The sequence below is a fragment of the Mustela erminea genome, chromosome 13 (genome assembly GCF_009829155.1).
Source record: "Mustela erminea isolate mMusErm1 chromosome 13, mMusErm1.Pri, whole genome shotgun sequence".
Classification (NCBI taxonomy): Eukaryota; Metazoa; Chordata; class Mammalia; order Carnivora; family Mustelidae; genus Mustela; species Mustela erminea.
Genome location: NC_045626.1, coordinates 492,313 through 629,226, shown reverse-complemented (window position 1 = coordinate 629,226; position 136,914 = coordinate 492,313). Strand labels below are relative to the sequence as shown.

The following is a 136,914-nucleotide window of genomic DNA, read 5'->3' as shown; positions in this document are numbered from 1 at the left end:
TGTGGAAGTGAGCCTGATTGTAGTCTCTTCCCCTCGGCCACTGTGCCTCCTGGTGCCCTGCGGTGTCTGGTAGCAGCCTTGACAGCTCTCCCCTCGCCTGCCTCGTGGCCCCCCTGCAGCCAGCAGCTGTTTCCGGGACCCCAAGGCCGTCTTGGAGGCAGGTGCCACGTTCAGCTCTCTGCCTCAGGTCCGTCCTGCGGAGGGGGTCCTGCCGTCCTGCAGAGCTGCCTGCGGCTGCCGGACACACCCTGTCAGCCCGTCCCCTCCAAGGTCATAGGGACAGCGCCTGGCTCCAGCAGGCGGAGGCCGGGTTCCGCAGGTCCCTCCTGGGCGCGCCTGTCCTCGTGCGGGGTCTCAGGAAGGCCCTGTGCTCATTGCAGGAGGGCAGGCAGGCCGCCCTGGCCGCGGACTTCTCCATCGCGCAGTTCAAGCACGTTGGCCGGCTGCTCATGGTGCACGGGCGCAGCAGCTACAAGCGTTCGGCCGCGCTCGGCCAGTTCGTCATGCACCGGGGCCTCATCATCTCCACGATGCAGGTGCGCAGGGCCCGGCGCCGGGGCGGGCGGGGCCGCCGGGAGGGCAAGTGTGGGCCTGACCGGGGCTCTTCTCTCCCAAAGGCCGTGTTCTCCTCTGTCTTCTACTTCGCGTCCGTGCCGCTGTACCAAGGATTCCTCATGGTGGGGTAAGTGGGGCGGCCTGCGCACACCTGCCCAGCTTCGGTCGGGGAGGACTTCCCGGCGCCGAACCACTGCTGGAGCGTGTCTGAGTCACCGCGCTTGGTCGGTGTTGAGAGTAAGAACCCGCATCGGGAGCTGGGCCTCTCGCCATCTGCTGCTGCTTGGTCTGGAGAACGTCGGTGTCCCTGGGGGACGCCCAGGCGCCGTGGCGGCTCCTTCGCAGGCTGGGATCCGGGGGGCTGGGGCTAGGGGGGGTGTGCCCGCGTCGTGACCAGTGACCACTCAGCAGCCGACGCGCAGGCACAGGGTGTTGGGACAGGACGCGACAGGCCGGAGCGCACACCGGCCGTCTCCCCGGTGGTAGCGAGCTCTCTCTTCAAGGTCCCCACTTGGCAGCCGGGGAGGGTAGGTCAGAGATTGCCCCATGCGTGCTGTTGTAGCCACCACTGTTCCGCTAACGGTGAACGAGTTTAGAGCTGCTCTTCCCCTCATCCCGTGGCTTCCGCCACGACGTAAAACCACTGTGGCAGTGAGGTACACGCGGTGCTTCCCGATGCCCCCGCACCAGCCCCACGGAACCCAACTCCCCCACGGCCCATGCATTCCCTATACGCGTTCGCACTCGGAAGGCAGCAGCAGGTCACCCCAGCACTCCCTGATGGTTCAGAGCGCTGACCCTCTCCGCATGGCATCGTGGGGAACGGACACCCCACACTGCATGTCACGGGCGAGGAAGGCATTGCCCAGGGAGCCTGGGAATGTGCTGGAGGCCACAGGGCTGCTGGGAGAACCTCCTGGGGCCAGCCTCAGACAGGCTGGCCTTCCCTCAGCATTTAGCCGCTTTCCAGGGCTGCGGAGAACAGGCACACAAGCTCTTCTGCCCCGAGGAGGTGTTCGAAGTACTCCACTTCCTGAACGCGTCTCATCGGGCCACTCCCCGAACCCCAAGGTCCCCAATAATTTGAAAGAGACTGGGCACAGTAGGCGGGGCCTGTCAGGCCAAACACGTTGGGGCTGCAAGTCACCAGCCTCGCAGGACAGAGCCGATGGCAGATGCTTCCTGCCACTCCTGAGGCTTCGTCCACCGGGGAGCCTGGGCTGCTCTCCCCACGCCAAGCCGGGCCAGCCCTGAGTGTACCACTTGCCCGGGCCAGCTTGCATGACGGCCTGCCCTTTCCCCGGGCACTGCGCCTTCTCACCGACTGTCTCCTTGGCCGGGGACTCTTCCCCTCACCTGGGTGGACCTCTCCCAGGGAGCCGGACCCACACCTTCCTGCAGGCCACAGCGCCAGCTCTGCGTTTCAGCCCGAGCTCCCGATGGACCAGGCCTGGGCGGGGCGGCTCCCATCATGGCTATTGCTCTGGCGTCCAGGGTGCCCGGCACTGTGCCGCACGGCCGCCAGCTCTCCAGCGGCTCCAGCACCGACCGAGGGGAGACTGTGAGGGCGCCAACAGCTCCAGCCACGCTTTGCCGTTCCCGTTGCCTTGGTCTTCACGGTGCCCCTCCCATGAAGGGCCTTCAGAGAGTGTGGGGTGACTCAGGACCTTGCCGCATCTGGAGTCTGCCTATGGACTTGAAACACTCAGAGGAAAATTTTGGGGACAGTGGTGACTCCTCCTTAGATGGCAGAGCCCGGGCCACTGAGGCTGTGGCCGTGGGCCCAACTGGATCCTTCCCTCGTCCGCAGGAGCCCCAAGTGCTTTCGAAGCGCCTGTCTGCATTGGCTTCATTTGGGGTTTTTCTGTGCGTCCGTCACCTGAGGTAGCCGTGATTTTCTTAAGCATTAATATGCAGAATTTGGTGGGAGTGGAGGAGAGAGGTTCTTACGCGAAACTTCTTTAACAGGAAACCGTAAATCAGTTTTGTCCTCACCTAGAGAACAGCCGTCAGATGTTCTGGGGAAGAAAGCGATGCTTTAACGGAAGACGAGATGGGAGCCCCGTGCTGAGACGGAACCTCTGGCCCTGGAGCCTGCAGGGTCGCAAACAGCCCCCCTCATGCGGCAGGTGTCCGCCCTGCTACATCACATCGGCTCAGAGGGGCCGCTGACGCGGGCGAGGCAGCGTGGGTGCTCCCGCCACAGTCCGGCCACACACTGTGGCCTCCCCTCCAGGAAGTACTCCTTGGCCGAGTCCTGGGGAACCCTGTGTGTCACAGCACCTCTGAAAGGCTCACTGCGCGGGTCAGCAAGTGGACGTCTCCACGAGACGCCGGGTCAAGAACCTGTCCCACCTTGTTGCACCAGCCCCTTCTTGGCCTGTCGTCTGCCAGCGCGGCACGTTCTCAGCATCGTCCTCGGGGACAGGCCGCCCTCAGCTGGCTGCGGGGCTCACTCGTGTGACGGCTGGCCACCGCTTGAGACTGGCTGCGTCCACAGGTGCTGGAGGGGGTCACCTGCCTTGTGCCCATCAGCCGGGCTCTGCCGGACTCCCCGGGGCTTTCAGCCTCCACATTCTAAGTGGGTGGGAGTTCTGAGAAGATTGACGAAGTTAAAAATTAGGAAGAAATGGGGCGCCTGGGTGACTCAGTGAAGTGTCTGCCTTCAGCTCAGGTCATGGTCCCGGGGTCCTGGGATCGAGCCCCACGTCAGGCCCCCTGTTCGGCGGATAGTCTGCTTCTCCCTCTGCTGCTGCTCCCCCTGCTTGTGCTCTCTCTCTTTCCCGGTCAAATAAATTTAAAAAACCTTAGAAAAAAACAAATATGGAGAAAGTTCTGGTCTTGAGCCTGTTTAACCTCATGCAGGACCGACCACTCTGAAGCACTTGGATTTCGGCCCCCGGTGGCCTCCATGGGCACGCAGCAATAGGAGGCAGGCCGAAATGCCCTCCCTGACACGGTGTGCCCTTCCGTGACCCACGGCCCTGGATGGGGCAGCGCCACCTGGACCAGTGACCGTAGAAGCCCGTTTGAGGACAGGGCTGCTCACACGCAGATCTCCCCACCTGGGTCTCCCCCTGGGTACCTTCCGGGCAGCAGAGCTTTGTCACAGGTGCACAAGTCATTTAGAAGAAATCCAGTCCTGCTTCAGGAAAGATGGTGTAGGTGCACTTCCTGAGCACAGCCAAGCGCCCGCGGGTGCCCAGGTGGAACACGCCTGTGCTCTGGTCCGCCCGACACACCGCGTTCAGACGGCAGCCACTCTGCTCCCGCCAGCCCCACAGAAACACCACCCCCCACCTCCCTGCAAAGTGCGGAGCCGAGACCCCACACATACCCAGCGTTAACAAGCAGCCTCGTCGGGTGTCACACACGGAGGAACCTAGACGTGTCCCCAACCTGGGGGAGGACAGCAGCGCCCCCTTCCCAGCAGAGCAGCGCCAGGAGACCCAGTGTTCTGCGTGGCACCCAGATGTCAAGTTTCAGTAGACAGTCACTTGCTCCGCCGAGAACCAGGAAGAGCTCCGAGTGAGTCAAGAAGCTAATAGGCGCTGGCCCTGAGATGCCAGAGGTGTTGGGGTTGTGTGACACGGGAGTCGAAGCCGCCATGAAGATGTACTTCAGTGAGAACCGAGGAGGATGAAGCATGCCCGCCTGGAGATGGGAAATAGCAGAGCCCGGTGGAAACTGACCGCCAAGCCCAGCACAGGCCACGGACCCGGCCCACAGCAGAGCGGAGGCCCGCCGAGGGCAGGACGCGGGACGGCGCCCCTGGGAGCACCCTGAGAGCCCAGAGACCCGCAGAGCCTCAGGGGCCGCAGCTTCGTGTCCCTGGGGCTCCGGAGGGAGGACGGGGGTGCTGGGCTGGAGGAGACAGAATGGCTGAAAACTTCCCAAAGGGGAGCGTGCGGAGACATGCACACCGAGACACGTCACACAGAGACTCGGGAAGACAGAGGACAAACCACCGAGACGGGGCGGGGTGGGGAGTGGCCCCAGGGCCCGCGGGGTCCTCACCAGGACCAGGCGGGAGGGAGCAGTGTGGACCCAGACGGCCGCCTGGGGCAAGCTCTTCCTTCAGGAACGACAGCACATGCTCGCACCACACATCTGGGCACTCCCGTTCCGGCACAAAGAGAGCCGCCCGGCTTGCAGCCGCCCGGAGCCTGTAGTTGGCCTGCGAGCGCCTGCACAGATGTTCCCGTCAGCAGCCATCAGGGAGACGGGTGGGACGTGCGGAGAAGCGGAGACCCCCCGTGCGCCCGGCCAGGCGGGGCGGCACAGCCCGTTTCTCCGCGATGAGACCCTTGGGCTGATGACCCCAGGGGCCCTCCGGTTGGAATGAATGGAAACTCACGAAAACACCGTGCGGGGAGCGTTCACAGCTGTGCTCCGTGAGAACCGAACACCGAGGATGATTCCGGTGCCCTGGAGTGAGTGAGCAGGGCGGGGGCGGGGGGGGCACGGCCCGACGGCGAGCGCTGGCCGGCGGCCCGCAGTGGGGAGCGGCTGCCACGGCGCCCGGAGCGGCGTCCTGGGAGCCGGGCTGGGTGGGAAGGCACGCGCCAGCCGCACCAGGGGACTTAGAGAGGCAGCAGGAGGGGGCGGGCGTCGTGGGTCCTGGATGTGGCGGCGGCGAGACTCGGCTGCAGGTGTGCGCGGGGTGAACGGGGGAAAGGCCCTGGGCTCTCTTCTTGCCTCACCTGCGGGTCCACAGTGACCTCAGCATAGAAAGTGTCTTTAAGAAAGTGGGTTCCTGTGAGCGCTTGTGGCTCCCAGATGGGGTTTGCACACCGCACGCTGAGCACTGGGATCGAATGTGAGTGTGCGACGGCGTGTCGGGCCCCGGCCTCTGAGGACAGGTGTGGGGCGAGGCGCGTGCCGCCCGCTGACCGCGCTGTCCGGTTGCAGGTACGCGACTCTCTACACCATGTTCCCGGTGTTCTCGCTGGTGCTGGACCAGGATGTGAAGCCGGAGACGGCCGTGCTGTACCCGGAGCTCTACAAGGACCTCACCAAGGTACAGGCTCAGGGCCAGGGGTCTGAAGTAACGTCTGTCCTTCGGACGGTTTTTACGCCCAGCTGGTTTTGCCTTGTTCCTTTTGAGTTCCACTTTAAAAAGGGAAAACAATTGTTTTCTCGAATGTTTGCAGTAAAGCTCTGATGTCATACCACACCTGAAATTTTAAAGGTGCTCAACCATGTTTGAACCCGTGGTGACTGGGCTCGCTCTGTGGCAGACGAGCGCCCGGTGAGGGACACTTGCTGACAGCGGCGTCCCCTGGGGCAGGACGGGCTTGTGTCCACCGTGGCAGCGTCCCAGCACTTTGAACTCAGAGTCGCCGGCTGGGAGTCCTGTGCCTGCCCAAGCCCTCCTCCACCATGCATTCAGAATCACGTCTGAGGAAAGATGGACAGTCTGTCACTGGGACCCAGGGCTGAGGTAACAGAGATGCTGCTGGGGAACCTGTGCTCCCTGAACCTGCCGAAGATCCCTTTCTCTGGCGCAGAGCTACGTCCAGATGCAGGCATTCCTGAAGGAAGCGTCAAGCTGGTCACACTTCTTCACGAAACCCTCTTTCTCACGTGTTAGACGAGCTCCACGGGACACCCCCAGTCCTCCAAGGACAAGCCGTGGTGCCTTTGGAGTTTTCCTGAAGCAGCACGGAGAACAAAATCCACTCACCCCCAGTCAAATCTGGGTTCATAAATGATAACCTGAAAGTACTGACTCGGATCTTTAAAACCCTAGCAGTGCGGAGGAAGAACCAGAACCGCCCACCACTCAGAACTGCGTCCTGTGCCTGCCCCAGCCATGTTGATCGCCAGGTTTCATGGTGTTACAAGAGCCGGATGGAATTGAGACTTAAAGGTTCTTGGAAAACATGGAGTGCTCACGTGGCTTTTCCAGTGAGGACAGAAATAAAGCTAGTTGAGCAGCTCAGTGTAGAATAAAATGTCAGCCCTTGTTCGATAACACCGTATTTGATTTCATAATGAAATGCATATATAAGACACGTTTCCAAATGTGTATATATTTAGCATTAGTGTCCTGAGGATAGTACTGTGAGTATTACAAGTAAAAGGAAAACCTTTTGGTTTAATATTCTAAAATGGTGAGACCATTATCATTCAGTAAAACAGAACAGGATCAAAGATCTAAAAACTATAGGAAGCTTTTATGAGGAATCATAATTTTAGTAGATTATGTGTTTCCTTATTTCCTTAACTCCAGAAATGTTCACTTAAATGCCGCCTCACGGACGTAAGGGGGACACCAGCTCCCACGTACAAACAGAACCAGATGAGTTCCCTGGAATCATAGGTGGCCAGTGTCTCCGCTGCTCACGGTCACTGCGGGTCAGCCCGGGCGCCATCACCAGACGGTCAACGTCGGAGCAGTCCTGTCAGCGGGATGTGGGGTGAACACCCACTGTCGGAGGCCTGACGGTCCCCGTCGGTCAGAAGTCCGGCCATCAGCACCTCCGTTGCTCTGGGAGCAAGAAGATCTCCGCAGGGTCCCAGGTAGCCATGAACCCGCAGACGTCCCCGTGAGGTGACACAGAAAGCACGAGTGTGTCAGGAAGGAGTGTTTAGTGCTGACTGAGCGGGAGAGCCCGTCTCTGTGGCGGCGACCAGTTGGGAGCATCTCGGCGCACTCCAGCCGGACGCCGCTCCTCCGTGACTGGGCCGGGAGTTCACTGCTCGGGATCTTCCTTGAAGAAAAGGCTCCTTTTCGTCACGATCCAACGTCCATCCCGCTTGTGTTTCTGGAGTAAACACTTCGTTCAAAATCTGATCCACTTGAAATCCTTCGAAAACAAAGTGGCGCTAAAGTACTTAACCACCGAACTCGATACAATTTAGTTATGTTTTCTTTTTCCTTTTTTTTTTTTAATTTTTGTTTTTTTATTTATTTGACAGACTGAGAGATCACAAGTAGCCAGAGAGAGAGAGAGAGGAGGAAGCAGGCTCCCCGCCGAGCAGAGAGCCTGATGCGGGGCTCGATCCCAGGACCCTGGGATCATGACCTGAGCCGAAGGCAGAGGCTTAACCCACTGAGCCACCCAGGCGCCCCACAATTTAGTTATGTTTTCTTGCTGAAGCGGAGATTTGGAAGCTTTCCGTTACTTGCGACACTTGGCGGTGCCGCAGGAGGCCCGTCCGCCTGGCCTGTCTGTGTAGCACGCACTGGGTCTGCGGCTGCCAGAGGTGCCAGTGAGACGCCACTCTGGCCCAGGAAGCCCACGCTCAGTCTGGAGAGAAAAAGTAAATTCGGGGCGAAGAACGTGACAGGCGCAGCACGGAACAGGCTGTAGGCAGGGCTGCGTCCAGCCTGTTCTGAGCAGAAGGCCAGTGTCGCAGCAAATTCCCAACATACCTGCAGAGGAATCGGGAAGCAGCGTACGTATGCCGAGCAGAACAGAGGGGAAAGTACCATGCTTTGAAAGAAAATACTGCTTTTCGTACTTATTTGATAGCCTGTCTTTTTTTTTCTGAGACATGAGTCAGAGCCCAGGCCTTACAGATCCTCTAACGGGCTCGGCCAATCTGGAGCACAGATGTTTGCTCCCAGCTCTCTCCGGAGCGCCTGAGCCCAGCCTGGAGTCCGCGCTCTGCTCAGTAGTGGCTCCGCGAGCCATCCGGAGCCGCCCGGCAAAGAAGCAGCGTTCCCCTCCCTCCCCTTCCTGAAGCCCTGTCGCTTCACCCTTGCAGAAAGGGACGTGTCTGTGACCCTTGCTGCTGTTCCTCTTTTAAAGGTCAGACTCTGCTTCGAATGCTCGCAGGTCACTCACGATGAGTAGCTCCTCGCAGTTTTCTGATGCTGCCAGTGAGACGGGGACCCAGTGTGCCTGCCCCCTCCCAACGGCACAGATGACTCAATTTATCCCAGTCTGTGGCCCCTCAAGAAAGGCCATGTGATCCTGAGATCCAGGGTCACCCACGCTCACCTGAGCCGGCCCACGTGGTCCTGATATCTCCGACTTAGAGCTGTGGCTCCACGAGCAGCACCTTGTTGTGTGCTCACGAGGGTAACCTCCTAACCGCGGAGGGCTTGGGTGGCAGCGGAGAGAGCTGTGAGGAGTCGAGTGGGTGGTGTCCTGCGGTCTGTCGTCAGAATCCTTGACGCCGTCCGACACGCTGTCAGGGTCACTTCGCTGTGTTTTTACTTCCCGTAAAACCATTTTTCAGACCTCAACGGTTCCCGTTACTTCCCGTTGAATATTCGCAAATGGTTTTAGCTTGGGAATGTATATTTGTATTCTTAATATAATTTTAGAAATAACAGTGATAAGGCATGAAAAAGAAGGGAAAGACAGAAATTAGGGGAGGACCTGTTTGCAGATGACATAGTCATCTCTGTGGAAAAGCCCCGAGGCTTCTGGACTCGTAAGTTTGGCGAGTCGGTAGGATTCAAGGAGAAAAACCTCTCTTCTCCTTTCTGGTTGTGTGTGCTGGCAGGGAGCCGTTGAGGTCTGAAAAATGGCTTTGAACAGCCTTGGCAATAGAGAAGCAAAGTCAGTTTGACGAACTGTGTGCCAGATGTGTGAGCCGTGCGACACCGTCGAGAGGGACTTTGAAAGGTGCAAAAGAATGTGACCAGAAAACTCCATGTGCCCAACAGCTGCCAGATTCCAAAATTGACATGGAAAGGCAGGGGAACTGGAATTACCAAGACCGTGTTTTAAAAAGAGGAACCAGTTGGGAAGACTCGCTCTACCCAAGACAAGGCATTCTCAGCGGAGGACAGACTCCTGGACCAGCGGGGTCGACAGAGAGCCCAGGGCAGGAGCCGCAGGTGTCACAGCAGATCTTTGACAAGCGCGAAGGGAAAGCAGACGCCGTCAGAGCCGCCCGCAGAAGGGAGCCTCCAGCCACCCTCACAGTTTTGGGGAGGCTCCCTCAGAATGAGTCCTAGACCCGACATAAAATGTATGGCTGTTCGCCTTGTGGAATAAAACGCAGAAGAACACGTGTGTGACCTTGGGGCAGGCCTGTTTAGATGTGGCTCGGACACATGATTCAGAAAGGGGAACGTTGCCAGGCTGGACTTTATCATAATCCAAGACGTTTGTTCTGTGGTGGCTCTGCTGAGCCAGTGAAGAGGCAAGACCCTCGTCGGACGTCCTGGCAGATCACAGTCCCGACAGAGGCCTTGTATCCAGAAAGTACAAAGAACCTCACAAGTCAGGAAGGACACGACCCCATGACTGAAACTGGAAAAGCCCTGAAGGGGCAGCACAGCGCGGGTCACGACGTGCACGTGGCCAGTGAGCGTCTGGAGACACTGTGCTCACCGCCGTGTCTCAGGCGGGGACGGCGGGTGGGAACCATGGGAAGGCAGGGTCCCACGCGTGGCAGCGCCACGTGCTCGCTCCCCACTGACGGGCACACGGTGTGGCATGGGCACCGTTCGGCAGTTCTGGTGAAGTTAAATGCACTGAGCACATGACGCAGCATTTACCCAAGAGAAGCGAAAAGTTGTGGCACACAGAATCCTGTAAGGAAATGGTGGCCGCTAGGCCAGGGTTGCCGGTCACCGCAGCCATACCGCCCAGTGTCCAGCCACACGGGGGAATCTTAAATGCATTTTGCTACCCGAAAGAAGCCCGACTCAGAAGCTCGTATGGTCCCGTTTGCCTGGCAGCCTGGGAAATGCGGAGCTTTGGGCCCAGATGACGGGTGGGCAGTGGCCTGGGGTCGGGGACGGAGGGGCCATGGGAGGTGGCCGTACCGACATGTGCGGCCGCTTGTGCCCCACGTGTCTCAGACCAAGGTAGATTAGTGAGTCGTTCACACGACCTGCGGAGGGATTAACCTTTCCCAAGATTTGCTTGATTTTACTTTTATAGTTTGGTTGGTACGTAATAGAAACATACTTCTGGATCTCTAAGATCTATCCCTAAAATGCTAAACATTCTCTAGGTTTCTGGATTTTTGCTTATTTCCTTTTATCCACACGAGTATGTGCTATTATCACTTCTGTTCACGGAGGACAAGACCACTCGCAGAGGCTGAGTGTGTGCCCTGGGGCGCCCCGAGGTGTCCCGAGCAGGACTCAGACCTGGGCCAGCCAGACCCTGAGCGGTGTCTGTGCAGTTTCCGGACAGAGCTCCTGCCAGGGGAGTTTCCGCAGCTGGAGACCGGCAGTTCTTCCTCCGCGAACACAGGAGGAGAGGCGTGTGGGCCCAGGAGAGCCCCTGCGCGCGGGGCTGAGTCCTGCCATCAGTGGCCAGTGTTGGTGCATATCTGTGCCACCAAGTACAGTGAGCCCCTCACTGCGTCTGTCCAAGCTGAGGTCTGGGGCCCCAAGAAGCTCCACATCCAGGAGCTCGTGGTCGATGCACAGTTCCCATCGTGTCTCAGTCATTTTATTGACAGCTTTTGTGCCCATTCTGTAGTGTTCTGCCTTATTGACCTGTGGTCTGCTTGCATACAGAGCTTTGACCTGCGTGCACAGGGGTGTGCTGACTTTCACAGGCCCCGTGGGGGAAGTTCGCAGCTCCTGATGCAGGAGAGCAACAGCCCCCTTCTGTACCTTCCACTGTGTAAACTGCTGGTTATATCACATAAAAGATGTCAGCAAGTCTAGCTACAGAGGAAACCTTTCATGTTTATATCAAAAAATTAAATTCTCTTTTAAAATATTCAAATACAAATAGCCACATACCTAATTGCATGAGTTTTATGAAAGACCAAACACCTGCTGGTATCCGGGCAGAGAAACGCGTCTGGCACATACGCACGGAGATGTGGACGGGCGGGCCCTGAACCTCCCGCCCCTTTGAAACCCAGCACCACTCTCAGGGACACCTGTTAGGTCTGAGCCGGTATTTCCCAGGAAGGTGGTGGAGTGGCCGCACCTGCCTTGTGGCCTGTGTCCCTTTTGAAAAGTCACTCAAGTCTAGGTGGGCGTGGCTCAGATCTCAGATGCTCTGCAGGTCACTGTGGCAGGCGCCCCGGGGCATCTGTTGCGTAACAGCTCATCCCTCCTCGGGGCCATTTGGGGCAGTGCTTTCTGACGTGCCTCTGAGGCCCCAGGTCACCGGCTGAGCTTCGGACTCTGGGCATTTACTGCTGACCCTTGAACACTGTGGGGTCAGGGGCACCCACCCCCTGCACAGACATCTGCATATCACTTTGACTCCCCCAACACCCAAGGGCTAGCGGCCTCTTGGTGACCGGAAACCTCACCCACCCCAGGAAACACGGACGGCGCTACCGTGTTCTGTGCCGTGTTCTTACCATAGAGCAGGCTGGAGGGAAAGAAGTTAAGAAAATTACAAGGAAAAACGAATACATTTACAGTACCGTATTTATTAAAATATAAAGTACTAGAATACCATATTTTTTAAAAATGCACATCAGCAGACCCGCACAGTTCAAACCCATGTCGCGGGTCACCTGTCCGCTACCCAGCACAGCTAACCCGCAGCGCGGACTCATGGGAAGCCTCGAACCGTTCGCACTTCGTCGTGTGTAATTGGCGACCGCGTCTGCCCTGTGTGACGGACACACTGCACTGCGCAAGAGGGTTGATGCCGGGGTGTGACCACACGGGTCCGGCGCCCATCATGCCCACGGCCCCACCTGACAAGCACTGCCGTGGACCAGCCCTGAGCACTAGCAGGCCAGTGTGGCTGGCGGACGGCGCGTCTCCCTCTTGGGTGCTGAGGGGACGCAGGCCGAGTTCTTCCATCACAGACACATCCCGCGCAGCCCCATCGTGGCTGTGAATGTGAAGGCTGTCGCCTGAAAGCCACGCTGTGTATCCCTCATGGACGGACCGACGTGGCGTCTTCTCCAGAAGGGATCTGCGGGCTGGCGAACCCCGGCCCCTTTCTCACCTGGAGAAGCTAAGGGGTAAACACAGGGGTGTTTGTTCCCAAGAAATAAGAACATGAAGGGAGCCATTCCCATGACAAAGTCTCTGCCCCTGGTGCTTCTAGCGTTTGCTGATGTGCATTGCGCGCCGGGGAGCCGGGGAGCTCGTGGCTGTGCCCTTAAGGTCAGCAGAGCGCGAGTGGGGGCCCCCGCTGCTCTGGGCCAGGCGCACACGGCGCACAGGCAGGAAGGCAAGTCTTGGGCCAGTTCGTGGGCTTGGGGCCTGGGGGTCTTCTAGAAGGTACTCGTAACCAGCCGTTTGGAAACCTGTGAGTCACGTGTGTTGTCCCACTCTGCTAACTAACCTACTCCACTGTTTACCCTAGGGAAGATCCTTGTCCTTCAAGACCTTCCTCGTCTGGGTGTTGGTCAGTGTTTACCAAGGTAAGACGGGCTGGAGGGAGGGCTGCTTGTGTCCTGCCAGCGGTGGCGTTTTCCCCGCTCGGCTGAAGTGCAGAGGCTTCGAGTTCTGTCGATGCTGAACACCGCACTGTTTGCCCCGGGAACCAGTACTTAGCAGCCCGCCGGCCGGGCCCTTCACAGTGCAGCGTACCAGGTGGTTGGTTACTGATGCACGTTTTTAAACGTTAATTAAACGTTAATCTGGAGACATTTTACCAACCATGTCCCACATCCTGTCCTACCAAGTGCTTGCTTTTCACGGAGTCATGTCCAGACCGTGAGAAACCTCACTTACGTAAACAGAAGTCAGTAGCCCTCTGGTGAGTGTTCCAGATAAACGAGAGGTCGCTGAAGGTGAATTAGCCGATTAGGCAGATCACAGCGAACACAGTTTCGCTGACTGAAGACGGCCTGGTCTTGCCCCCAAGTACTAAAACGTTCCTAAGCCTCTCCTTGGGGCCACGTCTTTTATTCATAGTCCAGAGTTTAACTAAATCGTTTGTCCACACGGAGTAGGGGGTTCGCGCGATCCTGTGCTTCCGAGTGTGATGCACATCGGCTCGCACGGCCGGCCCTGTCTGCGCAGCGGGCTGGCCCGGCGCCGGGTCCCCCCTGACGGCCGTGGGTCCCATGCTTGTGTGTTGCAGGCGGCATCCTCATGTACGGGGCTCTGCTCCTGTTCGAGTCAGAGTTTGTGCACGTGGTGGCCATCTCCTTCACGGCGCTCATCCTCACCGAGCTGCTCATGGTGGCCCTGACCGTCCGGACGTGGCACTGGCTGATGGTGGTGGCCGAGGTCCTCAGCCTGGGCTGCTACGTGGCCTCCCTTGCTTTCTTAAACGAGTATTTCGGTAAGTTGCCATGGGAATCCTTGTCTGTTACTCATTTTTATACATTTGTTTGTTGTTTTTTTTAAGATTTTATTTATTTATTTGACAGAGAGATCACGGTAGGTAGAGAGAGAGAGGAGGAAGCAGGCTCCCCGCTGAGCAGAGAGCTCGATGTGGGGCTCGATCCCAGGACCCTGAGACCATGACCTGAGCTGAAGGCAGAGGCTTAACTCACAAGCCACCCAGGCGCGCCTTTTTATTACTTCTTGATACACTGTCTTAAATTGCAAACCACAATAAAACCCACATCAGAAGGCTTCACTACACAAAAAGCTTATTTTTATGGAAAGATAGAACTTTTCTTTACAAAAAAAATTTTTTTGTAAAGTCTTTTTTACAAAAAAATTTTTACGAAATTCAGATTGTCACCCTCTTGGCTTTTCAAAAGTTTATACTGAAGACGGCCGCTGCCAAAAACTCCTTCCACAAGAGCTGCGCTATTTGTTCTTTTTGCTAATTGACAAGCTCCCCAGATGGAGTCGAGGCCCGCCTTTGGACACGGAGGCCACGGGACAGCACGCTGGTGGCCTCCGCCCCAGCACCTCTTCAGTGTGTGCGAAGCACCATGGGCACCGTGGCAGGGTCACTGTGCACATCCCAGCCCCACTGTCACCAGTCCGGTGACCTTGACAGAGTGGCTCACAGAACCTGTTCCAACACGTGACCGCTGGGCCGCTCTCCGACTGTGCTGTGGTGGCCACCAAGCTCGTCCCTGTCACCCTGTTGTACAGAGCAGAGGGAAAGTGGGCCAGACTCGCCCTTAGCCGCAAGCTCATGGGACCTACTCACGCTCCTTCCGCTAAAACCTGGGGCCCACGGGCCGCGGGAGGAGCTCGCTGTGCACAGAAGCCCCGCGCAGCCCGCTCTGGCCCAGCGTCCCTGCCGGCCCTGGTCTGCATTCCTCTCAGCCGGCTGCTCCCTGCCCCCTGCCCCAAGCCTTTCCAGCCAGAGTGCGTTCGTCACACCGTTCACTGTCCCAGCGTTGACCCATGTGGCCCACAGAGCACAGACGATCTTTTCAGGGTTTTTAGAATTAGGGCAGCGAGAAGAGAAGAAATATTGTCAGACGAGCCCGACGGCAACGTTCGTCCTACCGATCGTCACCGCCAGGTGCTCCAAGGCTCCCAGAGCTGGCCCAAGCCCCTGTAGGGCGGAAACGGTCACCATGTCCACGCCGCATGAAACAAACACGGCTTGGGGTGCTTTCCTGATCTGAGGTGAAATTTCCCAGAGGATTTTCAGAAAAGGGAAAACAGCACCGTGTCGCTGGTGGGCTTGTCAGTGACAGTAACAGCTAAAGTGCGCACTGTCGCTGGGTGAGGCTGCTTAGTCCTGGGCCTTTGTTACCCCTGTGGGGCCAGTGCCGAGGTCCCAACCTCCACGACTTGCTGGCGTTCGTGCCTCCCACGAGAGCAGGAGCCTGCCGCCCAGCGGCCAGGGAGCCCAGGTCCCCTCCACACAGTTGCTCGTCAGGCCACTGTCCGTGCAAACAAGCACTTCCTGTAAATTCACACTCTGAGTGTTAAGTTCCTGTCCCCTGCCCGGCCTGCTGTGCCGCGAGGCTCGTTGGTGGGCCTGACAGGCGTGTGCTCAGGCCGAGGCCGCTGAAGAAATGACACACCCCATAGAGGTTCTCGCCCAGCCTCGTGGCTCCTGGTGCGCGGAGAGCCGGCAGCTGGGAAGACAGCAACAGACCCGGGGAGGGGACATGAAACCCTCAGGTGAACGAGACAGAGGGAGTGCGTCCAGGGGCCCAGAGGGTGGGAGGAACCCTCAGGAAGAAGCATGCTAGCAAAGACATACGTAGCACGAGTCGAAAATTAAGCCAAGGGCCCTCCAAAGAGGCAAAGAGTCAGGTGGAGGGGTGAGAACCAGGGAGATTCCGGGTTCCTCCAGGAGGCCTGCCCTCTGGCCACCACGGGGTCCCAGAAAGAGAATGCACAGGAAAGATCTAGATCTGAAGTCTGCGTGTCTGCGGGGAAAAGCACCCGCTGGGGACAGTGACCAACTCACGCCAAGACCCAGCTTCATCAGAGGCTCCAGACGCCCTCAGCGGTGAAGACAAAATCCGGGGAGCTCCAGGGAGAAGCCAGTGGAGCGGCCTCGGTTGGGGGCTGGGCCTCAGGCACAGGAGTGTGCCTGGAGGAGGTGTCCTGGGGGCAGGGGGGAGGTACCCCAGTGCAGAGGGCAGTGTACTCGGCGGAGCAGGAGAGAGCCTCCAGCGGGCCCGCGGGGCCGCCAAGAGAGGATGTGGTGTGGACACGGACTGTGAACACCACTTGTGGAAGCATCCCCAAAGGAGGCTGAGCAGAAGGCGACTCTGCTGGCAGCGGTGCCTTCGGCCCTCTGGAGTGGGCTGTCCTACAGGGCACAGACGTCCTGGGTTCCTCTGCGGGGGCTGGGAGGCTTCCAGAAGTTCTCCACGTTCGGTGGCCGCTTCGGAGCCGGTCCCACCCTGGGCGAGGGTTCTGCTCTGACTTGCCCGCCTTCCAGTACCGGTGGCCCTCTCTGATCGGTGGCCTCATCAGAGCGTTGCTGCAGTAAGTGCGTCTGTGTCACCATTGGTTCGGGGCATGGGAAAATCCATCTGAAGGTCTGAAGGCCAAAGCATTAACCCTTAACAAATAGTCGAGGTGTATTTTCTGTCACCGAGTAGCATGCTCCGGCGGTCTCCAGGATGGTTCGTCTTCACCAGGAGGGAAAGAGAAGAGCCTCGCGCCTCTGCTACCCGTGGTCGCGGGTGCCGGGTGAACTCGTGCAGGCGAACACGGATGGTAACGCGCAGCAGCTGTACCAGGAAAGCGTCTCCACGGCAGAAGGGCAGGTCGCGAAATGCGTGTGTTGGGCGAGTTTCAACGGCAGGAACTGTGTATTTCCTCCGTTGTCCTAACTGGAACATTACACGTGGCCGACAAGTCAGCGCCGTCCCACCGCAGAAGCAAAGCTTTGTCCTTGGGTCTGCGCTGCCGCCTCTCTCAGGCAGGGGCGAAGCCGGACGGTGCTGGAGACTCGCCCCTGAAGGGAGCAGCTGCCTCTGTTCCTTACTGACTCTTCGTGGCCCAAGCGGGCGGCCCCGTGGGCTTTTACCCCCGGGCCTGGCGTGCCTGGTGAGGGCCGGGCCCGGGCCTCCGGGTGTCGCCAAGGGCGCCGTGCGCCCGCCCTGCCGCGGGTCTGCCTCGGTGTCAGTGGTCGAGCCCCCGAGACACACTGCGGGGAGTTTCCCGGGTGAAATCCAGACCCTGAGCCGCCGGCTGTGGGCAGGAGCGCCCTGGGCTCACCGCGTGCAACAGCCGTGACTCCCGCGAGGGGCCCAGGGGCAGCTGCCGCGGGAGAACCAGGTCCGGGTCGGCTCTTGCACGCGCGTCTCCCCGCGGAGCGCAGGCGGCCCCGCTTTGTTCCGTGAGCGTGAGACGCGCCCGCGTGCCGGGAGTGTCCGGCGGCGGCTTCCCCGGACGGCCGCTCCCGCCCACACAGCTGGCCCGCGGGTCCCACGGGTCGCCGGGGTGGCGTCGCCTCCCCGAGCCGGCGGCCGAGCCCTGCGTGCACGTGCGGCCGCCGCGGGCGCTCGGGGTCCCTGCGCGCGTCTGACCCTCGGGTCTCTGCTCCGTGGAGCGAAGCGCCGCGCGGGGCGGCGGGTGCGGGGCGGACCGCGGGAGGCCCCGCGTGGCCGGTGCCCGGGGCGCCCGGCGGGGCTGCGGGCGGCGGGGGCTGGAGGCCGCCTCTGACGCTCGCTCCTGTGTCTCCGCAGACGTCGCCTTCATCACCAGCGCGACCTTCGTGTGGAAGGTGTCGGCGGTCACCGCGGTCAGCTGTCTGCCGCTCTACGCGCTCAAGCACCTGAAGCGCAAGCTGGCCCCGCCCAGCTACTCCAAGCTCTCGTCCTAGGCGGCGCGGGCGCGGGCGCGGGTGCGGGGCGCGGGTGCGGGGCGCGGGCGGGGGCGCGCGGCGCGGGCGGGGGAGGCCGGGGCGGCCGTGCGGGGCGCGCAGCCGCGGTCTGTCCGTCTGTCTGTCTGCTTCTCACAATTGAACTTCGCTGTCGAACCGCCTGCGTGTCCGTGGAAGCGGCGCGGGTCCCCTCCCCGGGGCGCGCTCCTGAGCGCGGGCGCGGGGCTCCCCCACTCGCAGCCCGAGCGCCGCGCCGAGACCCCTGCTCCTGGGCAGCGGCCGCCGCGCGGGGAGCCCGGGGTCCGGGTCGCCGTCCGTGCAGGTGACTCGGGCCCGCGAGCTCGCGCGCCGCACGCCCTGCCTGGGCCCCGCGTCCCTGCCTCGGCCGCGAGCCCCGTGAGCCGGCTTGGCCGGGTCCCTGGTCGGACACGGCGCCGTGGCCCGCGTCAGCGCCCGCGCTTCCCCGGAGCGTGGGGCGACTTCCTCCCGGTCCGCTGAGGCGGGGGTCCCGGGCCTGTGCACCTGCCGCCCGCCAGGTGGCGCTGTGTCCACCCCGTCCCGAGTCCGCCGCCCGCCAGGTGGCGCTGTGTCCACCCCGTCCCGAGTCCGCCGCCCGCCAGGTGGCGCTGTGTACACCCCGTCCCGAGTCCGCCGCCCGCCAGGTGGCGCTGTGTCCACCCCGTCCCGAGTCCGCCGCCCGCCAGGTGGCGCTGTGTCCACCCCGTCCCGAGTCCGCCGCCCGCCAGGTGGCGCTGTGTCCACCCCTCCCCCCCCCCCGTCCCGAGGCCCCGCCCACCGCGCGGGGGTTGCGCGCGCAGCGGCAGGAGGGACGGCGGCACGCGGGGTCCGGTCACCGAGGCCCCGCGGGTGCGGCCCGGCCTGCGGGCGGCGTGTCCCGAGCGAAGGGCCGCTGGTTGTAAGACGCGCCGCGAGGCCCGCGGCAGCACGTGGTCGGCGACCCCGAGAGACGAGCCGGGAAGCGTCGGGAGGAGACGCGACCGGACTTGAGGACGGACTCGGCGGGGCCCGGCCAGCGGCCCTCGAGGCGACGGTCCCCGCGTCTGCCCCGCGGCCCGGCTCCCGAGCGCTGGGCGGCGGCCCCGGCGGGGTGGGGGCGGGGCCGGGGCCCGGCGGCGGGGCGGAGACCGGCGCGGGCAGCACGCGGCGCTCAGCCGTCGGGGGTGGGGTCGGTCCAGGCGCCCGGTGGCCGCGGCGCTCGGCTGGCGGTGCGCGGGCGACGGGCGGGAGGACGGACAGGTGCAGGCTGGACGCGGGGCGGGGGCGGGTACGAAGGTGGCACCGCAGAGGCGCGGGGGCCTCAGGCCGGGGACCCCGGCAGGACCGGACCCCCACCTGCAGGAGTGGCCGGAGGCCCTGCACTGTGAGCCCCGCTGGACGCCCTGTGGGCCCTTCTCTCCCCCCACCCTGTGAAGCCCGCGAAAGGTTCTGCCGTCCGGGGACACAGGTCAGGGGCTGCCACCCCGTCCTCTGGGCCCCCAGACCTGCAGTCCCGCCTGCCTCGCTCGCGGTCACATCTCCCCTGGACGCTGCGCACAGTCCAAGGGGCTGGACCCCATCAGGCGCCGCCCCTTCCCCTGACGTTCCTCCGGCTCAGAGCCTGGCAACCCACGGAAGGCCCACCTTGTTCTCCCGAGTTCGTGGCCGCCTGGCCCAGGGCCGGGGTCACCTCTCCCGACCCCAGCACATGCCCACCTGAGATGCACCCAAGCGGGGACCTGTGACCAGGTAGGTCACCCGCACAGCCCGGAGCTGACCAGGGCCCTTCTCCCTCCCAGACTCCCATCGGGACAGCCAGGGTCTGTGCTGGGATTTCTCCGTGGCAGTGGAGGAGAAGCAGGTCCGCCCGGCCCTCCTCTGGTCTTCGTGGGGAGGAGAGCCTGAGTCCAGGGCTGCTCGGGTCGGCAGACCACAGCTGTCGCATCCTGTCCCCATCCGGTTCTCTAAAGAGGCCCTCACGTCCTCGGAGGTGGTGGCCTTGTCCACCTCCCAAGACAGCAGTGGTCACCTGACGCCTCTGAAAACTGGACCGACCGCGTGGGTGGGTGGAGAAACAGGCATGCGGAGGTTTAAAGCCTCGGAGAGCAGGACGCTCCTTCTTGGAGTTAACTGGGAGCTGACGTGCACGAAACCCCTGCCTGCTACCCTCCTAGACTGTGGGTGAGGACCTGAGGGTCACCGTGTTGCCGCCCCCCACCCCGACCAGGGGAACAGTCAGGCTCTGTTCCTGCCAGTCCCAGCCCCTGTCCCAGCATGGAGACGCCTGAGCGGACAGAAGGCAGCGGGACAGGCCAGGAGCACCCTCCATCCCAGGACCGGGGCCTTCAATGGGAAAGGTCCCTGGTCACCCTCTGGCTGTGGTCACCTCCGGGCGGGTCCCCACGGGCTGGGGCTGTCCTGCAGCTTCTCTCCCTAAAGCTTTTGTCTTGGACTCACTCGTGGCTTTCAGAGAAGCTGCAGGACAGCGCAGCCCCCCTTTCCTCCCACACACCCCCTGGGCCGAGGGGCTCCGTCCTGTGGCCTCGCCCACAAGGGTGGCGGACGCCCCCATCTCCCAGTGATGTCTGCCCTGTCCCCGGTCCCAGAACCCAGGCATTTGGCCGTCAGGTCTCTGGGTTCCTCTGTCCCTGCCCCACCAAGCACCAGGCAGGGGTGTGGTATGGCCCATTGGGAAGGACACATGGCACGCGTTTGTGTCCTTAGGGAGCATCTGTGGCTGCTGCCAAGGTTCGTGACCATCTGGGAAGGGAGCCCTGTGCTCCCACGTGCTCTGGGCCAGCGCGTCGGATGTGGCTCTAACCACATGCCCCTGTCCGCAGACACAGGAAACGGTGCCTGGTGGTGCCGCTGGGTGTAATTTCAGAAGATTCCAGAAGGTGGTGCTGGAAGCTAAGAAATGCCTGCCCGCCGCTGGCGCCTGTGCTCGGTCTGGGCTGATTCTTGGTTTGGGGACAGCAGAGGACACAGCTCTTGGAACAGGGACCCAATCCCAGAACTGAAGAAGTCCTGCCACAGCCCATAGACATCTGTGTACATGTGGCGCCTGTTTGGCCTGAATGGGAAGCCATGGACCCCTCTTCGTAGGTGAGAGGCAGGCCGCCCCTGTCGGGCAGGGGTCCCTGGGTCCCCTGGAGGCCCCCGTGAGGGCTCACGCAGGCCCGCAGCCCCTCCCCACGGTCAGAACCTCCTGCAGGGCCCGGAAAGTTCTGGAGGCCCAGCTGCCCTCCAGGGTCTGCGGCCCTCAGATGTGACGGACCAGAAGGGGCCTGCATCCTTCCTTCTGAGTCCTGAAAACACTGAAGTAACTGCAGAATTTTCCAGGTTTCGTAACCAGCTGCTAGAGAGAACCCAGGAGTGCCAGAGCCATTGCGTCGCGCTCTCCGGGGTCCCTCGCGCCCGCAGCGGCGGCTCCCCACCCTGCATTGCAGGTCACCCGCAGTCCCAGCAGGCGCGCACCCACGGGCACCAGCTCTGCTAACGCTGAGCTGGGAACAGCAGCACAGAAATCCCCGCGGGCTCCGCGCTGGGAACCCAGTGATGCTGAGACCGGAACGCCTGGGGTGGCGGACGCGGACCAGGCAGGGCCAGGGGTTGCTGGTGAGAGCCGCGCTGTCCAACCCCAGCCCTGCGGCCTTCCCCTGCTCAGTCCTCCCCCTGCAGACCTGGCTGGGGCTCGGAGCCCACACCGACCCCCTGGAGGTGGGGAAGCGCCCGGCTCCAATGCTCTCAGGACGCTGCCATCACTGGCTGTCCTGGGGCACGCTGTCCACTCTGTCGAAAGCCAGCACCCCAGCCAGGAGGCCCATGCCCGTCTCTGGAGCTCCAGCATCCGTCGAAGCAGGCCAACGGCCCCTTGGGGCTGGAAGGGCGCCCAGGGCTCATGGTGGGTCCTGGGCCTTTAGAGCCGGCGGGCGGCACACGTGCTCCAAGCAAAGAGGACAGAAGGCCCAGACCCACTAGGGGTGCAGTCGTGGGCTCCAGCACCTGCAGATATGTGCCCCAGGCCCACTCGGGGACCAGAGTACTCGGGGCCCTGCCGGAGAAGATCCCGGCTCACTGGGTGCAGCAGACGGGTTCCCTCACCCCATCCACACACGGCTGAGCCATCAGCAGTGCTGAGCACCTGCCCTCAGCATAGCCCAGAGCCAGAACCCCCGGCTCCCAGTGTGCCCCCCCCCACCATCCTGCCAGGGCCACCAAAATGCCTAGGAAGCAGCAGACTCGTCCACTCAGTTCCGGGTCCCAGACATCTGAGGTCAGAGTGCCCAGGGCCATGCTCCCTCGGGAGGCCCAGGCCACACCTGTCCTGCAGCTTCAGGCTCTGGTGCTGGGGGCCTTTGTGGCCTTGTGACCTCGTGGCCTCGTGACTCTGTGATTCCACTCCATGCCTCTGTCCTCATGCGTGTGGTCTCCCGAGTATCTGCGTCCGGTCCTCCCACTAAATAGGGGCACCAGTCACTGGCAGGGGGGCCCAGGACTGACCCATTGTAGCAAATTCCATCTGCAAAGTTCCTCTTCCAACTGTCCCGAGGTTCTGGGAGACATGAATGTGTGGGGACACCCCATGGCCCCATACAGTGGGGTTAGGAGAAGGATCCCTTAACAGAACTGCTTAGATAACTGCTGTCAGCTGGGCGGCTCCTTCCCGCCTGTACCTGAAGGGACGGAGATGCCTCCAGCCCAGCCGGAGGATGGCCTCCGCGTCGCAACGGGACCTCGCTTACCGTGCTCCAGTTGTGTCCGTCCCCCTCCCTGGAGCTCAGCCGGGCCACCTGCCCCCAGGGTTCAGGCCTTTGAGGAAAGTAAAACGTTTACACGTTTACGTGGAGTCACAGATTCAAAGCGTTGGTGCTTGGACATCGTTGGTGTGGTTTGGGTGAACCCAGATCGCTGGGCAGCGCCTGCATACGCCATCCACACACACAGGATTTTTGTCATGTGGCGTCCACCTGGCTCTGGGACACCTGGACAGGGTCTCAGGCATCTTTCTGTCCTGCGTCGCACTTGTCTTGTCGCCGTGACTCGGTTTCTCCGCATGGCTCCCAAGGTGCGGGCAGGGTTCTCTTGAGTGTCTGAAGGCTGTTGTCATGCGAACAGTTTGGGGGCCTTGCCCAGAAGGGGACACTGTGATGATTACTGTTTTCCTTGAAGTAGAGCTGAAACTGGCCACGCCACAGAGCTCACCTTTCCTGGGTCCCCTGAGCAAAGCCCTGGGTTAGCCACCCCACCCCCCGCCTGGAGGGCCCTGCGCTGCCAAAGTCATGGGCGAGGCGCACCTGCTCCCGTCGGAGCACCCTGCATCTGGGGCAGGTTTGGTGGAGAAGGCCCACCTCGTGTCGCGAGACCCACACCATCACCTTCTGATGATGCGTCCAACTCCGACATCCCTCTGGTGTGCTTTTAATTGTTCTCTGTGTTTCTCTCAACGGTCCATTTGTCGTCCTCCAAGTTGGGAAGCTGACCTAACCCGCCCGTAGGTGCTGGCGGAGAGGCCGCCAGTTTCCCTGCTTGAGGTGGTCATTGATAAGTGCACAGTCGGCACCATCGCCGGCATGAGCTCCGCGGCCCTCCCCTTCCAGACCTGTCCGGCGCTCACGGCCGGGCCTGGGTCAGACCGCTTTCGCTTTCTCCCTGGGAGTCCCACACGCGGGCTCGGACGTGTAGGTGCCCTGGGCTCTGGAGGGCCGAGCACACCAGCTATAGAGCCCCCCCCCCCCCACCGAGACCTCTCCTGTCCCTCTGCCGACCTGTGTCCTCGGGCTGTGAGCCTTGGGCCAGCCTCGCAGGGGCCGGGTCCCCTCAGCCGGTGCCCACGAAACCTGGCAGGGAAGGGGGAGGGAGGCCCCAGGGTAGATGCAGGCCGGACCCACGGGAGAACAGAGGGGGTCGCCATCTCCCTCCCCACAGCCCCGTGGAGGTCGGAGGTGGACCTGGGCCTTCTAGCAACTGGGACAGGGCGACTGCAGAAAACACGTTTAACCGAGCTCCGGGGAGAAGCAGGGTCCTGATCTCCTGTCGGGTGGTTCTCAGTCTCCTGCAGCCCGAACAGAGTTACGGTCCATCCCAGAGGTCAGAGGTCCAAATGGGTTTCTCTGGGTGACCGTCCAGGAGCGGGGAGGTCAGGTTCCTTCCAGAACCTTCCGAGGAGAATCTGTCCCCACCCCCTCCATGTCCCCAGACCCCAGACACCCCCATCCTCCCCGTCAGCCCATGGCATCCTCCAGCCGCCTGCCTCCGTCCTCCAGTGCCCCACGCTGACCCCCGCCAGCCTCTGTCCCGGACCCTGGCGGCACGCTCCCAGCTCTGGGCCCGCCTCAGTCCTCCTGCCTGAAGACTCCAGGGTGAAGTCAGTTCCCGCCGTGGCTCCTGGGGCTTTGCTCCTCACACGTCCATGGACCATTGCCCAAGCGCCCTGCGTGTGCCAGTAAGGCCCCCCCGGGCATCGGGGTCCCACGGACTCCCAGCTGGGGTGTCTGCTTGGCCTCCCCCTTGGACAGCGCGTGGCATAAAGCCAGAGCCTGGCTGCTCCCCGCCAGCCCGCAGGAGCGCACGTCAGCAGGGGAGCTGCTGCTGCTGGGACTGGGGCCACTGCACATAAGAAGCTGCCCTTCCTTCCACGGAGCACCTTCCTACGGGACGGCAGTGCGTCCCGCCGGGGGGCTTCTGGGGACCCCCTCACAGGATGGCTCCCGGTTGGCCACCCAGCACCCCAGTGGTCTTGGAGTGGCAGCAAGACCAGCATGGGCTGCATGGCAGGGGTGTGGGCGCTGGGACAGAGCCCACGTGGGGACAAACGGGAGCCCCAGGAACACCCTGTCCAGGGACCTGCTGTCGCTGTGAAGAAACTCAGTCCAGGCGGCTGTCCTGCACTTGGTGCCTGCCAAGCTAGACCTGCAGACCAGCAGGGCGGGGGCAGGAGTCGGCCCTCCTTAGGCAGCCCCCACCCCAATTTGTGACAAAATGAGAAGGAACAAAAATAGCAGGAGAGGAGCAGGTGACGCGTGTCTGCTTCCCCACAAGCCAGGTCAGGTGTCGGGGTCAAGGCGCCCGGGGTGGGGGTGGGGGGACAGGTGGGAAGGTGCTGACGTGGCACCCAGGGCATGGGTGCGAGGCTGCGTGCAGGGAGACCCAAACACAGAAGTCCAGCCAAAGGGTAGGGGCCACAAGAGGCTAACAAGGACCAGGACCCATGGGAACCCCAGCGACCCCTCGGACCACTGGTATCCCGCCTGCAGGCACGTCCTCTGGAGGAGCTGAAAGCAGGGTCTCTGGGCTACCTGCACCCCCCGCTCTGCGCAGCCCACCATCCCTCCACGGACCAGCGTGGGAGCAGCCGGACGCATACTGGCTGCGGAATCCAGTTCAGCCTAAAACAGGAGGGCTCAGTGCTGTAAGAGTGCGGGGCTGGAGGACGTGCACACGAGGGTCGAGGGCCAAGAAGTGGAGAGCAGGGGCTGGGGGCGTTAGAGTTCGGGGGACAGTGTCAGTTCGCAGAGGGCAGGGCTTCTGTGCACCCTGCCCAGCAACACTGATGTATTCAGTGCCACGGAGCTGTACCCCCAAATGGTGAAGATGGTCAATTTTTTTTTAAAGATTTTATTTATTTGACAGACAGAGGTCACAAGCAGCAGAGAGGCCGGCAGAGAGAGAGAGGAGGAAGCAGGCTCCCTGCTGAGCAAAGAGCCCGATGCGGGGCTCGATCCCAGGACCCTGAGATCATGACCCGAGCTGAAGGCAGAGGTTTAACCCACTGAGCCACCCAGGTGTCCCAAAGATGGTCAATTTTTATGTGCATTTTGCCACCATTTTAGAAAACAGCCCCTGAAGGGCATGTGGTGGCCCGAGGCCCCGCAGGGTAGGGTCCCGTAGCTACCCCCGCCCAGAGCCCAGCCCCCCAGGGCTCGGAAAGGATCGCTTCTCCCTCCCGGGTGCTGCCCACCCACCACCGGTGGCTCCCTGGGTGCCCTCACGGCCAGGGGCCATGGCCACAGCCCCAGACTCGCCAGCGGCGGGTGTGCGATGGCTTCGGCGCTGGGGCACGTGCCCGGTGCCGCTTCCTGTGCCCGGGAGGACAGGCTGGTGCAGACCTGCTGTGGCCGGGCATCCCGGGCTCTCACGCAGCGTCTTGATGGGTTGTGCGTAGGTGAGTCAGATGCACATGTGTTAAGTTTCCCTTGAAATTCAGTCTGGTTTAAAAATTCATGGAAAAAGTGCCTGGCAAAGCCTGTTTAGAACTTTACTGAACCAAACCCACTTTGACAATAGTTTGGGGAGCGGCGTGAACCCAAGTGGAGGCTGGGAGGGTTCCACTTGGTTCCCAGGGGCGGGGATGGAGCCAGGGTGCTGGAGGGGCTCTCCCGCGGGGGCCGGGGTCCGCAGAGCCTCCCTCGGGAGGACGGCACCACACACAAAAGAAGTCGTTTACAGTCAAGAAAGGAAAGTAAGACCAGCTTCCCTGTCTCAGCTGCGGAGAAAAGTGACTCACCTCGGCTGCTGCTCCCTAAGCCGGCGGAGACAGCCAACTAATGTAAGGAAAATGTTACAATGTTGCCACTAGAAAACCCTGAATCCACAGGTGCAAGCCCCAGGTGCGGCCAGAAACCAAAGATGTTGTCTGTCTCCCACCCACCAGGTCCGCGGTGTGAGGGATTTGGAAGCCCACCGGAGCCTTTTCCCTGGACGTGGCCAGAAGTGCAAGGGCCCTGGGGCATGCAGAATAGAGAAGGCTGAGGCCCACGGAGCCCAACGCCTTCCCCCTGCTGCTCGCAGATGCCTCCAACATCCCGGAAATTCAGCCAAGCACAGGAGTGAGCCGCCTCTGGTTGCCGGCAGTCCCAGACTGGCTGGGAGAGAGAGGAGCTAGGGGACCACAGGGCATAGCGGGGCGGGCGCAGGGCAGGAGCCACATTTCCACGCAGGCACGGGAGCTCGGGCCATGTTTTACCAAACGGTACAGCCAGACCCACACAAGCCACGTGTCTGCTCTGCCCAAGAGAAGTCCCGGTGCCACGTGAGGCTCCTTGCTGAGTGGCTGTGTCAGACCCAGGTGGGGGCAGGGCCGCCTGGTGTCTACACCGTCTGCCTCCTGCCACTTTGGGGCACTGTGCATCCTTTGCCCGCCTCTGAAGCATGGCCCCCATCCCCAGGAACGGCCACAGTCACTTGCTGTGTCTTTCGCCGGTGGCTCTTCCACAGCCTGGGGCTCCAGCGGCCGTGACAGAAGCCCAAATCAGACCAGACGGAGCAAAAGGGAAGTTGTCTTTCCAACCCCGGGGACACACTTGAGAATAGGCTTTCAGGCCCCATTTAATCCGGATGCTCAAACGGCTCGAGTTCCCTTCTGGACTTGCTTTCTTCCACGTGGCCTTGGCTCACAGGCCCTTCCACAGGAGGTGACATGGAGCCACGGGCTCGCCCCCCCTCCAGGACATCTTTCCATCTATGCAGGAAACCTCTAGGGAATAGGAGGCGGGACCCCGTGACCCCACAGGGACTGTGGGCCAGGCCTCCAGGTCCCTGGGCAGAGGGCCGTGCTGGTGTGGTGCTGGCGGCGATGGCTGGCCTGACAATGAAGGTCATGGTGGAGGCAGAGGTGCATAGCTGGGGCGTCTGGGCAGGGCTGGGAAGGGCACAAGTGTCGAAGGGATGGGGTCAGCTCAGCAGGGCACGGGACGGCATCCTGAAGAAAATAAAAAGCACGTGCCATTTGTGCTGGTTCCCTGAGGACGTGATGACAGATCACCACGAACCAACATCACCAGTGATGTCCATCTGTCATGCTTCTAGAAGCCCTAGGGCATAGCCCATGCAGCTGCAGAGAGGACCCTCCCCCGACTCTTCATGGCCTGCAGGCCTACTTCGCACTCGTGGCCTCCAGGTCTGTCACCCCGGCCCCAGCTCCTTGTGTGGTCTCCCTCCGGGTCTCTTCTGTGACGAGCACCATGGTCACAGATCAGGGCCCCGAGCGCGCGCTCTTAACTAATCTCATCTGCAAAGACCCTGTTTCCAAACAAGGGACAGAGACCAGGGGTGGGACTCCAGTGCATCTTTTTGGACGACACAGTTCAACCTATGACCAACATGCGGAGGGACTTTCTCGGAGCTGAAGACCCTCCTGGCGGCTCCCAGGGGTGTGCGGCGGGGGCTGGGAGGGGCATCCAGGCTGTAGCCGAGAAGCTGCCAGGATGGGAGCCCAAGGACCTGCTCCTGGTGAAACTGAAGGACGTAGTTTAAAACAAAACAACCCTTTTAAGCTTCTAGGAGCCTTCCTAAGGGCAAACGGCAAATGAAACCGGCATTTCTATTCAAGAAAATCTACATGAACCCATCAGGAAAGGCCAGAGGCACTGGTATCAGAACCTAACCGGCTCCCCCAGCTCAGCGAGGAGACCCCTCCAGAGGCTGGGGCGCTGCAGGTGCCCTGGGCACCCCGCCCCTCCCAAGGGCTTTCCTCCCAGGAGGAGCCGGGCCTTGGGCTTCCCTGCGCTGGGCTCCAGGGGACAAGGCCAGAGGCCGGACGCTTGGGGAGGGGGCGGACCTCACCGAAGTCCTCCAGCCAGCCGCTAAACAAACAGGGAGCGATGCTGACAAGTCCCAGGCTGGGCGGGGCGGGCAGCGTCCAAAGTTGCTACAATGCGCCACCGGAACGCCCAGTTTCTCCGAGACAACTGTGAGGCATGCGAAGAAGCAGGAAAGCAGGACACACGCACCGGGGAAAGCAGAGCAGAGGAGCGGCCCGGGCGTCAGCGACGCTAGGCTTCACGCCCCCGGAAGTGCCCCCGCGAGTGTGTGCACAGAGCGGGACGAGAGCTGGACTCCGGGAGTGGAGGGACGCACGATGGGGACGTCACACGAACCGTGCTGTCAGGAACGGGCAGAAACTGGAAAAGAGCCAAAGGAAGATTCTGGAGCCAAGAAGCACCGTAGCGAGAGAAAGGGATTCACGAACGGGCAGAAGAAAGAGCGGGTTTACTTGGAGATCCGCCAAGATTACGGAGGCTGAGAACAGGGAGGAACACGGGGAGACCGAGGGGGCGGCCGCCGGCAGCGGGGCAGAGGCGACGAGCGCTCTGCCAGGCCTGGGGGCTGATGTCCCACGTTTGTTGACAACAGTGGGTACCCAAGACACCGGCTGGCTGATAAACACAGAGACCCACAAGCTTACATGTCATTGTACAAACGCTGAAAATCAGACACCGAGAAGATCTTAAAAAGTAGCAAGAGAAAAATGTGTCCCTTACAAGACCAACAGTGGCTTCTCGGCAGACGGCGCCGTGGGTGCGGCATTCAGGGTACTCGAAGGGAGCTCCTGCCAACCAAGAATGCTACAGTCAGCGAAACTGTCTTTCAGAAATGAAGGGAATGAAGACTTTCCCAGCTTAAAAACACAACAATACAGAATTTGCATTCGGCAGACACAAAAGGGAGGTCTTCAGGCTGGAAGCAGGTGCCCCCGGTGGAGACAAGGGTGCTTCTGTAAAGCGACAAGTGGGGACTGGATCTCCTTTCTTCTCTAACCTACTTAGAAAGCGGTTGTATACAACAGTGTGTCTGTAACAGAGCTCTGGGCCCAGAGTGGACAGGAGTGTGACATACATGTAACGTCTTTGCCAGTAATCACACTAGGCAGTGGGTGCAGCAAAGCCGAGTCCCGCTAAGGAAACGCGTGCAGGCGGGGAAGCGACACAGCGTGCTGTCAGGTCCCTGCCGGTCCCCCGGCGCTGCATGAACAATGGTGGCAGAGGGGCAGGGAACGCGGCCCAGGACTCAGGTCCGCGCCACCACGGGGGCTGAGCTGCTGGAAGCGTCAAGGTGATTGTGGTTAAAATGCTGGACCAGAAAAGAGTCACGGACTTTGGGGGGGGGGGTGGGGTTGCAGTTGCCTGCATCTGGGTCTGGATTTTGGCTCAGGTGGTGACCTCAGGGTCATGAGATCAAGCCAAGTCGGACTCTGTGCTCGGCGGGTGATCTGCTCGAGATTCTCTCTTAAATAATAAATTATTTATTATTATTATTTAATAATAAATCATCTCTCTCTCCTTCAGCCCCTCCCCCCTTGCTTGTGGGTGCTCTCTCTCTCAAATAACAAATAAATGAAACTTTAAAAAAAATAGTCACTTAGCATTTAAAAAGAGCAATAAAGGGGGAACAAAGAACAAAAAAGACATAAGCTGAAACCAAACAGTAAGACTGCAGACGTAAATCCAACTCTAGCAATAAGGACATCTAGCGTAGGTCGATCCCATGAGCCAGGCAGGGACTGTCAAATGGACAAAAGCAAGCAAATAAGCCCCGGCGAGCCAGCCCTAAGCAGGAGACAGGAGGTGCATTTCGGGTTCTAAGGCACAAAGGGACCGGCAGGGAGGAGACTGCGCCCAGCGAAGCGGCTGGACGGGGCCCGCCGAGGCTCATGCTGATGTCAGACAAAATGGATTTTAACACAAAGACGAAGGGGAACGTTCGATGATGATCAAAGGGCCAACCGGTCAGAGAGGGGCAGCAAGAGAGCTCGGCTACGTGCAACCAAGCTGAGGGAAAGAAGGGAGGAGCAGAGCGGCCTGCGCCGGGAGCCCGGGAGCCAAGAGCCCGGTTTGCACGCGGCTGTAGCAGACAGACCCCATGCAGCGAGGGGGCAGGAGACCCGACCCACCGCACAGGCCGGCAAGCCCCGAAGACATGAGCGCGCTGCACCAAGATAGCAGGATGCGCACGCTTTTCAAGGCCACGGAAGACACCTAAGGCCATCGCAGCCTGGGCCACGGCTCATGGTGGGGGGGCGGGGACAGGGCAGACATGGCAGGAGCGTTGCAGGAAGGTTCTGAATATTAGCTAAATACATGTGGAGAGAGAGGACTCCAGGTCCTTGGCGGTGGGCACCAGGAACAGAGACTGGTTTCTGTGAGGAGGTCCCTGCGTGGCAGCTCCAGGTGTGGACGGAGGCGGTCATCAGGTGCTACGCTGGGCAGTTTGGCTTTGACCCTGGTGCCCTGGGCAAGTGTCCAGGGAAGGGAAGTGGACCGGTTCATTGGTGATTGAGATTTCAGATCTGATGGCGGTGCCCAGACTGGGTGGGCAGGCTGAGTGTGGGCGGGAGACAAACAAGCAAAGGCCTCTGCCATGTCCCAGGGCAAGGGGGGATTACAGAGCTGCTTTGCAAGTCACAGCTGGTGTAGACTCCCAGAACCCGGAGTTCCTGGGTCTCTAAGAACACCCTACACCTGGAAGTCTGAATGTGCTGGCACAGGTGTCTAATCAAAGGGAACCCCTTCTCTCTCGACTGCAGTGACCCTGTGAGACTTAGCTGCATGGGGGTTTATAAAAATCTCAGTAGTGTACTTGAAAGTAAACAACCCTCCTTAGTTCTGACCTCTTAATAAGCCAATCTCCGCGCTGTCCACTCCCCGTGCACACTTCCCCGCATCTCTGATCAGCCTGGGGTGTCCTTCGTGCAGGTTAGACGGTGCTGTTGAGAAGAACCCACACCTGCCCACAGAGGGAGGCCAGAGGCTCCCTGTTCCTCGTCAGAAGACGTCCAGCCCCTGCTCCTTCCGAGGGCGCACCGGCAAGGACAGAGCGCTCATGCTTCACCGGGGATGTCGGAGGTGATATTCGGGGGCAAGAAGGCACTTGGTTGCCAGCTGCGCAACAGGAAGAGAGCGGGGAAGGGGGTGCTGGCTAGAAGACTGGCCCAGGAGCCTCTCTGCCTGGGGCAGCCTGTGCCCAATCTGCCCCAGATCCCAGAGGATGGATTCCCCTGGGGCCAGGTGGGCCCAGTGGCCCGCAGGTCTCCCAGGCTGCAGGCCGGCAGCTCCTGCAGGGCAGCTCCAGCAGGGCAGCTCCAGCAGGCCGAGCTCTCAGGGGTTCTCCTGACCCCCTCCGGGCCGCCGGCATCAGAGGCCCAGGTCTCCTTAGCCCCGATGCTTGAACACAGAACCCAAAGCATGGGGACCGCCCCGGGGCTCTAGAAAGTACTGAGCAGGGTGCACGATACTCCAGGGCGCCCCCAGAGAGGGGATCTGGCTTGCAAAGGGACTTCGAAAACGGTGAGCTTCTCTGGGTGTATTCGCCCCAATAATCCGCAGAAACAACAGTAACCTAAAAATAGTCTTGTTTTCTGTCCTAAGCTCCTTTTAACTTGTTAGTCATCACCAACCCTTAAAATAAAACCCGTGTAACGTCTCTCCTGGTAGCGCCTGTAAACACACCCCGAGGGGAGGCCGACGACCGAGAGGGGCCGCAGGGGCCGCGGCCGCGGGACGGAGGCCGGGGGGGCCCCCGCGGTGGCCGCAGGAGCCGCCCGAGGCGGACACGGGGGCGCGCTGGCCGCGGAGCCGCCGCTGCCTCCGGAACTCCCTGCGCCCTGGCGCGCCGCCACCGTGGTCCCGGCAACGGCATTAAACACGGGGAAACAGACGGGGATTCCGTCACCGGGCGGGGAAGAAGGAGGGCGCTGAGCGCGGACAGGAAAAGCGCTTTTCTGGACGGAGTGAAAATTACTTATTAAGGAGGGCGCGGGGGGAGGGGGGAAGAGACGAGGAAATGGAGGAGGAGGGGGAGGAAGGGGCGGGGTGCGAGGGGAGCAGGGGGGAGGCGGGGGGAGGGAGGAGCCGGCGGGCCAGGCGGGCTCCAGGTCCGAGCGGCGCGCGTGGCCGCGCGGGAGAGGCGCACCGGGGGGCACGGGGTCACTCGCCGCCGCGCCGCCCCGCCCCGCCCCGCCCCGCCCCGCCCCGGCTGCGGGGCCACCCGGACCCGCCGCGGCACCGGGTCTTTGCAAAGGGCGGGGCGGGGCGGGGCGAGGCGGCGGCCCTGGCGCCCCCTGGTGGCCCCCCCCCACAGACGCGCGCCCCTCCCCCTCCCAGCCGCAGCGTCTTCGCGGCGCCCCCCAGCCTCGGGCGTCCCGAAGGGGTCCGTCCCCCTCCAGCATCCTCGTGGGGCCCCCTGGTCTCAGCGCCCTCGTGGGGCTCCCTCCCGGGGTCTCCCAGGGCCGGGGCACCGCGTGGGAGAGCCGCAGGCGGGGTCACCCAGACGGTGCCCTCGCAGCCCCCAGACGCGCGCGAGCGCACGGCCCGCCCTCCACGCCGCCCGGCCGCACACGCGCGCGGGACGCGGGGTCTCGGCCCCGGGAAGCCCTACAGACGGCGCGGGCACCGTCCTCGTCCTGCTGTTCACGTGGCACCGACGAGCGGGCGAGACCCCGCGGGTGGGCCGACGTCGCACCGCCCCCCCCAGGTCCCCGGGGCGCGGAGGCATTTGGGGCACCCACTGGAGTCCCGCAGGCGTCCCGGGTCCCCGCGGCAGACACCGCCTCGCCTTTGGGGCTATTTGAAACTCCGTGAGGGTGTCGCGCGGCTCACGGGAGATTCCCCGGCCCCCGGCATCCCACCGCCCTAACGCCCCAGCCCCTCGCGTCCAAGGCCAACGCGAAAATTTGGTCCGGGTTTGGCAGCCGAGCCGCGCCGGGGAGAGGCAGGAGGTTTTGAGAAGAAAGTGTAAAGTGAACCGGCGGCGCTGGAGGCTTTCCCGAAACCAGCTCCCAGTCTCAGACCCCTCCCCCAGGGGCTAGAAACCCCAAAGTCGCGCCTTAAAGTGCCCCGGCCCTCCCCGACAGCCGGGCCGGCCCTGGGAGGCGGGGGCGCTGCGCCCGTGGTCTCCCCGACCTCCCCCCGCCGGCTCACGCAACAGGCAATCTGGGTCGCTCAGATATTTAGAGTAAAAAATGACAATAACTCCACGTCCCGGGACCGCCGTGCAATCTGTTAGTAATTTAGCGGGACGGGAATTTCCTTTCTCGGGCCTGCCAGTGGAAGCACTTTTCCAAATTTCCACAGCGGGGGAAGCCTGCGCTTTTACATAATGACTTCAGCATGCCGGGCGCTCTCGGCCGCCCTCCTCTCCCGCTCCCTCCGCCCCTCATTAAAGCAGAGTGGAACTCCCTGAGGACCCGGGCCGGACCCCGGCGTCAGGGACGGTTCCTTCTCCGGGTGCTCCCGGCTCGCACCCCGTGCGCCCCTGCCCTCGGCGTGCGCCCCCGCCGACCCCCGTGCGCCCCTGCCCTCCGCGTGCGCCCCCGGTATCCCCCGTGCTCCCCTGCAGTCTCTGGTGCGCCCCCGGCGGCCCCGTGCGCCCCTGCCCGCCCCCCGTGCGCCCCGCGGGCCGGGCGATCAGCGGCCCGGCGCGGGGAGGGCAGGAGCGCGGCCACTGGTCCTCGGGCCCTGCGCCGGCTCGGGCGGGGGCGTGATGTCACGGCAGGGAGGGGGCGCGGGAGCGGCCGGGCCGGCGGGGAGGCGGGGGAGGTGTTTTCCAGCTTTAAAAAGGCAGGAGGCAGAGCGCGGCCCTGCGTCAGAGCGGGAGTTGGAGGACTCCGAACTCGCCGGCACACTCACCGCGCGGGATCCGGCGGCCGGGCGCGGGCACCGGGGCGCGGGCGCACACCTCCGAGCCCCCGCCACCCCGCCACCCCGCCACCCAGCCCGGGTCCCAGGGCCGCAGCCGGGCCCGCCACGCGCGCACACGCCCCTCAATGACATCTCTCCGGGGCGGGCGGCGCTGAGCCGGGCCGGCGCGCGTCCGCGGGGAAAGAGCTCTGCCTTCCCGGGAGACCGGCGCGGCGGCGGCGCCGAGCGCCCGCTCCTCCCGCCCCCCTCTCGCCCTTCCTGCTCCTCCCGCCGCCGCCGCCGCCGCCGCGTGGATGCCAAGTACCAGTGTCCCAGTCCCTTCCAAGTTTCCACTCGGGCCTCCGGCTGCAGTCTGCGGGAGCGGAGAAACTTTGGGGCCCGCGCCGCCCTCCGGCGGCACCATGAAGTCGGCGGAGGAAGGTAAGCCGGCGCGGCCAAGCCCCGCCGCGGGCCCCCCGCGCCCCCAGCCTCGCGCCCGCCGCCCGCGCCCCGCGGGGTCCCGGCCCGGGCGGGGCGAGCAGGCGCGGCCGGGGTCCGCCGCCGGGAGGGGCGCGGGCGGCGGGCGCGCGGCGCAGACCGGGAAGCGGTGTCCCCCTGGTGTTTCCCCGGAGCAGCCCTGGCTTCGCGCGCGCCGTCTTGCCAATAGGTGTCTCCTCTCGCCCAGCGCTGAGCGCAGCCTCGCGGCGAGTCCGCGGCAGAAGCTCAGCCCGGCGCGGGCGGGCCGGGCCGGGTTCGGGCCCCCACGACCACAAGAAGCGCGTTGCGTGAAGTGAGGTTTCCCTAGGAACGCAGCCGCGCCCGTTGCTTCCCTAGGGGGCCAAGGCCACCCTGCGGCTTCGGGGACCAGCCGCAGGACGTGAGGCGGGGGTCCGCGCCCCTTCCGAGCACCGCTGGTGGCAGAGCCTCTCCCCTGCCCTGCGCTCGCAGGACTAAAGGGCACCCGATGTGCCGTCGGGACACCCGGACAGAGCCCCTCATTCAAGCCATTGCGCAGCCCACCCACGGGAGCTCTAACCGTGGGAAGTGGTTCTGGACGGTGCGAAAAGGGACCTCCGGGTTTATAGTCAGGGAGCTGCCTAAGCGCGCGTCCAGAAGCCACTGGGCGTGGGGGCCTCACCCGATGCCCCGGCGCAGAATGGAGATCCTCCTGGGTGATCTCCCGCAGGTGTCTGGAAAGGGCCTCCAGAAGGGCCCCGGGCATCCTGCTTAAGGATCAGGATAGCAAGGGCGTCCTGGAAACTGCAAGACACCTTTCCAAATGCCCCTTCAGTGCTGGAGCGTTTTACGCAGACGATGTTCAGAACGCGGCCAGCTTGCCCCGGTGTAGCGAGGACTGCGTGCAGACGGCAGAAGGGCTTCTGAGAAGCAGCGCCTTCAGGCACCAGCCAGAGGCCCCGACCCGGCCAGAAGCGCTCTCCTCCAGGAAGGTCCTGGTCTCCAACCAGGAGGCACCCTAGGTGGTGCCCTCGGTAAAAGAGATCAGTTATTTTCTGTACCCGTGAAGGAAGAGGTGTGTTCCTCACCATTTCATCCCGGGTTAGGAAATATTTAAATGTAAGCATCAGGTAATATTTATGAGACAAGCTCTTGCTATTAGAAAAATTTCTAACAAATGTGCTAAGGTTTTGGTCGTAACTTCTTGGACACCTTTTTCAAAGTCTGCCCGCATGTGTTTTTTTAAAAATGCAGGCCTTTCAGAGTTTCATTTTCTTGACCTGAGCCGTCCGTGGTCCATCCTGCAGCGCTCTTTTCTTTTCTTTTCTTTTTTCAACAAGAACCCCCGTCTGCGGGGTGCTGGCGATTCTTCCTGTTTCCTGCTTCAGAAAGTGCATTTGAAAAGGGCCTTTGGGGAGGTAGCACCCCAGGGTGGTGGGGCCTCTAAACTGGGTGATCGCAGGGGTGTTCTAGAAGAGCTATAGCATTAGGCAACCAGAAAGTGCGATGGAGTCCTTCCCGGACCCAGGCCGTGGGGATGAGAGGCGGGGGGCTCCAGCGGCTGCCGGAGGACATGAGGGGTCCTCGCCAGGAGGCCGGAGGGAAGCACCAGCGGCCCCCGTGAGGAGCAGCTCGATGCCCCAGCACTTCCCTCTGGTCTAATGAGCCTCTGGGCTGAACCTCTTTAAGCCCTGTTGTTTCTGAAGGCCCCGTGCCTGTTTTTCCGCGTGGAGAATGCAGGGAAACGCTGGTAGCCGCCTACCCACCCACCCCGAGGTTGCTCCACACAGAACGCCCCCGGGCTCTCCGGGGCAGAACAAAGCGGCTCTGTTCTCTCCACACTTCACTTCGCCGCCTAGTTTCCTAATCCAGATTAGGAGAGGCCCCGGCCCGGCCCGGCGCTCGGCTCCATCACACCCAGGGCTGGAGCTCGGTGCGCCGCGAGCACGCGCAGCCGGAGAGGACACGCCAAGCTAAACATTTCCATCGGGACAGGAGTGTCTGCTGAATTGGCAAATAGCTCCAAACCGTGTACCAGTTGAAAGGCACGGCGGGGCGGGCGGAAGGGGGGGCGGTGTTGCTGGTAAGAGGCGTTTAGAAAACCGGCCTGTGCATCTGGCTACTTTGGTTGGGGATCCGAAACTAGGTGGGGGGCCGCTCAGCCTTGGGCAGAGTGGGGCTGAGTCCCTGTCCCTGTGGCCAGGTGGGAACTGGGGGGACACCTGTGCGTGCGGAAGCGTGAACCCCCTTTCTCTCGAACCTGGAACGGAAAGCTGTCGTCCACGCTGATCGTAAGGGCGGTTGCTTCCACGGACATTCTCGGTGGGTGTTAGAAGGCAGCTTTGGGGAAAACAACTGGAAAGAGAAAATGAAATGTTGCTTCTCGACAGAAACAGACTCCATTTGCCCAAAGGTCAGCAGAAAAAGTGAACGAAAGCACAACAACCCTCCAACGTACATCTCAAAGTGAGGACTATTATTAGAAGCAAAATCAGGCCAAAGTGAACCATAGTTTATCACTGGAGAAAAGCAGCCATTGCAAAGGGTCACGGGAGAGAAGCATGAGGGGGGGCACGTGATTTGCAGGTTATTTGCTTCTGGAAAAAGGCCCCCCCAGAGGGCCCGCAGGGCAGAAAGGAGGGCGTGTTGGTTAGCAGCGGGGCCGCAGGGATGGACATCCGTGCCACCCAGCCTTTCCCCGACTTGATGTCCCTTCCACGGGTGATTCTCCGTCTCCTGTGAAGTTCCCCTGCTGTACCAGATGCTGGTTGCCCGTGGCACCAAGACACTGGGGACAGTCAGCACACACAGCTGGGAGAAGGCACATCAGGCAAGAACGGTGCCCACCCAGGCCTTCAGCTTGTGCCTGCTGCGGCCGGGCTGCTGGGACTGAGCCCTGGGTCTGGATCCCGGTGCTCAGCCTTGGAGAGTTCTGCAGTGGCTGGCGGACGGTAGTTTAAGGAGTCAGGGGACTTCAGCCACGGTGTTCCAAGGAGGCCTCTGGGCAGGTGGGCGTCTGCGTTGTGGGAAGGCCCAGAGCTCAAAGGGCTGCTGTGGGGCAGCCTGTGCGGCATCAGCAGAGCCCCCCCCACACCAAGGGGAGCATCTCCAGCCCCGAGGGGGAAACTCCCATCTCCTTGGCACTTTCAGGGCATAGGGTTAGCTGTGGGAGCCGGGAAGTGGTACTGGAGGAGGGGCTGCTCCTTCCAAGTGTCAGAGCAGCTTAGAGAGCAAGTCCGGCTGTCGGGGAAGGCGCACTGGCCCCTGGCGGGAGGTGCATGTTGTCGACTCCGGCCGCAACCAGGACGCCCTCCCCTCACTCCACGAGAGGCCTGGCCCGTCCCGAGTTTGCCTTCTCCTTGGGCGGCGGCGTCTCCGCACCGATTCGGTGGCTCGGGGCAGCCGGCCCTTTCTCTGGGACTCAGTCTTGATCGTGGCGCCACTTGGGGTGTGCGGGGCGCGGACCGGGGTCCCACCCGCGGGCTCTCGGCCCCGCTCCCGCCCCCCCCGCGCCGCGGCACACGTGGACCCCCGGGCGCGGGCGGGGGGCGGGGGACACGAGCGAGCCGCGTGCGCCCGGGCTGCCCCCAGAGTTTATTTAAAACTCGGAAGCCGGCGGCCGGCGAGCGGCTTGTTTATGTCAACCCGGAAACAGCGGGGGGGCGGGGGCGGGGGAGGGGCGCGGGCGGGGGCGGGGGAGGGGCGCGGGCGGGAGTCACGTTACCCGGGGACGCGGGGCCCGGCGCCCGGCGCAGCCGAGCCGGGAGCGGCGCGACCACAGGTGCCCCCGGCCAGGGCCGCGACCCAGGCGCCGACCCGGACTCCGACCCGGGTCCACGCAGACCCGGGGCCGGTCCCTGACTAGGCCAGGACCCCGGCCCCGAACCCCAGACCCCGACCTGACCGGGCGGAGACCTTGACCCCAGACCCTGGACCCCGAGCCCCTGCGCGGGCCCCAGCGTCGACCCCGCCGGTCCCAACATGACGGGGCTGGAGGAGGACCAGGAGTTCGACTTCGATTTCCTTTTCGAGTTTAACCAGAGCGACGAAGGTCCCGCCGCCGCCCCAGGTGGGTCCGCGCGGGCCGGGAAGGGCATGGGGCGCGGACAAGGGGCGCGGGGCCCTCCGGGTGCTGTGTTTGAGGACGCAGGGCCGGAGGTGTGTGCCCCGAGGGTGCAGGCCCCAGGGGGTGCAGGGTCCCCCAGGGTGGACTCCGGAGGTGCAGGGGTGGGGCGGGCAGGACCCTGGGGGTGGAGGATGGAGGGGGCGGGTGGCGCCAGGTGTGGAGGTGCAGGCTCCGGCCTGGGATGCAGGGGTGGGGGTGAGGGTCCGCATTGCAGGATCTGGGGTGCAGGGGCATGGGGGGGTCAGCGGTTGGTGTGCAGGGGCCTGAGGTACAGGGGTGCAGAGTTCTGAGGTGCAGGCCCCCTGGAGGCATGCAGGGGTCTGGGCCTGGGGGTACAGGAAAGAGACTGAAGTCAGGAGTGGCTGGCTTGGGGGGGTGCCCTGCCCCCAGGGCGCTGGAGAACTAAACGGGGTAGGGCATAGAAGGGAGTCGTGGGTGGGGGGAAAGGCCAGCGCGCAGGCGTGTTGCTCAGCAGCCCATAGTGCGGACTCCGGGCGCCAGAGAGGCCAGGCCCCCCGCCTGTGGGTCACGAGTGTGTGGGGTCTGTCCAGTGGTCCTGCTGGAGGGGTGTCTCCCCCAGGGTGCTGGTGTGCTGCTGACGCCACGGGACACAAATGTCCAAGGCCCTGGACTTGGACGCTGTCGAGGGACAGGTGGTGAGCAGCCACTGCCAGAGGGCAGGGGGCCATGGAGCCCCTCCAGACCTGTCCCTGAGCACCCTCCCACCCCTGGCCCCTCCCAGAAGCCGCAAGTGGAACCAGCCTTCAGGGGCTCAGAGCCTTTGTCTCTTTCATTTTCTTTTCTCTGCAGAAATAACGGTTTCAGTTAAACAAGTCAATGAAACCCGCGGCCTTTGGAGTGGGTGCTCTTGAATACGGTTATGAGCCACTGAGTAACCCCAGCCAGCTGGGGGTGGCCTCGGGTGCCTGCGAGGGTGGGTCCTGGTGGGGGCGCCCCTGGCGCCGGCCCCCCCGCCTCTCCTTTCTGTCCTGCCCCGTGGCGGGGAGGGTCAGATGATTGTAGAATGTTTTCCGTGTCGCTCACCACCCTTTTTTCAAACCTGTAACATCCGGTTCGTTTACAAAAAATAAAGGTTCCGACCAGGCAGAGGCTGCCCGGGCTTCGCTGTCCGTACCCCCACTTCAGCAGCTGTGGGTATCCAGGCCTTGGGGCGCGGCAGGAGCCCAGGCAGTTGTCTGGAACTGGTCGGGATGGAAGTAGAGAGACGGTCCTGGAGGCCTTCTCGCTGCCCTGCCTGGGTCCCCGCCCCCCGGTGCTGCTCCCCAGGAGCCGTCCAAAGCTCTTCCTCCCCTCCTCTTAGCCAGAAGCCGGTGTCTGTCGTGAGAGGGACAAGGTGAGGTGTGGGCCGTGCTTGGGACCTCCATAGGCTGTGACAACTGTCTGAACGGGTCTCCCTCTGCCATCCTGGACCCTGTGGCTTTTGGGGACCGTTCCCATGTCCTCAGGGTTGTTGCCGTGTGAGAAGGCTGCCTTGTACAGGGCACAGGCTCTCTATGGCTTCTGTGACTGGGGACTCCCAGAGCTGGGGAGGCCCCACGGCCTCCTTTTGCCTTCCAGAATGTCTGCTCTGAGCCAGTAACTGACGGTGAGCCGGTGACACTCTCAAGGCTGCTTTTAAGCATCTTGGCAAAATCGGTGCCTCAGCCCCAGGCTCCCCGGGGAGCACAGTCCAGTGAGCGCCTCCTGCAGGAAGTCCTCCAGGGTGTGGGCATCTGGGGCCTGGCATTCACCAGGCTGTGGGGAAGGGAGGGCTGCGGCAGCTTGGAGGCTGGGCAGAGGCCGCCAGGCAGAGAGAGAAAGGCCTCTTTCCCTTTGTCATGTGTTAGAACTTGCTAGAAAACATTCATTTTTTTAACATATCTTTGTGAGAGATATTTGTGTTTTCTTCCTTCATTTGAATAAGATTATTTTCTCAGAGCAGTTTTAGCTTCACAGCAGAATAGAGAGGAAGATAGAGCACTCCCCCCACCCCCTGCCCCGACATTTAACACCGCCCAGAGTGGGGCACCTGTGGACCTCCAGGGACACGTCGTTTTCACCCGCGGCCCATGGTGGACACTCGGGCTCACTGGGTGCTGCGCGTGCGTGCGGGCTTTCCCGAGTGCACGAGGTCACGCGTGCCCCGTAACTCTGCGGACGGCCCTGGAGACCGTCCGTGCTCGGCCCGCGCGGCCCCCCTTCCCCTCCAGCTCCCGGCCACCACGGGTCCCCACGGACTCCATGGCTCCGTCTTCCCCACAACGTCTTAGAGCTGGAGTCCTGGAGGACGTCGCCTCGTCAGACCGGTCCCTGCACTTAGGCTACGCGTGCAAGCTTTCGGTGGCTGGCACTCGTTTCTGCTCGGTGCCGAGCGACACCCCGTCGTCTGGGTGGAGCCCCGTGCGTGACCCCCGCCTTCCGAGGGACCTGTGGGGTGCTTCCGGGGTCTGGCAATTATTGTTAATTACCAGTTTTTGTTTGTTTTTTAATTATAATATTGTAATTAGTAAATATTACGTTAGTTATCCCACTGCTCTATTAAATTGTTACGTTACCTTCTCCAGCCCATAACGGAAGGTAGCAACGGCGTCCCCACATTTCTGGAATGAGCCTGAATAGAAGTAAGGGAACACGTGACTCGCACGGAGTCAGGCCATGAAGCAAGGTGGCAGCACGGCCTTACGGGTTCCAGCACGCACGGGGACAGGCACTCTGTCCAGGGCCATGGGCGTCTGTCACGTCCCAATGCCCCCGGGGAGGCGGTGGGGGGGCTCCTGTCACTCCCGCCAGCGTCACAGGGCCGTGTCGTTGCTGCTGCCTCAGAGCCGGGCAGGCGGGTAGTGGCCGCTGTCGTTGCTGCTGCCTCAGAGCAGAGCCGGGCAGGCGGGTAGTGGCCGCTCCCGGAGAGAAAGGAGAGTTTTCACAGCTCTCCCGCCCGCCCGAGCATTGTTTGCACTCCCAGGGCTGCCTCGTGTGCCCGAGGCCACCGGCCCAGCCCCCCACGGGCAGAAGGCGGGCTGGGCAGAGGGCGTCCCTCTCTGTGGGGGGGGGGGCTGGACGAGGAGGTCCGTCCCTTCGGTCTCAGGAAATAGCGCTCTTGGCTGTGCGCTGGGAGGCGGGTGTGGCCCTGCTTCCCACCCGGGCTCCCCTGGTCTAAGTTATTTTGGCCCCAGAGCTGCCGGCGCTGTCACCCTGGCAACTCGGGAGGAAGTCGGCCAGGCCTCTGGGCCCGAGCTGGAGCATTCCCCGGCGGCCGAGGAGGCAGGTCTGCAGCCGGGCACCGGGCGGACCCCTAAGCTCGTGCGGAAGGGGGATGTCCCTGGAGGGCCCCGTGTCCCTGAGTCCCTGCTCCGCAGCTTGTGGGCGACGGGAGGTCACCCGGGGTCTCCGGTGCTCCTAGGGTGCGGGCCCTGCGTCCACGCAGCGGTCTCGTGGGGCTCCCTCTGCTTGCGGGACGGCTGTCCACTCGAGTCCTGTGGGCCGCGCGGCCTTCACAGTTTCTTGCAGACGTCCCCTCCGCCCCACGGTTGTTTGTAGGACGTTTTCATTCTGTATCTTTAGCAAAGGAACATTGTAGCTGATAAAGGACTTGGATGTTTTTTAGTTTCTTAAAAGCAGGGAGTGAGAAGCTGGAGGCCCGAGTAGAAAGATCCGTGCAGGCGTCGTCAGGGCCCCCTGCGAGCCACAGGGTGCGGGGGGCACGGGGGGCGCGTCATCAGGGCCCCCCTGCCGGCCGCGAGGTGTGCGGGGCACGGGGGGGGGATGCTGCAGCACACCCCACGAGGCGTGGGCTGCAGGGGCACCGGGCTGGACGCAGGACCTGACAGAGGGCGAGGTGGGCTTGTTTCTGGAACACACAGGAGCATGTGCTGCTGGGATGAGCCGTTCTCCTGGCCCACATGCTCCTTCTCCTGGTGGGTTGGTGACACCCGTGGGTTCCTGCATGTCCCCCACGACCACCTGGGCCGCTGACCCGCGTCTCCCGGCTGTGGAGTGTGGACAGCGCCCAGAGGCAGGCGGTGGGCAGGAGTGGGTTTCGGTTTGGTGGCGTTTTGTTTCCACAGCCTAGCAGCTTCTCTGCCCGGCATTGTGTCCCGGGTTCGACCCCAGCAGATGCTGGGCCGGGGCGTCCTGGTCTGTGGGAGACGAGGGGAGCCTGGGCCACTGCGTCTGCCTGTCGCCCTGGGCCCGCAGGGGGCCGGTGTGGGCGCAGATGCTGTTGCCTTCGGTAGGAAGGACATGCGAAATGACAACATTGTCGGGTTCTGAAGTCAATCCTTTCTCACAGTGAGACCAAACCCTTCTGACAACCGGTGCACTGGCTGAGCAGTGGGCCAGCCCGAGTGTGGTACGCGTCCTCCGCCCACCGTGGTGTCCCTCCTCATGTCCCCAGAGAACCTTGCCCAGGGCTTTGCGGCTGCAGGGCGGACATGTGAGAACCAGGAGGCAGGTCTGTCTTCAGAGGGTGAGCCGCGCTTTCGTTCCCGGCTGGCGCTGTAAAGCCTCTGACCGGGCTCTCCGGGACGCTTGCTTGACCCGGGCTGGTTTCTCCCGCGCTCACCTGCGCAGTCATTTCACGGACGGTCCTTGGCCCAAGCCAGGTTCTGAACACGAGGCAGAAAGCGACCCTAATGGGAGCTTTAGTGGGTCTTGATGGGACCTGAATCAGCCTGAATATTGTGGGATTGTTAAGAAAGTTGCTGGAAATATCTTCATTGCCGGTAAATGTAGTCCTTTGAAGAGTGAAACAGTTGGGATTTGAGGAAAGCGGGCGGGAGAGGGGAGTGCGGGGCAGGCAGAGCCGCACCCAGGGCCCGGGGGGTGAGCTGGCACCTCCCCCGGCTTATGAGTTGGTTCTAGAAGAGGGACCTTTCTTACCCAGCAGCCCCCAACTCTCTGAGCATTCGTAATGAACCTCAGGCACTGAAGCCTTCCATTTTGTAATTTGTTTAATTAAGGAAAAGTCACGCTTTAGGTGACTCTCTTTTTTAAAATAAAAGATTTATGTTTTTTCTTTTCTCATTGACTAATGGTTACTGACAGACTGGGTTACCTGAAGGCCCTCTTAGGGTATTCTGGGAGTTGGGGGGGCCATTCCTGTGCTACAGCCCTTGTCTTCCGGACCCTAAGAGGAGACGGCTCACACACATGCCGGGCAGACCCACCTCACTCTGCTGTTTCTCCAGAACCCCAAGTCCCCCCGCCCCGCGCCCTGGGCGGTTCAAGCCTCGAGCTCCAGGCGTCCAGGAGCAGGGGCTGAGTCCGACAGGCTGGTGAGGAGGCCCCCAGACCTGCTCTGCTGATGGTAGATTTGTTTTTTAAATCTTGGGATCACCTTCCTGCCAACAAAGTTAGTGCACTCTCTTTCTCTTTCTCTTCTAAGTTAATTTTTTAACTAGTCTTTACTCCCAGTGTGGGCTCAGAATCACAGTCCCGAGGTCAGTGTTGCACACCCTTCCAGCTGGGCCAGCGAGGCGCCCGTCTCTAAAATAAATTGCAGACGCACATAGCACTGTTTTCACTGGGGCAGGAAATGCAGGGCCTGGTCCATGAAACCTCCTTGGAGGCCCAGACAAGCTGGTAGCGTCTGGGGGCTGGGGAGGCCCGGGAGCCCATCACAGGGGCCTCACAGATTCCACACGGGCGTGGCTTCATGACACACGTTTGTCGTCACGAACATGACGTCTAGAACTCTCTGCCACCCTCGCGCCGCACGCTCTGCCCGCCTGTACTTGCGGGTTTCTCTCTAACAGGAGACGCGTTCTTCCCGGGTGCCAGGTCCTCACCCCCACGCAGGGACGAGCGCTCGAACACGGGCCCACAGGAAGCGTGTGCACACCAGCCGGGGCGGGCCAGGGCCTGGGGGCCTCCTCTGTCTGGGAGGGTCTGGCAGGGTTTTCCCTGTGGTTGGGATGGTGGCACCTGGAGGTCAGAGGTGCTCAGGGAGCAGGCCGGGGGCCACTCCCAGCTGCTGCTCGGAGACCTCCGGGAAGGCACAGCCCCTTGTGCCTGTGGCTCCTCGGGCGCCCCCCGCCGTCATCCACCCCAACAGCCAAAGGGGAGCCGACAGCGCGGCAGGGTGGCACCGCGGTTCTCTCTGGGTGGAGCCCAGAAAGTGCGCGTGGCCAGCCCAGAGGAGGGGCGGCCCGGTGGTGCGTCGGGGGCAGACACAGAGCAGGAGGGGCTGGGTAGGACCAGCATGCTCCCAGGTGCCGGGGACAGGTGACGGCCACAAAGGGGTGTGTGTCCGGCCTGTGCCGGCATGTAGTCGAGGTGTCCCGGCACATGCGGTGTCCCAGAGGGCAGGAGTCTGTGCCGGTCATGAGCCAGATGCCAGGACGGAGGGGGACACGGTGCCTGTAACTCAGGCTCAACTGCATGTCGGACATTGTAAAGTTACTGTGGACATCTACGTCCTGAGACCCTGCCCTATAAGTGTGTAAAACGAACTCACACTGGCTTTACTAACACCATCAGTGTCGGTCCCTCGGTGAGCTCGGTTGTCAGCTTGGCCTGTGGCTCCTGCGCCGCGGACTGTGGACGCCTGCGGGTGTGTGTGAGCCGGGCCCGGACGCACGTGTGTGCCTGTGCGCAAACGCAGCGTGCGGAGATGCGCTTGGGTGTGGAAGTGCGTTGTGTCTGGTACAGGCAAAGCTGTGCAGGACGCGCTCACGCGGGAAAGGAGCCGCCTGGTGGACGGAGTCTCCCCGACGGCTTCACGGAGGGAGCGCTGCCTGGCGTTCACACCCCTGCGCTCCTGACGGGTCCTGTGTGCCGGGCAGACCGTCCGTGGACCAGCCTGCCTTCTACGGGGCTGGCCCCCCGCGCCCCCCCTCTGCCAGGGCCCTCTGGGTCCTCCTGGACGAAACCCCACCAGGCCACTGGGCCGCAGTCTGGCAGGTGTGGTGTGGAAGGCCACGCGCCCTGGTGATGCCTGTGGCCCCCAGGCCACCTCTTCCTGAGGAACGTTCTCTGCGAAGCACCTTTCCTGGGTTTTTACCTCCTTGTTTGATTTTTGCAAGGACTGTCGTTTTAAACTTCAGGTGGCGGTGTTTGTGTTGGGGCCGCCACAACCCGGCAAACATGGGGCAGGGTCTCAGGAAGGCGGCCCCGGGGCCAGTGCGGGAGGCCCGGCGTGCCGCCTCCCACGCCGGGGAAGCGAGGGCCCGGGCCTTCTCTCACGCCCCGTGTCAGGGACCCTGCGCGCCCTGCGGTCAGTGGGAGCAGAGGGGGGACCGCGACGGGAGGTGGGCAGCTCGCGGCTGGGTGTGTGAGCGTGCGGTCTCGTCCAGGCACAGTGGTCCTGACGGGACCCCGTTTGGTCCCAGGAAGCTTCTGGTCTGCTCCCTCTTCCTGAGCAGGGCTCTCCCCGCAGGGCATTTTGGCAGGGACCCTGGTATCTGGTATCTGGTGCCCTCTTGGCAAGGGGGCGGGCCTGTGTGCACTCCCCGGGCCACCTGTGAGGGGCCTGGAGGAGGAAAGGCCATTTAGGGAATAGCAAACAGGTTTCCCTGGGGTCTTTCCGAGCAACAGAAGCAAGAACTTCTTGATAGCAGGGACGGTGAGAGGCTGGTTGCCACAGGGAGTGGCCAGGCTCCTCCTGGAAAGAAGTAACAGGAGATGTAGACGCCCCTCCGTTCGGGGCAGACTGTTTCTGTCTGTCCACGGTGCGGTTTGGACCTGTTCTCCCAGACCCTTGATGTCCCGCGGTTGGTCCCTCGTGAGTCTCTGCTCCCCAGCCCCACAGAAGGGGGCCCTGCCCAGAACCGCGTGCCTTCAGGGATGAGTGCTAACCCAGGCCCGTGTCCGGTTTCCTGGGCGCTTCCATTATTTAGAGGCTTGGAACGCTCCCCTCTAGGTGCACGGTAACCAGGTACAAGATGTCATAAAATGTCTTTTCAAATAGGAAATCCAGAAATGTGGTTTTTCTGTTAAAAATTACTAATTACACTAGTAATGATTTTCAAAATATAGTGTATTGAGGTTATAATTAATACATAATGATTCTTCAATCTAGCTGTGCATCAATGTCCTCTGCTTTTTTTACTTTAAACACGGGATTTTAGGCCACGAGCTGCCGTCAGAATTTACGCGGGAGAGATCTGGGCATCTGTATTGCTTCCTGATCCCTGGGCGGTCTCTATGGCTACTGGTTAAGGCACCTTGACGGTGATTAGCTTGTTAAGTCTCTTCAAATGTTCAGGTTCCTGTAGCTAAAACCCACCCAGCCACCACCCACCCATCCGTCTGTTTAACATATGGGGACGTTTTCTGTGCCAGGCACGGTCTTAGGCTCCAGAGACAGCCAGGAAGCAAAGAGGACCAGAGCAGGCAGAGGTTCCCGCCCGCACGGAACTCGCCCTCTGGTGAAGGGGTCGATTGAGACGACGCTGGGTGTTGAGGAAGACGGGGCCAGCAGGACGCCGCGGGCTGTGGGTTGGGGACCGAAACCTGGGAGGTGGCCGGGGAAGGCAGCTTCCGGAGAGGGAAGAAGGAGGGGCGGCCCTGTAAAGGCAGGGCCCGTGGGCCGAGGGAAGCCGGCAGAAGCCTGAGGGTGCTGGGAAGGGCCGTGGGTGCCCTTGTGCTGGAGAGCAGAGAAGGGAGGAGGGGTCTGGGCCTCGTGGGCCAGGAGGAGCCTTCGGAGCAGCGCGAGCTGAGTGGCGCTCACCGCTGTGTCCTGGGGTACAGCCCCGGGCCTGTGCGGTGCCGACAGGCTCGCCAGGCTGTGGGCGTGTTTTCTGATGACCGGCCCCTCACGCCGTCTCTTCTCTGTCCCCTTTCTAGAGCACTATAGCTATGCCTCCCCTGGCGTCAGCTCCGCTCTGCTTCCCGGCTCGGCTCAGCCCTCGCTGCCGGCTCCAGGCCACGACCTGCAGATCTCGGCCCCGGGCGTGCCGGCCACCGCGGCCGGTCAGCCCCCGGGCTATGGGGGCGCCGTGGACGGCGGGCCCTCGAGCTACTTCCTCTCCTCCGGCCACGTCCGGCCCAACGGGGCCCCCGCCCTGGAGAGCCCCCGCATCGAGATCACGTCGTGCATGGGGCTGCACCACGGCAGCAGCCAGTGTTTCCGCGGCGTGGAGGTGGAAGACGTCCTTCCCGGCCCCACGCGGCTTCCCTCCACGGCCACCCTGAGTCTGCCCAACCTGGAGGCCTACCGGGACCCCTCCTGCCTGAGCCCCGCCAGCAGCCTGTCCTCCCGCAGCTGCAACTCCGAGGCCTCGTCCTACGAGTCCAACTTCTCGTACCCCTACGCGTCCCCACAGACGTCCCCGTGGCAGTCGCCCTGTGTGTCCCCCAAGACCACGGACCCCGAGGAGGGCTTCCCCCGCGGCCTGGGGGCCTGCGGCTTGCTCGGCTCCCCCCGGCACTCACCCTCCAGCTCGCCCCGCACGAGCGTCACGGAGGAGAGCTGGCTGGGGGCCCGCACGAGCATCACGGAGGAGAGCTGGCTGGGGGCCCGCACGTCCCGGCCCTCGTCCCCCTCCAACAAGAGGAAGTACGGCCTCACCGGCCGGCGGCCGTCCTCGCCGCACCCGTCGCCCACGCCGTCCCCGCGCAGCTCGCCGCGGGTCAGCGTCACCGACGACACGTGGCTGGGCAACAGCACCCAGTACACCAGCTCGGCCATCGTGGCCGCCATCAACGCTCTCAGCACCGACGGCAGCCTGGAGCTGGACGGCGTCCCCGTGAAGGCGCGCAAGACCACCCCGGACCACTGTCCCTCGGTGGCGCTCAAGGTGGAGCCGGCGGGCGAGGACCTGGGGACCACGCCGCCCACGGCCGAGTTCCTGCCCGAGGAGTTCCCGTCCGTCCAGCACGTCCGGAAGGGCGCCTTCTGTGACCAGTACCTGTCGGTGCCGCAGCACCCCTACCAGTGGGCCCGGCCCCGGTCCCCGACAGCCTACGGCAGGTGAGCGCGGCCGGTTTCTCGGGTCCGGGGGCGGGGGTCCGGGGGCAGGCCTCGCCGGCTCTGGCTGTGGAGACGCCGTCTGTCCCCGCGGGCGCCCGGCGCCCCACCACCGGCCTGTGTCTGCGTCCAAGCCCCCTTCCCACGAGGACCCCCGGAAGGCCTCGTCCTCACAGAATAGCCTCCTTCAAGGTCCCAGGCCCTCCTCAGGCCGTGTTCCCAGGGCGGGGGGTTGGGCTGCATGGGAGAATCCCGGTGGGGACAGGCCTGTCCCCAGCAGAGACCGGCCGCCGTGCACTCGCTGTTTCGAGTTGTTTTTTCTTTCACTAAAACCAAATGACGCTTTCCTGCTTGTGTGTCGGCCTCGGCCGCACCCGCTTCCTCCAGATGGGGCTCGGCTCGGCGGCTCCCCAGAGCGGCAGGGCCCGCTCCCCGCAGCCGGCAGCACCACACGGTGCCGGGTCCCAGGAGACAGGCGCCCGCTCCCTGGCAGTCTGGCAACGAGATGCTCAGCGGTGCTCCCAGCGCAGCCGCCCAGGTTGTTGACTTTCTTCCTGGCGGTGAGCAGGCGGCCGTCCCTCCGCTGGGCCCACTCACTCGGCCGCCGTTTTTATTTTTAACTAAACCGCTTTCCCGACAGGTGGACCGCTAATGACCCCTGGCAGAATGCTTTCTGCTCTGGGATTTTTATCAGGCACGAACGCGCGCCTCACTCGCGGGTGTGCCCCCCTCCCCGGGAAGCACAGCTGCTCGCGTGGGGCCCGGCATCCTGGGCTCCGCCGTCGTGTTCCCCGTCGCTCTTCTGCTGGAGGGCCTTCTGGAAGCAGTTCCGGGGAGAGGGACCCGCGGGTTCAAGCAGCGCGCACCCTGCAGTGAGGAAGGCCAGCCAGCAGAGTGACGCGGTTGTGCGTGTGGGTGGCTCTGCTGAGAGCCGTGTCGAGGCAAGGGCCTGGGACCCGGCTGCGGCTGCAAGGGGGTCATTGAGCTGTAGGTTCCGGGCAAGCCCAGCTGCACCTTCTGAAAGTCTGTGGCAAAACCCCAGCAGGACACAGACAGTCCCTAGGACACTGAGACGGTCAGTGCCTCCTTTCTAGTGGCGTGTGGTGTAGACGAGGCGCCAGTCAACACAAAACGAGAAGGCATGCCCCTGATTTCTCCTGACTGGTGTTAGATGTGTCCACGTTTCTATCCCAACGTGGGCACAGGTCTCATCGAACAAGCGTATCTCGGCACCGGGCTTTAATGCACGACATGGGAATTTTTAAAAACCTGTTTGGAGGCACTTAAAAAAATTTAAGGACAGGTTATGCCCACTGTATTCTCTCTATAATTATTAAGTAAAAATAAGATTATTTCGAAGCTAACTAGCTCGACACCAGGCTCGCACGGTGCGGTTCACCACCGCCTGCATTTTCATGGACCTTGAAGGCCACAGTCTCATGACTCTGGGGCCCTCTCTAGACCCTGCGGTCAGGACTGCAGGTGGTCTGGTCTCCAAGGCACAGGGCCGTGTGGCCGTGTCGCTCAGCTCCGTGTGTCGGTCTGTGCTCGGGCTGTGGTCACAGCGCCACTGGCCAGCGGCTTCACAACACACGTTGGTTTTCTGGGGTCAGAGGTTCGGGCGCCAGCGGGGAGCAGCTCTTTCTGAGGCTCAGACGGCTACGCCTCTTCTGTGCTCATGTCTGTGCCCACATGTCGCCAGTTTATGAGGACGCCAGCCACTGGACCAGGACCCACCCAGTGACCGCACAGGAATGTGACCTGTGTCCAAACACGACCACGTTCTGAGGTCCCGGGGTGAGGACCCTGAGGCCTGAGTCTTGGGGGACGGAGTTCGGCCCAGAACGGCCGGCATCGCGTCTGCTTGAGGACGGCAGGGTGCCTCTGACCGCGGCCCGCTGCCTGCTCTCCGGAGGCTCACTGGGCCGGGGGCGTCTGCGGGGATCGGGGCTCCGGGCAGGTCACCATGGGTGCGGACCTGCCGAGTCTGACTGCGCAGTCGGGACACACGCCGCCGCCCTTGTGTTCGGACCTCCAGCAGGGATCGCATGGTCCCCGGGGGCAGATGCTCCGTGGTGGGGTCAGGTGGGGGGAGCGGGCGCCCGACATTCCCATGAGCTCAGCCAACAAACAAAACCCGTGGAGGCCCCCAGCTCCCCTCAGGAGGTGGGAAGCTAACCTTTCCCCCTGTTTTGGTTCCACATGGAAATGTGTTTCCTGGTCCCTGTTCTGTTGCCGCAGGTCCTGTCAGCTGGCGCCCCGGGGCAGCTGGGGCCAGGGTCAAACAAGAGGTCAGGGCGTTGTCCCCACAGGCGAGGGTGGCCCGGCCAGACTTCCTGTCACACTCCCGCCCGCTCTGAGGAGGTCAGCAGGGTCTCCCCTGTGCAGCCCCAGGGCCGCGTTTTGCACGGTTCTAGAATCTGGAACGGAGGATTTGCCACCCGTCTGCCTTTCCTGTCACTGCGTGTGGCTTTAACTCTGTCCTGCCAGGAAAAGGAGCTTTTTAATGAAAAGTGTGCTGCACTAGCCTTTCCCAAGGACTTTGGGTGCTTTGGGGTCTTTTACCTGGCTGGGGGGTTTCTTTCTCCAAACAGCCGTTATGGTGACCCCCCCACCCCCCTGCAGAGCGTTCTGATAGGCCCGCAGCAGTCAAAGACGACCCTTCCTCCTGCTTTTGATAAAGTTATGTTATGTCGGTGAAGCTAGCAATAGTATTTGACATAACTTCGTAGTTTTATAGTTTAAATTTCTTGTAGAGTTTAACAGAATGACATATCTGTTCTTAAAACTTGGGACAGGCACAGAAATCGCAATGACCTGCTAGAGTCCCCCCACCCCCCGAAAACCCAGAATTGTAAGCTGTTTTAAGTTCGTTCAGAGGAGAGGGTCTCTGGGATGAGGTTGCCAGTGGGAACAACCAGCTTCACAGGTCAGCCTTGATGCCCCTGCTGGGGCCGCTGGTGTGTGTGCAGAGGCCGGGGGGTGCTGGAGAGAACCATGTGTGCAGAGGTGGGGGCTGGGGAGAACCACGTGTGCAGGGCGGGGCTGGGGAGGGCCGCGTGTGCACCGCTTGCCACGGAAGGCGTGATGTGAGAGGTCTGAGCTCTGAGCAGCTTTTCAGAGCCTTGGGCGACGTTAGTCTTGGGAGGAACTTCTTTCTGGTTTCTCAGAGTTCACGGCTGACGCCCTGAGAAGTTTCCTTGCGGTGAGTCCTGACTCCCAGCTTGAGATGAGCCTGGGGTCTGCATCCGGTTCGTGGACGCCAGCCACGGGTGGGAGGCTGGGGAGCGTCTGCCCGACCTCTCCGGGGCCTTTCCCAGGATGTGGCCCTTCCTTCTGCTTTTTTTTTTTTTTAATTTTATTTATTTATTTGACAGAGATCACAAGTAGGCAGAGAGGCAGGCAGAGAGAGAGAGAGGAAGAAGCAGGCTCCCTGCTGAGCAGAGAGCCCGATGCGGGACTCGGTCCCAGGACCCTGGGATCATGACCTGAGCTGAAGGCAGAGTGAGCCACCCAGGCGCCCCCCTTCCTTCTGCTCTTGATGGGATGTCGCGAGTGTGTGTTCATGGCACAAGAGGAGAGAGGAACTCACGAACTCGTGTGCTCCTGGAGCGGAGAAATAGTTTGGATCTTTATGGCTCCCCGGTTGGATTTTGAAGTCAAACCACTGAGACGTGAGCCGCCGGTGGTTCTGCAGAAACTCGGAGCACGGGAGGTGCCGCTGTCCGTCTGACCCACGCCCGTCCTCGTCCTGCTCTGTCCGTCCTGCGCACGGGAGGCCGGGCTGTGCTCGGCGTCCCACGTCCCTGGGGCGTCACGTGTGCCCCACACCGAGGTTTCGCAGACCGTGAGGAGACCTGGCTGGGAGGGAGGAGCCGGAGACGCTGTCCCTGACCACAGACAAGTCAGAAATCATTTCTGCTCTGAGGAAAGTGTGTGTGAGGGGTCGTGCACCCCCACCCCCACCGCGTGTGCGCTGCCGAGCGTCGGCCCCGGGGGTCACACCGAGTCGGGAGACGGACTGTCCTTGTTGCAGACCAGACCTGCCACGCGAAGTGGGGGACTTGCTTGCCCGTGTTTCTTGGGTGTTTACACGGAGCGCGTTTACAGATCGTGCCGGGGTTTGCTCGTCTATAAATTGTTCTGAGCCGTCGTCTGGGAGCTGGGGTTCGAGTCACAGGATTGGGCTGGTTTTCAGTAAAGAAAGCAACTTGCCTCAGGTCCACCTTCTCACGTGGCAGGTGTGGGGTCCGCATGCCGCCCTCACATGGGCTGCTGGGACAGGTGTCCTGAGAGGGTGTGTGCCCCGAGCCCCGCCTGTCCCGGTGTGTTTGGCTCAGTGCTGCAAGGGCCCGGGCATCCGGGTGCCTCTCCACCCCACTGGGGGCGGCACTGACTCCCTCCAGCCCCAGAGCAGCTTCCCCTCGGGAGCGCAGAAGCACGCGCAGAGCTGAGAAGCGTGGAACTGTGCACAGCCTTTCCCGCCCTTGGGGTCAGGGAGGCTCGGGGGCTCTGCAGCTCTGTCCAATGGTGGCTTTGCAGGCCGCCGAGGCAGATGGTCCAGCTACTCTCCAGGGCTTGTAAGTCGAAGCGGGCTGTGGCCAGAGCCTGTGACCGGTCAGTAGGATAACACGGGGTGTGGTCATGTGCAGAGGGGCTGCACGCTGCTGGAAAATGCCGGTTTTCTCCTGGCTTCACTGTCCACGGTGACTATGGCTGTCCGTGGGGCAGGTTTGCTGCGACCGGTGCGCTGCTCCCAGCTCAGAGCCCTGCGGCGCTGTCAGGGGTGAGCACCAGGGCCTGAGAGCCTCGCATGTCCCTCCCCAGGGGCCTCGATGTGGGGGCCAAGGAGCTAGGTGCCAGGGAAGGCAGCGTGTTCCTCGAGGGGGAGGAGCTCGATGGCCAGCACAGGCCCCAAGCCCCGCAGTCTCAGAGCCCAGCATCCAAGCCATCTGGGCTGTGCCGTGTGTGCCCTGTTGGAGCGGAGGGGACCGAGTGACCGGAGCATTACCGGGCCGCTGTCTTGGAGCCGCTCTGCAGGCTTTACGCCTCCTTCGCGCCCCGTCCTGCGGGAACTTGCAGATTCCAGATTTCTCGGCTTCTGCAAGCAATCTGGAGGGTGCCATCTGCCAAAGGGTACTGGCAGCGCTCGCAGCCCGGGGGGACGGTTGGGGGCACGCAGGCATCTGCCCCGGGAGCTGAGGGCTGTGGCACATCACAGGGACGGCCGGAACGCCGTCCCCCAAAAGGCCCAGTCCGCCGTCTCGCTCCGTCATGCCTGTGCCCACCGTGCTCCTCCCTGAACGCCCCCACCCCTGCCGCGTCCACAGTCTGGGGGCGGGGGGTGGGCACGCAGCGAGGCAGGAACGAGGTTTGGACGCAGAGGCCCCCTCTCTCGGGTGAGGCTGGAGCCCCCCCCGGCCGGCGGCTCCCTCTCGGCGGCTCCGACTGTGTCTGGGCTCCTGGACAAAGGCTCCTTCTCTGTGTCTCACCGAGTCGCCCGCCCAGGTGAACGTAGGGACCATCTGGGTTTGTAGATCTGTGTGTGGGGAGAGGAGGGGCCCGCGTCTCTGGAGGGCAGAGGTGCGGCGGGCCGCGGCCCCGAGGTGTGGACGGGAAGCCCACCCCCACCCGTCTGGGCGCAGGGCAGCCCGCAGGCGGGACGCCGATGGGGGTCACGGGGTCATGGTGGCTTGGAGACGTGTCCTTGCAGTAGAGGTGCTGAGCGAGGGTGCCGTGGGGGTCCCAGAGCGGGATGACGGCCTCTGCCTCCTTGGAGGTCTCCTTGCCCGGATGGGGGCCCTGAAAGCAGGACACTGAGGGACCGCTGAGTCGTCAGAACCGTCCCTGCGCCGAGGCCGTGCTGTCCTCTCTCCCCGTGCTCTCGGTTTGTGGCTGATTATGAGTTGCGCTGGTGACGGGACAGACACGGGCCTGGCCGGGCCTCCGGGAGCTGAGGGAAGACAGACAGGGCCTCTCTGGGCTCCCCGCTTCTGAGCCCGCACAGGGGACCCGGGGAGGGGGCATGCAGGGCCAGAGGCCTCCTGGCAGGGTCATGGTATCCCAGGACGGGTCACAGGCCACGGAGAGGGCTGGGGGCGGGGGGGGGGGTGGGAAACGACCGCCGGCTGCAGGGTCTCCCCTTGTCACTCGGGAGCCTGCGGAGGGCGGCCTCCCTGGCCTCCGCGGGCCTTTCCTGCCTCCTCCTGGCTGCCGTGTTCCCCGCCGTCGGCCTGTCCTAGGTCCTGCTCAGTGTCACCTTTGGTGGCAGAGCAGAGGGGTCTGTGAGTGAGGCGACAGCCCAGAGGATCCAAGAGTTTCCAGGGCTCCTGGGAGGGACGTCCTCCGGGAGGTCTGTTCCCCACTCCTGGCCTGGCCGCCCCTTCACTGAAGGGAGAGTCTGCTCCTCCCTCGGGCGTTCTGAGGGAAGGCGGGAGGCGTCCTGGAGGGTGGGCCCCGCGGGGAGGATGAGCCCAGGGAGGGGTGCCTGCCCGCAGCCCCGGGAACTGCTTCTGGGTTGTTGGCCAAGGACTTGTCCTGGGCGGACCCACCTGTCCCCTCAGGACAGGACTCGGGGCCGGGCTCCAGGAAGGTCGACCTCCCGTGTGTGGGAGGCACTTTCTCAGCCCAGAGCTGGGGTTGGAGGTGGGTGGGCTCAGGCCACGCTCCTGTGTGGTCCAGGCACACCCCTGCCCCGCAGCCTCTGTGCCCAGAGCCCCTGCCTGAGGGCCTGAGAACCCGCGATAACTCCTGCTCAAAAGGAGAGGGAAACCAGAACAAACAAGGAGCAGTGAGCAGGCCTCTGGCCTCCAACCCTGAGAAAACGGTGGTGCTTCTCTGATAACATCACTTTCCTTCGGTTTCTAATGTCCTTCCTTTGGGCGGGTCTGAGTCTGCCGAGTGCCCAGTTTACAGTCTCGGCTACTTCAGGAAAATAGGACTCATGAAAGCCTTTATAGCTTTCCTCTGAGTGATGAGTCTGTGTGGGCCTGAGGGCTTGGAAACTTCAGAAGTGAAGGGATTTTACTCAAATTGTTGAGGCAGAAGGCTCGCCTCGCCTCTGGGCTCCAGCCGGGCAGGAAAGCTTCCCCCGAGATTCCGGGAACCAGCTGACTTGTGCACAGTTTTCAGACCCCGTGGCCATGGCATCCCAGGGAATCCCAGGAGGGCCGTCAGGCGCCGCGGCTCTAGGCGCTTTCCAGACTAGGCTCCTCACTGGCCGGCGAGGAGCAGGAGGAAGCAGGGCCTTGGAGACCGGGTTGTGTTTCCAGCTCTCCAAGTAACGTTCTCGGCCGTAGACACTGAAATTCTAGGAAAATGAGAAGCAGAGTGAGCCCTGGCAGCCCCCGGCTCAGTCAGCCGCAGCGGCCGAGGTGTTCGCTTTGCCCCGTCCATGACCACCACACTCCGCTTCCTACTGCAGAAAACCCCGTGGGCAACACTCAGCACAGGGTCCCCTGACTCACGGCACTTGTCCGCCCCCCCCCGACCCCCGCTGTCTCAGCACACGGCCTCGCCGTCCCGCTGTTGTCGTGCAGACAGACGCGCTGAGCGTCTTTCAAACTGGGGACTCGTGTTTGAGTCACGGGAGCGTGAGCCATCAGGCCCCCCACCCGGGCTGGAGTCCCACAGCCGCCCCTGTGGTGTCGCTTGGCGTGCTTGTCTGTCCTGGGAAGCCCTGTTTTGATTTGTTTTTTCTGGTTGGTGCTGAATCTGGGTGTTTGCCGGAATTCTGGCCTCAGGTTTTGGCAAAATGGCGTGTGCACTTCCCTCTGGAGGCAGACGTCTGGTGTCCCGCTCGGGCGCCCGTGGTCCCTGTTGAGATGGTGTAAATCGTTAAGTCCTGCCTCGGCCCCGTTAGCCACGGTCTCCCGGCTGCTGGCCAGGGCGGCCGCTGCGCCGTGGGACTGAGGCGAGGTGATGGCTGGGCCTGGGCGGGTGTCGTCAGATCACATTGGTTTGGGGCTCCAGGTGCAGACGGTCGCCCACGGCTCTGCGTTTCTCGCAGTGGCTGGGCCCCCGGGGTGCTGGGTCCCCCACGCAGAAACGCTGGAGGGAACCGCAGTCACCGCGCGGCGTCCGGCTTTGCCTACGAGCTGGTCACGGAGCGCCCGGGAGGGTCGGCCAGAAGGGCGTTGAGTTCAGCGTCCGGGCGAGGCATGGAGCAGGCAGCCCGCGGTGGCACACGGGGGGCCTTGCAGGGCACCGGGACAGCCGCTCCGGGGCTCCACCCTGGCCGGGCAACAGGGGCAGAACGCTAGGTGTTCTCTACTGCAGATCACAGCACGTCGGGGTCGAGGTCGTGCTTTCCTATGCGGAGGGAACACAGAGGTTCAGTAAAAGTTGAAAGGCTTTTCTCGTGGGAAATGGGCTGTGGCGGCGGCTCTGCGGGCAGGGCTGATTCAGACTGGGAGTGCGGGGCCCCTGCTCCCCACAGGAGGCCTCACCCACGCACAGAAGAGGCGCCCCAGCACACGGGGCGGGGTCAGCCGGGTCCCCCACCTGCAGGGCCCAGAACTCCCGGCGGAAGGGCAGGGTGGGCGGCTGGCGCGGGAGCCCCTACCCCAGGTGGGGAGTGATGCCTTGTCTGGAGCCGCACCCCGCAGGCCCTCAGGACTGACTCAGGGTGGGAGGCAGGGGCCCATGGGCGACCCTAGCTCAGTGGCCTCTTCTGGGGGCGGTGACAGTAGTAACGGGCACAGGGCTTGAACTTCTGTTTCCCAAGGACGAGGATGAGGATTTTAAAAATCAATTTATTTCTTCTATTATTTGGAGGGGGTGGAGGCAGAGGGAGAGACTGAAGGACCCTCCCGTGCTGACTGCAGACTCTGGCTGGGGCTCAATCTCACAACCAAAGATCCCCCGAGACGGCCAGGCCACAGGAACAGGCATTTCCAAAACTCTGGGATTTGTAAGAATTCCAGATTCACAGAAAGTTGCCGAGCTCCCCTCAGCTGCCATCCCCAAGCCCGTCTGCCGTGTGAGTGCCTGGAGCCTGGTGGGTTCTGGGGGACAAGAGGGCTCTTGGGTCTCTGCTTTGCTCCTCAGTAACCTTCCGTGCTGCTGAGCGAGGCGGCGTCATGGTCGTCTTCTTATGGGCGTGAGCCATTCCAGAATTCGGGGAAACCATGTGGCTTGTAGGGGCTGCTCGGCTTTTCCTGGAACAGATGCTTCTAGAAGAAAACCCGGGAGTGTGTCCATGGGACGTGCACCTTCATGGCTGCACACCTCCCAGAGGTCCCTCTGCGCCAGGCCCGGCGGCTGCACCTGGACCCGTTGGCTTTGGGGACAAGATGCGTTGGTGCCTCAAGTTAAGGCCGTTCGGCCGGCTCCTGTCGCCCCACCCAGTGCTCTTGCTGGGTCGCGTGCTGTGAGTGAGTGTTTCACACGGAGTTCCCAAGACCACGTCCCGCTGCCCGAGAAAGCATAAATCGTTACCTGTGAGACTCGCGTGCCCAGTGGGCCGGGAAGGGTGAGTACGGTCTGTGGCGGCGGGTGACCCTAAGGACGCTGGCAGTCAGCCGGGCAGGAGCCAGCTCTTGGGGCCGGGCCGGAGGTTTCGTGGCGCTTTGGAGGCATTGCCAAAGTCAGGGGGTGGTCTTCCTCCCGCGGCTCGCACCTGCGGAGAAGTGGCATCCGCGAGGTCACCAGGGGCCCCAGCGTCCCCGGCCGCCATCTGCAGACATGTGGGGAGCCTCGAGTGTGCGGCCTCTTGGACGGAGCCTGCGTCTGGGCTACAGCAGGGACCAGGAGGTGGTCCAGACCGCACTCGGGACCTTCCCCTCTCACAGCGGCCGGCGCGGTGCTGATCAGTGACAGCGGGACGGGTGTCATGATGTCGTGTCATTTTAACTAAACGCTCGGATGCTGGAGACGTCTTTAGTTTAAGGAAAAGCCGGGGTATCCAGTCCTCCGTGTCGTTTTGTCACAATGTGTCCCTTTCCCCATGAGAAGGCTCACGCATGTGCTCCCAGCTGTGGAGACGCAGGAGTGGGCACCCGTGGGCCACTGCAGACAGTGTCCGTGGTCTGCGGCCCGAGGTTTCCTGATCGCACTGACCGTGTGGCTTCTGGAAGAGCCACGTCACCTGCAGGGGCTCCGGGTACGCACCGCTCCGGGACGCTCGGCAGAAAGCCCGGAGCTGGGCTGAGACCGCAGCATCTACAGATGCTCCTCGAGGGGGGACGCGGGGCCGAGGCTGTAGGGTCCCCCCTTCTCTCCAGGCTCAGGCCTCGCCTCTCAGCCGCTGAATTCACTCGAACCGCCGCTTCCATCGCCTGTCACTGCCCCGTCGGGCCACACACAGGGTGTGCAGACTCCGTCCGAGGCCCGAGAGCCCGTCAGCGCCGCGGACGTCATCCTCTGTCATGTTCACGGCACGTGCCCGTCACCCAAACTTTCGGGACTGGTTGCCGCCCTCCCTTCGGCTCTTTCTCTCTCAGGAGGTGGATGGACCTAAGCTTTTCTGTCTTTGCCGTGGACGGCGGACAGTCTTGGCCGAGGCGGACAGCGTGCGTGAGATCGTGCAGCTGGGCCAGGGGCCGGGGGCGCTCCGACTGGCCGCGGTCGGGCGTCCCTGTGCCTGGTCTCTGACCGCCGTGCCCCTCCCGAGGCTCCCGAGGCCCTTCTCCTTCTGCGTGCAGGTGTCCCCGGAAGTCAGGCGAGTGGCCGATACCGCATCTGGGAAATGCCTGCGGCCGCACCGTGGCTTTCCCGTCGTCAGGAAGTCCCGTTTGGCGGCTCCGTGAGTCACTCAGGACCCTGGCGTTTCCCGTGGACTTCGGCCCTGTCCTGGGCAGATGCAGGTTCTCCACACACACGTGTCTTTGTCCCACTTTTAATTGATCGCGGCGCCGGGTCAGTTGCTCTAGGGATCCCTAAGGTTTGTCTACACAGTGAGAAACACGCCAACCAGACCCCAGGCCTCAGGTTTCATCTCATTGAAACCGAATCAGAGTGGGCATGGCAGGTGTAGACACGGGCTCTGGGGGGAGAGGCGGCCGCTGGGCCAGACCCTGGTCCTGTGGGGACATCGCGGTCTGCAGCTCCTTATGGCCGACTGTGACCGGTTTACAGGGTGAGGCCCAGAGGCCTCCTCTGTAGGGAGAGCAGGACCTGGGTGCAAGTGGCCGGGCGCCTCCTTTTGCAAAATCTCACGTTCATCGTCTGCGCCACTGTGCTTCCTGCGGGCTCGGCACACAGGCCCTGGCACCTGCCACACACCCTCCCTGTCCCCTCCCCTGTGCCAGGACGACGAACCAGCTCGCACAGCTGACAGTGTGCGGCGCCGTGGTTTCCCCGTGTCCTCGTGGTCTTGACTAGAATTGTCCTGTGTCGTGCACGGATTGTGGGCCTGAGGGGCTGTGGTCACACCGAGCAGAAAGGACCAGCCGAGTCCAGACCCTGAGGTCCTGCCCGCGGGGGCATTGGGGCCGGGCTCCCGGCTCTCAGGACAGGCTCGCTCTTTGGTGGTTTGGGAAAGGTCTTCAGTTCTGGAACCCGTCTGACAAGGAGGCTCATAACTAGTCTTGTTACCACGAGGGAAGGGTCATGCTCCAGAACGTTGTCCGGAAGACCAGACGGGCCGTGGCGTCATCATCCTTCCGTAGCCGGTGGCTCTACCTTGTCCTCGCTGACGGGGACGTTAATGGGGTGTGGTGCTGGGCCGCGCTCGGCGTCCTCTGTAACGCCCTGTGTGTTCCCTTTCAGCCCGTCACTCCCGGCCCTAGACTGGCAGCTGCCGTCGCGCTCGGGACCCTACGAGCTGAGGATCGAGGTGCAGCCCAAGCCCCACCACAGAGCCCACTACGAGACGGAGGGGAGCCGGGGGGCCGTGAAGGCATCAGCCGGAGGACACCCCAGCGTGCAGGTACCGGGGTCTTTCCCTGGGGGACGCGCCCGAGCCCAGAGGTGGGAGCAGCGGCTGGAGCGGCCCCCGTGGCAGCAGCCGGCGTGGCTTCTCCCGTTCTCAGCCAGGCGCGTGAGCTCTGTGGCGTGGGCCCCCATGGTCTGTGCTTCTCTGTGCGCGGTGGCGGAGTGCGGGGACCCCGTAGCTGCCGTCACCGACCCTTAGCTTTGTGTGAAAACGGGAAGCCTCTCCAGTGAGTCCCAAAGCCCGCAGGGGGCAGTCCGCGTGCCAGGCCGTGGTGGGTGGGGCCGTGGCCTGGGCCTCGTGTGGGCGGCTGAGGGTGTGCTGTTGCCGCGTCCGCACGCCACTGCCTGTCCCTTGTCTCCCCCGGGGCAGGCTGGTTCAGACGGGACGGGGCAGCTGGGAAACAGCCCGAGGGTCTGCCTCACGTCCCTGGTAGCGCGGGTGGGCGTGTGGATGGGGCACCTTCCGCCAGTCCCAGGAGACTCAGTCCTGGGGGTTTTTCCTTTTTTAAGGTGTTCTGGAATAGCAGTTTTAAAAGAAAATAAATAGAACCTTCAAACGAAGATGTTTTATTTTTGAGGAGGTTCCTGTTGTCAGAGGCCAGGAGGGCCGTCCACGTGCCGCACAGAGCTCGCTGCCCAGGGTCTCGCCCTCCCCTCCCCCCTCTGCTCAGCCGGGGGTGGCCGTCCGCCGCCCCGCATCCCAGGGGTCCCCTAACAGCCAGCCCCAAAGAGCACTGGCCGGCGTTTGCGGGAGCTCCGTGGACGCGCCCCCACCTTCGGCGTGGAAGGTCGATTTAAAGACTTCCTTCCTTGGAGAAGGTGGAGTTTTCTGGGTGTGGCCCCGGCCCAGGAGCGCTCTCTGCTCCACACAGACCGCGGGCCGGAGCTCCTGGAGCTCCTGGGCCGGCCCGTGGGCTGGTCCCGTCGGCTTCCCAGCGCGGCGTCTGTCCTTTTCCCGGCTTTGGGATTCCTCAAGCAGGACGCGGGAGGGAGAGAGGACCTGCCGACAATCTTTGACCCTCCTGTCCAGCCCACTGGTGGGACTCTCGGTGGCTATGTGCGACGGCTTTACTCTCCTGCCCAGAGCTCCAGGCGGGGGGCGGGGCAAGTTTGCCCCCCCATTCCCCCTGTTGACCCGTGGGTCCCAACCTGTCATTGGGGGAATGAGGCGGGTAGAAGGTGCTCAGCAGGGCACCTGTGTCTTTATTTTATGCCATTTAGATAAGAAGAAATCCTGCCAGGGATGGAGCCCCCGGCAAGAGAGCCGTCCGCCCAGGCGGCAGTCAGCAGCGTGGGGTTGGTGGGAGGGCGTGGGGCGGTGTTTGTGGCCGCGTGCTTGGTGCCAATTAGTACCTGCTTGCTTGGCCAGGGACCGTCCGCACGCGGCAGCCGGTTGGACGATTTCAGCCTCACCTCCCCGGAGGACGGAGGACAAACAATGCCGCGTTAGCCGAGCTCCGGAGCTGGTCACTTAACTCCCTTTCCCGCTGCTGCTGCTCGGAGCAGAGTGGCCGGTGCAGGTGCGGATAAGGCAGCTCCAGGAGAAGAGAGAATTGGGCAGCAGAGGAATAATGGCCATTTCTTGAAATTACAGCAGCAAGGGGCCTGGGTCCTGCCCGGGGGGAGCAGCCGCAAACATCACCTTTTGTGTTGAAATGCAAAGCTGGAGACTCCTTGGGGACCGCCTCTGGGCTCCCTTGAGCGAGGACTAGGGAAGGCGGCCCCTGGCCCTGGGGCTGCTGTTGCGCTCACACGCTACTGGACCCCCCACCCCCACCCAGGCCTCAGAATGGCGTTCATCTGTCAGTGTAGACCTTACGGAGAAATTAACAACTTGAAACAGTATTTAAAATACGTCACAAATTATTTCAGATTAAGTGAAGGCAAATGGAAGGGCCGGTTTGTGTTTAAAGGGGGTGAACCCCCCTCAACCTTGCATGTGAAATGCAAAAAGTAAATGGTGTCAGCACTTCCCCCGGGAAATTAGTACCCTGGCGCTTTCTGATGGACCCGCAGCAGAGTGAGTGTGTGTCCGTGCAGGGGTGAGGTAGATTGGTAATCTGCGGCTTTCTGATGGACCCGCAGCAGAGTGAGTGTGTGTCTGTGCAGGGGTGAGGTAGATTAGTAGTCTGCGGCTTTCTGATGGACCCGCAGCAGAGTGAGTGTGTGTCCGTGCAGGGGTGAGGTAGATTGGTAATCTGCGGCTTTCTGATGGACCCGCAGCAGAGTGAGTGTGTGTCTGTGCAGGGGTGAGGTAGATTAGTAGTCTGCGGCTTTCTGATGGACCTGCGGAGGAGTGAGTGTGTGTCTGTGCAGGGGTGAGGTAAGCAGTTAGGAAGAGGGGGCTTTGGGGGTTTGCTTTCTTTTTCAGTTGGTGGACCACAAATTGGATAAAAATAGAAATTGCGCACAATTACAAAACAAATGAAAATAGAAAAGCGTCCCGTTGCCGCGAAAGCACACTAACCACAAGTTTTATTCTGTGCTGAGCTATTTTCGCGTATCCTCTGACGCGGTCTCTGGCGCCACGCCCGCTGCCGCCTCTGCAGGAGCCGGGCCACGCCACGGGCAGTTCCTGGGAAGCCACGTAGCCCACCAGTTGCCCTGCGGCCGGTGGGTCTGCGGCAGGTGGGCTCTGGTCCGGACCGACGGAGGCCGTCGCAGGCACCGGGGAGCCCCATAGAAACGCGCGGTTCCCACCCCTGCCGCCGTTGACCAGACCGTCAACCCCGGGCGTCTCAGTCACAGCCGCCATTTTCTGCAGACGGAGGTGCTCCCGCTGGGCCCCAGAGGGAGGACCTGCTCCTTTTCCGGAGCGTCAGTGACCGCAGGAGGGAGCCGCCCAGCCCGCATCCAGGATGCACCGTGACACGCACGGCATCTTTCCCAGACACAGTCAGAGCAGGACTGCGGGGTGAGGAGGGCCTTTCCGTGTTCTTGTGGTCCCTCCGCGCTTGTGCGTGCGGCCCGAGAGCGTCTCAACGGGCGGGTGCTGGAGCCTGTGGGACCCCGGCCCGTGTCGTCTCTCCCGAGCTCCTGTGTTCATACCCACAGTTGGGAAGGGTGTTGGCCCGTGCTCCTGGGCCCTCCCAGGCTGCCCACCCTGCACCCCGGGTGCAGCCCAGGTGTCGCAAGCCCAGGAGGTCTGTCTGCGCCTGTCCAGGGGCCGGCAGCTTGGTGTGCCTGAGAGCAAGGCCTCCTGGGTTCTCAGAGGCCCGGCCCCTGGGTCCTGGGCGGGGAGGGCAGGCCTGCTATGGGCCTCCCCTTTTGAGGGGGGACAGTGGAGGGTGTGGGAAGGCCGGTCCTCCTCCACGGTGGCTGCTGACACGCCACAGCCTCGTGCCGCAGGGTCCCCTCGCCGGGGCCAACCGCATTGCCACCAACGCTCTGCTGGTTCTGGTTTCCCTGGGTCCCATCCCCAGAGCAGGATCCCCTGTTCCCACCAGCCCTGCAGGGGCCCAAGCAGCGACCTGGGGGACATTGCTGACCTCTGACCCAGGGTCAAACCGCCCAGCTCTGCTTACCGAGTCACCCAAACAAGTGCTCGACAGCGTCCAACCCACCTCACAGGAGGCGCATGTGTGTGAATAATTCAAAGGTCGCTGAAACCGGAAACCCAGGGACAGTCTTGTGAAGTTGGAAGCAGCACATCGGGTTCACAGCGTGTGCCGTCCGTTTGGCTCCCAGTCACGGTCAAGGGGCAGCGAGGCCCCTTCTGGTGATGATGGAATTGGCTGTGGACCCTCTGCGGGATGTTGGGGGGCCCCCCGGCCATGTGAGCAGCATGGGGGGGGGCTGTCACGTGAGTCCTGGCCGCAGGCGCAGGTGTGGTCAGGGGGGCTCTGGCCTCGGGTGCACGTAGGGTGGCTGTGCCCTGGGGTGCCAGTGTCTCCCTGGCACCTGGCTTCTCGGCTTACCTGGGCCCCCACAGAACATGGTATTTGCTGCCACGTCCAGGCAAAAGCCCCAAGGGAGGGCATGGACATAGCAAGGAAGCCGGCAGGGACCGGGCCACCATGGTGACTCACTGTTTCACGCAGCTCGTGGCCCCGGAGTGAGGGTTCCGGCGCCCCCGGAAACCGTCCCGGGGTTCGAAGGTGGGCGTGTGCACTCTCAGCTCGTTTCCATCACTCTGGGGTCTGGCCTACGGGTTCTTACTTGAGCCGTCCTAGTGAGCATTGCCTCCTACTCGCAGGACTGGGCTGTTCACCCGGAAAGCCAGGATTCCCACAGAGGACAGACAGACGGGTGTTCCCGGACGACGTTCGTGCCTGATGGCAAACGTGCGGGGGTGTCTGAGTGTGAGCATCAGGATCCCCAGATCCCACGGCCGCCCAGCAGCCGAGAACCACACCAAGGGAGATAAAATGCAGGTCTGACCCCCGCCCCGTGGCCAGCGTGGCCGGCCTGCGCAGGACGTGGACTCGTGTCTCACAGGGCTGCCCTCCCCTTGCCGCTGCGTCCAAGCAGTGGGTCTGCCAAGCACACAAGCTTCTGCCGGAGCCCCTGCGCCCCCCACGCTGCGGGGCCACGACCGGTGCACCTGCCCAGCCCCATGTGCAGAGAGCCGTCTGCGTTTATGGCCAGCAAGGACTTGTCCCTCGACGGAAAGCCCGAGGGGCTTCCTGGGGCCATGGAGAGAGATACTCCACTCTGCGCGCCCTTCTAACATTGTGGCGTCCAGCAGACCAAACGTGGTGTTTGTGCGGGAGCACGCGGGGTCGTGGCAACGGCTTGTGACACAGGCAGGTCCCTAACTGTGGGTTTTAAACAACTGTGTGCGTTTCGTCATTTAGCAGAGCTGGTGGAAGTGTGGCTCGGGTTTTCCTTGCGGCCCCAGATGCCCCCTTGTGAGTAAAGTCCGTGAGTCACGAAGCAGCGGATGCCACCAGCAACCCTCTGATTTGAGGCTCCGGCCTCCTCATTCAGGGCTGTCCAGACTTCAGAATAAGGTGGTTCCAGGCTCAGAAGCTCTGCCGCTGGCCCGCGATCGTGCCCGGTGTTCTAATGAGCACTGGCGGGTTCCTGCCGTCCTCGAAGGGACCGTTTCAACACACAGGCGGTGTCTGTGCTCACTGTGGCCAAGCGTCCGAAACGTCAGGTCAGGTGCGGGCGGCATGGGGGTCAGGCGGTTCCACTGGGACAGTGGTGAAGAGCAGGTGTCCTTAATAAAAACATCAGAGCGGGGAAACCCACGCTCCCAGCTGTCCCTCTCCAGGGTCGCTGAGCCACAGGGCCAGGGGCCCACAGGGCCAGACCGGCCGGGAAGTCTCTGTCCCATGTGCTCCGAGGCTAGGCCTCCTTCCCGCCGGCTGGCCCTCCGCGTGGGCGCCCGGAACAGCCGGGTGTTTGGCCTGTGAGCCGAGCTCTCCCCCTGAGGAGGAAACACTGAGTGTCGTCCCCGCGGGGCCTCACTGAGTACAGGCCGGCGTGGGGAGAGCTGCCGCCCCGACGCGGCCTCGTGCTTGCAGAAAGGCAGGGACATGATGTACCGGCCGTGGGCGACAGCTCTGTGGGACCCCGTCTCCTGCACGTGGGTCCTGGGAGCCGACATGGGCCGGGGACGGTGACCCCCTTTCCAGGCGCTCCGGTTTTCACCCTTTGTCTGGCTGTGCCTTCCGAAGGCTGCCGTGTCTTTGCGGAGAGTCTCCAGATGAAGGACGCTTCTTCCTGCGCTGCAGAGCACTGGCCGCCGGCTCTGCACCAGTGGGGGCGGTCTCCCCGCGCTGGGCTCCCCCGGGCCCCCGTCCTCCGGGAGAACACTGGGCTCTTGTCTGTGACAGGGCACTCTGCTCTGTGTCAGCACAGACCCCTCTCGGCCCGCCCGTGGGCCCGTCTGTGCCGAGGCGGGATGCACAGCCGTGCCTTGACCAGCCCCCGTGGCACTGGCTGCCAGGAGAGGTGCCAGCCGGCCACAGGCCAACGGCCCACCTGCTGTCTGCGTGCCGCGGCCGTCAGCCTTCCTGCCGGGGCCCTGCCTCCACGGTCCCCTGGGTCCCTGAGGGCTAACACCAAGGCCAGCCATGGCTTCTGGAAGGTTCACCTGCAGCTGCAGCTCTGTCCACACCTCCTCCTCGTACCATAGTGACAGTTAAACTGACCAGGTGTTGTCCTGCCAGGACTCCTAGGCGCTTCCCTGAGGAAGAAGAGGGTCCGGGAGCACAGCCTCGGGGGCCTCTGACCGACCCCACGTGCAGGTCCCGAGGCAGAAGGAGGTCAGGGGAGGTAACAGACGCGAGCTTTGTGCGACCAGGGCTGCGTGGTGGGTGCTCCCCCCGTTCAAGCCCACGTACCGTGGACGTCTGTGTGGCAAGCGGGAGGGAGACTTTGAGCATCCGGTGAGTGAGCTCTGTAGGGACGCCACCTCGTGGGACCGGGCATTCCCGCGTATCCGGGTCTCTGGGGGCAGGTCCCCGGAGCTCCTGGGAGCCCTGGATGTGTCCCTGTGGGAGCCCCACACCTGTGCCGAGTCACACCTGCCACATGGTGGCTGGGGCTTTCCTCGAGGATAGATGTTTCTAGAAGTTTGCTGTCTCTCCCCTGCGGCCAGGTTCCCGGGTTGCCTTGGGGTCTGGAATCACCGAAGGTGTGTTTGCCGCTGTGGTTCACCTTAGTGTTTCCTCATGGTTTCTGGGGCCCTTTGGCACTGTTTCTAGATCATTTTTTTCTCAGCAGAAAGTCGGGGCTTCTCAGCATGTTTTTAATTAGAAATGCTAAATGTAGTGTTTCCATGCAAAACATTCTTTGCTCCGAAGTTAATGTAACTTCTTTTCCGTGGCTTCCACGTGTCTGTGTGGTCCCCCATCGTCCGCAGCACCCCGCACACCAGCTCCGTGGCGCGTCTGAAGATGCACCGTCCGTGCGCAGGGTCAGCCCGCAGGGGTCGGGCCGGCTGGCCCGTGAGGGCGGTCCGGGAGCTCTGCTCCTGCCGTGGGACAGGACCCCTGCGTGCCATGAGCCAGCGGGCAGCGGGTCCACGTGTCTGCTGCCTGCAGGGAGCTGTCCCGCCATGGCCACAGCTAGTGGTGCTCCCCAGCTCCCCGCACCGGTCTGGCCTCTGCCCATCGCCCTCTGCTTCAGTGGGAGCCGGTCTGTAGAGTCTCCGCTCGGCCCTCGTGGCCTGTAGCACTTAGGGCACTGCCGTGGCATGGCCGCTCTGGCATCGGGGCTCCTGCCCATTTCCCTGAGCTCGGAGGGGAGGGCCACACTGGATAGGAGCCTGACCCGTCCCTGACGCACAGACGTGCCCGTTGAGGGGCAGGGGCTGCAGAGGGAAGGACCCGCCCGCGCGGACGTGCTCCGCTGCCTTCCTCGGTTCTCCCACGCGTCGTCCGGCTCCTCTTGTCGGCGGGCGTAGGTCTGCGGTCTTGACGACGCAGGGGGCGAGCGGCGGGCTCTCCTGGGCCCCCACGTCACATGCGCCGGGTCCCTGACCGCTGGGAACATGAGATTCTGCGTCCTGGCAGGTTCGCTTTGCCAGGGCCAGAGAAGGAGGCCTACGCGGCTCTGCAGCCCCAGGACTCACGCGTTCGGGTAAGTTTGCCGGCAGGGTGTCTGTGGGGGCTGAGTCGTGCGCAGGGACAGGGCCTCCGTTTCCCTCGGTCACGACCGGAAACCAGGCTGGCTCCGGCCTCCCAACCGCAGAGCCGCCCAACGCTGCGCACCTGCTCTCCGCACCCGCGGACCTTCCTCGGAGGCGTCGTGCCGCTCCCGGACGGTGGGGGCAGCTGGGGACGTGTGATGCCAGCCCCACCGGAGCCTCCCCGACGCGGCCCGTCCGCAGCGAGAGCGGACGCGCCGACGGTGCTTGGGTCCGGGCGCCACACGCGGGAGCAGGTGTGGCCACGGGACGGTCGAGCCCTGAGCCTCTTGGCCGCCTCTGCTCTGTCCACGTTTTGTTCGGGATGGGCGTCCGGCGTCAAGTGAGATGAAATACACTGTCTGTGTAGACAGTTGACTGTTAAAGTTCTTGGCAAGTTTCATGTCCCTCATTAACTCGAGCCGTCCTGTTGGCGAAGCGAGTGTAAGCCCAGAGGCAGACCGTGTCCCCGCGCCACGCGTGGGCCCTGGCGGGTGGTCCCGAGGGGCCGCCTCCGGACGTCTGTGCTTCCCAAATGCTCACACGACAGACCCTTGCCCGCTTACTGGGCGGTGACGGTTTACTTTTTACCATTCAGAAAGAAAAATTCTGTGTGTCAAAATGCAGGAAACTCTAGAAATGAGCTCGTTTTCCTGACAGGAGCCGCCCCCGGGAGCCGCTCTCGTCCGTGACTAAGTGCAGTTCAGACCCGCGGCAAGAAGCCGACCTGCGCCGCACACACCTGCCGCCACCCGAGGGCAAACCTGGTTGAGGACCTTCTTCAGACCCTTTGCTCCCGGGAGGGATTCCAACTTCAGGGAGACTGTGTCATCTTGGTGCGGCCGCTGGGTGTGGTACACACCCGTGCACACGCGCTCGCACACGCGCACACGCACACCCAGAGGCGCACACGTACAGCCAACATGCACAGACATGCACTTGCACACCCCACAGGCACACAGCCATGCTCGCACACACGTGCACACACAGGCACACACACCTGCGCGCACAGATAGGCAAGCGTGCACACAAGTGAGCATTTGTGTACTTCACGTGTGTGCGCGTGTGTGCGTGTGGCGGGCGCGATGTCACTCTGCTTGCTCTCTGGCCGTGACACAGGGTTCGGGGCCTCCACATCGGGGTCATTTACCCCTCCCTTCCGGAGGCTGCGCCTGGGCTCCAGGGTGTGAGGGCCTCCGTCCGGGGCGTGTGAGCTACTTCCCCGCGGTGGATACTCAGCTTGCGCTCGTGTGTCCAGGGTCAGCGAAGCGTGGCCGTGAGGACGGTGTGCTTAGCCTGGCTGCGATGCGGCCGGTCCCCCGTCCACACGCTCCATGCGGGGTTCTGCTGACCACAGCCCAGACCAGCTCTCCCAGCCGGCGCTGCTCAGACAGACACTCTGGGCGCAGCCTGAGACGTGGGCCGAGACCGAAGCCATCGAGGCCGTGGGGCCCAGGGTAGCAGTCTGTCGAGAGGCTCAGGGCTCGGGGCAGACGCGGGGCGCGTCCTGAGGTCGCCCTTCTCTCTGGTCGAACGCGTCCGTCCTTTGTGCTCCCCAGTGGCACGGCTGCGGTCATGGCAACCGCTCGACCTGCCGTCGCTGCCATCGGATGCTCTGAGGATAGCGACGCGTCCCTGTCTTCTGTGTCCCTCAGGAGGGAGCCATGACCCACTCTGTCGCGACTCTTGGTCACTTGGTCCTCGCTCCGGCCAGCCGAGGGGCCGGTGCTGGCCTTGTGGGAGTCTCGCCTCTGAGAGAGGGCAGGGTCCGGGTGTGGGACAGTCGGGCTGCTGGACCCGCCCGGCCAGGGCTTGGCTGGCCGCCAGCACACGGCGCCAGTCCTGGCAGGTCGGCTGCACGGGTGACAGAGGCTCTCCAGACATTCCTGCCTCGGAGAAGCTGGGACTTGTGGGGACGACGCGCTGTGTGTCCTCACTCAGGGCCACGCGTGAGCAGCGGCTCCCGGACGCCGGCAGAGCTGAGGCGGCACACGGTCCTCCACGACTGAATGTCCCTTCACCTTCCGGAGACCACAGCACGACGCCGACGTTCACCTGGAAAACAAGCCTGCTTTCCTGCTGTCCTTCTGTCCCCCAGGTCGCTTACGGGGAAGACGTCACATCGCAAGTTCCACGGTGCAAACCGGGGGATTTTCTGCCACGGAAAATGTCCGCTCAGTGACGCTGTTGGAAGTGACTTGCCGTGGTGTCTCGTGGGGCCCGGATCTCTGCTCCGCAGACGCCATCGGGATTTCCTGCAGGTGCTTTGGGGGCGAGGCTTGGAGCTGGTGCCCGTCTCCTCGGCCTGCCTGGTCCTCCCGGTGCCCGCCTGCCCAGGAGCTGCTTCCTGACCACGGACCACGTGCCAGTGGCCTCTCTGCCCGCGTCCAGTGAGACGCACGCCCGCACCTCCGTCCGTATCTGCTCTCATGCTGTCTCGCACAGGCCGACGTGCACACTCATGCACACGTGCGTCCACACGCATGCACACACAGCGTGGCCGGCTTCCCGAGGTTGTCCTGAGTGTCCTTACCGGGCAGTGTGACTACAGGCCTCTCACACACTCAGCAACGGGGCCCGGAGCCCCCAGTGAAGGCCCACACGGTTCCTGGCAGGTGCCTGGGGGCGTGACCCGGGAAGGCCCGCGTGGACCGTCATGTCTGTGTTCTCGGACGGATCAGGGCTCTCCTCCGACCGCGCCGTCCCCATGTACTCGTTCCTGGTCTCCTCCTTTTCTGCCCGTCTTCACGAGGTCTCCAGGGCGGTGGGCCGGCGTCTGGTGACAGGCTGTGTGTTTGTGTACAGCGGTGCCACAGGCGCCCGTTGCCCTGACCGCTAACCCACAGGCCACCGCCACGCAGACGCCGTCCGAGTCCTGCTGCCGTAGCGCATCGTCTCCACGTCCGGAGACCAGGCCTCTCGCCTTCTCGGGGAGGGAGCGCGTGTGGGTGCGGGAGACCCTTCTGGGGGCGGGACCCCTCGTAGGCACGGGCGCGGCCTCTCTGCCCCGGGTTTGCAGTCCCTGTGGTCACCACAAGTTTGGCGTTAAAAAGGCGTGTTGAGCTTCCCTCTCCGTGCGGCTTGTTCGGGCCTCGCGGGAAGACACAGATCTCACGCGTGCGAGATGCACCATTTCCCCGTGAACGCATGGCCCGCGAGCAGTGGGCCGTGGCCTGGGCCGGCCGGGTCCCCACACCCCGTGAGCTGCACGTGCGCCCGCCACCCTCCTCCAGAGGACTTGGCCCACTTGTCAGTCGCCTGTCACCTCCCCGTAAGTGCTGAGTTCAGCACCAGAGCTAAAAACAAACATTTTCACGTGTGGAAAACTTCTTCCACCTTGGAAACGGAATCCTGCGTTTTGTTCCGTTTAGCTGAAGCAAAGACAGGTCACTGTTGTGACAGGTACTTGTGTAAATATTGTTTTGACAGACACTGAACGTGCCAGGGGCATGAAGCCCAGGCGGGGAACGTGTGAAGTATTCAAATGACTTTCCTGAAAATGAACTTCGTGTTTTAAATAATAGATGTTTATCTCCCAGGATAAACCTTAAATATGCCCGTTTTCACTGAAATGGCATGTTTTTAAAAGGACGAGCTGTACCCAGAATCCGCCGCGTCCTGCCGGCTATCAGAGGCGCCACAGGGCGGTCCCGGGGGACGTGGAGGCTCATTTCCAAAGCGTGTGACTGCAGCGGGCCGCGGTCGAGCCCGTGGGGCTGCCTCCCCTCCGTCTGGAACACGCCTCAGCCACACGAGAAACCGTTTTGGCCGAAGACTCATTTACGTCTTATTGTGTTAAATGTCACGGAATGAAAGAGCGAGCGGCGGAAATTGTGCCTTAATCAGGCTCTGATTTTACTTTCATGTTTCCTCTCACAGAAACACTGATTTGGTCTAGCTCGGCATTGAGCTTTCTGAGCTCGTTCAGTGGACAAAAGGCTGAGGGCCCTCCCCAGAGACGCTGCGGGAGTCGGCGGCGGACAAGCCGGTCTTGGCTGCAGCCCTGCCCAGCACCGCTCCTGGGCACACTTGTGTGTTCACGTGGGAAGAAGGCGTCTCAGCTGGGAGAGGAAACACGTTTCGTTTCTGTGGGACGGAAGCAGCCCCCGCGAGAGCCGCGTCGAAACGGGCGCTGCGTGTGGGCTCTGCAGGCTCAGTGAGGGACTCGTGTGCACGGGGTCACGGGACGGCGCGTGCGTGTGCAGGGCTGAGAGAAGCCGTGCTGTGGCCTCTCCACCTGCCGAACGCATGGCCGCGGCGCGTCCGGGCCCCCCGCGGAGACCCTGCCGCAGGCACACGCCTGCACACACGCGTGGAGTCCGTGTCGGTCAGGCACCGGTGGGTCCGGAGGGAAGTGACTCTGTTGATGTGGAAAAGCCACGTGGACGAGACCACGTCCACAGATGCGTGGAGCCCGTCACAGGCAGGAAGTGCTGCAAACGGCGCGCCCAACGCGCCCGCCTTCCCAACCGAGCACAGTGCCCCATGGTGTGTCCAGATGTGAGTGTGGGTGTGTGCACAGGCCCACGGGGTTGCAGTGTGAGTATGCGCGTGCCTGTGAGTGCATATGAGTGGCGCCTGCTGTATATTGACTGTGAGTGCACAGGTGTTTGCTGCGTGTGTGCACGTGTGAGGTCTGAGTGTGTGCATGTGGGGTGTGGGTGTGCGTGGGGGGTCTGGCATGCGTGTGCATGTGCGATCTGAGTGGGGGATCTGAGTGTATCTGTGTGCACTTGAGCTCTGAGTGTGCGTGTCTGTTGCGTGTCTGCACGTGTGAGTGTACAGGCGTGTGTGGAGTGAGTGGGACACTTGAGAACACCTCTGCGTCCCCAGCCGTGCCACCTCCTGCACTGAGCACCCACCTTCGGAGGTTGCCCAGGTAATGTCAGGGTCTCTCCTGCCGTACCTGTGGGACTTGAGCACACGGGGTGCCCCGGCCCTCAGCCCCTCCCCGGGACCTCACGCACAAGCGCCCAGTTCTCTGCCCTGGCGGGTGGCAGGCCGGGCCCCGGCACTCAGGCTGCTGACTGCGCAGATCTGCGCCGTGGACAGCCCGTCGTTGTGCAGATGCTCTCATGGGACTTGTAGGGGCTCATTTTCTAAGCGACTCACACAGTAAGTAAACGAGTCCTGGCCTGGCTTCGATTCAAGGCTCGCGCTGACTTGAGGCACCCTTGTGGCTGCGGGCGTGTTCCTGGGTTCACCGATACTGGGGCTCAGTCTCGGTTCTCGACCGGCACTCTGACATCGGAAGCGTTTGTGTTGAAGGTTCTGAGTCGGGTTGAAGACGAAGACGTTCACGTGCTCCGGACGCGTGTCGTGACGCACTGGAGCTGGTCTCACTCGGCCCCGGACGGTGGGGCCCGGCGTGGCTGTGTCCTCCTCCCCACGCCAGGGCACCATGGAGAGGCTTCGGCTCTCGGCCCACGTGAAAATCGACGCGCACGCACTGGGCACGTGGACACCTGCACTTTCCAGGAAGCGAGAGGTTTCCTGCCCGACGCTGGGGAAGAGCCGACCTTCCCCCCTCATGGCCGCTGGCAAGCACGCACCCGCAACTCAGGACAGAGCGGGTTCCTTCCGAGGCCGGGGGCCACACGGGGGGCGCAGCCAGGAGCCTTCAGAAGGGAGCGCCCAGCCCACAGGCCCTCCGCGTCCCCATGGCGTCTCGCTGACCAGCCCCTGGAGCAGCGACCGTGACTGCACCCCCCTGGCAGCCGCCACCGCGCCCGGAAGGACAGCGGAGACCAGCCCTCGCCCCACATCCCCCGTCTGGGCTGTTGCTCGGTGTCTGATGTTTGTGGTTCTCCGATGGAGACGCGAGGTTTGCCAGCCTGCACAAACCCCGCTGCCTGGAGGCGGTGTGCGAGGGTCGGCCCTGGACGCCTCCTCACAGCCTCCTGCCTGCGGAGAGACCCTCCGTCTGAGTTCACGTCAGAGCTCCGGGAATCCCTGTGACACCCCGGCACGGCCTTTGCCTTGTGCCCTCCCAGCTGCCACACTGCCGGGGACGCCGTACATCTGTTCCTATTGGTGTTTGCTGCCCGCACTGGCCCCCGAGGGCACGGGGCCGCCTGTCCCGCCACCACGGTCCTGCGTGGACCAGCAGGTCCTTGTGACCCTGTATTTGCCTCCTCGGGGTGGGCGAGGCGACCCCGGCTGGGTGAGGTGACCCTGGGGTGGCCCCCTTGCGGCACAGAGGCAGAGCCCGGGTGTCTACGTGGCTGTCCCTGTGCCTCCCGGCCCTGCCGCCTGCATCTTACCTGCCTTGGGCACGGAGGAGGCTGCTGTGGGGGGCTCAGGTGGTGTCCAGCCCTGGCAGCCTTGACCGGTGGGCGGGATGTGTGTCCGCGTTGAGGGTCACCTTTGGGCCCACTCTGGCTGCGGGCCGGCGGCAGTGGCCTCTGGTGGCACTGGTGGCGTTCCTACCCAGATGCCGTCGCTCTGTGCCTCGGACGCTGTTGTTTGAATGGCTGCCGTTGTCAAGGGCCATGACACAGAAACAAAGTAGAAGTGAGGAGGCGTGGGGTTTTGGGACCCATCCGAGGCTCCAGGTGGTGCTCCGGGGGCGCGGGCTGGCGGGCGTGGTGCTGCATGTGGCCGTCACCTGCCCCTGGAGGGGACGGGCCCTGAGCGGGGAGACGGAGGATCCGAGTGTTTACAGCTGTCAGCACGTGTCCTCTTTGCTGTTAGGACAGTTTGCGAGTGAGAAGGGGGACCTTGACCCGCCCGGCGCGTCTGAATTGTTGAGGGAGAGAGTTGCGAACGGCGTGTTGTGGCCCTGGGTTCATGGGTGGCGCCAGCCGGATGCGGTCCTTTCGGCGGAAATGTGCCAGGCAGAGGGCAGATGGCGTTGTCACAAATGCCGGGGAGGAGGTCGAGGCTTCGCGGGAGGCGGGAGGAGCCGAGCACAGCCACACGTCACTACATCGGTGCCCGGGGTGCTGCTCGTGGTGGTGGCACGTGTGCAAGATGTGCGCGTGCGTGCGACACGGGGTACATGGGCACTGGGTGAGCGTGTGATGCACATGCTGCATGGCACACGTGGGTGCGCGTGTTGGATCGGAGGCGACAGCAGTGCTCCGGCCAGCATGGGACTAGGAGCCTGTCACAGCGACGCGGACGGGGACCGGGCCGCGGGCGGACTTAGTGCCGAGCACCTGCTGCGCGTTTTCTCCGTGAATCAGCTCTGCCGGCGCACGCCGGGCGGGCTCGGAGCCGTGGGCCGGCACGTGTACGGAGGCTTCTCATTCTCTTGCCAGCTTCACGGCTACTTGGAGAACGAGCCCCTGACCCTGCAGCTGTTCATCGGGACGGCCGACGACCGCCTCCTGAGACCCCACGCCTTCTACCAGGTCCACCGGATCACGGGCAAGACCGTCTCCACCACCAGTCACGAAGCCATTCTCTCCAACACCAAAGTCCTGGAGATCCCGCTGCTGCCCGAGAACAACATGCGAGCCATGTAAGCTCTGCGTGTGGCCGGGGCGCTCGGGGCGGGCGCTGGGCCGCGTGGCCTCCCTCGGCCTCTGGCCTGGGCTCCGCACCCATTGAAGGCACAGGTCCGTAGGGGGACGGGTTTTTGTAGGGCCTCTGCCTCTGGGCACGTGGCACTTGAGCAGCTCGGTTCCTGTGGCCAGTCCCCCCTGTGCCTGCGTTCACCTCAGGAACATGACACCGGGTCATTTCTGAGTTCAGGGGTGACCGCACAGCGACCCTGACGGTGGGTGGGGTGCAGAGTTCTCTCGGGGTGGGGGGGACCTCTCGTCGCCGATGTGCTCCAGGGAAGCCATCTCTGGGCTGACGACTGACCTTAAAAGGCCCGACCCGCGGCCTCCTCCTCCCCTCCTCCCGAGACTGTCGGGCGCCCCACGCTCCGCTCCCAGGGGCTGAGGAACGGGCCGTCTCCCTCGCGTGCTGTCGCGTGGGCCCGGTGGGCTCGGCGGGGGGCGGAGCGGAGACGCCCTGTGTGGCACGTCAGGGACGGACGGGCAGGCGTGAACCCTTCTTCCGAGCAGTGTGGACTGTGCTGGGATCCTGAAGCTCAGAAACTCAGACATCGAGCTGCGGAAAGGGGAGACGGACATCGGGAGGAAGAACACCAGGGTCAGGCTGGTCTTCCGGGTCCACATCCCGCAGCCCAGCGGCCGGACGCTGTCCCTGCAAGTGGCCTCGAACCCCATCGAGTGCTGTGAGTACCGGAGCCGGCCCCGTGTCCCACGTTCTGCTTCGTGGCCCCTTTCCTGTCCCTGCGCCTGGAGACCTGTGAGCCGTCCTCACGTGTGCATCGCTCCTGACCCTCGCCCGCGGCAGCAGCCCCCGAAAGCTCGCCGCGCTGGGTTCGGGTTCACGGGCTCTGTGGGGGGGGCCCTGCTCTTGGCACCTGTGGGGAAGAGCGGGGAGCTGGTTCCCAAACGCCAGAAGCTTGCACTCGTCCCCGTGAGCTAATCCCTCACATTTCAGAAACCCGGCGGGATCCTGGCGTCCGGTCCGTGGGGCCGCGCGGATCTAGGCTCGGCAGCTCGCGTGTGACTCGCTCACCTTCCCTCCAGCCCCAGCTTTTCTCTTCTCTCGTCGTGCCTGTGATTCAGGGCGTCCGGCCTCGAGCCCCAGCGCTCTGCTCCTGCCGGGCCGCGGCCGCAGCAAGGGCTCAGTGTCCCCTGGGAGTGACCGTGCTGACTTTTGTCAGCCCGTGAGGCTGTTGGTGGAGATCTCACAAGCTTCCTGTGCCCAGGCCTTGAGCAGGACGCCCCGGAGGTCTCTCTGTGTTCTTGGAGGAAGTGTGGCTGGTCTGCCCACCCCCTGGCCACTGTCCGAGTGTCTCCTGTCCGGCGACCCCTCTTCCTTCCCTCGTAGAGTGTGGCTGCCCCAGCGGCTCACTGTCCCTTGTCTTAGTGGAAGGGCTGGGTTTGGTTCCCTCACCTCTGACCTGAGTGTCTGACCTACCTCAGAGCCTAGGACTCTTTCCCCGCAGTGTCTGTCCCGTGGCCCCAACGTGGAGCCCCACAGACACCCGTCCCCACACCTCAGCATGGCCCAGGGCTCTGCCGCAGGCCCCTGCACATGCCCAAGGCGCAGCCCCCTCCCTGCAGACCCACCAGCTGGGTGAGAACTGCGTATGTGTAGCTGGCCACGGGAGCTTTGGGTTGATGGCCTCACGGCGCCCCGTCCTCCCCAGGTGACCCCAGTTCCCTACGTTCCGCGCCTTGCTACCTGGCGGTTGCTGGCCTTGTCCCAGACCCTCTGGTCCTGTGGCTCCACTGACAGGACCCAGGGTCCCAAGACCCCACCCCCAGTATCCACAGGGCCCACGGCTGGGCCTCATCATGGCTCCCAGCTGCAAGAGCCCCTGGAAACAGCGTCCAGATGGGTGCTTCTCACCTGGAGCCGTGTGTCATGTCCGCGAGGAGCACCTGTGTCACCCTAGAGACCAAGGGTCCCCCTGGGGTGGCCTGTTCGTGCCCAGACCTGCACCTGTGCTCAGGTCCTTGTGACTTGACGTTCCTGCCAGCACAGATCAGACGTCCGCCTGATGTGCTCTTGTCTGCGTGGTGCCGTGAACCCGCATCTCGTGAGGAGGCCGTGCGTGTACGCGCCGTGCCCCCCACCAGAGCCCAAGATGCTGCCAGGAGGTGCCCATTGATGACCGGCCGGCCGACCCCAGGGTGCCCTCTCGGGTCACGGCTTGAGGTGGGGCCGGGGACACGTGCTCACTCTCCCTGTTCTGACCCCACGCAGCCCAGCGCTCGGCCCAGGAGCTGCCCCTCGTGGAGAAACAGAGCGCGGCCAGCTGCCCTGTCCTTGGTGGGAAGAAGATGGTCCTGTCCGGCCACAACTTCCTGCAAGACTCCAAAGTCATCTTTGTGGAGAAAGCTCCAGGTACTTCCCTTACCAATGGACCGGGCGTGCTGGCCGCTTTGGGCGCTGGGAGGGTCAGTTCCTAGAGGCAGAGCCAGGCCGTTCTCTGGGTCTACGCGTGCTGGGCAGTGGGAGCAAGCCCTCTGGCTCTGCCATGGTTCCAGGCCTGCCGCCGCTGGCTGCCTGCGGCCCCTTGCCCTTTGCCCAGCCTGGACGGACGATACTTCTTGGCTCCGAGCAGCCCCTGCTCGCGGCCACTACATGGGCTGAGTTGGGCTCCTGCTCTGTGTAGACGAGGGCTCCTCGCCTCTCCGGGCCACAGCCTTCTCGGTGGCAGGTGTGTGGATGCGGAGAGGCTGCGGGAGGCGGCGGACCCGACCCGCACTCGGACTGGAGGCCTCCCCGCTGCCCTTGGCCTCCTTCTGGGCCCTCTGGGTGCCGCCCCGGGATGCAGAGCGGGTGCTGTTGTCCTCTGTGGCCCGTGGCCCCGGGGCTCTCAGTGCGGGTGTAGATCTGGGTGCTCAGCGGTGCGGCCGGGCTGCTGCACGTGCGCGGTGAACGGTCTCTCTTCTCTGATGTTTGGGTGATAAGCCCCCGGCTGTGCACGCAGCTTCCCACGCCCCGGGACGCCCGACCCGTCCGGGGAGAGGCCAGCGGGCACTCGCGTGCGTAGCAGACTAGGGCAGGCGACAGTGTGTGCGGGGCTCAGCTCTCGCCGAAGCTCTCGGCGGCTTTGATTTCGAGCCAGGTCCCTGCTGCGCGTGGCCCACGAGGCCCTGCCCCCGATCGCAGGCCTGTGTTTCCTCCTCCCCGTTAATGGAGGGCACGGGCACAGGACCCACGCTCCCCACTGGAGACCACGGCGGGGTTCAGCCTCCACAACAGGGTCTTGATTTTGTGCCGAGAGCGGGAAACTCAAGTGCCTCCATCAAAAGGGACTTGAAAGTCCTGCGCGTTCCGTGCGCCCGGGCTGTGTAATCACATGCACGATTGGAAAACCTGAATTACAGGGAAAACCCACGAAGCATAATGATCAGGAGAATTTGTGTTACTTTAACATTCTTCTTTGAAGGAGCCTAATTTTGAAAGATTTCACCTTTTGAGCTTTAAACGTGTGAATAAATGTGTGGGGGGAGGGGCTGCGGGGCGGTGCCCTGCTGGCCGCGCAGCCGGGCCGTGTGTCGCTGCTTCTCGGGTTGTGGCGTGAACCGGGAGTCCCCGCGGCTTCCTTCCCTGTCTCCCCCGACCGGGCATCATCTTGGCCCTGGGTTGGGACTGTGGGGCGTCCCCTGGGGGCTCCCGCCCTGTGGGAGCCGTGGGGCTCCTTCTGCTGGGTGGGCTCTCCCAGCCCCGCTGCCCGCACAGTCCTAGATCTTTGCTCCGTGGCCTGGGGGTGCCATGCAGAGGTTGGCCGCGAGCCTGCAGTGTGGGGACTTCGTCCACGGTCCGTCCCCTCCGGCCCCTCCTGCAGCAGCCCTGAGCCCTTGCACGGCTGATGCGACGCTGGCATGTGTGGCGATGTGGTCGCAGGCTGTGCCCCTCGCAAGTGAGCGTGAACGCCGTGGTTACACGTCTGGACGCTGTCTCTGGGGTGTGTTTGTATTTAAATGAGGTGGTTGGCACGTTCACGCACGCACACACACGGGACATGTTTCCAACAGAAGGGGCTGCATGTTAGCCTTGACCCCTGGCACAGGGTCACTCCGCTCCAGCTGACGCGTCCTGCTGTGCCCTGTAACCGTCACGAGGCTTTTCCTACTCAGCTCTTGGGAGAAACCGCTGTAGTCACTTTGGGTTATAGCCGTCCCGTGGGCTTTAGATGAGGTCATCGGTCTGTTGCAGAAGTCAGTCTTTAAACCACTGTTTGGCGCCAAGGCCAGAATGTGAGCAGGGAGACCCTCTTCGCGGAAGCCCTGACTGCGAGTCCCACCGGAAAGGCCCCCGTGGACCCAGTCCCTCGGGCTGCTCTGGGTGTCTCAGGCGCCCACCACCCATGTCTGGGCCTCCCGGCCGTGGCTCCGGACTCACGCTCTCGTGGCCTGCGACTTGGTGAGGGCTTCAGGGGGCGGTTCTGCCCGCCTGGGGGCCTGGCCGCGCCCGCTGCGCTCCCGGGACGGCTGCACCTGCCCTCCTGGGGGCAGCGGGTCGCAGAGGGAGGGGCGCCTGGCACCTGCGCTGAGAGCCCGGTTCAGTGTCCTCGTAGGTGGCAGCCCGGGCCCCTCTGGTGGGCGCCGGTGAGTCCTCGTCCTCGCGAGACGGGTGCTGTGAGCGAGAGCAGGTGTGAGCGAGAGGGGGTGTGTGCGTCGGGGTGTGTGTGAGCAGGTGCGTGAGGGCAGGTGTGTGTGGGTCGGGCCGTGTGTGAGCAGATGTGTACGGCTGTGTCTGTGTGAGGACCCCTCTGTTGCTGCAGGGGTGCGGCCACATGGTGCGGCAGGGACAGTGTGTTCAGGAGCCCCAGGCGCCCTGTCGTCTCTGCCCCAGCCTGGGCCCGGCGGGGCGGGGCTGCGGGCTCTGGTCACCTGTGGTGGCCCGGCAGCGAGGACACAGCCGCAGCCTGGCGGGTGCCCATACCTCCCGTCTCGGCCTGGTCCAGGGCCGTGGCGCGGGTCCCGCTTCCTTGGCTCGCGGCTCTGCGAGGTTTTGGAGATCGTGTGGACACGGACACGGCCGACTGGGGGGAGCGGGTGCCACACGTGCAGGTCGTCACATGGCGCGGAGGTCCCTGGCACAGTTGTGGGAGGGGTCCATAAGAACAGCCGCTGCCCCTGGCCCTCCTGCATCTGCGTGGCCCGAGGGGACATCCACGGGCAGTGCTTTCGGGTGGCCCACAGGCTTCCCAGGCAGCAGGTGCATCCCGCCGGGGCCTGGCCGTGCAGGGTGGAAACAGCCTCTTGGATGGCGTCACCCGGGATCCTGTGCAGGGCCAGTGGTGCCAGAAGCCGTGATTGTGTCCAGGGAGCGGAAGGGGACAGTAAGCCAGCGTGTGGTCTGGACAAGGCTTCTTCTCACACTGTGGCCTCGGACCCCACGCTTCCCCACAGCCAGGAACTCCAGGGTGTTCTAAGGTGTCTCAGGAGCAGCCCAGCCGGCAGGATAGTGGGACGGGGTGCTGTACAGAGGCCCTGCGAGGTCAGCGCGTGTCGCGGAGACCCCCTGCTCCTCCCCGGCGTACTGATGCCCCAGGATGCTCTGGTGCCCCCTGGGGAGGTGAGGCCTCAGCCCGGCCCGTGGGAATCCCAGCCCCTCACTGGGCTGTCCCATGCTCCCGAAACGCTCTCCAGATCCTCTGTTTGAGGGACGGGGCAGCCCCTGAGGGTTCAGCGTCACCTTGGGCCCCCGGTCCTTCCTGGGGCATGGTGTCCCGTGCTCGGGGATGTGTGGAGGACCCAGTGTGGGCAGGAGGGCCTTTCTGCAGGCCCCTGTGGGGCTTCCCGAGTCAGGCCTTGCACCATTGCTGGGAGACGCTTGTCCCCAAAGTTTCTTTTCTCTGGGCCGGTGGCCAGTCTTTCCTTGTGGTTTGCCCCCAAGCCATGTCTGGGTCCCCCCGGGTCAGCACCGAGGGGACATCCAGAAAGCGGGTGCGGGTCCCACCCCAGCGGTGAGGGTTTTCGGTTCCAGATCCCACCCTCTCGCACCCGTCAGGAAGGGGGAGGGGCGCGGGAGAGGGTGGGCGTGGAGAGGACGCTGCTGGACAAGGTCACGCAGGCTACCCCTTGGTCCTGTCTCCAGGCCACAGATGCGCGGGTTGGAGAATTTAGGTTTTGTGTGACTCTGTTGAGATTTAACTCACATACTGTGCAGCTCGGACGTTTAAGGCTCAGGGGTCGGTTCTTTCAGAGCCGGGCGGCCGGCCCACTCGTGCCCCGTCCACCCTGTCCCCCCCGCCTGGCAGATCGAGCCGCGTCTGTCCGTGTGGCTCTACCCGTTGGGGCAGCTCCTGGAAACCACGCTGTGGGTCCCGCAGCGTCCGGCCACTGCCCCGAGAGCGTCTCAGGTGCCCCGGGCAGGGGTGTGTGTGGAACTTCATCCCTCTTGAGGCCGGTCGTGTTCCATCGTGTGGACGGACTATGTGGTACTACCCACTTGCGGTGTGGACGGGACCTGCGCCCACCTCTTGGCTGTGGTGTGCCCACACGCACTGGTCCACGCGCACGTGTGCCCTTCCGGGGTGTTGCCCGGGCGCGGGGTCCCGGCTCAGGAATGGTGTGTTCGGCCGTGTGGGGAACTGCAGGCTGATCCGCGGCAGGAGGCGCATTTCTTTTTTGCTTGGGAGCATCTTCTGCAGGAAACAGGCTGCTCTGAGTGGCGCTGGGGGCCCCTGAGTCTGTGGCCTGGGGAGTATCGGAGATTAAGGGGCATGAATGTGGGGGCGTCCCCCCTCCGGGTGGGACCCACCTGACCAGAACAGCCCCAGAGCAGCCCCCGCCCCAGAGTTGTATCTGCCGTGGCCCCGCAGGAGTGTGCAGGGGCCCCGATTGTGCATCTCCCTTTGCCTGACCACCTGCAGCTGGTGACCTGTGTGGCCTGCCCCATGGCCCGCAGACAGGTCGCGAGGAGACCACAGCCGGGAGCGCGTCCCGCCCCGTGGCCGTGTGCTTCTGTCCGATCCCGCCTCTGCTGTCTCAGTCCTGCCTGTCGGCTGCGCGACCGGCAAACCCCTCCGCGGATGCTGTGACTCGGTAGGAAGCCAGTCCCCGGGCGTCCGCAGCTCCTCTCGCCAGGGGCTGGAGTAACTGCGTCCAGAAGGCTGCCGATGCTTGCGCGGAGACTGGGGGCCCCCACGTGTGGCCCCGCTGGGCCCAGAGCCCACCCGGGAGCTGTGTGACTAAGAGCTGGGCTGGAGGCAGCCGCAGCCGCAGCCCAGTGTGGAACCCTCCCGGTGGCGGGTGTGGCGGGGAAGCCTTTCCGATGACTCACGCGGCAGGGGATTCCCTAATGATTCCGAATAGTTTTACTTCTGGGCTTGCGCACAGTTTCCTGCCGAGGACCCTGGGAGCTCTAGATAGGGCTGGAGCTCCAAGCTTGTTTGGGGCTGGCCCTTCCCGTCCCCACAGAGGCTGAGGCTTTGCTTGGCCCAGAGACTGAACGGCAGGCCCCGGGTCCAAGAGGCTCCTGGGGAGACCAGCAGCCACGTCTCCCTAGCGCTGGTGCACGTGGGAAGCGGTTTTGTAATTGCCTAGAGTCCACGATGATGAGCCACACGGAATGGCCTTGGACAGTCTGTACACATTTCTGTGTCTGCGTAAGTGGACAGCAGCGCAGGTAGGAGCCTCAGAAAGAACAGGCCACGCGGCTGTCCCTGTGCACTGTGTCTCAACCGCAGATACAGAGTTGGGGCCAATAGGGCTTGCGCCCAGGACTGGTTCCCAGGCCTCAGGTGGGCAGGATAGTACAGACCAGCAGCCCCTGCATGGGGGCCTTTCCGAAGCTGGCGATCAGCGGCGGTGCTGACGGTCTGTGGACTGGCGCCTGGCAGGGTTGGCGTTGGGGAAGCTGCACGTGGCGTGTGCACGGGGCCCGTGTGGCGTGTTGGCCCTGGGCCGACACTCTGACGAGGACGGGCACCCACAGGCCCAGGAGGGGCTCTGCTGGCCCGCGGGCTGCGGCCCACGGGGACGCCAACAGCCTCACGATGCGGATGAGCTTGTGAGACGCGATCACAGGAAGGCCAGGTCTGCTCTGACCCCTCCTGGAGGGCAGATGGTGGGCGTGGGGCCCCTTTGCTGCCAAACACCCTCTCCCTGCCCCTCGTGGGCCTCAGTTTCCCTCCCGCCCCGCATGCTGGCTGTGGCCCCCCCACCGGGAGGCCCGGACACCCTTGGGATTTCCTCAGGGAAACCCGAGCCGCGCTTTCCACCGACAGACAAGAGCCAGCAGCAGCCAGGGCTGCCCCCACTGTCCAGGCCGTAACGCCGAAAGTTCTGTTTCTCTCAAGTTGTTTTAAGAGGCACCAAACATGAGGGACTTGCTTACAGAAAGAACAACTTCGATTTCCTTCTGCCAGTGGTGGGCAGGGCCCCTGCCCGCGAGCCCGAGGCCTGTCTGGCCTGTGTGGCCCAGACGGCTTGTCTGGTCCAAACGCAGGGCAGCATCACCAGCTCCCAGGCTCGTGGTCGTCCGTCAGCTCCGGGAGCCGGGGGAGGCAGGGTGGGTGCTTCTGCCCTCCGGGAAGTGAGCGGCTTTGTGCAAGTCTTGGTGCCTGGAGAACGGCCCGGGGTAGTTTCATTTCCGATTCTGTTTTGCTGGAAGAGATGTGGACGCTGGTCCCTTGGGCTACCATCTGCGTTTTGTCACTGAGTGGTTCATCTGGTGGGTAATACGTGCTGGGACCTCGGGCGTCCCGAGAGGCTGCTGTGGTCCTGGCAAGCTGACCCTGCTCCGGGCTCTGGGTGACTCACATTTCCTCCGTCTGTCTCCACCCTCCGCCCCTGCCCGCCCGCGCTGTCAGGCACAAACAGATTTTGTCTGCTTCGTTTATATAATTTAGGGTCTGCAAGACACATACATCTCTTCTTTGCCAACAGCAGGAGCAGAAACTAAGTATGTTTCACTGTCACTGTTCGCTGGGACAGAGTTGATAGAAGAGGGGGAGGGGGACACCTCGGCAGGAGACTGACCCCTGCTCCTTCAGATTAGCTGCCCAGCCAGTCCCCGCACAGCGGGCCGACAGTAGAGGGTTTCCAAAGGCCAAGAACTTGGTTTGTTGACGTTCCCGCCAGCGGGCTTCTCGGGGCTCCCTCCCTTGCTGGCCTGGGCCTGCAGGACAGTGAGCCTTTCAGGGCCGGCTGGGAGGCTTTTTACTTTTTTTTTAAGCATGCAAGCGGCCGCTGGGGTAAGGATAAAAATACCATGTTTTGCATTTTTGTATCCTGATGTGGCAAGAAGTCGCAGAAAGGATTTTCTCATTTAGCCGGCAGCTTCTGTGAGCAGAGGCCAGACTGTGGGTCCTGGGCCCTCACTCGTTAGAAGAGCTCTGCTCCTACAACGTGCAGAGGCGTCGCAGGCCCCGGCCATTCGGCCCACGCTCCCCGGTGTAGGGGCCGCGAGCGTGGAGAGGGCGAGCATGAGGGCCAGGACGCACACCCGGTGCAGGGCTGAGGCCCCGCGTCTTCCTGGGTCCTGGCGCCTCTCCTTGGCCTCACACCCCTGTGACGCTTGTGCCTGTGGATGACGGCGTGGGGGCAGGTTTCTGGGGGGCTCCCTGCATGTGGTTCCCTCCCACAGAGCCCAGGGCCTTTGGGCTGCACCAGGCTCCCTGCCGCACGCCTGGGCCGGGCACGTCCTCTCTGCTGTCGACCTGCACGCGACTGTTCATTCTTAGGAGCTAACAGCCAGTAGGGCCCGAGCTGATCAGAGGGCGGCGGCCTCCGGGGTCCCCTGTGCTTGGCGAAGGCCCTTGGTTTGGGGCGGGGGCCTCAGGCAGGCCCCCGGAGTGACACGCTTCCGTCCGCCCCTCTCTTCTAGACGGTCACCACATCTGGGAGATGGAGGCGAAGACGGACCGAGAGCTGTGCAAGCCGGTGAGTACGGCCGGACGCGCGGCCCGTGGTGGCGCCGGGCGGCTCTGGAGGCTGGGCTGGGGGTGCCGGGCTCTGTGTGGAGCCCCCCCGCTCACAGGAGCCACGAGAACCACCTGGATCCCGGAGCGCAGGATCCCGGGGCGCAGAGCGGAAACTGCAGTGAAGCGCTTCTGGGAGCTCGTGCTCTGGGGACACAGGACATGCGGGAGGCAGGACCCCGGCCCGGGAGGCACCCCCAGCACTGAGGGCTGCTGGCTCTTGCGGGGGCCGGGGGCTCGCACCAGGCTCACCACCTGGTGGTCCCACGGGAAGCCCACTGCTGTGAGCGTGAGTGGCCCTCACCTGCCCCTGCATGCGGGGCCGCTCAAGGTTGCACGCCCGTCAGCCAGCAGGCTGTCGTTCTGCAAGGGAACTAGGTGTGGTCAGGTCTCGTGTAGGTGCTGGCCGGCTGCGGAGGTGGGGCCCGCAGACACCCAGCACGCATGCCCCCCCCCACACTCGGCTGCCCACGGCCCCTCGGTACGGTTCGCGCGTGCAGGTGCCCCCGCGGTGCTGACGGACGGTGCCCTACGCCGGCTTTCTGCGGCTCGTGCTGGCTGGCACGCCCCCGTCCCCTTCGCTGGGGACTTTGTGTTGAACCTGGGCTGCTCTAAGGCAGCAGCGGGGCCGACGGTCCGCCTATCCAGGTTGGCACTGGAGGGGATTCTCGGTGCGGCGGGACTAGGGTCTCCCACACAGCGTGTGTGCGCTGCCTGGTCCTAGAAGGGCAGCGCGCGTCTTCGGGCTCACCTGACATCCAGTGTGCCCGGCCAGTGGCCGAGGGAAGACATTCAAGGTTCTCCCAAGCTCCAGGCTCACCCTGCTGACCGCGGGCAGGCGTGTGTGGCCATTCTGACAGTGCAGAGAAGCGGGAAGTTGGCGTATTCAGTGCTCGGGGAGGGAGTGTCCTGTGTTCCTGGGGCTCCGGGCCCGGGTGTTACAGCAGGCTTCCCAGGGGGCCTTTGGGTGGGGGGATTTCTGGGCTTTAGGTCGTCCTCTCTGCCCTGGGGCTGGAGGACTCCCGAGTCAGGAGGGGAGCCCCCGGCCACCACGGAGGCGGCAGTCTGACGGCGGCGCGCGGCGAGCCCAGGCAGCCCAGGTCCCCCGCAGGCGGCTGCATCAGAACCCAGTAGGTTCCCTGTGACTTCAGTTTCCTTCCAAAGCTCTAACCCGTTTACCAGAAGCCGTAACAGCTGGAGTCTGATGGAAAAGGTTCCTCCCTGGCCCCAGGGGAATCCTGTGCCCGGGAGCTCAGTCCCTCCCGTGATGTCCAGGCCTCCTCCCCCACTCGGGACCTCCCACGAGCACACGGGCTCCTGCAGGTCCGGTCCCATTTCCCGCCTGCCCCAGAAGCCCGAGGACGCCCCGTGGGCTGCGGGCCACGCTGTTCCCCGACGGGGCACTCCTGGATCAGCAGGGCCTCCAGGTGCAGACGGCTCCCGGCTTTGTCGTCAGCAGACACCTGGCACCGGGACAGACGCCGCCGGCCACATCCAGCGGCCTCCCCGTGCGCCCAGGCCTGTGAGGGCCCCCGGCCCCCACTCCCCCGCGCGGGGAAGAAGCTGCAGAAATCCTGCGGCTTTTCATTTCCAGACGATTCCTGCCAAGTTTCCACAGTCAGGTTTAGTGTCGTTGACTTTGCTGTTCGGCGGGAGCGTTTGCGTCCGTTGAAGGAGGTTCGCAGGTACACGTGGGTGTGAGAGACGTTACCAGTCCGTGGGAACGAGGGGGTCCTTTTGCTTTGCAGGTCAAGCTTCTTGCCTCTTAATCAAGGCTTTTACATCATGAAGGATCAGGGTATTCGTTGTGGAAATTTGGAAAATGTAAGAAAGTAAAAACCGCAGGCACCTCCCGCAATTTCACCGCCGCTACCGTTTGGTCCTGCCCGGCTTTCCGTGGCGTGGGTGCGCGTGTGCACGTGTGTACGTGTACCTGTGTGCATGTGTGAACGTGTGTGTGCGCGTACATGCACGCGGCGTGTGTGTACGTGTGTGCGCGTGTGCACGTGTGGGTCTGGGCGTGGCGTGTGTGTACGTGCGCGCGAGTGCACACAGCCACACACACGCGGTCACTCTGCCGTGTGCACTTTGTGAGCAGCGTGAACAAGGCTGGGGTTTAGGTGCTGCCGTGCGCAGCAGACGGGGAGTTCCTCAAAGCGAGTCCGGCGGGGGGTCCGCGTGCCGCTTGTGACCCTGCTTTTCTGGGGACGACGGGTGTCCTCTTGCCGCACCTTCGCGGCAGCCCCTCCTGCACTGCTCCCGCGAGGACGGTGCCATGCGCAGCTTATGTGTGCGGAGAGCCTCTGCCTCTGTTGCATCAGAACAGGCCCCCGGTCTCCTGGAACCTGTAAAAACCAAACCCCCAAAGTCGAGCCTGGCCCAGGGGCCGCACTGTCCGACCCGGATGCCTGAGTCTGCCCGGGGGACGCTCCGCGGATGCTCCTCCTGTGGCCTCACACGGCTCAGTTTATCCCAAGCCGCTGCGTCAGCAGGACCTCATCCCTATGTCTTCTCTCCTGTGGGGTCAGACCCGCCCTGCGCTCCGCAGTAGATCGGGTCAGGGGCCAGCGTCCGCTGCAGGGTCCCTCCCACATAGTCCAGCCCTTGGACGCAGGCTCTCTGTTCTTACGCTTCCCGTGCCGGCAGCAAGGCTGAGACTCAGCGCGGCCCAGAGCCGGGCCCCGGCCACGTATTCTCCGCCCCCACGGCACCCTTGTCCGCCCCCGGGGACCCGCCCTTGGCCCCATCAGCCTCATGTGTGCAGGTTCTCTTTGCCGATGGCCAGGGTCTCGGGCAGAAGGAGCTGCTGCTCGTCGCCTCTTCCAAGTGCGACGCGGTCACCGAAGCTGCCCAACGGCTAGGAGCGAGCGTGGCCCTGCTCTCGGCGCCCGCCCTCTGCAGCGTCTGAGCCTCGGTTCCTTTGTCTGTAAAAGGGAAAGATTGGGCCTGAAGTTCTCTTTGGTTTCGTTTTAACATTCTCAAGGTTCCTTACTAACACGATTCAGTCAATTTTGCCGTTAAACTGGGTGACAAGCTGCAGTTTAACAAAAACCTGATACAGTGGGTTTTCTGCTTCCTGTTGTCGACTTGCTAACTTACATCGTTTGACCAAAAAATTAGAGAAACGTTTTGTTTCTGTCCCCACCCCCCACCAGGGAGTCGAGCCCAGCGTGGGCGCCTGGGAAGACCCGTCCCGACTGGCGTTGGGCCCGGGGTCGGGTGCTGAGTGGTGCGCCCGCGCACACCGACACGGACGTGGGTGGGCACGTGGCTGGGGAAGCCTGTGTCTCCCATAACGCCGGGACCCCCCGGGCCGTTTCAGACCCGCACTAGAGGGAGAACCTCTGCTGGGAGAGGTTGACGGCCCCCACCATGAGCCGTCCTGTCCCCGCTGGTGCCTCGCTTGCTAACTGTCCCCCTGCCCCCAGCCTGCTCGACTGCGCTCACCCACCTTCCGTCGGAGGGAGTCTGGGAGGCCCTGCTGGGCTTTGGGCCTTCGTCACAGAACCTGCCCCAGGCCCGTGTCCAGGAGGCTCCTGCCCTGGGCCCTCATCGCGCTCCCCGAACAGGTGCCCGCGAGCCCTCTGGGGGGCTTTTTTCATTGCCAGAGGTCACTGGCCCTTTTGGCTCGGCCAGCAGACGCATGGGGTCTTTCGAGGACCTCGCTGCCGTGTGGCCGTTCTGCCCTCAGAGGAGCCCTGGTGGCCTCACGCGGGGATGAGTCGACGAGTCGGCAGCTTCTGAGCCGAGGCCCCACCGGCCTCCCCCACGCGCACCCGCCGGTCGGCTCCGGGTGCACAGGCTGCCCGCGAGGACCGGGCGGCTTCGCTCCGCACACATGTGCCTGCGTCCCAGGCACGCTCTGGGCGGGCCCCTTCTCGTGGGCAGCTGGGACCACTCGGAGCTCTGGGGGGACCCGTGTGGGTGCGTCGTGTCTGTGCGGTGCTCACCGTCTCCCTCCTCTGCCGTTTCTCGCCAGAACTCGCTGGTGGTCGAGATCCCGCCATTTCGCAACCAGAGAATAACCAGCCCCGTCCAAGTCAGCTTCTACGTCTGCAACGGGAAGAGAAAGAGGAGCCAGTGCCAGCGCTTCACCTACCTTCCCGCCAACGGTAACGCTCTCCTTCTAGCCTTAAGCACTGAGAACGAACCGAGGGGGCCCTTTTTCTAAAAGACCCAGAAATGCAGAGATGCTGCCGCCGTGAAACAGTGTGGTTGTACGTTTCTGCTGTGTTTTGTCCCGTTAGCAAGAGCATGTCCTCGATTCTTAAAGAAAAAAGTGAAGCTTTCGGTGTATTTTCCTTCGTTACTGCTGTGGGCGGGAGCTGCATATTGGGTAATTACTGATCGTTTTACTGCCTGCTTGCAAATATAGAACAGCCCCGGGGGAGAAACCGCACAGCCTTCCGTGCTGAGGCTGCGGCGGCCTGCGCGTGTGTTTAAGTCCTGAGGTGCTTACGGTGGAAAAGCAAACAGTTATAATTACTTTGCAGGTGCCATTAGGAATAACCCTATGGTATCGAGCCCAAAGGCCCGTGCTCGATGTGGTCATTAACTAACAGGAACGATCTGTGCTCGCGCCCGCGCCCCGAGTCACGCCCCTCCATGAGTGACTGTGTCTCCCGGGGCGCGGGAGGCCTTCGGGCCGAGCGCCTGTTACTCAACTGAAAACCCTCCTCACCGAGATGTTTCTGCTTCCAGGAGAGACGCTTAGGACTTAGGAAAATCACTGTGCCTTTTCAGCTTAAGGTGTTTCCTTAAAGAAAATACTGCGGTGTTTCTCCCCCCAGACTAGTAGAAAATAGATGAGCTGGGCATTGTCCTCGAGGCTCTGGCCGGTGCTGTACGGGCCGGGTCGGCCGTGTGCTCAGAGAGCGCAGTGTCACTCGTCCCCTGAATTCAATCGTGCTGTGTCCGCTCAGCTCTGCCTCTTCTTTCTGTACAGTAGCTGCTCTGGAAACGTAGGAGACTCGTACAATTTAAGAGGGAAGTTAGTTATAGGCTTAAAACTATTGCGAAAGCAGCCACCTTGTTTTCTCGGTAAAATCAAGATTCTCTGAGGGTTTAGTTCTCTTTAACCATAACATGTCGTTTACCAAACAGACTAGATCGTAGGAAAGCTTAGAATATCTGTGTTGATCTCAGTTAGAATTAGCTGTTTTTTGGGGCAAATGATAGCCGTGCCTCTCAAGATTTGAGTAATAGGCTCCTGTAAAGTCACCGCCTCTTGAGGGGCCATCAGCCAGGACTGCCGAAAGGGGTGTGTGCCCTGAGCTGCCCCGCCGGGGTTGTGCTCTCTCGTGTTCCGTGACCCGCCTGGGTCTGCGTGCTCTGCGGCCTCAGCCTCCGTGCATCGTGCGAGACAAAATATTTAGTCAATTTTTGAGAATGTAATGGTTTTATTCTAATTAAACTTCAAGCATGGTTGACCAAAAATTGAAGTTTTAAAGAAAACCACACTTCATAAGAAAAATTGCCTTTTAAAGCAGGTTAGACGACATCTTTCACGTTAGTGTTTTCTGTAGTCTCTGCTCCAGGAGCAGTGGGAGAGGGCGTGTGCCCACGCCCTGTGCCCTGTGACCTGTGACCTGTGGCCCTCCTACAGGTGGGGATGCTGAGCCCCCAAGGACGTATTACTAAGACAGGGGGGTTTGGAGGGCTGTGCGTGGGCCATCCTGACTGCCCTCTGCCCCTGGGGCGGGACCCCAACGTCACGGCCCTCCCCGCCTGCCCCTAGACCTCCGAACCGCCCTCTCCCTCTGCTCCAGGACCCCCGTCAGTACCTTCCCATCCACTCCCAGACCCCACCACTGCCCTCCCTGTCCGCCCCTGGACCCCTGTCACCCCCCGTCGTCTGCCCTGCTTCTCACACCCGTGCTCTAAAACGGAGCCCACGTGGACTCCCATCTGTAGCCGATGCACCAGCCTAGACAGAGTCCGTCCCTGGAGCGGCGGCCGGTCTGCCTGGGCTGCGCACACCCCTGCCGTCATGGCGGCCTGTCAGCCTCGGTCACGTCTGCCACGGTTCTATCCCTGAGATTCGCCGTAGCCCCTGAGAGCCCGGGGCATCCACGCTGCCGGCCCCTGGGAGCTCCCCGGCCTGGCCCTGGCCTCCTGGGGTGGCTGGTCTCGTGTCTGGCCGGCCTGGGGCGCTGGGACCACGCCCACGGGCCACTAGACTGTAAGCTCCCGAGAGCAGGGATGTCGGCCAGCACCTGACTTCGTGGCTAAATCGCAGGGGGCGACCCTTCTGTGGTTTTGAAAATAAACAAGAGAACGAACAGAAAACTGGAGCTCGTGTCTGGTGTTCCTCCACGCCGCGCTCGGCAGGCCCGCCCAGGCGACGGCAGGCGCCGAGACCGTGAGCTCAGCCCCAGGGCGTCTGCGTCCGGGTGTGCTGCTCAGAGACTGTCCCCACCTGGCCGCAGCAGGCCGAGCCCCTGACGGCAGACTGTCACCTCGGGCGACACGTGCCGTGCGGACGAGAGCTTTGCAGGGACAGTTCGCCAGAAGGTCCCCTGCAGATTCTGAGTTCTTCATGGCCGCTCCTGCTCCTCGGGGACCCCGTTTGTGATGTGCTGCTGTGCTCCCGTGGGCGGCGGGTCCTTTCAAAGGCGTCTGGCTGGCGGCACAGCCGAGCCCTGGCCATATTCCAACGGCATATTCCAACGCACATGCTTTTCAAGGTTGTTAAATTTGCTGTTGAGACGTGCAAGGCCTTGGAAGTAAATTCACTTGAACCTGTAAAGGTCGCTCTCACGAGCAGGTATGCAAAATCAAGTGCCATCCTGGGTTTTCCACCAGAATTAGCCGTGGGCGCGGGGGGTGGTGGGGCCCGTCTCCTCCTGGTGGGAGGCACACTGCGGGCTCTCAGAGCTGTGACCCCAAGAGGCAGTGCCCCTGGGAGGCCACCCTCGCACGGAGCAGCAGGGACCTCACTGCCCCCACATGGCTCGTGGGAGTGCAGGCCTGGGAACTCAGAGGATCGAGTGTCGTGGCTTGGGGGCACATGGGGGTCCCTGTGTCACCCTCGAGTCGCTTCCGCTTCCGGTCACAGCAGGCAAACTGAGCTCTGTTGCCCGGGACGGCACCCCTCTCACCCGCCACCCTTACTCTCAGCCGCCCGAGGGGACCCCCGTCCGTGCGGTTGTGTGCGGTGGGCCTGGGCGCAGCCCAGCAGGGAGGCGGGCTCCGGTCGGCCCGCGTCTGGGGCGGCTGGTCTGCTGTGGGGCCCAGGATGCTGGGGTCCCTCGCCCCTCGGGGTTGGCCCAGTGTTGATGGGGACACGTTTCCGGCTGAATGAGGACAGAGCAGGGCCACTGCCCGCGTGGCATCCTGGGGCAGCTGCTGACGGAGCAGCGGAAAGCTTCGGTGCCGTTCCGGAGGACACGGCTAGGCCGCACACGGAGCCAGAGCTGCTTCCTGCGGCTCGTCGGCCGCTGTCGTTAGTGCCCGAGGGCAGTCTCTTGGAAGGAGGAGGTCCCGTCTGCGGTCGGGCCTTGTGAGCCAAGGGCGCCCTGGTCCTGTCCTGGAGACAGACTCTGCCCCGGCAGGTCCGAACCGCAGCTGTTCCCATGCCCCGACTCGAGGGAGGGCTGAGAGCCGGCGCTGTGGCCGCGGCTCCTGGCCTTGGGCTTAGTCCCTGAAGGTGCCCGGTACTGGGACCAGCTGGCAAGGGTGGCGGCTCAGACAGGAGGGAACGGGACGTTCCAAGGAGGGCCTCGCATACCCTCCAAAGTCAGTCAGTCTTTAAAATGAGAACATGAATCCTGACCCGGGGTTGAGTCTTGGTGAGCATGTCTCTGCGTTTGAGGCGTTTTCAGGGGGTTTCCCAGCAGGGGAATGGGTGGGAGCGGCCCCTGGATAGGCTCCTCCGGAGCTTCACCTGTCCCAGAAGACCTGCAGGTTCCAAGTAAAGTAGATTATGCCACATTTCTGACCACCAGTGTGGAGGGTCAGGTCAGTCCAGGTGGCTGAGGGAGTGTCCGTCCTAGGGACGCCCTTCCAAAGGCAAAACAGTCGGCCTTGGCGGTAGGAGGCAGGCAGAGGGTGCCGGGCAGAGAGAGCACGGCCCTGGCCCACACGGAAGCTGCCCTCGGGCCCGCAGGGCCACCCCTCCTGTGACCACGGGACGCCTGCCTGCAGGCCTGCTATGGCCGTGGTCATGCCATTCTGGAACATTCTCCCTAAGCTCAGCCACGTGGTGAGCACAGCGGGAGCGAGCACGGTCAGGTGGGACTCTCCGGCGCTCCTCTTCAGCACCTCCCACGACCGGCGTGACGCTGTGTTTAGTAAGTCTGACTCTCTTGCTATTTTAGCCAGAAAATGGGGGACCCGTGCCTTAATGTCCCTTTCCTGTCTTCAGCCTGATGTGTAGCGGTGAGGGGCCAGCCACTGGTGGGGCCACGAGGGTTCGGGAGCCATCCCTCGGCTCGGGAAGGAGCGTTCGGCTCCCTCCCGTGTGGGCACAGCTCCGTGGCGTGGGTGCAGGGACCACGTCCGGCACCACCTTCGGGACGTGGCTTCTGCCCCTGGTCTGCAGGGTGCCAACCTTGCTGTCGGCTGTGGGCTCCCGGCAAGGGGACGTGGACAGCATTTAACTTCAGGCTGCCTGGCGTACCAGCCACGGGGAGAGGACTTGGAGCTTGCACCAGAGCGACCGCGGGACAGGGAGCCTGGGTCCGAGCCATGCGGAAGAGCAGGGTCCGGCCTGTCCGTGACACAGTGGAGCGGCACGGTGCTCTGGGACCACGTCTGGGGGACACTGGACGCCGGGAAACAGGGCCTGAAGGGACGGGGGGGGGCACGGGCCTCCGAACACAGAGGGACGTGCGTGGAGAAAACTTGACCCTGCATGACGCACGTGGGCATCCAGTCTCCCGGGAGCTGCTCCCGCCAGTGGCCAGGGAGGTGCGGTCTCGGGGCTCTGCCCGGAACCCCGCCTCGGAGCTGCTGCTGGGGGGGGGCACCCCAGCACTGGGCATCTCGAGCCCTGCAAAGGCGGTTTTGGTGACTCTCGGATGAGAACACCGGACGCATCTCCTGGCGTGTGTGGCCCGTCCTGACCGTGGTCTGCGGTCGACCTGCATGGGTCGTAGCTTCCGTGATTGGGGGCCTGGAGGAGGTGGGGGCTGGTGCCCCGACAGGGAGCCGGCACTGCCCCTGACACCTGCCAGCCCTCCGTCACCGGAGGGCAGTGGGGACGGCCACACTGTCACAACCCGACCCCCTAAGCCCGGCCCTTGCCGGGAACCTGGCGTGTGGGGCATGGACGCTGGTGCGGCTCTGGGAAGGACGGGGAGCAGGTCCCCAAAGGAAGACAGACGGGATCCGAGCTGAAGTGTCCTTCGTGTGCATGTGCTCTCCTGCTTCTGCCTGTGCCCCGACCGCCCCGGAATTCGCTGTAGGCCGTGGATGCAGAGAGAAGGTGCAACCTGGCCCCTCGGGGCTGGCACTTCCCGTGGTTCCAGTTCCTGCTTTTCCTTCTCATTATTTAAAAAAGGCCCTGAAGTTCTCGTTGTGGGTGTTTATTCCGACGGTAAACTGGGCCTTTAATGTCAGGCAATAAACAGAAAACAATCTGAGCTTTGTTCTCGGGGGCTTAGGACAAAACACCTTTTGTGCGGGACTGTGCAGGGTCCCTGGGCAGGGCCGGCGTGCGTGTGCAGGGAGAAGGGAGTGGCCGGGGCGGCTCCTGCCGCAGGTTCCTGCAGCCTCCCGGGCACCCTGGCGTGCCCCACCGTCGACGGACCCTGGGCTTGTGCAGAAGAAGAGGAGTCTGCCCGGATGTCCGCCACGCTCGGGTCTGGGGCTGGATGTCCCGGGGCTCAGGGCCGGAGGCTCGGATCCGGGAATGACGGCTTCTGGGGGATGACGCTTCCCACCGATCCTTACACGGCGGACAGAGATCTCTCTTTCTCTTCTCAAAGCACGTCCATGTAGGATCAGGGACCCCCAGAAACTCATTTAGTTTTAACTACCCCCGAAGCCTTATTTCCAGATAAAGCCACAGGGAAGTCAGGCCTTCCGTCTCTGGATTTGGGGAACAGTATTCAGTCGGCAGCAATATCCCTGGCTTGTCCGAGACCGAGGAGTAGAACCCCAGCTCCTGGCCCCCTGGTGCTCCCCGTGCCGGCTGGAGGCAGTGATTTGGACATGGAGACCCATGGACTGCTTGTGGGCGGCCCTTGCCATCTGCTGGGTGGACGGGAGTCTGTCGTGGGGCCGGGGACACAGGCCCACGGGGTTCCATGGCCTCGGAGCCCTGCAGTCTGCGGCTCCCGACAAGACTGGGGTCTCTGGGCAGAACGCTCAGGGCGACGGACTTCTGGTCCCTCGCTGTGGCCGCGGCCCGTCCGTGTGTGCAGGACACGGCATGCTTGAGGGGGAACGTCTGAAAGGAAAGACACAGGTGAAGTGTGTCCTTGTTGTTCACGCGGCTCCAGAGCTGGAGAGCCCTTCCGTCGTGTGCTCCTGTGTTATTAGCATCTGGGCTCCACGCCGGGTGCCGGGCACGCGATCACGGACGCGCGGAACGGCTCGGCGCTCTGTGTCTGCTGGGTGCCGTCGTGATTTTCTGGAGTAAAGAGTGGGGTGCGTGAGGTGCTGGTGCTCAGTGCGGCGCAGTCCCCAGACGCCTCCCTTACGAGCAGGAAGAACGTCTCTCTCCCTCACCTCCGGCCTCCGGCGGCCCCTGGGCTGGAGCGTCGGCCCCAACAGCACATCGAGCGTGAATTGCTCAACTTGGCCCTTCAGCTAGAAGACAGGTTGCGCCCGACGACAGGCAGGACACAGGAGCACACGGGAGGGAGGGAGACATGTAAGAGAGGACGGTGTCCCCGACGTGCTTGGGAACGGCGGCCCCATAGGCCTTGGGGCAGTCTGCGCACTGCCTGGCAGGAATCCCGTCACGTCACTCTGGGCTGCCTGTGGGAGCTAGTCCTGGCCACTACTGCCGTCTGCATCCAGGCGGGGCCGTGGGGGCAAGGCCCTGCTCCTGGGTACCACTACTGGCCTGGGGGTGTGTCGCCGTCAGCCCGGGGCCCCCGGCTGTCTCCATCCACTCACCTGTGGAAGCAGCCGGTGGTGGATGTTCAGCACGTGGCATCCCTGTGTAACCAGGCAGCTGCGACCCTGGAGGCTGGTTGTCCTGGGAGCCCCTGAGCCTGGCCGCATTGTGTGCTGCACACTCGGTGTCAGGCAACGCGCAGAGGAGGTGGGGTGTGTGTCACAGGGCACACGCTGCTTGGTCATGTCTGCGAGTCGAGGCCACACAGCCCAGATCAGTGAACTGCAAGGCCCCTGAGCCCAAGTCCGTGCAATTCGGAAAGGGGCTGGTTCTGCCGTGAGCCCCCCGACCCCAGCTGGGGCTCCTAGGAGGGGCTTTGCCGTGCTCACGGGAATGGGAGTCCCTGCCGTGCGGGATGGAGCCCAAGCGCCGACGTGGGGCTTCCTTGAGGTCGGCCGGGCTGTTCCGGAATGCTCTCTGGCCCACAGCTAGCCTTTGTGGGTGCTCTGGGTGGCGTGGCGCCCCTCGGGGAGAGGCTTGTCCCACCTGCCCTGCATCTGCTGCCAGATGCTTTGTCCGCCCGTGGCCCAGGAGAGAAGGTGCTGCCACCTGGCTCGGGGGCCTGCAGTCCTGCTCAGGGACAAGGCCCCTCCCTGAAGCGGCTGCCCCTTGGCTGAGGACGGGGCACGTCACTTTGGGAGCCGAGGGGCATCTCCCTGGTCTCCTGCACACATGCTGTCTCCACGGACGCAGCCGCTGTGCCAATCGAGCTCTCCAGGGTGTGAACGCCAGCTCGGCACGGAGGGCACCGCACCTTTTCCATGAGAACTGGCTTTGTGCGCGGCAGCCGCCCTCAGGATCAGCGTTAACCTCTCACACGTTCGCGAGCCGCAGTAAATCTGGATCGTAAGCTCGCGGCTGGCGCAGTGACGGGGCCTCCTGTCACCAGCCCTCCTGCCCCGACCAGCGAGGTGGACGCCGGGAGGGAACCAGACATTGCGTCACACCAAGCGCCGGTCTGGAAGGAAGTGGCTCTGGGCCGCGGGCGAGGCCGCCAGCTGCCTTCTGCACCGCCCCCGGCCCCCGCGCACGACGCGGCCTTGCTCCTCCCGCACTAATAGGAAACAGGAGGCGTCTTCTCCCGGCTCCCATTCACAGACGGGGCTTGTTTCCTTTGAGTCCACACGAGAAATGCAACTTAGATGCCGCGTGTCCGTGCCCTTGAGCTTCTGTGGGAGCCACAGGGGCGGTGGGCGCTGTTTTCCAGGCTGTGCCATGTCCCTGGGGCCCTGGGGCGCCTGTGTCTGCTGCCCTTGGCCTGCGGTCAGCGGGCTCGTCCTGCAAGCCCACCACCCAGCCCGGAGTCACGGGGGACTGCCTGCGCTGCTTCTCAAGACCCGTCGTCCTGCTCACCCCACCCCCCCGAGCTGCAGAGGCATCACTGCGTCCGTTAAGGGCCCCGCGTCTCTCCCCTGAAGGTGCCTGTCCAGGGGCCGCAGGCAGAGGTCAGGCCCACCCCGGCAGGCGGCAGCGGCTGCAAACACGGAGGGAACACATCTGTTCAGAGAAGGCCCAGCCTGGTGGTACCCAGAGCGCTAGGCCAGGTGGGGTTGGGCCTCACCGCGTCGGCCCTGCCGTGACCCTGCCCTGTGCCCCCACGCCAGCCGTCAGAAGGTGATGCGTGTCCTGCGTCCCCCAGCGGCGGTGGGCGTGGGCCCACACGGAGGCCCCGCGAGACGGCGCTGCAGGGACTCCGAGAAGGGGTCTCAGGGAGCCCCATGGCGGGCCGCTTATTGCCGGTGCCACCAGGCAGCCTTAAACAGGTCCTAATGACAGAGGCCACCGGTCATGCACGAGGGCGGGCAGCCTCCGACCCGCCTCCTGAAACTGCTGGTCCCGGCCGCTGGCTGCGTGCCGTCCCTCCACGGCAGGGGAGTCACACGTGCTGGCGTTGCCCGGTGGAGACGGGTGGCAGTTTTTAAGGAGCTCAGGACACCTTATGGGAGAGGCAAGTCGGCCCCCATGTGCGGTGGAAATCAGCGCAGCAAAGGCCGAGTCCCAGAAGGATTTCGGTTTGATCTGCCAGACGTGGGTAAATACTCCTGAGATCACGAACTCTGAGAATTACCCAACCGATTTAGAAGTCAACCTTTGCCATTCCATTCGCCCTGGTGTCTCGTGGGGTCGGTGTCCTTGTGGCCATGTCAGAGATGAAGTCTGCCTCTCGGGCTGACCTCGTCCCCTCTGCTGTTTCTGGATCGTCAGCGTACTGGAAGCGGGCAGGGGACCGTCCCCTCGCTGGGTGACATGTCCAGCTGCCGCACAGCTCCCTCTCTCCACGTAAGATGAGCAGGGCCTGGCTCTGTGCTCTGCTCAGCGTGGGGTTACCCCCTCCGTGCCAGCGGCCCTGGGGTCCAGCTGTCTATCCTGCTGGTCTGTGGACGCGGAGCTCTGGGGTAGGGGAGCGTCAGGCTGGCCAGCTGGAGGCCATGGCCTGGGGGGAGGGGCGGAGGCTCAGTAGCTTCGGGGCCAGTGGTGGTCTCTGCTGGTGGCTTGTAAGTGGGCAGAAAGTCCCTTGGGCATGGGGGCTTCCTGAGGAGTGACCTGACACAGCCACAGCGTTTCTGCATGGGAACACCATTGCCCAGGGACACGCTGCATCCCAGGTGTGGACCAGCCTGGGGGTCTTCGTGGTCCCTGGTGCCCTGCTGCCCCGAGCCAGCTGCACACCGTCTGCTGGGGCCAGGGGACTCTGTGGCCTCCATAGGAGCAAGGCAGGCTCCTCTGGACATGTGCTTGGGCCCTCGGTGGCTCCGGCTTCTCCCGGGGACCTGTCAGCTGACCCAGGACACGAGAGACGCATGGTGACCGAACGCCACGCAGGGAGGAGCCAGCTCTTCTCAGGTCCCTTCTGCAACCAGCGGGACTTTCCTCTGGATACTCCTCTGCTGGGGCTCGCTCTCAGCCAGAGCCCTGACCCCCAGTTCCGGGAAAGAGAGAGGAACCCCTTGCCCTGCGAAGGGTGTGGGTGCACGGACCCTCCTAACGGCGGACACAGGGGCCACATGGGAATGCTGGCCGGCCCCCTACCCCACGGGGGCCTGGCATGAAGACCCCCTTACTGCGCTGCTCCCTGTGGGGCTCACCTGTCCCCAAGAAGGAGAGTCCCCAGGAGCTGGACGCTAGGACGACTTGCGGCCGTCACAACCCTGGGAGCTGCTGCTCATGGAGCGGCACCCTTGAGCGGGAGGTGCCACACGCATTTGGGTAGGACGTGACGCGGCTCTGGCGGCACTTGTGATGTAGCCGTGCTCTGCTCTGTTTCAGGAGAAGGCTGGGGCCCCATGTACAAGGCCCCCAGGCTGCACGCATCCGTCTACGCCACGGAGAGGTGATGCGGGGCGGGAGGTACCCGCGAGGCCTTCAGCACAGGCGCCGGGCTTGGGGCCCAGAGAGTGCACGGGGTCAGCAGGGGCCGCCTGGGGAGACCGTGGGCCCTGTAAACACCCCTCAGCACGCCTGCCTGTGTTCTGCCCGGTGTTCCCCCGAAGCAGAGGCGCGGCGCAGAGTCGGACAGGCCCCCCGTGGCTGTCGGCCTCGTGGCCCCGATTCCTGGCGAGGACGAGAGGACCCCAGAGCCTGTGGGGCTGCGGGGCTAGGACAGCCTGTCCCTGCGACGTGGAGCCTGGAGGGCGTGTTCCCCAACCGTGGTCGCCGCACACGGTTTCTCTTGGGTTTCACGGAAGCCCTGTGCCCAGCGCCTGTGCGGGATCGCCGCGTGTGCAGACGTTCCTCGGGGCGTCCGTAGCGGGAGGAACGCAGTCCTACATCCACGTTAACATTTTTGCTTTGATTTCTGCAAATCCGTGGGCCCTTGGGTCCGGAGCTTCTACTGCAGTTTGCGAGTGGGTTTTTATAGCACATGAGTGCTGGGGGGCTTCCAAGGACAACAGTGTTCTCAGTATTAGAACCAGCTGCCGCTTCCTGGAGATGGTGACTCACGCCTCCTCCTACTTGGGTGGGAGACCCAGGCAGACACACAGGGACTCAGTCAAGACGCCGTTTCCCGGGGGTGCCCCCGCCGCAGCCCGCCCGTCCATCACGCCCGTCTGCAGCCCGTGTTCATTCCCGTGTCTCGCTTCTTGCAGCTCCAGCCATCAAGACGGAGCCCACCGATGACTACGAGCCTGTCCTGACCTGCGGACTGATGGGCCAGGGCTCCAGCCCGCTCCCTAAGCCCTGCTACAGCCAGCCGCTGGCCGTGCCGCCGGACCCGGGCTCCTGCCTGCTGCCCAGCTTCCTGCCCTGTCCCCCGAGGACCACCATGGTGTCTCCGCCCCCCAGCGCCAGCCCCAAGCTCCATGACCTCTCTGCCGCCACCTACAGCAAGGGCATGGCCGGCCCGGGCCTCGGACTTCCACGGCCGGCCGGAGGGGTCCTCGCCGTTGAGGAGACACCGAGACTCGTGGGCGTGCACCCCGGGCCCCCCCAGCCGCCGCCCCCCGCCCTGCTGCGACCCCAGGTGAGTCCCCAGCGCAGCGTTGGCCGACCCCCAGGCCGCCGGCCAGCTCTGTGTCCCGACAGCCCCTGCTCCTCACCACCGCCCGGTACCCAAGAGCCGACCTGTTTGCAGCCCTGCGGCCCCGCCCGCCCGTCCGCGACGGGCCACCAGCTGCCCCAACGGCCGAAGGCTCCGAGGAGCGAGTCCACAGCCCCCCGGCCTCTGCCGCCGCCCGAGGTGCGTGAGGACGGTAGTCGTAGTCTGGCCCCCATTCCCGTAACGGTCAAGCGAGAGCCTCAGGACTTGGACCAGCTATACCTGGACGACGGTAAGTGCCGGGGCCCGAGGTGCACACGCCGCCTGGCGCTGCACGTGCGCGTGACGAGGAGCAGTGTGTACCGGCGCACACGTCCGTGCAGGAAGCCTGTCTCCGGCCCTGGGCCTTGTCGCCTCGGCCAGAGGCCCCACGGAGCTTGTGGCGGGGGTCCCACGGGACAGAAGCTGCACGGTATGACCTCACACGAGGCCCCGGTTGCTTCGAGGCACAGTCGGCAGCGGGACTCCGGGCCGGGCCTCCTGTTTGGGGGCATCGTGTGAGCGTCGCTGGTTGAGGAAGCGATTTGCGGACACGGGCTGAAGGTGGTTAACATTTTGACGTGTGGCGCTGGGACGCCCATCAGGTGCCCCCGGAAAGGAGAATAAAGCCGGAGGGGGGCTCGGAGCTAGGACTAGAACCTCGCCAGCGGGGCCCCACCGCGGAGCACACGGCCCTTGGTGCCGGACCGCGGCTGCGGGTGCCCTGTCGGGTGCCGGAGGACGAGCTCTCCGCGCCGGCCGGTGGGCCGCGTGCTGGAATCTGCCGGTCCCCGGCTCAGACTTCCTCCCGGGCACCTGCCAACAGCAGCCCCGGTGTTACGGCCCCCGATGTTGTGAACACCCGTGTGTACTAGCTGCTACCTGTGCTGGAGGGCCCCACACCCCCCAGCGACGTTGCCGTGGTCTCCCGGGAGCTCCTGGCACCTCCCCCTGCTCTGAGCCTCGGGCCCCGCCCCCCCGACCGCTGCCCCGTGGGCCTGCGGGCGCTTCCTGGCCATGCCTGTGGCCCTGACGCCCCCCTCCCCCCACCACTGCTTGAAGTTCCGAGCAAGCCAGGTGTGCAATACATTCTCTGCCTCTGGGGCTGGAAATACGGATCCCGCAACCCCAGGCCAGGCGTAAAGGAGGGTTTTCCACTTTAGCTGACAACAGCGTTTACAAGACGCTTGTTGTTCTTTTGGTCGGAACACGGGCTGTGGTCAGGGCGGAGTAGCAGGAGGCCCCGCAGGAGGCGGACGACGGGTCTATGTGGACGTGCGCACGTTTTCCTGCACGCACACCCACGCGTGCTGTTCCAGTGCCGCTGTGGGGAGCCCAGCCAGAGCCCCGAGTGGCCGGGGAGCACGTGCTGGCCGTGGAGCCCTTACGAGAGTGGCTGTCCTGTGTCCCCCGTGCATCCTTCTGGAGCTGACGTGGTGGACATGGCCAGCAAGTCCCCACAAGCGGCCTTTCCTGAGGCTGACGGAGGCCAGTGGGGAGCACAGCCTTCCCCGGCTCAGGCTTCCCTGCGGTACGTCTCCCAGGCCCGGAGGCCGCATGGCCGCACCCAGGAGGGGACCGCGTGGAGACTGGCGGGCGCTGGGACTTCTCTCCCCGCAACCAGAACATACACGAGGGCCAGGCAGGCGTCTCTGCTGGCAGGAGAACGGACGGGGCGGTCGTTGCCCTGTCTGCGTGGCTAGAGACCCCGAGTCCGCAGGCAGGATGCAGACTGGGCCTGGCTATTTCTCGCAGGGGAGCAAGAGGGGCTCCCTGCCGAGAGGTCAGGGGACTGTCCGCTGACCCTGGCGCCCTGGAACCACGCCTCTGGCAGAGCGCTGACGCGGATGTGGCCTGTGCCGAGTTAGTCGGTCAGTCCCCAAAGACAGTGCAGGCTCAAGGTGACCATCGTGCATGCGGGGCCCTGAGCCCCGAGCTTCCCACCTGAATCCCGGGGTGCTGGGGGCTGGGCTGTAACTCGTGCCCTTCCGATGGGGCTGATGGGAGGGATTCGCAGGCGTCCTGGTCGTGTGGCCTGACCTCGGGAGCTCCTGGAAACCCTGCAGGACTCGAGTTGCGGCGTGGAGGGCCTCCCCCTGCGGTTGTGTACCTGAGCCGTCCAGGTGTGCCCCCCACCCCCAGCCCCCGCAGAGCCTCTCTGGCGCGGGGCACACGTCCCCTGCCGGAGTCGTAGCCCTTCCGCCGTCCCGTGTCTCGGCCTCTGCTGTCCTCCCCGTCGGGCTCAGTGTGATCAGTGAGCTCGGAGGGTCGTTCCTGGCGTGTGAGGCCATGTCTCAGGTTCCATGGCAGGCGGTGGAGGCGGCAGTGGCGTGGGACAGGGGCGTTGGGACCCGCTGCAGGGCACGGGCCTTTCCTCTGTGTCTCCGGTCTGAATTTGCAGCCTGGAATCGGAAACAACAGCGAGAACCTGCTAGAACGTGAGCCGGCATGGGCGCAAAGTGGCCCGACGGGAAAGCTTTCCGCACACGGCTCCGCCAGCAGGGGCGGGGGGCTGGGGCGGCTTCGCTTCCCGGAAAGACCGGTCGGTGGTGGGGCAGCAGGACCACAGCCCCGTGACAACCTGGGGGTCGTGAGGCCTTCTCCCCCCGGGTGCCCAGGGGCTGAGGCTGCACGCTGGGACTCACACAGCTCTCTGGCCACCATGGGGAGGGACGCAGGGCCTGGTCGGTGGAAGGCGGGCCCCTGTGGTGAGACTCTCGATGCCAGGGAGCACGAAGGTGCTCCCCCTGGCCTCTCCCTGCGCGGCAGCAGCGTTGTCGGGAGCCCGTCCGTTTGCCTAACGGCGGCCACGGCTGCTCTTAAGAGCAAGACCCTGTTCAGAAGTCGGGGGCGGCCGTTTGGGCTCCCTGGTGGCGTTTCTTTGGGGGTTTTGTTTTCCAGGAACGTAGAAGGAGAAAGTGAGAATGGGGTGTTCTGTGCGGTGGCAGAGAGCGGGGGCGTGCGGACGCACGAGCTGTTGTACGCAGCCACGTTCACACCTGCCAGACCTTTCTCGCTCTTCAGAGCAGGGCACGGCGCGACTCGCCCAAAGACGGATCCCCGCTTTCTCTTGGGTTTTGTCTGTTTCTCGGTTGAGTCTGCTCTCTGGTTTCATTTCAAAAGTATTTGGTCCATAAATAAACAAATTGTAGTTTTTTCTTTGGTCCAGCAACACTCACAAGACTTAAGCTCTCAGTTCAGACTTCTCAGTCGTGGCAGAACTACGTGCGTACGTTCTTAAGAGTCGTTTTATGGGCCTCGTGTTATTTTAAATGTAGATTTTTGAACCAGGCCGTGAAAGCCACACATGAGCGATTCGCTGCCATGATTTCTGTGTGGCCCGTGTGTGGCCCCGACACACGCTGCCCCGGCTGCCACGGGCCGTCCTTACAGTCGCTGACGTGCAGATGTGGGCCGTTCACGCGTGCATACACGAGTACGTGTCGCGGGGCACGGTCTCATGCACGGCGTTTGCGGGGACGGCGCTCTCGGCGCCTCTGGAGCCACAGGCTGTCCTGGGCTTTGTGCAAGGGGACCCCGCAGACGGGCGGCTGTGCTGCTGAGTCCCAGCTCCTCGGGGATTCTCGGGGGTCGGCTCGCGGGCCGGTCGTGGGTCCGTCCATGCGTCAGCCGCGTGGTCGCCCCGCCCGCCCCGCCGCCTGCGCCAGAGTCAGCCCTTTCAGCCCTGCCGGGAGCGCTCAGGTCTCCAGAAGTCCCCATGTTGTTAGAACAACTCGCAGCTGGACCAGGCGGCCGGATCGCGTCCCCCGCTCTGCGCCCTCGTCCCTGAGCCCAGGCTGCTCCGGGAGAGAACACAATCTCTGCTCGTGGAGAGTTTTACTGACCTGGCCTGGCGCCCAGGGCTGGGGCCTTCCCCGTTCCTCACGACATGGGAAGAGTCTGTGTCGCGGTGACCAGACGTGTGCAGTTGTTAACATTACGACGGCGGCTACTGCGAGACGGCTGGACGGACGCAGCCACAGAGGAGTTCACCAGGGCCCGTCCTGCACGCACTGGCGTGTCCGCGTGTGGGTCTCCAGCATGAAAATCCCACCACACGCCCCCGGGGACGGAGCACTGCGGGCACGGGGGCCGTGGGCTCTGTGAGCGGCTTCTCTGGAGACTCTGTGGGAGGCCTGCGTCCTCGGCATGGCCAGGAGGGCAGCGCTCAGGAGGCCACCCTCCGAGAGGAAAGAAGGGGGAAGCAGCCGCGGTCCCGCAGGGCCGTGGGTTGGGCTCTCTGTAGGGCACAGACACGCCGGTGCTGCCCCCAGCGCCCAGCCCCGTAAGCTGCGGGGCTGTGACGTCAGAGCCCCTGCTGTCCCTTCCGACGGGCAGCAGGGCGAGCGGGAGGAGGAGGCCGCCCACTCCCGGGACTCCGGAGCTGAGATGTCTGTTCTGGGCACTCTTATCCGTCTTGCCTTGTGGGGATGTCAGCCGCACGCGGGAAGGGCTTCCGGCCGCGCTGTGTTTCTGGTCGTGTGGCCCGGGTGTTTTCTGGGTCCTCGGGGGGCAGTGAGCCCCGTTGCTCTCCATGGATGTCAGCCGGCCATGCCCACCCCGTCACAGGCATTAGCTTGCTCCCCGTGAGCGTTGATCAGAGACGAGGAGGTGGTGTCGGAGAGGGACCCGCAGGAAGAGCCTGCAACCTCTGGCACCCTCAGGTCCGCTCACGACCAAGCGGCACTCGCCGCGGCAGGAGCGCAGAGGGCTTAGAGCGGCCGCCCGGACGTGCGCAGGGGCTGTGCGCCGGGACGCATGTCGCGTGTTTCTGTCCTGGGTCGCAGGCAAGCTCAGAGTACCTGGAGTGTCTGTGTGTGGACGTTTCGTGACTGGGATGCTGGCCTTTTCTGCGAAGAAGGGAGCCCGTTTCCAACAGTTCTTACAATGGCTCTGTCTCCCCACAGATGAAGTCGTGCGACGCTGGCCCGGGCTCTGCACTTTCTCCTTCTCCGATGCTCACGGGGCTTTCTTACTCGCGAAGGAGAGCTCCTCCCAGACGCCTGCGGGTCCGTGAGCAAATAGTACCACTGTGTCTCGTCACCGGAGCGTGAAGCCATAAGGCCCGGTATTTGGAAACACAATGGCCACATTCAGAAAGCACAGTGGGTGCCAGACCGTCTGAGCTAGACACCTCTTTGGGAGAGTGGGGACCAGGGCAGTGGAGGGCTCTGCCCACAGCTGTCAGACAACTGTGTTTTCACAAGAGCGGCCAGGGCCCTGTAACTCCAGCCAGACACTTGGTTCCCCTGCCCCTGGAGCTCCGGGCACACAGCCAGCCGGGCACGGACACGTTCAAGTGATCTCCTTGGTACAAAACTGTATTCTTGCCTATGGATCCCTGAGGAGCACCGGGTCGTTGGCTCACAGATGTCGACCAAGTCCAGGCAGAGAAGAATGTGGGGACTTGGAATTGTGGTAATTATCTTCCCGTCAGAGCTGAGAGAGCCATTCCCGGTCTGGCGTGACACATCCTGTTGACAAACAGAAATCCCGCGTCCCAGTCACAGCACTAGATGGGCGGCCTCCGGTGCTTTTCAAAGTGACTTCACGTATATCGTCTCAGTTTACATTTTCAACCTTGGAACAGTCCCACGTCGGCCGGAAGTGCCGACGTGGACCCCACAGACAGAGGAGACGGGCTCGCAGACACGCGCTCGCTGACCTGCTCACAATCACAGCGAACACGGGCCAGGCCAGAAGCACCGTGGGGGTCTGCCGGCTCTGACTTAAACAGTCTCTGTGCTCTCCCAAGTTCCGGCTCTAGTACTGAGGGTTTCTTCCTCTTCTAGACATGTGATATGCAAAGATTTCTGCTGCAAAGGCTGACTTTCAAGTATGAGTTGGCCTTGCAAGCTGAAGAGGACTGCCGTGTTTTTTCTTCTTGGTCAGAGAACGCCTGGCCATTACCCGCGGCACTTTCTGGTGGCTCAAGGACTGGAAGACAGGCAGGACTTCTAGGGTGGGAGGGGGAGGGCCTCGGGGAGTCAGCACTCCCCAAAAAAGCAACAGAAATACTGAGATCTTTCAAATCCATTATTTCACAATCTGGAAATTCACCAAAGAGGCAGAACAAACTGAAAAGCATTTATTCGAGAAAAACTAGATCCTGCTAAGAAGAGTGGGGTCTGCAGTGGTCTCGGGGGGGCCACTCGCATCCGCCTTCCCCAGCCCCCGGAGTGCAGCTGTAGAAAGCCAGCAGCTTCGCTGACAGGGAAGGAGACTGGCCTCTTTTAGGGCTCTGTTGAAAGCCCTGCCCAACGTGCAAACAGTATCTGACTGACGGTGAACCTCCCTGGAAACGTCGTCTTCCCAGGCCATGACCAAAACAGCAGATGGCTGGACTCTTGCTTGCGGGAGCAGCCAAGGCTGTGATCTCAGCTGGGGCAAACGGGAGCCTAGCCACACTCAGTGCCTGCAGGGGGTTGGAAAAGCCCCAGCACATTCCTGGGAATCGGGAGTCTGCATCTGGACGTGCACATGCTCAGGAAAGACATGGGAAAAGAAAGGGCCAGGTCCGTCACCTCTGGCCAGCCTGGAGACCTGCACGTAAACAGAAGTGGGAGCTAGGGCTGACTCGTGGCTCGCCTGCAGTTCGATCCCGTTGACAGAAGATGGAGACCTAAGGCATTTAGAGAAAACTCCTGACGGATAGCTGACTGACCGTTAGCCCTGCTCACCTGAGGATGACCCTGGGGAAGCCAGACTGAAAGGTAAAAACAAGGACTTTTTCAAAGAGGAACTAGAGGACTTGGTGGCCGCACACCACAGAGAACACAGGACCCCACAGAATAGTCCAGAAAAGTCACTCATCACACATCAGCATCAAGGGAAGAAAAAAAAACAGCCCAGCAAGAACAGCAAACCCTACTGGGGGATGAGGCTAATTCCAAAGTTGCTACAATATGTATCATCTGTACTGTCTAGTTTTCAACTAAAAATTTATAAAACATGCAAAGAAAGTTGAAAACACGTCCCCTGCAGAAGAGGAAGAAACAACCCAAAGGCATAGACCGCGTGTCCCTGCGAGGGCTCAGGTGTGGGACTTAGCTCAGGTGTGGGACTTTAAATCAGCTGCTGTAGATACATTCAAAGAACCAAAGGGAAGTGTGTTTAAAGAAGTAAGGGAAAGTCGGACAGGAGTGTCTCACCAGACGGAGTATATCAAGAATGAGATTAAAAGTTTGTAAAAAGGCGAAATAGACATTCTAGCCTTGCAAAGTACAATAACTGATGTAGAATTCGTTATAGGGGCTGAACAGCCGATTGGAGTTGGCAGAGAAAAAGAATCAACAAACTTGAAAAAATGTCTATAGCTTATCCAGTCTGAGGAATAGAAAGGAAAAAGAGTAAAACTGAACATGTGCTATACCATAAAACATGCGAACACAGGCATATTGGGAATGCAGAAAGAGAGGAGAGAGAAAGGGGTAGAAAACCTATCTGAAGGAATATTGTCTAAAATCTCCCCAAATTTGTTTAAAAAAAAAAAAAACATTGTACACATTCCCCAAAATCAACAAATTCCAAGTAGAATAAACCCTTAGATTCATATCTAAATACATTATAGCCATACTGTCGAAAGTCAAGGAAAAACAGTCCTGAAAGCAGCAAGAGAAAAGCAAGTCATCAGATATGTGGCACCTTCAGTAGGATTAAAGGGATATTTTATAGTGACTAAAGTGTAACTTTAACAGCTGACCTCACTAGCAATCACAGAGGCCGCAACGAAAAAGACCGTTGAAAAAAAGAAAAGCCCGTTGATCAAGAAGCCAGTATCTAGCAAAACTAGCTTTAAAAAGAAGGAGAAATAAAACCATTACTGGGTCAGAAATTTTGTTGCCAGCAGACCTGACCCACAAGCCATATTGAAAGGAGTCCTCTTGGCTGTTGGTTGCTCAGATCCACACAAAGAAATAAAAAGCGTTGATAAAAAGTAATTATGTAGATAAAGACAGAATACATATTTTTAAACTCCTTTTTCCTCCGAACTTATTTAAAAGAAAATACACGAGACAAAAATGACAAAAATGTTTGAAGGGTTTATATCAAGATGTCATTAGTGTTGCAGCAGCAGCAGAAAGGAAAGGGTAGGGAAGGAAGCTGTAGTAAAACAAACTTCCATATGTTATTAGAAACCAGTTAATAGGGCGCCTGGGTGGCTCAGTGGGTTAAGCCTCTGCCTTCGGCTTAGGTCATGATTTCAGGGTCCTGGGATCGAGTCCCACGTTGGGCTCTCTGCTGGGCAGGGAGCCTGCTTCCTCCTCTCTCTCTGCCTGTCTCTCTGCCTACTTGTGATCTCTGTCTGTCAAATAAATAAATAAATAAAATCTTTAAAAAAAAAAAAAGAAAGAAAGAAACAAGTTAATATTAATTAGCTGAAATAGAATTTTTAAGTTAAGATGTGTATCGTAATCTCTAGAGGACCCATAAAGAAGCTAACTTAAAAATAAACAGAGTAAAACAAACCAACCAACCCACCAAATCAATATTTAAGTGATATGTTAGAACATCGGTTTAACACAGAAGAAGGCAATAACAGAAGATGATAGAAACAACAAAACAACAACAACAAAAAGCCCCATAAGATATGGAAAACAAACAACAAAATGGCAAATATAAAGCCTACAGCAAAATTACATTAAATGTAAATGAACCAAACACTCCAATAAAAAAAAGGTGACAGTCGTCAGACTGGATTAGGGGAAAAAAACAAACAAATTAAGATCCAACGATACACTGTCTCCAGAAGACTTACTTTACATTTAAAGACACAAGTAGTTGCAATTAAAAGGATGGATAATTGTACAAGGTAAAGAGTGAACCAAAGAGATCTGGAGTATCGATACTAATATTAGACAAAATCAATTTAAGACTAAAGAAAGTGTTGCTGGAGACAAAAAGGGATATTTTATAATGACTAAAGTGTAAATTGAGCAGGCAGACATAATAATTACAAATATTTTTGCACCTAAAAAAATAGAACCACATAATACGTGAAACAAAAATATCTAGATTTTGAAGGGATAAACTGAAAGACAGTTAAAAAAATGGTATCTGGAGATCTCACTACAAACTGTCAGTAACGGACAGAACAGTCGGTAATACAGCAACTAGATGCCAAGCCAACAAGAATATAACAGTTGAACGGCACCGCCAAGCATCGGGACGGACCTGGAAGCCATGTATGGAACACTCCACAGAATGCCCTGCTTGTGGAACATTCTCCAGGACAGACTTTCTAGTAGGTTATAAAACAAGCCTGACTACATTTTATAGACTCAATTCTCATCACAGTGGAATTAATGGAATTAATGGATAGAATTGATGCAATCCCTATCAAGATTCAAGCAGGTTTTTTGGGTTTGTATTTTTCAGGAACATGACAAATGATAAAATGATCTTAGAATTTATATGGAATTTCAAAGGTTCCCAGAGTAGCCAGAACAATTTTGAAAACAATGAACATACTTCCCGATCTAAGACTTACTATAAATCTATAATAATCAAGACAGTGTCGTATTAGCAGAAGACATCTAGATCCATGGACAGAATCTGGACTTCAGAAATCCTTCTATTTATGGTAAACTGATTTTTAACAAAAATGCTGAACCGTTTAACCAGGGCAAAGAATATCCTTTTACAAACGAGGATGTCACAGCTGGGTGTCTGTGCCGAAGAATGAACTTGCACCTTTAACCCCACACGGTACACAGAATTCTCAAAATTGGTCCTAGAATTAAATGTGAAGGCTAAGACAGTAAACCATGCAGTGGCTAGCATATGAGAAACGTCTTCCAGACCTTAGGTTAGGCAAAGATCTTTTAGGTATGATACCAAAAACATAGTCCAATATCAAAACACTGGCAAACGAGACCCCATCAAAATTCACATTTTTCCTGCTTTGAAAGAACTGCTATGATAGTGAGAAGATGAACAGAAGAATATGGGAACCAAAGGAATACATTTTCAAAGTGCAGTTCTGATAAAGGGCTTATATCCAGAATATGCCAAAAACTTTTGTCTCAATGCTAAGAAGACAACCCAGTCAAAAACCGGGCTGTAAGATGCAAGCAAACATTTCTCCGAGAAGATGTGTGAATGTTCGTAGACACACAGAAGCAGACTCTGCAGCTTCAGTCGTGGGGAAAGCAGGTGTGGTGGCAGCGGAGAGCTCTGCCCTACCTGTCCGAGTGGCCGCGGGCGGCAGAAGGGCCGGGAGCCCCGCTGTCACCCACGGACACGTTGGGTGCCACGGCCACGTGGTGGTGTCTTCGGAGGGCCGTGACGTCGTCGTGTGACCCGTCCGTTCCACTCTTAGGGGTCGGCCCACAAGAAGTCCACAGCCACGTCCACACGAAGGCCGCACAGAGACAGGAGAGGCGTCCCAAGTACCCAAGGGCCCGTCCCTCCGCCAGGAGGAGGAGAGTGGTGATGGCCGCGCCGGGCCGGGGACGGACCTCGGAAACCGAGGCGCAGTCAGAGTACCCGACACAAGCCGCTCGTCCTCCATGACCTCAGGAGGCAGCAGTGCCCTGCGTGGGACTGTCCGCTGGGAGGGGGCGTCTGAATCTTTGCTGTAGCTCTGGGGGCTTCCCTTCGCAGGCGTTCAGGGCGAGTCACTCGGCACAGGGGGAGAGACCCCGCTGCTCAGTGCGAGGCCCGTGTGTGTCCTGCCGGGTGTCCCCTGTGCACATGGACAGCCCCTGGACCCCTTCTCCACGCCGTGGGGAGCAAAGTCCTGTTTTCCTGTGGCACGGACACTATGCCGATGGCAGACTTGTTCTGAGGGAACGGAAATACGTGCGCGTCTGCGTTATCTCCTGTTTCGCTGAATTAAGGACTGTGTGGGAGACACGGACAGTGTAGCAGGAGCTCCTCCGCCTCTGGCCACGTGGTGAGGGCCACGTTTTCTGGCCACGAGCGACGCGGGTTCTCGGTGGGGCGTGTGGAGCTGTGAGTCCCTTTGCCTTGATTTTCACTTTGAATTTTAAAGCAGGGCCCCTCCTTCCAGATTACAGCGTGGACGCCAGCACACAGTAAAGAACAAAGCGCGTCTATTCCCCTCTGACGCATCCGCCCTTATCGGGCCCAGGGGACCCCCGCTAATCAGAGCCTGATACTCTGCACAATAGGCCGGTCAGCCAGAGCCCTCCCCTCCCAGCGCTATCGCCCCCAGAGCCCGCGGCCGGCCCTCTTGTGTCGGGAAGCAGGCAGACGGCGCAGGATGCGGTCATCAGGCCCGGGGGCCTGGGGCGGCCTTATCAGCCCTGGCCGTCCTCTCTCCCACCCAAGGGTGCAGGCTTCCCTGGGACCGGCCCTATCAGGCCCCGCAGCTGCTGTCACTGTAGATAGGGCAGGAAGCGGGCCGGAGGACGGCGGCAGCTCAGGGCCTCAGCAACACCCAGAAACCGGCCTGTGATTCGCCCGAGGTTGGCTCCAGCCCGAGCCGCCGGCAGGAGGAAGGGGCAGGTGCTGCAGGCGTGGGGGAGCTCCGCCGGCCCCTGGAGCCTCGTCTGCTCACACAGAGCAGGCAGCGGGACCCAGAGCCGAGGTGGGGCCAACAGGCGGGGGTTTCACAGTCAGTCCTTTGGACGGCCTGGTCCGTCTTCTGTCTTCTGTGCCCATCAAACGGGCTAGTTTGCCGGCGTGCGGTCCTGTGTGCCTGTGTGGACGGTTCTAATGGGGCTCCAGCCCAGCGACAGCGAGGCTGGACACCGGGGAGCGTCTCAGCCCACCGTCCGCATCCACACCCTCTGGGCAGCTGAGAGGTGCGACCTTAGGGGTCGGGCAGCGCTTTCTTCCCCAGCGGCCCTGCTCAGGGCATTTTGTGGGACCTGCTTTCCACAGAGACCCCAGATGAGATGGTGGTGCCACGCATGACCTGGCTGACATCCGAGAGCATTTCGCTCGAGAAATTGCATTTTAGGACATTTCCTGTCACTTGCGGTCCCCGGACCAGGCTGGTGACGGGGAGCGTGGCCCTGGCCCACGGCACGGCCGCCATCCCTGGGGGGAAAGCCACGCAGGCCGCCGCTGTTGGCCTCACTCCCCGTCTTCACAAGGTCAAGCTTAGAATTGCCTTTCTATGCACTCTCCGTTTTTTCCACAGGAGCGGTTGCCAGCAAGCTGTAAATTACTGTGTATCACTCAGATTTAAGAACCTAAACTTTAACACAGTCAAACTTGTTGGCATTGTAGTAAGAATCAGAATGGAGCTCAGTGGTGCAGTAGACGCGAACTTCAGTTACTTTCGTGGATTTGAGCTTGTTTTCTGGGACCCCAGGCTCCGGCACAGCAGAGTTATTTCCTCTTGGCAGAGGGTGGACGGGGGTGGGGGGGGCGTGGGGGAGGGAGGCAGCAGCGCCGGGCCCGGCCCATCCGTCACCGCGGGCTTCCTCTGGCTCCAGCGGGAAGGTCTGTGGCCACACTCGGGAGCAAGCGCAGGCCAGCGCGTCTGTGGCGGGGCTGGGGCTGGCCCGCGGTGCTGTGCGCGCTCTGATTTCAGAGAAGAGCTCAGACGCCGCGTCAAGGCCTGTCTGCTCGTTGGGTGTTTCTCTGGATGCAGAGAATGGAAAACGCACGTTGGACCGTCCTTCCGAACGCCGGCAAGGGCGTCCGCACCCCCCCACCCCCCGCTCGCCGGTCCTTATCTCTCGACACCGCTAACCGCGGTGTTGATGTTCTGTTCCCCTCGGAGATGGAAACGGTGGTTTCCACGGGACGAGCGTCGGCTTTCCGCCCCGCGTGCAGCTTCCTGTCCCGTTAGCACAGCGGGCCGCGGGGCCGGGAAACTGGGTCATGGATGACTTTGACGGGCGTTTCTCCGGAGCTGTGCTGGGCTCCCTAGGGATGAGCTCTGACCTGGGCTTTTACCAGACCCGGCCCTTCCCTGGCTGCCACTTCCTCCTCTGCTCTGCTTCCTGTTTCTGTGTTGTCGAGGCCAGGTGGGCAGCGGGGTCGGGGAGCTCTGGCGCCCACCGTAAGCAGCCGTCCCAGCCGGCTGTTGGGGAGCCCTGGGGGGGCCGGGCACGGCGGTGGCTCCTAGAGCCGGGAAGAGCCCCTCTGCCCTGGGAGGAGCCGGGCCCTGGGGTGGGAGCCTCACTCAGCAGGGGCGCCCAGCACGTTCATTCAGTGATGGGAAGGTGAGCAGAGCTTGAAAGGGCACGACCTCTGGGTGGCTTCTTCCCAGGCCCTCAGTGTCCCCGGCCGCGTGGAGCCGGGCTGTGGGTTTGGAAACATCCGCTCATCCCTGCCGACGGCGGCCCTGGGCACCAGGAGCATCTTTACACTCTTGGGGGGTTCTTCAAGCATCTCGGGTCCCCTTGACCAGGGCCCCCGAGCTCAGCTTTTCGATGAGTCGTCTCATTGTGCCACATGCCCGGGGTGTCTCCGGGCCTCCGGCAGCTTGTGGGGATGGCCTGCGGCCTGGCCTTGTGGTGCCGGGCTGGCCTCGAGCACAGCCCTGGACGGTGCTTGGGGACCCCCGTTCCCGTCGTGGGGGGCGGTCGGGAGCACTCTGTGCTGGGGGCACGGCCGCAGCCTCACCTCCGTGCATGGAGGAGCTCGGCAAAGTCGGACGCGGCTTCGCCGGGAAGTCTGCAGCCCCGTCCGGTGTGAGTCGCCACCTGTCGTGAACAAATGCGTGTGAGCCGCTCGTTCCCCACGTACGGCTTCTGGTGAGGACATCGTCTTTATTCGTATTTGTGAATTTATTTGAGGAAAAAGCGCGCAGGCGGGTCGGGGGACGGTCGGAGGGAGAGACTGTCCGCTCCCCGTTGACCATGGAGCCAATATGGGCTCCGTCCCACGACCCCGAGATCACGGCTGGAGCCGAAACCAAGAGTCGGCGCTCAGGAGACGCAGCCGCCCCGGTGCCCCTGGAGGACACATTTTAAGTCTTCTTCAGAGTTAGTGGAGCCGAGAGTTGATGTGAGGTTTTCCACACGGATGGCCCAGGGCCCACGGAGCGGGAGAAAGCCCACGAGCAGGAGGCTGCCCCGCCCACATGGCACCGACGTGACCGTGGCCTGAGCCACAGCCTCGGCTCTGTCGTCCCCATGCTCAGTCCTTGGAAACCCCCACAGAGGGCCGATGGGCTCTCAGGAGAGGCCGTAGCGGTCAGTATTTGCAGACTCCTCGCTGTGTCCTGGCGTCACAGGGCCCCCGGGACCCACGCACGCGTCCATTCTCTGGCCGCTGGAAAGCCCCGAGGGCAGCGGGCAGAGCCGGTGGAGCAGCCCACGGCATGAGAGTGAGTGACGCTCGAGCCAACAGGGCCGTGCTCCCGGCGGGCAGCGGCCGGCTGCCACGTGAAGGACAGCGCCCACGCCCGGCGTCTGAGGGCCCAGGCCGTGTTTCAGGGAGGACTTCTTGGAGGAGATGGACAGGAGCTGAGTTTCAACGGCGATCCGTCCTGGGTCCCTGCCGGCAAGTCTCCGCTCCTTGTGGGAAATGCCGCCTCGCTCGGTGGCTGGGCTCCGGGGAACGGGGCCCTGGGCAGGCGTGGGCTCCGTCTGTCGGTGGGCGCGCTCGGCTCTGCCCCAGACGGCAGCCCTGCCCGCACCCCCCCGCCGTGGTCACGCGTCCGACCGCGTGCTCCCCTCTCGCGCGCAGGGACCACTCGCACCTGTCCCTTTAGGTACCGCTGGAAATGGCTGCTGCACCTCGGGCAGGGACGCGGTCTTTGGGACCGTGGTGATCCGGCCAGGCCGCCCATTTTGGTGATCGCCAGGGGTGTGTGCTTATGACATAAAGTCAATTAGAGCGCGTGCGTGCCGACCCTGCTGATTTGATTAGGACCAACGCAGGCTCCAGCAACGGGCAATTACAGGAAACTTAACGGCCTTCTGCAGGGAGCGCGGCCTCTGTGGCATCTCCTGTTCTGTGATGAATTACTCATTACGTGCGGCGCTGCAATAGCTTCTGTAAAGATTAATAATTGGATAATCGATACAAAAATTCAATCTTGGGTGCTTTTCCATTCCTAGAAACCAGGAGGCCCGCCGCCCCGGCCGGCGCTCTGTGGCTCTGCCCCGCCTCCACCCTGCCGCTCCCCGAACTGGGAGTTTCTGGGAGTCACTTGCCTGCTGTCATCTCTTTCCAGAATAAAGAAGCAGCTTCTGTCGTCGGCCGGTTTTCTCAGTACTCGTGGGTGCAATTTCTACCTACCTCTGTCTCCTGGGGACAGAGAGCAGAGACTGTGGTAAAGAGTAGTGGCTCACAGGGCTCCTGTGTGCACGGGCGAGGTACCTTCTGGCCTTTCCTGAAGTGGCCGGCAGAGCCAGGAGTGGGGCGCGGGTGTCCTGGGCGGCAGCATCCCGGCCGGGCTCTGGGCACAGGTGCACAGCTGGACAGCAGGGGGTGGTCCTGGCCTCGCCGTGGCATGGGCTCGGCCTCCAAGCAGCTGCCGGGATGCAGGCCAGAGGCCGAGGCTGACCGGCCATCACCAGCGTCTCCTGGGCTCCAGCTTCTCTCTGAAGGCGGTGTCGGTTTTTAATGACGGCAAAGTCAGACGCCCACGAGAGCGTAGTAACAGTACAGGCGGTTCCCACGTGCTTTCGCCAAGGTCCACAGTCAGGGCGGGTGAGACGGGGTGCCGTTCCCTCGGCCGCCCGCGTGCTGGTTGTTGCTGAGGTGGCGAGGGGCCAGGTCCTGGACCGCGCAGCTGGGTCCCGCCGTCCCTCGGTATAGACGCCTTGTTAAGCGGCCACTTTCTTTCGTGATCTCAGTGTGACAGTCACAGCTGAGAAAATTGCTGGTGGTTCTCTGGTAAAGTGAGGGTTTACCTCAGACTGAACCCGTCAGAAGGGTTCACTTCCCCTGAAGCCAAGAAGGGGCAGCCCGAGCCTCTCCTTTGCCTCCGTAATGAGCAGCTGCTTCTGGGCAAACCGGGGTCGTGGGCACGCGGCCGGCTGAGCTGACGGATCGTCGCCCTTCCTGCCACTGGCCCAGGAGCGTGGCTATGTCCTCCGCTGCCCGCGGAAGGGAAGGACCCGCGTTGTTAGCCCCTCTTACGTCGAGGCCCCGACTTGTGTCCCCGGGCAGAGTGACTGGAGGCCGTGGCCTGGCTGGCCTGCACGGCCACCCACCCCGTCCCTCCCTCTGTCCACGTGACATTGTTACTTTTTAATAAGGGGCATTTTTTCATCTTTTATTTTTTCAATTCTGTTAATTCTGTGTGAATAGAAATGTCTTCATTTGGGGGGAATGTATTTTTTAGCAGCACAAGGAAAACTCTGGAAAAATACTTGCTGGTGTTTTGGCAACTGTGGGATGAGTTCGGGTAGATGAAAAAATGGGCCAGGTGCTGCGGGAGCCCAGGCCGGCCACAGTGCGGCAGGAGCAGGGTGGCCCGCGGAGCCCCGTCACGTGGCTGGCCGGTCCCCATGGAGGCTGGAGTTTCCACACGGGCCTTTGCATTATTTGGAGGATTCGGGCTAAATAAGGAAGCAGGCACCGCAGGCAGGAAAATTATTCTGTTTTAACGGCTGACAGTGCCGTGTGACAGCCGTGCCCGGCAGTGACAGCCCCACGCGCACTAGGGAGGGTCATGTTTTATTTAAACCGTGACTTGTCATTCAGACTCCACCGTCCCGTCCCCTCTTTCCAAAAATAGCAGGCCCCGTGGCAGTGGCTTATTGTGATTAAAAAGGTAAAAATAAGTGAAGGCTGAAATGGGTCCCGGACACCCGAGGTAGCGCAGAACTCGCTTCTTAATGGGACTTGAGAGTCAGCCTCATTTCCCGCCGCCTCACAGAGTGTCTTTGAAAAAGTCACAAAAGTAAAGCAGGGGCTTCGGCGGTGTCGCAGCATTTACAGAGTTGCTGTGGTCGCGACAGGCCTGCTGTTGCCGGGGGGCCATGCGGGGCCACGTCGACGCCCAGCACGCTGTCCCTGCCGGGCCGTGGACACAGCACCGGCCCGCGAACGGGGGCGTGTGGACAGCAGACTTCGTGAGACGCTTGCCTCTTCCAAAAAATAACCCCCCCCGGGAGACCGCCTCCGTTTCCCCCAGTGCCCACAGCCCGGGCGTCACTGCCCAGAGCCGCACCTGCTCCAGGGGCACAAAGTGGGAGCTCGTGCTCCAGCTCGGGGCCCCGCGCACCGCACCCGGGTCGGCGGGAACTGTGCGCCGCGGGAAGCCCACAGCTCGCACCCCTGCGAGCGGCGTCCCTCCCTGGCCCGGATCCCTGCCCGTTGCAAGGCGTGAGCACGACAGATGCGACCCGGCGGCGGTATTTCTGGTTCGACGACGTCTGCCAGAATGATTACACTCTCGGGTCACGACGCTAAGTTTAGCTAAAGGTGTGTTTTCTGGGAAAGTTAGCAAATACTTTTTTAAAATTATCTTTTAGTTGTAGGAATGGGAAAGACTGGCCTTCCTGTTTGTTCTGCTCTTCACGCGGCTATTTTGGCTTTCCCTTAAAAGTAAAAAGGTTTCTGATGGTTTGTTCTGTGTGAGGAACATGGGTCTTTCCCTCAGAGGAACACCGAGTAAGCACATGACTTTTCTGTACGTCTTTACACGCGGTCCTTTGTGTGACCGTAAGCGCTGAGGGGCCCACGGGCAGGACGCGGCGCGGATGTGGCTGCAGGAATCCCCCCGGGAACGCAGTCCCCGCGGATCATTCCGGCCTCTTTGTCGCCATGTTGCTTTTGTTTCAAGGACAAAGGCGGCTTCTGGAAAGTGGTTCTCTTCGTGGAGACGTGACGTGGTGACCAGTCGTGATGGGCCCTGTGTGTTATTCGCAACCAACGGGCCCTTGGACACTGTCAGAAACTAAGTGAATCTAAATTTTTATAGAAGGTAAAAAGACCCACAAGCGAGCAAACAAACAAACGGAAGTGAAAAGCTGACAGCGGCCCCGTGCGGCCGGCGGTGGGCCAAGGAGCGGAGCGCTCAGTCCGCAGGCCGGGGCCCCTCACGAGAGCCGACCTGTCAAAAGGAGGCGGCGCTTCGGAACTGGGCTGTGTGGCCGGCTGACACGCACCTGCAGCGGTCACTACGTTTTTTAAAACAATCGGCACATGTGCCATTAGCAAAGTAGGGTCCTGACCCGCCCTAATGAACTTCTTTAGCAAGGACGACGCAGTGTGGCTGGGGTAACATTGCTGGGCTAGATTCCTCAGTCCCAGGCCAAGACCTGGCTCCTAAGAACAGAGGTCGGCATCGGTGTGGACAGCCACGTAGAAGCTTCCAGAGCCTGCCCCTCCCGTGCCTTCCCTCCCCAAAGCCCGCATGTGGGCTCCACGACTCTGGCAGGTTCCCGCCAAAGGACAGAGACAGAGACCCCTGCCTGGCCCCAGGCCCTTCTCCCCGTGGCTGTGCCCTGGGCGGCACCCGGGGCCGCTGTGCCCCGGGGGAGGCCAGCTGCGCCGACGGCGCTCCGTGACAGACCCGTCTCCTGCCTCTCCGGGCCTGTCTTCAAATGAGGAACAGTAACGGTGTCCAGCTCCCAGGTGGCCGGGGAGGCCGCTGTGAGCTTCCCGCCACCGTAACGCTCGGCACCCAGAGCTCCGGGCAGGAGGGTATGTTTCTCCCTTTGAGATGACGGAAGACGCCCCGGCTCGGGGAGCAGAAAGGGACGGTGGCTGGGCCGTCACTCGCACGACGGACACCCTCCGGCTGCAGCCGGGTGCGGGACGGGTTGAGGGCAGGACCCCCAGCCGCGCCCGCCCCCCGACAGCACAGGTCCGGGCTGCGCACGGCGGCTGCCGTTTCACGGAGGGAGGTCACGGGCCTCCCGTTGTTCGTGGACCGACTGATCGTTTAGGTGACGTGGTGTGAACTGGGAGAACGGAGGTTTGGGCAGGTCAGAGGTCGCGGGATCGTCAGGACGGTCGTTTCCGATGGGTCCACTCACCGCCGGGCCCCGTCTGCGGACTAGGATCTTCTCCCAGAGCCTGCGTGTGTGTTCACGCTGACCGTGCGACGTCCTCAGAGACACACCTCGTGTCCGGCGTCCTTTCTAGTCCCAGTGGTGCAGGGTCACGTTCCTCCCGTCCCGTCATTCAGAGACCCGTGGGCGCGTACGCGCTGTCGCTTCTCCCCTCGGAGTCGGAAGGAGGACGTCGGGGCGCCGCGAAGAGGCCCCGTGCCCTCATGGTCACATGAGGCCGAGAACTCCCGGCAGGTGGCCCGGGTGCCCTCGGTGTCTGCTCCGAAACGCGGATTCTGAGCCGCGGGCGTCTGTGCGTCGCGCGGACCGGGTGCCCTCTCAGAGCCCTCACGTGTGTGCGGCCCTGGGGACGGCCGGGCCGCGCTACGGGGACTGCTGAAGGTTCTGATGCCGCGTGTCCGCGGGTCTCCTCTGGCCTGGCCGACGGCCCCGCGTGGGACAGGGACGGCCAGACCCCCTCGTCATGCGCAGAGGAGCGTCCCTGGACCACAGGTGGCCGGACAGACCCTGTGTGTCCCCTGCTCACTTGTGTCTCCTCCGTGTGGAAAGACACGCACATTTAAGGCAATAGTTAGTCCAGGAGAAATGACTACAAACATCATCGTTTTAGCTTGAGCAGAAGAGAACGCCGTGTTCGGGGGTGCAGGCGGGTGTGGGCGGGTGTTGGCTTTAAGGCGCGCGTGCCCCGGCAGGGGACCTGCAGGCTCTGCCCCGGACACCAGGTTCTGTGTGCTGAGCGCGCAGGCCAGCCCAGGGCCGGACACAGAGGGACCGAGTGCAGGGGCGGGGTGGGAGGAGGGGGACCGGTGGGTGCCGGTGCCGGCCCTGGCCTGGCGGAGCGCTCCCCTGCCCCGTGAGCCCCAGGGCCCGTGTCTCCCTCCCCGACCCTCCCGTGGACCCTCTGTTTACAAGACCCGTAACGTGAAGTCCGCCTTCCCTCCCTCGTGGGACTGCTGGCGACAGGCCCTGGGCCGCTGCTTAGGACCCACGGGGGCCGTGAACATGCTGGGCCACCACGGGAAGCGGCTCATTCCTGAAATTTTGATTTGAGAACCTTAGCCGCTTTCGGGAACCAAGAGTTCAGAAACATGGGGAAACTTGGCTTAAAAGCAAAATATCTAAAAAGGAGATCCGGGCCCTTCCCACCCCCGGAGTCCCACGGTCTCAGGAGAGTCCGGCGAGAGCCCGTGAGTGAAGCCGGACATTGAAGTGAGGCGCTTCGCTACGACAGGAAGTTTAGTTTTGTTTTTTCAAAAGATTTTATTTATTTATTTGACAGCGAGGGGGAGACCAGGGGAGCGGGAACACAGCAGGGGAGTGGGAGGGGGAGAAGCAGGCCGACGCGGGGCTTGATCCCCGGACCCTGGGGTCCTGACCCGAGCCGGAGGCAGACACCCAACAACTGAGCCCCCCAGGCGCCCCCGACATGGAGTTTTAAGCTCAATTTTTCTCAAAATGATGATGAAAAAGGAACTCATTATGTAAAAGTAGCAAAATTTTGCTTTAAAAAGGACCCTCCGCCAGACTAGTTAATTTGCTTCTTTATAAATAGCCGTGAGCCGTTTGCGTGGTCGGAACAGTGCAGTGCGTGTCCGCAGATGCCGTGAGCGCCGGCGAGGGCTGTGCCTGTGCTGACGTTTGAGTTTTTAAATGTCGTAAAAGACTAGCTTTCTCTTCAGTCCGGCCCAGCTACGTGCAACAAGGTGGTGTAGGAGTGTCTGTGTCCGGCGTGCGGATCCCAGGTGAAGACCAAACGCAAACTGCCACATAAGATTTAGGAAAAAACCAGTAGTTTCCACCTTGGGAGCATTTTAGAGAAAACTTAAATACAAGGGAAAAAACCTTTCTCATTAAATTTAATTGTGGTGTAACAGCTCACCACATCCTGCCGCAGGGACATCTGACTCTCAGGAAAGCACAGGTTCCACTTTCAGGTCTCTGACGAGCTCCGAGGGTCACATGTCACCTGCAGTTCAAAATACTCGACTAAGAAAAAACCCTGAGTGTCGGTGGAAAAGCTGAATAAGAAGATGGAAAGTATCAGTGGAGAGAAGACACTGTGGGAAACTGTCCCAGAGAAGGCCACCCCCGAAATAACCAGCACAGTCCCCCGGGGGCGGCCACGCTCTCACAGGGCCCTGGAACTGTGACCTCATGGAAGGGGTGCGTGAGGCCGGGGCGGGGGGCCCCGATGGGCGCACCCTGCTCGCCGTCGGTCTGGGGACGGAAACCCTCGTGGCTCTCCCCGCAGGGCCGTGGCGCGGGCTGTGTCTGTCCGGAGAGCGTGGCTCTGCGGCCGTCCTGTCCTCGGTCCTGTGTGCGGTCGGGTGTGTCCGCTGTGCGCGCGTCCCGCCGGCCACCCGCCCCTTCTGTCGGCCACTCTGCACAGCCCTAGGGGACCTAGGGCAGGTCTGATGGGGTTCGCGCGCGTGTGTGTTCCTTGACTGTGCTCCCACAATATCTGACCCGTCCTGACCCTCCATCATGGTGCCAGGCCCGGACCACAGGGCCATCCGATGACCTGCCCCGTCCAGCTGACCTTTGTCGGGAGGCAGGCTGGCCTGGTGGCTCCTCAGGGACCGGCAGATCCCAGGGACGGAGCAGGAGTGCCGCCCGCTGTCCCGAGCTGCTCCTGATTGCCAGGCTGGGGTCACAGAGAGCCCGTCCGGTGCCAGCACCCAGGAGGGTCCCGACGGCTCAGTGTTTTCCAGGCTGGGGTCAGAGAGCCCGTCCGGTGCTAGCACCCAGGAGGGTCCCAACGGCTCAGTGTTTTCCAGGCTGGGGTCACAGAGAGCCCGTCCGGTGCCAGCACCCAGGAGGGCCCCAGACGGCCCAGTGTTTTCCAGGCTGGGGTCACAGAGAGCCCGTCCGGTGCCAGCACCCAGGAGGGCCCCAGACGGCCCAGTGTTTTCCAGGCTGGGGTCACAGAGAGCCTGTCCGGTGCCAGCACCCAGGAGGGCCCCAGACGGCTCAGTGTTTTCGCCGTTCCCACCCACCACGGGCTCCCCCTGCCAGGCTCAGGTGCCCCAGTGGGCAGGGAGGGGAAGCCCACTTCTGAGCCTTCTTCCCCTTTTATCTTGTCAAACATGTGTTATTTGTCCCGTGGTCTCTGTAACCGTGAGAAACTAGAGAGTTTGGGCTGCTTGCTTAAGCCTCCCTGATTCGGCACCATTGTTACCTCTCAGCTCCCCCTTATTCCCGTCATTAGTGCCCTCAGGCCCCCTTTCCCTGACGTTAGCACCCGTGAGAATTTCCTCACCACCCGGTGTCTGCCCCTGCTGGATGGCATTTCTGGTCTGAGAACCCCTGTCCTTGCTGGTGAAAGAAGCGTGGCGACCGGTGTTGGTCTATGTCCTTGGGAGGCCCCATCCCTCAGGGGCGACCTGTCCACGCTCCACGGCGCCGGAGGCCGCGTCCCTTGGTGTCACGGCTGAGTGTTGCAGCCTGCACCCGGGGGTGCCAGTGGCGACTGGGCCGCCTACCCCAGCCCCCCGCTGCTGGCCCAGGGCCCCCATGGCCACGTGTGCCCTCGGACCTCCTGCTGAATCTGATTGATGTTAGGAAGACCTGCTGTGCCCGTGGCCCGGCGAGGGCTCAGGAGGAAATGAGAAGGGTCACCATGAAGCACCTTGAAGGGGCCACGTGCCACGCCAGCCACAGCAGTGTGCTCTGTGGGGTGGCCACTGTCCCTGCCACGTATGGTCGTAAGAATGTCCAGCGCACTCTGCCGGGAAGCCTCTCCTTGGGGAGGCAGCGTCCTAGGGACGCTCAGATTTGCTCTTTGTCCTTGTCATCGTGTTCTTTGATACAGCGGCTCTGCAGAGTGCAAATTGGAGGGCACACGCTGACGTGGGAAGGAGCGTGGGCCCAGGCCTGCCCCCTCCCACTGTGCCTGGGGACCTGCAGAGCGTAGCACCCGAGGCCAAGGGTGCACTCCAGGTCGGGTGGCAGGGCACGCCGCGTGGTCAGCGGACACGTGAGCTGCGTGGTCCCCAGGAGGGGTCCCGCCGTGCCCTGCGTTCCCATGGGCCGTGGCCTGGCACTAGTCGGGGTCTCTAGCGGGCTGTCAGAATGTCACAGAAAAAGGGCCCGCTGCTGACGAGCTGCCCACAGGACCCTGCGGGGACGGGTGTCGTCCTGAGAGCAGGTCTGCGCGCCGGGCCTCACTGTTGCCCCGTAAGCGGTCTCTGGGAGAGGACCCCGAGCTGGCCGGCGACCTGGCCCCTCCCCTGTCTCCGCTGGTGCGTCAGTGGAATCCTCAGAGCAGGTGTGGCTGCGTGACCAGGGGTCGTGCCTCCCACCTGTGTCCCCGGCAGATGTGTCCTCCGCAGGCCGGCTGGCCTGGTGCCCGCCCCGGCCCACTGTGCGCTCCTGCTGTTTGCGCACTGACTCACCGCCCCTCCACCGGGCTGGGCTGGGGGGCGGGCGGGCCTGGGGCTCTGCCGCCGGGCTCCTGCCTGTGAAGCTGGTGCCAGCGGACTCCGTTATCAGCAGCGGTGACACAGCTCCCGGCCATGTTTTATTATTGTTATTCTTCACAATAGCAGGGGGTGTTGAAAGGGCATTCGGGGGGGGGGTCGTGCGGGTGACGACAGGTGTGCCAGCCGGTCACTGCAGGAAGCTGCCCCGGGATGTGCCGGGGCCTCTGCAGAGACACAGGGAGTTTATCTGGGCGGCAAAGGGAAGCCCGGGCAGTTCCGTGACGTGAGCACGTGTCCCCCACCTCCCAGTTCTGTTGGGAAAGTGGGCCGTGGGGACGCGTGCCCTATCTGGGGGCCGACCCAGGGGTGGGGAGAGGGATGTTGTGCAGCTTACGGCGGCCGTGCCAGCTTCGCTCATTTCCTCTCCTGCTGCCAAAAGCCACATGCGGACCGTGGACGCGGGGAGGAAGCAGGAATGAAGGAAGAGCCGTGAACAAAGGGAGGCCGGGCTGCCTCGTGCTGGGTCCGCCTCTCGGATGGGGTCTGTCCGACCACGAGACCAAAGAGAGAGGCTCTCCTGGGCCTGGGCCTCCGGGCCGTGCCTCTGCCACCCCTGCTGGCTCGGCCCGTGGACACGCCCGCGGGGGGAAGACATGCTCACGGCCCCCGAGCAGCACCGGGAGCCTTTTCCTGGAGCCCGCGATCCAGGCGTCAGCGTGTCACCAACTTGGCCGCCACCAGCCCCGGCAGCCACAGAGCAGGGGCCCCAGGCAGCCACGTGCTGCCGGCTCAGGACACCCTGGGCCCACGGTGGGGCGTGGGAAGGAGTCCCCGCCCTCGGGGTGAAGCTCCTCCTCGCGTGCTAAAGGCATGGCTGATGGGATTTCTGGTTCTTACAAACAGTTCTGGGCAGAGCGATGTTTCCCTAACGGTCACTCTCTTGTGTTTTCTTGCAGTAAATGAAATAATACGGAACGATCTCTCCAGCACCAACATCCGATCATAGCCGGCCACACGGAGCTCACGCGCAAGCCGCTTGGAGCCCGCTCAGCCGCCGACGGTCCCGCTCCCACACCAGGACCTCTGGGGACACCCAACGCACACCCGGCGCCGGCCCAGTTCCCGCTAACCCAAGATTTGCCTCACGCGCTCCAAGTAGTTCTGTGCCCAGGAAGACGGACCAAAGGGGGTGGGGCCACCAGTGCACCTGTTGCGGGTCCCGGGTGCCCCTGCCCCAGGCTTCAGTGCTGGAAGTGCCTTATTAACTGGACCCGGTGCCCCGGGGCAGAGCGTGGGTCTGCCGCCAGGAGAGCGTGTGTAGGAGCGAAGCTGTAAAGACACGTGGCCATGTGGCTCTCTCTTCTGTGTGGGCTGGGAGAACCCTGGCCAGCGAGACACTGCGAGGAGACCCAGCCCCGCTTCCGAGCTTTCTCCGCTCCCCTTGGGCTGCAGCCTTGTTCAGCGCGTTTCCAGAACTAAATCCACGCGTTGCGGGATCTCGCCCGCCGCCCTCTTTCGCGTGCCCTGCCCCCTCCGGTGTTACCGAACTGTAGGATTGTTGAGTGCAGCATGCTGGGGTTTTGTTTTCAATCTGGCTTTGAACATGGTGCAGGTAAGATGCGAGCACAGGACACGCCGCGAGGCCTGTGCGCCTAGGACCGACCTGGCGTTTGCGTGTGTGCATGGACGGGGGCACGCATTTACGCACAAATGCAGAGTGATGGCAGGGGCGACGTGTGGCCCTCGCCCCACAGGGGCTGCCGCCTTGCCCATACCCCGTGTCCGTTCTGGAAGATGCATCTAAGACAAAACCCGGTTCTCCGGCTTCATCCCCGGGGCCCATCTGCCGTCCGCCGGGTCTGCACTGTCCTGCGGGGTGCGGAGGGCCGAGCTCATCAGAAAGCCGGGAGAGGCGTGTTCTCGGTGCGCAGATGTGCCCGAACGGCAGGGGAAGGCGACTGTGCCAAGCGTCCGGGGGAGTGGAGCGTGTTCGTTCTGCTGTGAGGTTCCCTTCACAGAAGCCTTCCGACCGCGCTTCATCTAAGGGAACAGTCACCAGAAATGGGTTCCTGGGCAGCGCCTGCCGCGTGTTCCCGACTAGCCGCTGTGAACACACAGGTCCGCGTCGACGCCGCTGCTTCTCCCGCATCTGTTCCGGCAGCAGCCTGTATCACGTGACTCCTCGCCGGGACCCGTTGTCTTGCGTAACCAAAAACCACGGTTCATTAAACATGATTCACCTGAAAATTGTGCCTTAGGAGTCCAGGCCCCCCATGGAACACACCTGAGCTGCACCCGCAGGCGGGCGGCGTGGGTCCTAACCCCGCAGCTCGACGTGAGGCTGGATTGGATCTGCGCAGCGTCCTCCTGTATGACCACACGCCGTTTTTGTTGGACTCCTGGGAAGGACACAAGCCCGAAAGCCGTATCTGTACCCTCGCACACCGCCATGAGAACGCCGACACGTGGCTGTGCCCCGGCCACGGCCCGCCTGTCGCCCGGACCTCGGCCTGCCCTCAGCGTCCTAGGACTCGCATGACCCTCTTCTCAGTGGGCTTTGTGTGGGAGGGAACTGTTTGGTGTTTGTGTCCGCTGTCCTTTAGTTAGGAGATAGACCTAATAAAGCAATATTTTTTGCTGGACAACCTCAGTCTGCCGGTGACTTGTTACCTGTGCGGAACATTCTGCCGCGTTCTAAGTGATTTTCTGCTGTGGGTCCTTGTGCTCCTGCTGTCTGTGTGGAGGGCCGAGTCCTAGAGCAGCACTGGCGTCCCCAGGACCTCCCCTGTGGCGGGCGGGTCATCCCCCTAGACAACGCGCGGAGAAGCCGCCATGGGAGGGGACGTGCGGCCATGCGCCCAGGCACTCCAGCACTTTGCTCAGAAGGGCACGGAGGGTGTCTGTGCCTCGCGCTGGTTCCCTGAAGCCGCTCGGCCCCTGTCTCTGCCCAGAGCCGCTTCAGGCTCACGCGGGGAAACAGTGTTCGGTGTTGATAAAACCAGATGAAACCCAAAACTTCTCTAGCAGTTACTGTTGAATTGTCAGAAACAGTATTTTGCTCTTAGGACTTTATAAAATGGAAGATTTCCTCTTTCTTTTGCTAAGATTGAGGCAAAGTTCTAGGGGAACCTCATCACCCAGCGTGTGTGGCTACCATGTGCCTGACCCCGTGGGAGGCAGAGCCGCCACGGCCAAGGGGCCTCCGAGGGGAGTGCGGGTCGCGGGGTGGGCGGGGGCCGTGGAGAAGAGGGGGGGCCTGCGGCGAACCCCAGAGCCTGCCGGATACACAGGGAATCAGGAGTCTGTCCACCCCAGTCTCACGGGGCCACCGGAGCTGGGCTTGACTCCCTCAAGAATGCCCGGCAAGCTATTAATTTCAAAGCGAGTTTTTCTAAACCTCCCCCCCATTCTCAGCGAAGACATTTATATTCCAGAAACAAAACACAAATCTGTGCAATAAGGGACGGTTTCTGCAGACCCCGTTTACGCGGCTTCATTTCTTTTAGGTGGATCTCGTGTAATCAGGCTCACCTCCAGCAAGGCGTGGGTGCACGGAGACCAGAACGTCTCCTGGGGAGCCGGGGTCAAGGTCAGCCTAACCCAAGCTGGCCGGGCTTCTGGCGCCTCGGAGCCCCTTGCCAGCCCTCCCCTCGCCTCTCTCAGCGACCGGGATCGCGCGGCATGCCCCCAGAACTGTGTGCTGTGGGAGCGGCCGAGCCCGGGGCCGTGTGGCAGACCTTGGCTCACTTGTTCTCCCTCTGCTGCTGGGGTTCCGGCCCTTCCCACGTTGGAGACCGTGCGGCGTGGAAAAAGCCCAGGAAGCGTCCAGTGTTTCCTTGCGGCCCGCAGCAGCCAGGCCTGAGAATCCAAGCATGTCGGTCTCTCTGTGTCACGGGGTCCCCGGACCTGAGCGCCGGGGCCCCCGCTCTGGCCTCAGGGACGGACCCCGTGGCGACTTCGGCTTCTGTGGATCCTGCGGCCACCCTGTGCGGGGCACCAGCGACATCCCGAGGAGGCCTCTGCACACCCTAGAGCCGTGTCCTGCGTTGGGGCGTGGAGGCTGCCGTGTTTGGGAGAAGGCCCGTGTGGGACAGGGTTTAAAAAATTCACGGAAGATGCAAGTAAGCATTCTACAGTGGACGGTTCAATGGCACGTGGCGCGTTGAGCTTCGTGTGACGGCACCTCCGTCCGGTTCCTAGTGCTCTCGCCGCCCCGAAGGAAGGCCTGCCCCACCGAGCAGTCCCCGCCGCCAGCCCCCGCCACCGCCGTCGGGCACTGTGTGTGCACTTCTGTGTTCCGGTGCTTCCATGGGGGGACCCGTTGGGCCGGCGGCCGCTGCCGGGGCTCCTCCACTCGCGATTCGCGCACACGTCGGTGTCTCTCAGGACCTCATGCCGTCTCGTGGCCAAGCCTGACCACGACGTGTGGACGGCACGGGTCTGCGGCCGCCGCCCCTCTGGCTCTGGGGACGCGCAGGGGCTCCCATCTGAGCCCTCCCGGCTGCTCCGGGGTCCGCCGCTCGGAGCGCGAGTCCTGGGGCTTCAGGGACGGTGTGTCTTCCTTTGGGAGGACGGCTTTCCCGTGCTCAGCCCTAACACGAGGCCTCACTGAGGCGCTGGGTTGCCAACCTAGCTCGCAGTCACGTGTGCGAAGCCCGCCCTCGCTACGGTTCTTCGTGCCGAAGACATTAAGAGCGTGACGCCCAACTGCTGGGGTATGGGCCTCGGGCATCCGCGTCGTCCGGGGTGCGGCCAGAGCACTGGCGCCGTCTGACTTGACGCCCGCGAGGGACGTGGTGGGGCGGCCCGGGCGAAGGTGGCCAGTGTCCCGGGAAATGAGCGCCCTGCTGACCTAGTGCTCGGCGTCCTGACCTGCCCACGAGGGCAGCCGCTGTTTTCTGCGCCGTGTGACCTGCCACCAGCTGCTGTCTGTCGCCGGACCCTCGCTTCTGTGACCAGCGCGTCACAGAGCCGGGCGTCTCCTCATGCAGCTGAGCACGGTTCCAGGCACAGTCGTCAGGGCCGTGCCTCATGCTTCCCAAAAGGAGGGGGACATGCTGGTAGGGACCCGTTCTAGAGGGCGCTTCAGTCACATGTAGGAGAGAGCAGCCTGCGGCCCTTCCCTCCAAAGGGACTGTCCCCACAGCCCGTGGGCCGCGCTCACCGAGAGCGCCCCTATCCACGGACACTTGTCTGGAGGGAGTCCCTCTTCCAGAGTCTGTGGCTTGTCTCCAAAGGGCTTGAGCCGTGACTTTAGTCGTTGGGTTCCTGGAAGCTCTCCGGGAGAGGGGGGCTGAGGCCCAGACTCCACCACTAGAGAATCGCTCCTGGGCGCGAAGTTCACCAGTGAAGCCTGCGGTGGGCGCTCGTGCCCCAGTGTCACGGGGTCTCCCTGTTTTCCTGGGAGCCGGCGCCCCTGGGAGGCCGCAGGAGCTCTGAGCCCTGAGGAAGGAGCGGGACCAGGTCTGCCCTGAAAACACCTGCTGAGGCCAACAAAGCCGCGGCCCACCGTCTCCCAGCCCGGCCTGCGTGGACGGTAGCCCCTCGGGGACAGCCAGGCCCCGCCCCCTTCTCGCACCTCCATGTGCAGATGGCCACGACCGGCACGCCTGCTCCACCCACAAAGCTGCGGGGTCGCGGACCTCTGTGATTTGGGGACCCTCTTCTCCTCCCGCAGAGAAATGATTTTTCATTTGGTGTAGTCAGCGGCCTCGTACGACAGGTACCAAGTACCCTCTTGTGTGGGGCGCGTTCCAGGAGCTTCTGTGGACAAGCCTTCCTCCTGGGGGAAGGAGCCCTAACCTCTGTACCCTGTGGGTGAGCCACGGCCGTCCGATAGGGTGAGGAGAGCCGGGAAGGCGGCGTCGAGCCAGCCCACGGCCAGGTGAGGTTGTCCTGGGCAAGCGCGTCCCGGGGGGCGGCCGCACGGGCAGAGGTCCTCGGGCAGCTGCTCCTGCCGCGCCCGGGGGCCGGGAGGGGTGCGGCCCCACAGACGTGTGAGGGAGGGGCAGGGAGGTCCCGCGGAGACGGACGGCGGAGAAGGCGCGGCTCTGTGAGGAAACCAGGATCGCTAAGGCACAGACACGAGCAGCGGGAGAAGAAGACTCCAGGTCGCACTAACCCGGGTGGTTTGGTGGCGGTGGGAGGGGTCCGGTCCAGGGCCCGTGCCAGGGCAGCCTGGAGAGGAGACACGGCTGGGGCGGCCCCCGCGGAGACCCGGGGCCTGCTCTGCTCCCATGGTGTAGACGTCGGACGCGTCTGCCCAGCACCGTATCCCCAGGGACTCAGCTGGCAGGACACTATCTCCCTGTCTGTGAACCAAGGACGGGCCCTCCGTCCCAGCGCTGAGGTTTTCTCGGCATCTGTCCCGGGCCCCGCAAGCGCGTCCCAAGTTCCTGTACTGAAACCCCAGACCCCCGCGTGACGGTGCCGGGAAGTGATCTCGGGAGCCCGCGTGGTATGAGGGCGCTGGAGGACGGGTGTGCACACCCAGGGCCCTCTCAGGTGTCCGCTCCGAGCCGGGAACCCCTGCTCGTGGGCCGTGACGCCGTCGAAACCGCAAGCCCCCCGTCTGCCGGCCGCTGGGTCGGTGTGGTGAGTGAACTCGGCCCCAGGGAAAGCGCTGGGAAGCTCCCCGGCCCGCTGGGAGCGGCAGAGACAGGCGGGTGGGTTTGGCCCCACAGCCGTCCAGGCCCGCGGCCACCCTGTGGGAAGAGCACAGACTCGGTTTCCTTCCCAGACGGAGCGGCTCTTAGCTCACTGGTCATTTGGCTGAACTGGGGTCGTTCGTGTCCGTCGGGACATCTGTCCGTTTCATCTGTGTTGTGGGATTTGCTGGCGTAAAGCTGGGCCCCCGTGTCTTCTCTCCTGCTTCCTGCCCAGCTGGCGCGGGGCTCGTCGTCGGCTGACCGTCCCCCCCGGTTTCCGAGACGAGCTCCGACGCTCCTGGAGGTGGGAGCTGAGGCCTCCCCTCGCGCAGGCTGGGGTCAGTCCTCCAGGAGCCGCCGAGCCACGTCCCCAGGTTTCCGAACTTACTCAAATCGTTTCTAATTCCACTTGACCTTTCTGGCCCTGAGAACTATTTAGTTTTCCAATATTGAGGGATTTTCCAGAGTTCTGGCTAAACGCCATTGTTGTTTCGTTTTCATATCCGCGGAGTCTCACTGTTTGGTGCCGAGTGTGGGCCGTCTCTGTTCGAGTTCCTGAGCACAGGATACACGTGGTGTCCCCTGCTGCTGGGCGGCGTGTTCTGGAAACGCACAGGAGGTCCCGTGGCTCACGGGGGGTTCGGTCGTGCTGGACACTCACGGCTGTCTGCGTCCCGGTGTGTCCCCGGGACAGGGCGAGGGCTGACGTGACGGCCCACAGCCTGGGTTCACCTGCAGCTCCTCACGCCGGCCTCTCCCATGGACGGGGGTGGCCACGTTATTTCGAACCATTCTGCACTCTGCGTTAATGGACCCATTTCTTATCAGGATGTAACCCTCTTTATCTCTGGAAATACTCTTTGCTCTACATCTACGTGGTCTGGTAGTAATCTCTGCTTAGTATGAACTTGTGTACGGTTGTCATTTTTTGAACTTCCAGCCCTTTGTGGGTTTCAGACACAGGAGGTTTCTCGTAGGCAGGGAGTATGGGCTTCCTTACTTTACCCCATCCCCTGTGCCCCCGAACTGGGCGTTCTCAGACCGTGGCAGCTAATGTAATTCCTGACGCGGTTGGATTTAAACCCATCAACGTGGGACCCGTCTTCCTTCGGAGCCACACACCCCCCTTTCTCCTGCCTCTCTTGGCTACTGCTGAGTATTTGCTCGGATCCTTTTCTTTCTCTTTCTTGGGCTTATGAGCTACGGCTCTTTGTGGTTTCTCCTGTGGTCGGTCTGGGTCGAGGGGCGACCTGCCACGCACCCGGTGTCCACCTCCCTGGGCGCGTGGCGAGCCGCCGGCTGCTGTGCGTGGGACGCCCTCCCGGCCCCCAGACTCCGTGCTGTTGGTGTCTGACGTCTCCCTGTGTGTCTCCAACGCCACAGTGTGTCGTGGGACCGAGCCCTACATCGGGCTCTCCGCTTCTCTATGACAAATAAATAAATGAGATCTTTTTTTTAAAAAAATATTTTATTTATTTATTTGACAGACAGAGATCACAAGTAGGCAGAGAGGCAGGCAGAGAGAGAGAGAGGAGGAAGCAGGCCCCCCGCCAAGCAGAGAGCCCGACGCGGGGCTCGATCCCAGGACCCTGAGATCATGACCTGAGCCGAAGGCAGCGGCTTAACCCACTGAGCCACCCAGGTGCCCAATAAATGAGATCTTTTAAAAAGAATAATAATCATAGATTCCCAAGAAATTGCCAAAAAAATGTACAAAGAGGTCCCACTGGAGTTTCACCTCTCCACCCAAAATAGGAAACCGGCATTGGTACAACATGTGGAACTCACTCAGACTTCATGGGCCTGACAGGTGCGTGAGCGTGAGCGTGAGCGTGAGCGTGTGTGTGGTCCCGTGAGGCCTCGGCCGTCCTGGAGATCCGCGTAGCCACCAGCATAAAGACACAACCGTCCCCAGCCTCACAGTGGCGGCCACACCAGCGCCTTCCTGCCCCGTGTCCGCTCGCAGGCCCCAGCAGAGCCACGGTCTTGTTCCTCTCGACCATGGGAGGGCGTTAGGAAAGGAAGGTGTGGTCTTCGGTGGAGGCGCGGCTGGTCAGCGTCCCCTTGGATGGGCCACGCCCTTAGTGCCCCGAAGACTTCCTTCCGCGCTCTGTCCGAGGAGTTGTCCAGGTTTGTGTTTTACTTTAAGTCCCTTTTGAGTTAATCCTCTGTATGTATGAGTCGTGAAGCCGAGCTTCATTTCCCCCTCACACACCCAATTTTCGGAAAAGGCTCATCTATGGTTTTGAACCTGTTGCTATGGATCTATTTCTGGTTTGTCTTCTGTTCCCCGAGCCACGGATCAAGCCCCTCCCTGAGCCCCACGCCTCCTGCTGTCCTGCAAGTCTCGAAATCCCGACGAGTCATTTCTCCCACTGCGTCCTTCTCCAAAATTGCCCCAGTAACCCGGGTCCTGTGTCTGCCCATGTGCATTTCACAGTGAACGTGCCTGTGTCTACGGGAAGCCATGTTGGGTGTTGCCGGAATCCCATTAACCCTATAGACCAATTTGGAGAAACTGGAAACTTGCCAGCTTTGTTCGGTAGGACCAGAGCAACATTCAGCCCTAGGCTAATCTTTCCCACATTAAGGTAAAAACCCTTCTGAGGACACGGCCGGGAGCCCTGCGAGCTGCGCAGCTTTCCATTCAGAGGGCCGTTGGTGAGGTCCAGTATTGCGGCCCAGCTCCCCGGGAGGCTGCCTGCCAGGCCCCGGGGGACGCCCCCTGCACTCACGCTCTGCCGCTGTGGGCGCCGTCCCGCCGGGCGGCCCTCTCCTCGGCCGCCCGGACTCCCAGCACAGCCCGCCGGGCCCGCCGTGTCCGTCCCCGCCTGAGGTGGGACGCAGAACATGTGAAAGCTCCTCCCCGTGCTCTGCTTGTTGGGGTACGCGGGGACGTCTGGTCCCTGCCGGCCCGCCGTGGCTGAACACCGAGGTTGTGGTGCCGGGTCCCTCGCACGCGGTCGTTGGGGCCAAAGTCCCTGCATTCGGGCCACAGAAGGAAGGACCGCATGTCGCGCGGAGGGAGTGGCTGTGCTCACGAGGGAAACCTTCGGATCGCACTTACTCTGATCGGCGGGGGGAAGCATCAGACCGAGGCCGGAAAGCAACTCCAGCTGCCACATGTGCTTTTCACCTGGAGGAAGGCCCGCAGGACCCCAAGGAAGAGACGGGTCTGCTGGCGTCGTGCAAGCGACGAGCGGAAGTGTGTCCGCGTCCAGGTGGTGCGGGCACGTTCCCCTCACGGCTCCGACGTCACGGGATTGCCCTCGCCGAGCCCCCGTCCCCCATGGCACGCGTGCGCACCAGGCTCACCCCGCGGCCTCTCCGAGGTCAAGCTGCTCCCTAGGGACGGCCACAAACCATCTCATGCTGAAACACGTGAACTGGAGCCGGAGAATGAGAACCGCCGAATTCGGGGGCTGCTTCTGCCTTTGTGTTTTCAAGGCCGGCACCCGGAAAGCTTCTAGTGGAGACGGCCTTAACTTAGAACCGGGGGTGATGGGACATGAATGGTATTTGGCTGGTTCAAGTTTGCTTTTCAACTTTTTAGTGAGAAAGGGGTTTGCCAGGCAATTTAATCACTTAAAATAAGGTGTAAGAGTTAGTCCTACCCCAGTCTGAAGGGTGTTAGGGACATTCATTGTTTACAGGCAAATAAGGCTGCCGGTCACGAGACCTTTTTCCTATTCAGTGAAGTAGGCCCAGTAGGACTTCAACTTGAAAATGTGCTATTAGCAGTCAGTCTCTGTAACTGCATCGCCTTGAAAGGAATAAAGCATTTTAAAAAGGAGCCCAAAGTTTGCACTACTGAGACTCGACTTAGTTGGGACAGTCACACAAGCTCATGTCCGTTGGCCAGCCAGGTTTCAAAGTGTTTCTCAAGCGCTGCTCTCATTTGACCCTCAGACCCGTCCCGTGACGCGGACAAGGCGAGTCCAAACCCCACGCTAGAGAGGAGTCCCCGAGGCTGGCTGGAGGCCGTGTCTCCGAGGGGACTCGCAGGGTTCCGGAGCTTTCTCATCGCGCTTGGAAGAGGGAAGTGACCTTCGCTCGCTGACGCATCCCCTGCCCGCCTATCCAACATCCATCCGTCTTTCTACTCGCCCGCTCACCCTCCGCGATCCACGCGTCCGTCCGTGCGTCCGTGCGTCCGTGCGTCCGCCCATCCTCCCCCTGCCCATCCCCACTAAGCCGACACGTTTTATGTGGGTTCGCTCACGGACGTCCCCCACACAGCTGACGCTGGGCGTGTTACAGCCCAGTGAGGCTACGGCCCACTGTGTCGGCCCGCAGGCCCGGAGAGCCGTCCGTTGGTTTAATTAAATCAGGCTCTGCCTGAAGCCCCGTCATAAACCGAGACGGCCCTGAACGTCCGCCAGTGGGAGCTGAGCCAGAGGGGGAGGGGCCCAGGGCAGCCCAGGGCGAAGGTCCGGGTTTGTCGGTCTCCGGAGCCTCACCGTCCTTTCCCTGTCCCCGCAGGCTGCCTCAGCCGTGGGGTCTCTCGAGCTTGCTCGTACCCTGCGCCCCTCACCCCATCTCAGGCCCCGTGACTGCTCCCTCCTGGGAGTCAGGGACCCCTCCGCTGTCCTTCCTGCGGCAGCAAGATTCATCCATTACCCTCTCCCATCCTGGATGTGGGTAATGGAGGGCCACGGTCCCCTCAGCTTGGGCCTCCTATTACTCCTCGACCAGAGCAGAGCAGGAGGTGGACACCTAGCCGCCCCGCCTGGGGCTTCGTGAGACCAGAGGCCGGACAGCGGGTCCTGGGGGGTGGGGCGTCCCCCTGGGCGACTCCGTCCTGGGCGACTCCGTCCTGCGGCATGCCAGGGCCTGGGGTCCATGCGGGGAGGAGCGTGCAGGTGGGGGCCTGGGCAGGAGCTGAACAGATTGGAGCTCGTAGGAGCTGGCACCTGGCTCTGCAGCCTGGGGTACCGGCTGTGGGCCTTGGTTTCCTCAGTGCTCTGTGCTTTCCTGTGTGTAGCCACAACAACCCAGAAGCTGTGGCCCCAGGCCTGGCCCTCTGTGGGGCCTGGCGGTCTTCTGAGGAGAGACTCGGGAGCCTTCCTGACACCCCGCCACCTTGTCGGTGCCCTGGTTACTTCTCTGCCTCAAGCCCCCCCCCCCACCCGTGGCCTGCGACCGCCCCAAGTCAGACCTGCCCCAAGCTTGTCACACCCCAGGGCTGGGATGAGGGGGAGGTGGCAGGGTGCCTGGCAGGCCCGGGACCCTGACCGACCAGCTCCCTGGCCCACACCCTGCCCTGCCAGGCCGGTCTCCGGAAGGCACTGGACACTCTGTTGCGGCGCTGACATCTGTCTCACAGCGGAGGGGGAGCAGACCCTCACTCGGTCCTAAAGGCGGTGGCCGGCCGGCGGCTCCAAGCAGCTGCGGGCAGGGCCTCGGCCTCTCAGCCCCGTGGGTTCTTTCCCAGGAGACTCCTCCGCGGGGAGCCGAAGGGAGCCCAGCTAGCTGGGCCAGGGCTTCGTCCACCTGCCCCGGGCTGGGGAGGCGGGAACGGCAGCCGAGGCTCAAGCAGAGGCTCCCCCGGGTCGGGGCGTCCTGGAGAAAGGCTCAGCAGAAGGGACCGTGGGAAAGGTGCCACGTCCTGCGTGGGGTGGCCCGGACCCCGGCTCCACGGCCCGTGTGGTCATGGACCCTGTCCCCTGAGTGTCACTCCCGTGGCAGGGCAGGGTGGGCGGAGCCTGTCGCAGCCGCCCTCGAGCGTTTCCCGGCGGGTGGTTCCAGCCCCTCGGCATCAGCCCCGCAACCTCGTCCCCGTCCGCCCGCGGCCCCAGGAGAGGCCGGCAGACCCTGCCTGCAGCGAAGGAGACCCCGCCCGGCGCCGAGGAGCCCACGGTCTCCCCGTTGCCCCGTCACCGGCTGCCACCGTCGCCGTCACGCAGCCTCCCTGCGCCCCAGGACTGAGCCGAGCTCTGCCTGCGATTCAGAGGCGGAGCCGCTCACGCCCGCAAACCTGAAACGTGCCGATT

The 136,914-nt window shown here is 62.5% G+C and overlaps 2 protein-coding genes and 2 long non-coding RNA genes across 16 annotated transcripts in view; all 4 read left to right on the top strand.

The window, feature by feature from the left end:
- The window catches only part of ATP9B (ATPase phospholipid transporting 9B (putative)), a 222,078-nt gene extending 204,368 nt beyond the window's left edge, over positions 1-17,710 (top strand). For all 5 annotated transcript variants that reach the window (XM_032310715.1, XM_032310714.1, XM_032310716.1 and 2 more), the window contains 6 exons: positions 381-536; positions 618-682; positions 5,467-5,575; positions 12,768-12,825; positions 13,491-13,694; positions 17,482-17,710. In XM_032310715.1, the coding sequence (XP_032166606.1) occupies positions 381-536; positions 618-682; positions 5,467-5,575; positions 12,768-12,825; positions 13,491-13,694; positions 17,482-17,618 (729 nt within the window). In that variant the 3' untranslated portion in view covers positions 17,619-17,710. The remainder of the gene's footprint in view (positions 1-380; positions 537-617; positions 683-5,466; positions 5,576-12,767; positions 12,826-13,490; positions 13,695-17,481) is intronic.
- LOC116572043 lies at positions 5,733-6,852 on the top strand. The gene is made up of 2 exons (XR_004278102.1): positions 5,733-6,427; positions 6,791-6,852. It is a non-coding gene; the product is annotated as an uncharacterized LOC116572043 (long non-coding RNA).
- A 2,763-nt stretch (positions 17,711-20,473) lies between the features above and the next one.
- Positions 20,474-22,464, top strand: LOC116572041. Its single transcript, XR_004278100.1, has 2 exons — positions 20,474-20,720; positions 20,958-22,464. It is a non-coding gene; the product is annotated as an uncharacterized LOC116572041 (long non-coding RNA).
- Positions 22,465-33,925: 11,461 nt separating this feature from the next.
- Positions 33,926-126,919, top strand: NFATC1 (nuclear factor of activated T cells 1). 9 transcript variants are annotated; one of them, XM_032309241.1, is made up of 12 exons: positions 33,928-34,450; positions 47,376-47,995; positions 48,032-48,501; positions 60,208-60,367; positions 75,214-75,416; positions 75,970-76,142; positions 77,690-77,830; positions 85,274-85,329; positions 89,347-89,479; positions 100,524-100,897; positions 101,009-101,204; positions 125,231-126,919. In XM_032309241.1, the coding sequence occupies exons 1-12, from the start codon at positions 34,324-34,326 to the stop codon at positions 125,278-125,280; spliced, it is 2,703 nt and encodes a 900-aa protein (XP_032165132.1). In that variant the 5' UTR covers positions 33,928-34,323; the 3' UTR covers positions 125,281-126,919. The 9 variants fall into 9 exon arrangements, with proteins under 9 accessions (XP_032165130.1, XP_032165135.1, XP_032165132.1 ...); XM_032309239.1 differs by having other exon boundaries at positions 33,926-34,450; positions 47,376-48,501; XM_032309244.1 differs by having other exon boundaries at positions 33,927-34,450; positions 47,376-48,501; positions 101,009-101,113.
- Positions 126,920-136,914: the final 9,995 nt, after the last annotated feature.

What these genes read in the sequence shown, in the direction of transcription:
- NFATC1 (XM_032309239.1), top strand. Translation starts at nt 34,324, where the DNA reads ATGCCAAGTACCAGTGTCCCAGTCCCTTCCAAGTTTCCACTCGGGCCT. An exon ending in TCCCCGACAGCCTACGGCAG is followed by an intron (nt 48,502 to 60,207) that starts GTGAGCGCGGCC and finishes GTTCCCTTTCAG; the next exon opens with CCCGTCACTCCCGGCCCTAG. An exon ending in CCAGCTATACCTGGACGACG is followed by an intron (nt 101,205 to 125,230) that starts GTAAGTGCCGGG and finishes GTTTTCTTGCAG; the next exon opens with TAAATGAAATAATACGGAAC.